Source organism: Archocentrus centrarchus, chromosome 12 (assembly GCF_007364275.1).
Source record: "Archocentrus centrarchus isolate MPI-CPG fArcCen1 chromosome 12, fArcCen1, whole genome shotgun sequence".
NCBI classification, from domain to species: Eukaryota; Metazoa; Chordata; class Actinopteri; order Cichliformes; family Cichlidae; genus Archocentrus; species Archocentrus centrarchus.
Genome location: NC_044357.1, coordinates 3,581,071 through 3,698,959, shown reverse-complemented (window position 1 = coordinate 3,698,959; position 117,889 = coordinate 3,581,071). Strand labels below are relative to the sequence as shown.

At 40.3% G+C, this 117,889-nt stretch overlaps 1 protein-coding gene across 1 annotated transcript; it reads right to left on the bottom strand.

The window, feature by feature from the left end:
- Nucleotides 1-248: 248 nt before the first annotated feature.
- Nucleotides 249-69,407, bottom strand: LOC115789467 (tenascin-like). Its single transcript, XM_030742898.1, has 26 exons — nt 69,234-69,407; nt 39,273-39,470; nt 30,613-31,174; nt 28,792-30,105; nt 28,170-28,433; nt 27,964-28,079; nt 27,262-27,415; nt 23,171-23,440; nt 22,905-23,090; nt 22,676-22,765; nt 22,270-22,533; nt 21,373-21,771; nt 18,399-18,848; nt 17,318-17,593; nt 8,767-9,039; nt 8,340-8,462; nt 5,464-5,607; nt 5,248-5,367; nt 4,993-5,136; nt 4,330-4,460; nt 3,556-3,688; nt 3,024-3,175; nt 2,724-2,820; nt 2,475-2,636; nt 1,220-1,383; nt 249-907 (listed from the first exon to the last, which is right to left on the bottom strand). The coding sequence occupies exons 3-26, from the start codon at nt 31,088-31,090 to the stop codon at nt 797-799; spliced, it is 6,015 nt and encodes a 2,004-aa protein (XP_030598758.1). The 5' UTR covers nt 31,091-31,174; nt 39,273-39,470; nt 69,234-69,407; the 3' UTR covers nt 249-796.
- Nucleotides 69,408-117,889: the final 48,482 nt, after the last annotated feature.

The following is a 117,889-nucleotide window of genomic DNA, read 5'->3' as shown; positions in this document are numbered from 1 at the left end:
AATTTAAGACCTTTAAAATTTGGTGCTTTTCACATCTTAGGACCCACAGACACTGTAAATAAGCTTTTACACTTTCCATCAGCTGCTTGGTAATACTACACTGAAGCTGCACTCATGAGCAACAGTGCAGTGCTGCACAGGGCAAACACCGCCATCTGCTGGAGGGGATGTGGTTCACCTGGTCACTAATAAGAAGAGCCACCACACACTCGTATCAAACTAACATTGTTTTTTTTATTTGTATCGAAGGTTACAGAGCATTAGATCTTATTTTGTTTGTTGTTGTTCTATCAAAATAAGTAAATCAAAATTCAAGCAAGAATTCAATAGCTTCAGGGGACGGTTGTACAGTAAACATATGACAATATTTAAGTTCTCATTGGATGCATCTTTCCTTATCAGTGATTCCGTTTAACATGGATGACATGAACACTCTGATACTTCGGGGATGTGATTATGTGCCTTTGACATTTTATCGATTCAGTGGATCCTTTCAGATACATTTTTTTTTACAGGTGTTTGGTCCCAACAACACAACCATTCATATGAATCAAACTCAACATCTACTTTCTTTGGGAATGCAAGAATACAATCACACATGGGAAATCTACTCTAAAAAAAACCCCAGCTGATGATTCTCTGGCGTTATGTTACTGGGGGTCATTTCTCACATTGAAAACTTAGTCACAGTGCAGTGTGACTGCTTGTGTGTTTGGATCTGTGTATGTTTGAGAGTGACTTAGAGATGTGGGAACACAGGTGAGCTGAGGTGTGAAGGGAGAGGGGCCTTGTGAGTCTATGATCGCTTTCTTCTGCTCTCAAAATTTCTGAAGTTGGCCGGCCTTATCTTCATCTCTGCAAACTGGATTGAGTGTTCGTGGCCCTTCCAGTGGAACCAGTTGATTCCCTGTGGGAATAGCAATAGAATTCATCAGCTCTTCCCGCACTGCACGTTCACCAGTGAGCAGGGAGCAAGTTCTGCTGAAAAGATTCGATTTGCTTATTTGATAATTCAATTTTTGTGCTCCTAATAAGCCGCTTGTGGATTGTATTATGGTTTCCCACTCAATTTTCTGCTGAGGGGAGAACTGGTTAGATAGTGTTGGTAAAAAAAAAAAAAAAAAGGACTGTTATAAATCAGTAATAGATTACAGATAATACAATGATCCTTCCATGGAATGAATTTGGGATTTTATGCCATGTGTAAATGTGCTCATACCTTACTGTGACTTTTGTCGCCATATTTCCCCATGAGGTTGACACGGTGACAGTTTTTATACCAAAAGGCTCCTTTGTAGGACAAGGCGCAGTTCGTCACAGCGATATCGTTATCATTGTCGTAAGTGGAGAAGGGCCGACCCTGGTGGTAGGTCATGGAATCACCTGGTGAACAAATTAGTGTTATTCTGCTAAGGCAGTCTGATGAGTTTAACTGTGCTGTTCAAAGTGGCTTTTCTTAAAGGAATAATGTGAAATTCTGGGAAATATGCTGTTAATTTTACTGCCAAGAGTTTAATGAGAACATTCATCACTGTCACAGCTGTGCAGGATTAAATTACATCTTTAAGAAAACAACTACGAGCTCTTTAGTACTTCAAAAGTCTGGAAAGAAAAACCCAAAGTTTTAAGACAGAAATCTTTATTGAAAACCTGGGTACTGGACAAAAGAGAAGAGAAGAATCTGAACGGGAAAGACCTGGAATAGTGTTGCATTTTCCAAGATTTCCAAAATCCAGCAAGCAGTGCCTCTCCAGCTCACTGACCAACAATAACATGGCAGGTCCCTTTATTCACTTTATTAAACTTTAAAGCTGCTGAGACACTTGTGGCCAGTGCAGTGTGTGATCAGATCACCCACTGATCCCGAAACCCTCTTAGCCTGGAAAGTTATTTTGGCACAGAGGGAGTTTTGACCAGAAGATGAGCCAGTATCAAAGTATTGGTACCAACGAAATCTTTCACAATGCTGCGACTTGTTTTGAGCAGCCGCCTACCACACATGCTAATTTGACCTTTTAAAGGTGACCAAAAATGCACTTTTGGGGGGTTTTGTCTAGTGAATTATCGGAAAACAGATCAAATATCCAGTAGAGAGAAAGCTACACAAAAAGGAGATTTTGGATTGTGACACTCAGAGAGGGTGCAAATTTTTTTTTTTTTTTTAACCCTGAAAATGTCATCTGGATATCTCCTGTACCTAGAAAAGCCTCAAAAATGCTGAAGATAAAATGTAAATTAAGAGGCGCAAAATCTCAACCAATCCTTCTGTAATTAATGGGCCTGTAATTCAGAAAATATTCATGGGATTACAAAATTTGGCATGGCTTCATTAAAAAAAAAAAAAAAAAAACTGGAAAAAAAAAAACCTCTACTAAGCCTACTGGAGGGAGACAAGAGTGAATACCATTTTAGGGAACAAAGCAAAGACCTGTACTTCCCAACATGTCAGACTATTTCATTAAAGTAACACCTACCTGCTGTTCCACTGTATGCTCCTATATAGATTTTATAGCGTGTCCTTGGCTCTGCAATTGTTAACTTGTCATATTGAGCATAGGCGGTTTCCCCGTTGTCCCTCAAGTCCACTCGCAGCTCATAATGGCCTGAAGATGTGATTTTATGGAGGTTGGAGAGGCCTATAACCCAAGTTTAATATGTGTGAGTCAGGAGGGGAGTGAGCGAGGGAAAGAAGGTAAATAAGGCTCCGGGATGAATGTGCTTACCCAGCCAGAACTCATCGTTCATGTTACCGAAGCCAGCAGTGTAGTTCTTCCAGTTCCTGAAGAATTCCAGCTTTCCATTCTGGCGTCTGAGGAAAACCTGAGGAAAGAATACTGATGCTCATGAGTGTCAAAACAGTTTCACAGGAATGGTAAGAAGCTAGGCTGAGGGCTCTGCGCTGCTGTCTATCATTTATCATCAGAAAAACAGGTGCCACATAAACAGTACAATCAGTTCTTATTCAGTTTGAATAATGGTTAGAAATGGGCTGTAATTGGACTTCACGAGGTTGATTTCCTCACCAGCCATCCTCCACCATCTGTGGTCATGTCACAGTAAACTTGGATGGGCTGGCTCTCCTCCCCTCCAATATAGATGGTATACAGACCAGAGTTGGTCTCTCCGTTCAGTAAAATCTGAGCACAGTCCCTTGGGCGTATGTACAACTGTCCGACTGAAAAGCACATATTAAAAAGACATCATGTTAGGGACCTTGGAGGACACAGTTGCTTCTTTTCTGTCCCTGTTAAATAAATAATGCACAAGGCAGCATACAGCAATCGTGAGAGTGGACCATGGAAAGAGAGAGGGGCTTGAAGAAGGAGAAAAAAAGTTTTTTTTCCATCAGGAGCAGATCAGGCAGAAAGAAAAATAAGCACAGGTGATCTGGCTAGAATATCAGAGTAAATGACAGGAATGAGCATTAGAGGAGGTAATCTCTTTCTAATGTGCATCTGGACTGTTGCGTAACAACCAGACACTTCCAGCTACTGTTGGTTTTCAGCTATACATAAACATAATTAAGAAGAGGTTTGTGTGTGTTTTCAAGCTTACTGGTAGTGAAGACGGTGATCACGTGGCGACTCCTCTGGGCTCCAGCGACAGCCTGCAGTCTCACATTGTACTCTGTGGAGCCAGTTAGCTGAGACATGCTGTATGAGGACGCTGTGGGGCTCAGCATCACCTCCTGAATCCATGCAAACACACAAAGCCAAAGCACAGACAAAGGAGATGCAAGAAATACACATTATTTGCACCTGAATGCTTAAATGAGTACTGTAGTGACTTGAGGTGCAGAACATAGTAATAGTTCAGAAAACATCACAACACTCTGGAAAGTTGTTGTCATTTGAATGGATGAGACCGAAGAACATGGTGAAGGGTTGATGTTATCCTCTGTTTCTATACTGTTCTTTGATTTATATCTTTATCAAATCACAGATATATTTATAGAATATCACAATATTTTAACTAAGGATACTGACAAGTAGGACTTCATAAACTGCAGACAGTTAAAAAAAAAAGATTCTTGAACCTGAGAGAGAATTCTGGACTGTTTATGGTTTAGCAAGTCCCATGGCAGCATATGCAACTCTTGGAAGGACTTTATTGAAATGCACTTCACAACATTATTTATTACATTTCCATCACTGCTCCAGCTTTAAATTTTTTAATTTTACAGGTCAATGTTTTCTTCCACTGAAAAGCTGCTTTCTAAAGCAGAGTTCTAACATATCAGAAAACTTGTGCTTTCAAGGAGAGTTGGGAAAAATTTACAGCAACTCACATCTCTTTTCAAATAATGAAATGACACGGGCACGTACGTACCCTGATTGTTCCATCAGCAGAGGAGAAGCTGAGCATGTATCCAGTGACAGCAGCATGGGGTGGTCTCCACTTCAGAGTGGCACTGTCAGTTTGAATGTTCATAGCTGTCAGGTCACGAGGAGGGTCCACATCTGGAAATACAGTATCACACTGCAGATTTACCATTCAGTGCAACTACTGTGGTTAGAAAATCAACACATGTTGCTTAAGGTTATATTAACAGTAGAATAGACTGTATATAAAAGATGGAAGCAGATGGGGGCACACTGGATGTTCATATGGCAGTGACTTTTCAATCACATGACTTTGACTTGACTTGAGAGCTGCCTCCAAGAATGACTGCTTTTCATCATTTTGACTCTAATTTACAAAATAATTTACAAAATAAACATTGTGTTTGAATAAATGAGACTTGAATTTAGCACTTGAAACTGTAAATAGATCAGGACACTCTTTACTGAGGTCACAGATAAAAGGAGCTGAAAGGCTGTTCTCCCATAGTCCTTCTTTCTGCAAGCAGAAGAGTCGCAGCCCTCCTGGCCATTAGAAAGAATGTAGCTTTAAGGCACTTCTGCATGGGCTTCACTTTTTAGACCCTAAAGCTACAGCCATCTTTTAAATGAGCAACGATTGTATATGAGCTGGACATCTTTCTGCACTTACCCGTGGTGAATTCAGTAACAGCAGAAGCACTGTTCTGAGCCTCTTTCATAGCATGAACTCCAACTGTGTAGTGGGTCGCTGGAACCAGGGAGTTCATCTCGAACTCCACAATGTTCCCAGAAACATGCGCCACCGTTGGGGACACTGTAAGGCAGGTATCCAATTATGCAATTAATGAAAAGCAAGCTTGTTTACGCTCAAATGATAAGCCTAATCTGTAAAACAAGTAATTGATGAAAAGGAATAGAGACACACCAGAATCAGCACTGTAGGTAATGATGTAGCCATCAACAGTGGCGACAGATGGTTGCCACAGCAGCAGGGCTGAAGTGTCCGTGACATTAACCGCAGTAAGACCTTGAGGTCTGTCCAAAGCTGCAGGGCACAAGGAAGAACACAGAGAATATGCGTCAGATCAGTACATTTTGAATCGACTCCAGCTTCACTGGAGTGAAGGCTGAATAAGCTAACCTGTGGTTACAGTGTCTGTGCTGGGGTCACTTTCCTCCAGACCCTTCACAGCACTGACAGTTACTTGGTACGTCTTTCCGGGAATCATATTGGGCAGCAAAGCCTTAAACACGCCACCATCTACAGTCAATGTCATTGGGCTTCCTGTGGAGGAGAGAGAACAAACACATGTACTATTGATTCAAAGGCAAGCTTGTCAAGTGGTGGCAGATTTTATCTATCAGTGTATTTCCACATCGCACTGAACAAAATGTACTGCAGCTCTTCACGGACTTTGTGGTGGGTGGAGATACACGTTTGGGTAAGAGAGATGAAGGCTGAGCTAAAACACAGTGGTGCTTTGAGATAAATGCTTACATCAGCATGCCAAAATGATTACAATCACAATGCTAATGACAGTCTATTGCTTTCATTACTTTCATTACTCAAGAGCATGGTCCTTTAATTTATGATTTCTCAATGATGAAGTGAGCTCCCTCAAAACTGCCATCGAAAAACAAACTTTCTCTCGCTGTACTCAGATATACTGATGCTTGCATAGATTTCCTGTGCTCCAGTTCAACTTCTCCACGCTCTTGTTACTTCTGTTTGCTTGCTGTACTGTACCATCAGTCATGACACAATAGCTGAGTGGGCTTAAATGTGCTAAGGAGTTGTTCCCTTGTTTGGTTTTTAGGTGACTGGATCTTTGCTACATGAACTTTCCTTCTATCCTCGCTGTGAATATCTAAGAAATGCAAAAAACTACATAATTAAAGGGGATTTCCTGAGTTTGTATATATAGTATTCCAACAGTGGATATTAAACATGGCTAAAGTTTCAAATAGTGCGGTCAGTGTTTGTATAAGTAATCCCTGTGAGTCAAACGTTCAAGCTTCAGACTGCACAAAATTCTCTATGTCAGAGCCTTTCTACTCTTGACTTTCACTGATGTCAGAGAGAGTGGATAGATTAACAGTTTGTGACAGTTTGAACAGTAACGTTACCCACCTGCTGAAAGAAAGTTGGCTTAAAGGGGGTGGGGAAGGGACCTTGTTTCAAAGACGGGGTGAACTGTGGGGCTACATCAAGCAAATCGATATTATACTGAATCATGCAAAACTGCTCTGGTAGAGCTGGAAATGAGCACTTTAGGTCTACTATCATATGATGCTGTCAATGAGATTTTCTTTTTTTAGATATAACTGAAATACAGTAATAGCTTGACTGCTAATTGAACCAAGGATTTGCTGTTAAAGGTCTTGACTTCAGTTGGTGAGTACAGTCACCACTCAGATTTCAGACAGAAGCAGCTTAAGAACAAGAAGAAGGGCAACAGTAGAACCACAAGAATTCTTTAGACTCAGCACACAATAGACACAGGATTTGAGTGCAGACGTGCAGTTTAGAGCAAGAGCAGAAGAAATCTGCATGCAGGGAGGGATCATTTTAGTTCTGGGGTAGATCACTGTAACTCAAGATGAAAATAAAAGCACATGTTCTCAAACTAAAGGATTATGGTTGTGAATAAAATGCGTTTACGGTGCTTGCGATCTTCGATTAACATGTCAGAACTGTAGGCTTTGCACCCTCAGGCTGATGGGGAATGTCATCAGTGTAGCAAGTTTCAATTTTGACCTAATGATGGTCAGTCATAGTACACAGTTATCACACAGAAAAAAATTGCCACGACCAATATTTACAAAAGTTTTGAAAAAAATAAATAAAAAGCTCTCGCGGTCACCTTGAATTGATTCATTTTATGGTTTAATGGACCAAAATGTTTGGAAATGTGAACCAAGTACCAGCAGTACCAGCAGGACTTCATAAAGAAACAAACAAACATCCAAAAAGATTAAACTGTACAAATACTGCAATTCACTATTATCTCTAATGAGGCTAATAGTGGGGGAAAAAAAAAAACATTTGTTAAAGCAACAGTAACAAGTGCCACTGATATATACAGAACTCAGATTGTGAATCTGAAACAGAGCATCAAACTGTAATGATTCAATCTGTAGACACACCTGTGAGTCAGTGTGCGGGGCACAGTAGTACTTTAATGGAATGGCTGCCATTACTATAGTTCAAAGTGTTCGGAAAGCAGAGAGGAACGGAAACACCACAGGACGCGCAGACAACAAATCACACACAAATTAAGAATGAAGTCCTCAGCAGTCTGCCTATTTCCAGTGCTTTTGTCCAGCACGTTAACACTGAGCCTAACTTAGTGGCTTCACTAACTGGAAGACGCAGACAGTACAGAAGATGTACGCAGGTTCAGGGTCTGAAAAGTGAAGTCGGTGTCAACCTCCAGCTGTAAGGACACTTCTGACTGTAAAAAACGTTTAAGAGGAAATGACCCTTTGGCTCCCTTGCATTGTTACCTCAGTAAACACTTTCCTGATGGGTTTATGGTCTCAGTAGCTACACTGAATAAAAGATGAAGTTAATTTTGTAAATTATGGTCATTATCAGAACCAGAAAGGAGGATTATCCAAGATATTCTTATTATCTAAGGATTTGTGACTAACAAATCCTTAGATAATGAGTGTGCAGTGTCCTTTTTTTGGTAGTCAGATTCACCATTTGTTTTGAAAATGCTCAGCTTGAGGCTTCATAGCAGGACTTTATTAACCAATGAGTGACATCACGGCGGCTACATCCATCTTTTATACTATCTATGGGTGTTGGCAGCAGTCATCTTACTGCACCGCCTGCAGTACAGCAGTCACTGAAAGTCTGTTTCTTTAACTGGAAGGGGAATCTAATCTGGTAAGTTTTTGACGTGATATCTAACATAAACAAAGCTAAAATTAAAACTATTTAGCTAACCTTAATTTAACTTGAAAGAAAAAGTTAAAGCAGAAATGCAGCAACCATGATTGACCTCTTACCTCCTTCAAATGGCACATAGGTGATGCGGTAGTTATCCACTGGTGATAGCGGCATGGACCAGTGAACCATGGCTGAAGAGTCGGTCACTTCAGAAAAGTGAAGTCCTCTCGGAGTGCTGAGGCCTGGCAAAAAGCAAATGGATTTGCCCAGAGAGCAAAACAGCAAAACAACAATTGTGAATTAAGACAAAGAAAGTCAAATTACACCAAAAAACAACAAACACATGTAAAAATTCAGCTCAGAAAAACCAAAATAAAGTCAAGACATTGTTTTTCCCAATATTTTCAGGCAGATATGAAAACCAGAGGAATAAAGATGATAAGTGGGACACTTGATCGAGTTCTCTGAGCTCTGATGTCTCACTGAAAACTCAGAAAGTTTAGCAGTTAACATGAAACTTCACACCTTGCAGTGCTTTCAGTATACCTGTCTGAACAATCCCTGTAATAGGTTGGGAGCGCCGATCCAATGTGGCACCGTAAAGCTCGATTTCATACTCGGTGCCACCCATAAGTCCAGTTATGATCTTGGTTCGCTCATTGCCATGGACGCTGTGCTCTTGAGGATGGGCTGACCTTTTGCTGTCTCTTATTTTGATCACAAATCGGTCAAATAGATCTTCATTGGCTGTCCACGTCAGACGGAAACTGTCAGCTGTGATGTCTGAGACAAAGAGATGCTCCACTTCTGGCTCAGCCTCTGGTTAGACAAGGAAACATTAACGTTGCAGCGGGTTTGGTGATTTCCCAGCAATATTCATCACCTTCTGAGAAACGGCCATAGGGATCAGTTCGGAAGAGGTCAAAAATCAGGCAAGCCGGTTTTCGGGTGGCAGACAGGATTAGGTTCCAGCCTGAGGGCCTTCTTGTTGACCACCACCAATGTGTCATGCTTAGGCATCCGTTAGTGTAAATCAGTCAAAAATACAGCGCATGGATGACAGAGGAATTAAAAGACAAGATGCTTTCTGTAGATGGCGGTTAACAGAATGATTCTTTCAGAAGGATCTCAGCAAACACTGGTTGAAATGCGTCCTCAAGGCAAGCCTGGATGCATTCAGTGCAATTAAAAGTAATGGCAGGTGACAAATGAGATTAGAAGCTAAATCAACAGAGATTTCATGCTTAGAATGTCTGCTGATTTATCAGTGTTTTCCTGCATATGAAAATGTCATTTTATGCAGTGGTTTGTATTCATCCAGGGAGTTTTTAACTTCATCTACAAACCAGCCTGACTGGGCTGACTATCACCAATTAAAAATGTGAAGGAAAACACATTTTAAAATATGAAGACAAACAAATATGCTTGCTTATATTTTGGAGGTAAGAAGAAACAGATGGGAGCGTAACACCTCTTCCTCTCGGCGACATGGCTGCATACCAAGAAAATGCTTAAAACAAAGAAAAAGTGAGGTCATACTGGAAAAAAGTTAATCTGCATTAGGGTTAGGTAAGAGTACTGGGCTGAAGTCTCACTATCAAAACGTGTCAGTAAGAAAGATGTATCAGTCCTCAGGCAAATTTTGCTAGACATTTATATGAGGTATAAATGTCAAGGAACTGCACTAGGTTGTGACAGTGAAACTGCAGAAGTGAAATAGTTATAATAGTTATACACATACATATGCATACATGGCAGTTTCAACAAAGTCAGAAACTGGACTTTGTAGTAAGACACGCAGCCTTACAGTGCACTGAGTTGTACCTGTCACAGCCACTGCAGTCAGAGGCCGAGAGAGAAGCCCTGACTCTGACACCCCTGTCAGTCGGACCTCATAGCCTATGCCGGTAATGAGGCCCCCGATGTCCAGGTGACTTTGGTTTCCTGGCACAATGAACTCCTGAGCCTTCAGCAGCCAGCCAGAGTCTGTCACCACTATGTGAAAGTGGCTGAAGCCACCACTAGAGGGGGCTAAATTATCCTGTGGCAGCTGATGCTTCACACCCCACAACACACGGAAGCCGTAGGGGGTTATGTTGGAAATGGTCAAGTTTTCCACTTTAGGCAAAGGAGCTGAGAGGAATGTGGGTTTGAATAAATGGGGGGTGGGGGTGGGGGGGTACGAGATTTCATTAGGAGGATAATGTGTGCAATGGTTGCAAAAGCAAATACAGAGGCACTTCTTTTACAAGGCAAATATAATAATTATAGGCCAAAACACATTAAGGGCAAATCTAGCATGCATCATAGTACTTGGTATGTCCCCACACTAATTGACATTCTGAGGTTTGGGTTTTTATGTAATATATGGAGACCAAGTAGACACCATGAGGACTAAAGAAAAAAAATTAAACAAACACAGAAGTGCTAAAAACTGCAGTTCTTTGAATGGCCACTTCAGGCTGGCTGCAAAAGCAAATAAAAATCAGGAGACTCATATTAATATCACCAGATTTAGAACAGAAAAATGAAAGAAAAATGCTATTTTTTTTAATATAGTTTTGGTTTCCTTTGTGACAGTTATACCATGCTCACTTTGATTGACAAGTTGTTGCCAATATCCACTTAAGGCCCCAGTCATCCTGGCCTAGAGACCAGATGGCAACCTCCTGGTAACCACTGGTCACGACAAAAAATGAGTATTGCCCAATTGTTGAAATTATTGTTGAAAATTATTCACAGGTGCTATGAAATAAATTGCTAAGCCTCAGTCACACAGGTCAGTGAACACATGGCAACCACCGCTTGCTAGAGAAAAATATAAATTTTCCAACTGGTTGGAGATTGGCTGTGGGAGGTTGCTTGCTGTTGCTAGGTGAAATTGGTTGCAAAGCGGTACATGGTGTTGCAGCAAGAAACTCTTTGAAATTTGCAGCAGCTGTTTATAGTTTGAATGGAACAAGACCCATCACTGAGGTGGATATTCTCCCGCAATTCATGGAAATATGAACTAAATGTAGAAGTCAGGATATCATTACAGCCCATTTCACAACAGAAAACCCTTCACCAGGCATGTTCTTACCTTCTGCAAAATGATTTATCCCTAATTTGGAGGCCTTGCCCTAAACATTTATCCAAATACTTTCAGTCAAAAATATATTTTCAAAATCAACAATACTGATTAAATTAAAACAAAAAGCATGCTGTCAGAGATTAATATTCTGTGATTATCTTTAACATTTCTACAAATACTTTTTGGTAACCACATCCTAGAACAAACACAAAAGAATTCTATGGGAAACAAATTACAGAAAGTACATACTACACTTTTGTACAAGTGTGTATACTAAATAATGTATTTCTATCTATATAATCTATAACAATAAGCCAGATATAATGCATACTTACAATATATTCATGTTATATTATACGCATGTGTACAGGAATATGATTAAATAATACACCCATACATAATATGCTGATATCAATGGATTATGTATAACATCACTATAATCAAAAAGCAAAAACCTACAAAACATAATGCAACTATTTGTTTACATTTGAGCAATATTGCTGAGCAGTAGGTATGACTTTAATATTGCTCAATGATGAGTCAAAGCCTGTACTATTTATGGTCACGAGTCATCCCTGACCAACATGTTAGACAATGCTCAGCCAATCAGAAGTTGGCATCACAGGCTAATCAATAAGGCTGCAGCCTAGAACTGATGTTACTACAAACAGATTAACTCTTAACCAATAAATTTGGAATTCCCCAGTTTCTCATTATCTAGCTACTGCCAGCTGTTCGGTGACCTTGGTCAGCTGCTAGATATGGGGAATCCTCATTTTCTCCATTTCAATTAACAATGGTCAAGTAGCTATAGCATAAATTACAGCTGTATTAGCAGCACAAAATCTTCCATGTTGTTTACTCTCCACTTCAGATAAATCCAGCCAAAGTGTACAAAAGGTACTAAAAATCCAGGAATATGAATTTCATGTTGCACATCTTTGAAGAGTAGAGAACACAGGTGCCAAATTTAATTGCTCATCTCTTGGTTTTGGACTACAGACCAGACAGGGACAGACGGATGCACGGGAAGATAAAAAAAACAAACTTACCTGCCAACACTCACCACAAACATTCACCAACTACTCACTATGTGGTAGTGAGCAGTGTGATGCAAACTGGAAATGGAGACTGTTTGCCTTCAAAATGAAAGTTGCACTTTTTGAAGCGTGTTGTTTTCAGCATTAATGCACAACTATTCTTTGAAGGCGAATACTGTCCAGACGTCGATTTTTTTTCAAGTTTTACTACCACTCAGTGGTTAGTTATTAAGTGTTTGCAAACTTGTTGGCCTCAAAGCCAACTGTTTTGTACATTGCCTTGAAGCAATCACAAGGAATTTTTCAGAGTTGTACCTTCTTTGCAACCAATTTCACCTAGCAACAGCTAGCAACCTCCAGCAGCCTCTCACCAACCAGTCACATGGAATGGGGAATAACACCATCTGGAGTTGCCAGGGGGCACTGACCATTCCCTTGGCCAGTGTGACTGATGTGTAATTTATGGTGCCATAAATGTGTCCGTTTGCATACAGATTGGAAAGTATATTTCGAATGGTGACTAGTTGGCAGTTGGTAGGAACAGGGAAGGGAGAAACAGCAGAGTGCACTGGGAATGGGAGCTCAAAAAACAGAGTGGACCTCTTTACTGTGTTTATGGTATTGGCACCTTTTGGAACATTTTTAATGGAATGATCTGAAAAAAATAATAATACTGCAAGCTGTTTAGTGTACAAACAGCCTATTCAAGGCGTCTATGTTCATGTTTTCGTGACTAAAATTCCATTTGTTAATCTCTATAACGCTTAGCACAATTACCCCTAGTAATTAGCATCCATACAATCAGTGGCATTGCCCACTGGTTTAAGTCCCACTACAAAGCCTTGAGCTTTTTTTTTTTTTACCCTCACCATTTTGCACACTTACTGGCTAAACACTTGTGAATCACAAGATGTAAACATATCCTTTACATTCTCCTTTCTGACTCTTGGAATGACCATAATTTACAAAATGGATATAAAGTATTCAATATGGCCTGAAATTAGTGACTGAGTCCAAGAAGTCATCAGAAAAGTGTTTGGTGCAGTCACAGAGGAAGGGAGCCATGTGCCATTTTCCTATTGACTTCAGTCTTTTTGAAACCACTCGAGTCGCCCCCTGGTGGCCATTAAATAGAATGCAGGTTTAAAGCACTTTCACATTGGTTTCCCTTGTAAGACCCAGAAGCCATGTGTATCTTTTATACTGTCTATGGAAGCAGTGAAAATGCTGATTGTGACTGAAAGAAAAGAAAGAAAGAAAAAACAATAGCTGCTTGTGATGCATGTCAGTTTTACTCTTAAGGCATTTCAGGCTTTAGACCTGCAGATAGAAATAAGTTGATTTCATTTAGTTATTCTGCTATGTCAAACTGATAAAAGGAACAAAATTTTTTAAAGTTTTGATGCAAAAAAGTACACTTCAAGAATAAGAATAAAAGATATGAGTAAAATACGTAGTACCTGTGATAGCGTGGGCTAACACTGAGGGAGTGTGGCGCCCATGAGAAATACCGTATAGTTCAATATCATAGCCTGTGGCATCCATCAGGTTAGAGACTGTAATGTTACGGACTTCACCAGGCAATCTGAACTCCAGTGTCTCAGACTGCTGCTCAGAGTCACTGACCCGGATAACAAAGCCATCAAAATGACCTGACACAGTGGTCCAGGACAAGCTGAGGTTATGTGGACTCGCAGATGAAGCAGCTATGGGCCCCAATTGTGGGATGTCCTCTGAATAAAAAAAGAACATGGCTTTTCAGTTATGTCGTCCTGCATAAATGCATAAATGGTGGCACGTGCAGTGTCAAGAAATGCATGTAATGTGATACCTGTTGTAGCTACAGCAACTAGGGGTTGTGTGTTCTGGCCATCAACACCAGTGGCATACAGCTTTATGCTGTAGCTCGTGCTCGCTTTGAGCCCCGCCATTACTGTGGAGCGCACGTCTCCAGGCAGAGCGCGCCCCATTGCCTGCGAGGGCAAAGCAGACTCTCTGACTTCTACTATAAACTTATCAAATGCCTTCTCTCCTGTCCGCCAAGACAGAGAGAATCTGTCTGAGGTAATGTTAAAAACAACTAGCTTGGACAAATCAGGCTCTTCAGCTACAGGGGAGAGAAAATATAAAATATATTCATTTATTTTTAAACAAAAAAACAAAACAAAAAAACAACAACATATATTTGTCACTTTAAAATCCAGTGTATGCATACAGGCCCAAGACAACTTTACAGTGAAGATAACAAAAAATATTTTGGAGACTAATAATTTAATACACATAAAACCCAATTACCTGTTGATGCAACAATACTGACTGCATTTGTTCTGGATCCCTTGTATGTCCCATAGAGGTAGGCTATGTAATCAGTGCTGGGCCTGAGCCCTGTGACATCATAGGACTTTTCATGATGGGAAATGTTATACTCCTTTGGCTCCATCAGCCAATCAGAATCAATTATCTCCAGGACAAAACCATCAAACTCTCCTTCAGTGCCATTCCAGTGGATTGAAAAGCTCTCTGACGTTAAGTTTGAGATATATAATTTGCCAACCACTGGTTCATTCACTAAAGAAAGAAACCATGATTAGATTGTTACCAAAGCCATTATGCAGAAAATGTTATGATTAAATAACAAATAAATTATTGGCAGCTGGTCTTTTTCTTGAGAGAATTGTGTGTAGAGTTACAGGACACTCACCACCACCAACAGTATTCGTTGATAGTCTGAGAAGCTGTGATTAAATACATGCATGTATTTTGTTTTTGCATTAAATGCAAAGCAAAAATCCTCAACGACAATTATTTAAATACAATTAAGTCTGGTATTGTTTAGACAGCAACACAATTTTCACAATTTTAACTGTGGATGCCACCACTATAGATTTGGAATGACACAATCGTGAGGCAACTGAAGCTCAGACTTTTAGATTTAAACAAGAATATTGAGAAACTGCAGCCATTTTTACACAGTCACCTGTTTCAGATGGTAAAAGGTCTGTAGTTGATTCCTAGTGTAGGATTTGTATATAACGGTGAAATAAGTCATCATTAGAACAAAAAACAAAAATATATAGATGCAAACATCCACAGTGGTGGATGATCGCAGGATCCTTTCCATGATAAAGAAAATCTCTTCAGATCATCAAGCCAATTGAAGAACACTCCTCATATCATTATCCAAGTCTAAAGAGTCTAATTTACAAGAGTTCACCACAGAGTGCGGACTAACAATCAGCCTCAGGAGTAGAGAGGCTGAATTAGAGTCTTCCAAAAGCCATCAAGTAAACTAGACCACTTCTGAAATAGCAGTCTCGAACAGATGAAAGTGAGATCAAGCTTTACCAGACTGATGGGAGGAAATAAAAAAGGGAAGTCTTTTTATTCATGATTTGAAACATACGGAAACACTGAAACATGGTGGAGAGACTATGAAGCCCAGTCATGCATGGCTTTCAATGGTACCAGGCCACTAGCGTTTATTGCTGATGTGACTGAACGCAGAAGCAGCTGGACAATTTCTGAAGTATGCAGAGCTTTATTATCTGCTCGGATTCAGCCAAATGCAGCAAAGCTGACTGGGCAGCCTTTAAAGAAGATACTATGAAGGCAACCAAGAGTATTTAAAAGTAAAGCATAAAAAATAATAAGCATTTTATTTATTATTTTTAACTTGTCCAATTGCATTTGAATGCCTAAAAATAGGACTGTTTAAAAATGGCTGTAATTTCTCAGCTGTTGCAGTGCTTTTGTCTAAATTAAAATTGAAAAGTCTGTGTTTTAATTGTGTCTCAATGTGTCATTTAATATAATTTGTGGAGCAAACTGTGCCACTGTGCAAATATTTCCAGACTTTTAATTTTAAACCAAATACATCTTTTTGTTTACCTTGAATATGATCAATATGTAATGCCAAGAAGAGAAACTCAAAAGGCCTTCAACATTACCTGCAAGTTTAAGTTGTTAATTGTTCAATTAAATTTGATTAAAATGGAATTAGGCCGATGTCATGCATCTGAAGCATGGTTTTTGGTCAAGCAGGCAATCTGTTAACGCTGATCAATTCTGCATAAGGTTGCATCACAGCAATTCAAAGCTGGTTAAACTTTTTTACAAACTTCATTTTACATGCTAGAAGAAATATAGTCATTACGTGCAAGCATGCACTAAAAAGTTTAGTTCTGTCAAGGTGAAGTTACCGTTAACGTCAGTCTACATTATCAGCTTTTTTACCTTGATAGTGACAAGGAGATTTAATCATTTGCCACCCAGTAGTTCAAAAGGAAATGACCATATTTACTTTGATGTTCTGTGAAAATAAACTTCATCAGAATCCACAAAACCACCCCGGTGCCATTCACACAAACTGAAAGATGACATGAATACTCACGCATACTGTGAGCGCTAGCACATCAATGGGCAAATGATCGGTCATGGTTAATCGATTATACACTGAATGAGGGCCGATGAGATGAAATGAGATTATCACACTGTAGCTGTATGATGGGCGAGGGAGGGTGAGAGTTATTGGTTTGCTTTTGCAATCACTGCAGCACATCAGCGCCAGATCGGACCACGATGCAGGGATGGGGGGGGCTTCATGCACTTTGGGATAGAGGGAACGGTTGGAGGGTAAGTGGAGGGGCTTGGCTCAGTGATGCGGCACATGTACGCATCACCCTGCCCTCTCTCAGCTAGACAGAATCAGTGGCTGGAGGGTGATGAATGGTAAACGGCATGTTGGTTAAGATGAAGCAATACAGTGCACTATGTCCATGGTGTTTGACAGTGATGCCATAAACAACAATTAGGTTATTATTTTGATATTCTTGTTTCATGCTGCAGGTGAAGATGCTCCACTGAGAGTGGGATAACAGATGTATGTATGTGTATGCTTCACAGATGTTGACTTGAATAGAAATTGTTCAGGGTAAGAAGGACAGTTTAGAGGACAAAAGGCTGCAACGCTGCAAGTTGCAGGTACCTGTGGTGGCTTCACTGTAAAGAGGTTCAAGGAAGGAGCCTTGATACATCCCATACAGGCCAACCATGTAGCTGGTGTTGGGATTCAGCCCAGAGATACCCAGGCTCAAAGCGTCTCCAGACAGAGTGAGGTTCTGGCTCTCTGCGAAATTCTCCAGGTTTGTTACCTCAATCACAAAGCTGTCAAAGTCCCCACTCGTGGGGCTCCAGGATGCAGTGAAGCCATCCCATGTTATGTCAGAGATGGTGAGGTTCACCACCATTGCCGTCAGCTCCTCTAGTAGATAGACATATCAGACTGGGGTCAACTTGAGAGCAAGATGGATTATGCATTTTATTCCAAGGTGCATTTTTCTTCGAAAAAATAAAAGTACATCAGGAGTATGAGGAGCACAGGAGGAAAAATCTTAGATTTTGAGACAAAATTGAAAGTAACACTTGCAAGAAAAATAGAATCAGGATATAGTTAGAAATAATTCAGCTGTTGTTTAGGCGAATAAAATCCTCAAAAAAAAAGAAGATTTTATCATAAAATATCTCAAAAAATTGAAAATTAAATTTCTAGTTATTGAACAATATTGTGACCTTAATTTAAAAAATTACTTTCTCTTTAATCACAAAACATTATTAATATCTAAATTGTAATATTTAATTCTGAGTTTAATCTCAAAATTACGTAATATAATCTCAGTGTCATTTGAGATTAAATATTGAGTTATCCTTAACTTTTTACATAAAATTCAGACTTTATTGAGGGTATGTTATAACTTCCCTTCATTTGTCATCACTTTTGTATTGTGAGTTTAAGTTCCACTGAAAACAACTTTCCACATTCTTTCTCAAATGCTCATTAAATCTCAAAATCTCAGATTTTTTTCATGAACCTCATGCTCTGTTGTAAGGAGTCAGAAGTTAAGCAGAAGAGTAGAAGAATGAGGATTATCTTTTACAATAAAACATTAAGTATCTGTGGAAAAAGAAATATGATGCAGCCATCCTGAAATATTCAGACATCAGATAAAAGATATGATGATGATGGATTGGTATGAATGACTACAATAAGAAATATTTGCTCCATGTACCTGTAGTAGCATAAACTCTGAGAGGTAAAGATCGTTCCCCTTCCACCAGCCCTTGCAATGTGATATCATAGCGTGTAGCAGGGGTTAACCCTTCTATTTCAGCCTTCCTCATAGTTCCTGGTACTGTGGTCACACGAGGTTGCGTTGTTGCTGACGGAGCAGTGAGCTCCACCAAAAAGCTATCAAACACCTCATCAGGTGCCGACCACACTAGCTTTACACTAGTGGTGGTAACACTGACTGTGAGATTCCCGAATAGGTCTAAACCTGAGTTCTCAGGCTCAGCCCCTGAGCTTATCCCACCAGAATCAGAAGTGGAAGTTACTTCATTGTTCAGACTATGGAGGAGGTCTGGGTTTTGAACAGCTTCGTTATCCAGAACAGATTGCGGGACTGTTGAGGCATCTTTGATGCTCACCATAAGCACATCTGGAGATGTGGGCTTGGGTGCTAAGTGAATAAAAGCAGTTAAAGAATGAGATTCTTACTGGCTCTGCTGGAAACTGTAAAAGATCCTGTGGAGAAAAAGCTGGGTTAACATAAGAAAACAATAATTCTGCAAAAAGTTTGGCTCTTAATCTACCTGAATCGTGGATATGACAGCTAAATCATCAAGCCATTGCTAAGGCATTAATGACACCTGAAGCAGTGTCATTAACTTTCTGAAGACTCTGTATAGTCCACTGACGTGAAAGTATACAGCTGTCTTCAAATGAATGTTGAAGCCATGCACAGCCATGTTTCTACTTTTCTACAACACGACGGAGGAGTTTCAGTCGTGAGACATGCAGGTGACGTGGTGTAATTTCCTGTTTGAGAATCATTCCTGTCTCTAAACAGGATTAATGTGAAGAGAAATGATGAGACAAGGCTTCAGAGAGCAAAATGGTTACATGTACAGTGGGGGAAAAAATCATTTGATGCCCTGCCGAATTAAATTTTCATGGTAGTTTCATTTTAATGGAGAAAGGCAGAATATCAACCAAAAATCTAGAAAAAACACATAACATTACAAGTTATAAATTGATTTGCATGTCATTGAGTGAAACAAGTATTTGATCCCCTACATCCCAGCCTGTATAAAGCACACTTGTCCACAGAATCAATTTCTTCCATTCCAACCTCTCCACCACCCTGGAGACAAAAAAGCTATTAAAGGACATCAGGCACAAGATTGCAGATCTGCACAAAGCTGGAATGGGCTACAAGACCATTAACTGGGTGGGTGAGAAGATGACAACTGTTGGTGCACTTATTTGGAAATGGAAGAAATATAAAATGATCATTAGTCACCCTCGGTCTGGAGCCCCATACAAGATCTTACCTCATGGAGTGAGGATGATCATGAGAAAGGCGGTGGATCAACCCAAAACTAAACAGGAGGAGCTTGTTGATGATCTGAAGGCAGTTGAGACCACAGTCACAAAGAACACTATTGGTAACACACTACGCTGTAATGGACTGAAATCTTGCAGCAGCTGCAAGGTCCCCCTGCTCAAGAAGGAACATGTACAGGCCCATTTTAAATTTGCCAGTGAACATTGAAATGATTCCGAGAAGGTTTGGGACAAAGTGCTGTGGTCAAATGAAACCAAAATCAAGTTCTTTGGCAAACTCAACCCTCTGTATTTGGAGGAAGATAAATGCTGGGTATGCCTCAAAGAACACCATCCCCACAGTCAAGCATGGAGGTGGAAACATTATGCTTTGGGGGTGTTTTTCTGCTAAGGGTACAAAATAACTTCACTGCATTGAGGGACTAGTGGACAGAGTCATGTACGATTAAAATCTTGGATGAGAACCTCCTTCCCTCAGCCTGAACACTGATGATGGATCGCCAAATGGCAGCCAAGAAACCAAACGAGTTTCTGGAAAGAGGAGTGGACCAAAATTCCTCCTGAAATGTGTGCAAACCTGGTGACAACTGCAAGAAACGTCTTACCGTGGTGCTTAAAAAGCCCTAAGAAGTCTTGCTAAAAGTTGAATTTTAACTTTAACGAGCTAATAATAACTAAGTCCAGCATTTAGCTTGGATTATAGTTTTCACGTCAATGAGTCCTCAAGGTTCAACTCGGATCCAAGTGATGTAAATTCTGTCATCAAACAGTGACTGTGAAGGTCTGTAGAGATGTCACCATGCCTGCCTGTTTTTGTGACCAAGCAGACTCATCCACAGAGAATTTACATTACAATGCACTAACTATGCATGCATCCCAGAGGGCAAACTTCAAGCACACTTAAAAGAATTATAACAGAAATGACAACTTGGCCATCAAGTCTCCAGCTGTCCATGTCTGGAACAGAGTGTAATCAAGTTTTAAATCCTCTGAGGTCCAAGCTGTGAATCCTAACACCAACCCTCAGTAATCAGGGAATGTCATTTCTCCATCAAGTACTAAGTCATGTTTTGCTTGGGGATCAAATACTTATTTCACTCAATTACATGCAAATCAATTTAGAATTTTTATGTAATAAGGTTTTTCTGAATTGTTGGTTGATATCCTGTCTCTCTCCATTAAAATTAACTACCATAAAAATTAGTGTTCATTTCTTTGTAAATGAGCAAACTAACAAATTCAGCAGGGGATCAAATAATTTCTGTAAAAGCTCAGATACAACAAGAAACTGGGACAGTCAGCTCTGTAGAAAACCAGTGTGCCTGAAGCTTTAACATTTCAGGGCAGAGACTGGTCCCACTGTGGAGTTCTTCTTGCATTTGAACTTAGGAAGCAAAGCACTGAAGCCTTGGTAGATCATAAATGCAATGAATTTTTGTGCAAACACAATCATAGGTTGGGTTCAAACTGACTAATGCCAAAGATTATGCAGATGATAATCTGCATAATCCTGGGAAAAAATTCCTGGGAAATCTGGGAACAAAGAATTCCAGCATGCAAGTCATATCAGTCTGACCTCTAATCAGAAGCTTCCACTGAAGGGAGAAACTGAAAAACCCTAAAAGAAAGGCTTATACCTGTGACTGCAACAGCTTCAAGTAGTGCAGCTCGTTGGCTACCTGTTATTCCATAAAGTTTTATTTGATATTGTGTTGATGCCGTTAGGCCATGGATTCTAGAGCCACGGGCATCTCCAGGAAGTTGGACCTCTTTCACGTCCCACAATCGCTGACCGTCTTTATATTCTAGTGCAAAACTATCATAGACACCGTGAGCCTTTAATTTCCACGAGAGATCAAATCCATCAGGCGTGATGCCTGATATAGTCAGCATTCCAGGCTCATCCTCAGGCTCCGTCCCAGAAAAATGGGACTCAGAGGGGTCTAGATACACAAAGCTAATGACATTGTCCTCCAAGCCTGTAGGAGTCGTTAGCTCACGGTCATCTGAGTCAGCTAAATAAAAACTGAAAGAGGCTACAAGGAAAACAAAGAGGCACAAATCAAGAAAGCATCATTTAGTAACACATGATATAATATTTTCATGGTGCTGGTTGGCTGCAAATTTATTTCTGGTTAGCAAGACTCTAAATTTGTACTTCTAAACATGTAAAGTTATAATTCTCAAGCTTTCGGTCCTGGTCCCTTTGGTTACAAAGTTGTGGTTACCATGACATAACCAAAATGCAGCTGCTACTAAAAACCATACTTAGTAAATTAAAAAAGAATATGTGGTGGATCTTTTTACAGTGCAGACTAACAATCTCATGTTGTCCAACAAATAATAAGAGAATAGAGAATTGCTGATCCTGACACTCCTGAACTTAAACAGCTGAAACTGTCCTCTTCATTTGTACCAAAAAGTTTGGAGCCTTGATGAAATTCTGAGGAAAGGGACAGCACCTTCTACTACAAATGCATGTGTTCTCATTCATTTTAATCACTCAAACTATGGCAAAATGGTTCCCTACCCACCTGTGGATGCAGACAGGGAGACGGGTAAGCTCCTCTTGTGCCCCCTCTCTGCAGTCAAAGTAAGGGTGTAGCTCATTCCAGGAGTCAGATTGGGCAACTGATAGGTCGTCACTGCAGCTGGGAACCCCAGCTCCCCAATTTGGCCATCTCTGGAGATGTATACCAGCCTGTATCCAGTGACTTTGGCCTGAGGTTTCTGCCACCTGACGGTGAGAGATGTCTCTGTGGATTCGATTTCCTCAAAATCCCTGGGAGGATCGAGGTCTGACAGAAGAGTCAGTTAAACAAACACCCCATTAGTTTCATTTCATCACTCAGTTTGTATCAACACATCCTAGCTGTCTGTGTGTTTATGAAGCAGTGTGAAGGAGGACTGTTTGGACAGCTGCTCAGCAGTGCCTCTCACCAGTTGCTGCATTTGTGGTAGCTGGGAGGCTTTCCCTTTCATTCTTCACAGCAGTCACTCCGATCCCATACTCTGTACCTGGCTTTAGCCCTGTGGTGCAGAAAGATGGAAGCTAAATATCTAAATATCCATGTGGCATGACAAATTCAGTTCTGGATATTGTGTGTGTGTGTGTGTGTGTGTGTGTGTGTGGTTAATCATAATATACATTTATCCTTGTGACCCTTACTGGTGATGGTAGCCTGTGTACTGTCTCCTGAGCCTCGTCTGAACATTTCTTCACCGTGAATTTCTCCAGAGATGGGACTGTATTTCACCCGATAGCTGCCAATATCAGCTTTACTGTTGGTCCACTCCAGGGTGATGCTGTTTTCTGTCTGGGACACAGTCTGAAGGTTCGTAGGGGCATCCAATGCTAATGGAAACACAGTTTCTATAATTAATTACAGAAGGAGATTGACTTGGCACTTATTGACTTCATCTTTGAAACTCAACCTGTATTGAACGTGGCAGTGACAGGGTCACTGGTGATGTCTCTACTCCTGGAAATGAGTGACACTGTGTACTCAGTATCTGGCCTCAGACCATCGATGCTATACTGCTTGTCTGGGGGGGATATATCCACACTATTTTCATCTGAAGGGTCAGAACTGGGCATGTAAAACATGGTGACTCTGTCCATGGGAGCCACCGGCTGAGACCAGCTGATCAGAGCTGAGGAGTCCGTTATATCCTTCACTTCCACCTGCCGGGGGCCATCGATCTCTGGGTTGGTAATTCAGGAAGAGACGGGGAGTTGGATGAGATATAGAGGGAGAGAAAAAATGCATGAGCAAACATGGTTTCAGCTAACTGCAACAGAAGGACTGAGCTACTTAAAGATTAAAAATACGAACTGGGGTGATTGTCTTGGAAACTGACACAGTCATCTTTAAAGTGCAGAAAAAATATCCAGCATTAAGGTATTATTACTTTTGCTGTCTGATGATCACTTTCAGTGCAGTGGCATATCTATCTATCTATCTATCTATCTATCTATCTATCTATCTATCTATCTATCTATCTATCTATCTATCTATCTATCTATCTATCTATCTATCTATCTATCTATCTATCTATCTATCTATCTATCTATCTATCTATCTATCTATCTATCTATCTATCTATCTATCTATCTATCTATCTATATTATGGAATGCCATTTAGGAAATTATTATATATATATTAAAATAAGAGTCTGAATATATTAAATTAAAGTCTGAATATATTGAATGAAAATCTGAATATATACAATGAACTCTGAATATATGCAATGAACTCTGAATATATTGAATCAAAGTCTGAATATATTGAATGAAAGTCTGAATATATTGAATGAAAGCTGAGGTCACGGAAGCTCCTGCGCCATCTAGTGTTTTCGTTAAGCGCATAATGTCGCTACAAGAAGCGGCACTATGAGTCAATCTGCAGTTCATCTTCACTGTTTCATCGTGGAAGACCAAATGCAGCGAACCTCTCAGGTCAGACAGCTCCTGCATGCAAGCTAACATTACGCAGAACATGCACAGGCACCCTCCACAACAACAGGCTCTGTCTAGAATCTGAGATGTGGATGTGGAAGGCATGTTCTGCTTATTGTTAGCTTGAAACGCAAGAGCTGTCTGACCTGAGAGATTCACTGAATAAAACTCTTCATCAGTAGTATGATTAGGAACACTGCTGCTAGCATTATGTTGGCCAGTTCATGCATTTGCCAGGGTGTTAATTAGCTACTCATTATTTAGGATTTCTGCCACTAAATTCCCTGCAGATTGACTCATAGTGCCATTTCTTGTAGCGACATTATGTGCTTTACGTAACGAAAACACTAGATGGCGCAAGAGCTTCCGTGACGTCAGTTTTCATTCAATATATTCAGACTTTCATTCAATATATTCAGACTTTCATTCAATATATTCAAGTTTCATTGTATATATTCAGGTTTCATTCCATATATTCAGACTATCATTGTATATATTCAGACCCTCAAGCTACTCCTCTGGCACTCCGAGTCATTTGGCTCCTCACTGTCGTGATGCTGTGAAAAATCTGGGTGTCATTTTAGATAGTAGTTTTAAAATGGAGTAGCAAGTAAGTGCTGTTACCAAAATCAGTTTTTACCAACTCAGAGTCATTGCCAAGGTAAAACCTTATCTCCCGCAGCAGGACCTGGAAAAAGTTATTCATGCTTTTATTACTTCCCGCCTGGACTGCTGTAATTCTCTGTACTTTGGCATAGATCAATCATCTGTGCGCCGCCTGCAGGTAGTCCAGAATGCGGCAGCTCGTCTTTTAACCGGTTTAAAAAAGCATGAACACATTACCCCAGTCCTGTCATCCCTTCACTGGCTCCCTGTCCGTTTTAGAATCGATTTTAAGATTTTATTGCTTACTTTTAAAGCCTTAAACGGACTGGCACCTTTGTATCTGTCTGAGCTGCTTCACTGTCACACCCCTGTAAGAGCTCTGAGGTCATCGAACCAGCTGCTCTTACAGAGGCCTAAAACCAGACTAAAACAGAGAGGTGATCGAGCTTTTGCAGCAGCAGCACCAAAGCTATGGAACGATCTACCTCTCCATATCCGCACAGCTCAGACGATACACACATTTAAATCTCTATTAAAAACACATTTCTTTTCCTTGGCATTTGGCTGCAGTGCTACCTCCTTTTAGATGATTGTTTTATGGTATTTTATGGTACTTGTTTTAAACGTTTTAATTTTTAATTTTCTTATGTTATTTATTGTTCTTAATGTTTTTATTTATTTATTTTTATTTTATTATTTTATTTATTTATTTATATATTTTTATTTTTATTTAGTATAGTCCTTGGGGTTACAGATCTTGTACAGCACTTTGGTCAACGTCGTTGTTTTAAATGTGCTTTATAAATAAACTTGACTTGACTTGACTTGACTTTCATTGTATATATTCAGAGTTCATTGTATATATTCAGATTTTCATTCAATATATTCATACTTTCATTCTATATATTCAGACTCTCATTTTAATATATATATATATATATATTATATTTCCTAAACGGCATTCCATAATATATATATATATATATATATATATATATATATATATATATATATATATATATATATATATATATATATATATATATATATATATATATATATATAATAACCAGGCTATAATAACCAGGCTATTTGTTGTCAGTGTAAGCTTTATAGTTAGCAGCCATTTAGCTTAGCTTAATCCAAGCTAACTATAGTTTCATTTTCAGCATACTGACTAACTGGCAATTTTGAGAACTGAAAATGTAGGCCAGTTCGGAAGTGCCAGAAAACAGACTGTAAAGGCTTTGTTTCATTATTCATTATTATTATTTTTTTTTTAAATGATGACTGAAAACTATTAAAATAGTAAGAGTAAGTGAAAACAGTAAAAGACGGGAACTGGCAGTTCACTTCCTCCAGAATGTAGAATGAGAGCAATCCAAATTTAGCTTTTCCTTTCAATATTGTAAATTACAGATGTAGCTTGCAAACTAAGGTAGTGTTAAATGAGTACTCAGTTTTTCAAAGATGATCACATCCAGCTCAAGAAAAAAACATGGCCAAAATGTTAATACAAAAACCCATTCATGGCTACGCCCATTTTCTATAGCACAGTCTAGCAAGCTAGTAAGTACCTTTCCCAAAAACTACAAACAATCCCTGCGTAGTAGTCTAATCGTACACAATTCTAACAGAAATTAACAAGGTAAACCTGGGCAAAGATAAAACAATGTTTGTTTTGTTTTTTGTAATTAAACTCATGATGTGTATAATTCATCATGGATGTAAACAACCAGCACAGGAAAAGTCATTATGAAACACAATGTGATTCTCTTTAATTCTGACATCATGTCACTACCTGACAAATCTCTTGTGTTAACATGTGGAGAAGACATTTTTCCTCCACATTTTGGATCGGTGCTAAATGGACCACTGGGGTCGATTTTCAGCCCACACAAATAAATGACATCAGAAACAAAATGGTGTGATGCCCAGGGAGTCCATCAACACAGACCTGTAAACTAAATGATTTTTCCATGCTCAAAGAAAGTTGTCTGGCTTGGCGTGCCATATCGATGGCGTAAGGAACTGGAACCATTTCACAACTTAATGTATGGAGTAACTCTGCAATAAAAGCTTCAACAAGAGGAGGACGAGAGCTAAGAGCAAGATTTAGTAGAAGAGGAAAAAAAACAACTATGACATGGACATGCTAGGCTGAAATTCAATTTGTTTGAATTATTACTCTTTACCCAGAATCTATTAGATGGAACTATAGAAAACCACCTGGGATTTCCTGTCGTAGTTCTTTAGATTATGGAATTTCACTCAGGCTAACATTGCTCAGATTATTAGTACTAAAAACTACTAAAAGCTGCCACATAGAGCAGGAAAATGACAAAATCTTCTCTGACTCTAACATGATCATTATCATCAAGAGCTGAAAGAAAGTGGATGCTTTTACACAGCCACGAGCTCCCTACATGACTGTAAATAATCTGTGTGCTTAAAACTCACTGGTAGTGACTGTTTGGGTTGTTTGGGGTCCTCTGGTGTTGTTCTTGATGATGTTGATGGAGACTTCATACTCCTGTCCTGGTCCAAGCCCTGACTGGAAGAACTGGTTCTGAGAGGGTGGAAGGGTGCTTAAAACTTTTCCATTTTCTTCTTTCTGTAAAAGAAACATAATATAGAAAGTCATGCAAAATAAGAGAATCTACATTAGACTTGACTGCTGTGAGAAAATGAGCTTAAGGCAGGAAAACACAGTATGTTTGCATGCTTTAGCATTGTCATTACACTTTAGGTTACACTGGGTTTAGTGGATTGCTGGCAGTAATTTGATCACACATTTATTCATGCATGACAAAAAATGGCAGCAATGGGAAGTTGAAGGTCAGAAAAGGACAGTGCGTTTTAAGGCTACAAAATATTAAAATGGCCTCTGACTTATCAGCTGGTACAGTCACTCCTTTTCGAGGAGTGGGTTGGATTTTGCCTCAGTATCTGAGCAGCAGATTTAGCCACAGTTCTATAACATCCAGATTTGCCCTCACTGAACTTTTCCATATGTCAAAATAAATTTAATGGTTACCACTAAAATAAATCCATGTTTTTGCTGAGACTTCCAATAAACCGGCATAGCTTATCACCTCTGACTTTTTCCCTGATGGTTAATAAAATGCAGGGCAAGCCTTCAGTAGAGTCGGGCAGACTGACCGTGTTGCGGAAATAGATCTCCCAGCCATCAAAGGGGATGTCCAGCTGGTCCCAAATTACCTCTACTGAGGTCTCTCTCACTGATTTGAATCTTAAACCTTCTGGCTGTGGAAGATCTAGGGGAACAAAGACAAAAATAATAAATGTTTATCATATTTTTCTTAATCTATTCGCAGTAAATGAAAACAGAAACAAGTGTGGAATACCTGTGGCCACCCGTGCACTGACAGGAATACTCCTCTTGTTACTCAGAACAGCATAGACATTAATCAGGTACTCAAGGCCAGGTTCAAGCTCTTTAACAGTAGCAACTGTTTTGTCTCCAGACACAGTAAATTCTTGGAGAAGACCCCCAGGAATTGTGGGAACATATGTGATGAGGTACTCTGTGACCAGCATCTCATTGTTCCAGGACAGGCCGACAGTCTCAGTGGTGACCTCCCCAACAGTTAGGTCCTTTGGAGGAGACACTGGAAACAATTAAGAAAAAAAAAAGGCTGAGGGTTGTTGTGTCAGACGTTTTCTCAGGCCCTCAGTCAGTGAATATCAACCACATAGAGCTAATGCAAACTCCAGAGCCACATCTGGCTGCGGTGTGAAGAACTGCCAAAAAAGCACAAACCAAGTACAGACAAGGGCAGCACAAAAACCAAAACGCTCTTTAATATTCACCAGAGTAGTTTCTTTTAGGATGAGTGGTGAGTGAATTTTGAGAACGGAAGGAAATTACATCACTCTGGATTTGCTTTTATAGTGCGTTCAGTTAACACATGGAAACTTTCTGAAATTGTGAACTGTCAAATCCTTTTTTTATGTTGAGCTGCTTACCTTCTGAGCAGTCCTCTCCAATGTATCCCTCATCACAGACACACTGACCGCTGACACAGTGGCCTTTGTTCTGGCAGTTATTGATGCAGCTCAGCACTGCACAGCTTTCTCCTTCATATCCACTCTCACATATGCATCTTCCATTGATGCAGCGCCCCCTGTTGTTGCAGTTATCTGGACAGGCAAGCCCAGAGCAGTCATCTCCCGAGTAGCCTTCGTGACAAATACACTTCCCATCCACACAGTAACCGCGGGTCAGGCAGTCGTTGGGACAGGCTCTCTGACTGCAATCTTCGCCTGCAAACCCTTCGTCACAGACACACTGACCGTTGATGCACCGGCCACGGTTCCTGCAGTTGTTAGGGCAGCTCAGTTCACTGCAGTCCTCACCAGTGAAGCCTGCGTGACATAAACAACGTCCCTCGGTGCACTCTCCACGGCCGTAGCAGTTTGAGGGGCACGTGCGGATGCTGCAGTCCTCACCGGCGAAGCCTTCCTCACACACACACTGACCGTTAAGACAGCGCCCCCTGTGCAAACAGTCATTTGGACAGGACAAGTCGGAGCAATCATCTCCTTGGAAGCCGACATCACATGCACACTGTCCATTTATGCACTGGCCTCTGTTGTTACAGTTGTTCAGACATGCTAACTGACTGCAGTCTTCACCCTGATACCCTGTGTCACAGATGCACATCCCACTGAAGCATGTTCCTCTACCGTTACAGTCATTCAGGCAGGTGAGCTGAGAACAGTCTTCTCCACTGTAGCCAGCTGTGCAGACACACTGGCCATCAACACAGAAACCATTACCACGGCAGTTGTTGGGACAGATGCGCTCTCCACAGTCCTCCCCGGTGAATCCCTCATCACAGTAGCACGTTCCATTCAGACAGCGTCCACGGTCGTAGCAGTCTTTGGGGCAGATGAGCTCAGAGCAATCAAAGCCAGTCCAAGGTTCATCACACACACAGTCTCCATCATCACAGCGGCCACGGCCGAGACAGTTATTGAGGCACTTGCTGTGAGAACAGTCTTCACCAGAGAAGCCATCCGTACAGACACAAATGCCACCCACGCACTGGCCGTGTGCTCCACAGTCCACAGAGCAGACCTCGATTGAGCAGTCTTCTCCAGCGAAGCCCTTAAAGCACTTGCACTTTCCGTCCACGCAGTGGCCCCTCTCCTGACAGTTTCTTGGGCATGCAGGTTCGGTGCAGTTGGGCCCCTTCCAGCCAGGCTCACATATGCAGCCACAGGTTTCAGCGCTGTAGTTTCCATGACCGTTGCAGTAAGGTTTCGTTCCCACTTCACCTTTAAAAAAATGTAACAGAACAATGCCAGATCCAATCAGCTTGAAAATTTCATCATCATCATTTACAGCAATAGTTTGACCTTTGGGCAAAGTATGCTTCCTTGTTGAGAAATGTCTATGAAGATACACTTCTCTCTCTGTGCTTTTATGAAGAGCCAACAGATGCATAAGCAAACAAGTGTTATTTCCTAAAATGCCACACTATTCTGGCTTATCTTAGCAGCTACTAATTTCTTACTTTCATTGGCACTGATACAACCTTGTCAAACCTTACTGAGCTAAAAAAACAAATTGATGAGCTGGTGTCCTCTACTGAACAGATAAAATTACACCCCCACATTAAATTCCAAAGAACTCTCAGCAGATGAATGGAACAGATGTGACTTATGAATGAGGCTTGTGGGATTACGAGGCACTTTTCATTGCATAGTCTGATAAATAAAGGATTGTTTTACTTTGCTGGCTCTAATGTCACTGAGAAAGCATGATGGAAAAATCACACCTACCTTTGACCTGTGCGCTGCAGCAGGCCACTTCACTGTTGCACTGATCCCTCAAAGCTGAAACTTCTCCCTCAAGCATCTCAAGCCGGCTCATGAGGGCTTTCAGTCCAGGCAGGCTGTCAGTACAACCGCAGGCCTGCCGTGGTATGTTGATGCGGTGAGTGAAGACAATCTGGTTCTCCCCATCGAGCGTGTGCTCGGTTATGTGATGGCCTGAGGAGACTGGTGCATCTTTGGGATGGAGGAGCGTGGTTTCTGTAGCATCCAGGTCCACTGAGCACAAGGAACTGGCAGGAACATTGATGTTATAGACATGGTTGAAAACCACAGGATGGTCTGCTCTAGGGAAGGTCATATTATGATCTTCAGGCGATGCCAAAGTCTGTCGTCGATGCCGTAGGATTTTTTTCACAAGCCCAGCATTTGATAAGGTGAGGAAAGAAATTAGGAGAAGGCAGCCTAGAAGGCTTTGTGTACCCATATTAGATGCACTGCTCAGTATTTGCAAGATAAATATCCGTTTGAACCTCAGAGAAAAGGCCAATCCAGGTTAATGTTGAAAGTTCTGGAAAGACAGACAGATGCAGTGTTACCTCAGTGTAATACTCAATGCTGTGTGGCACAACTAATATACATATAAGAAGACACCTTGAGGAGCATGTAATATGTGCTCACAGTGATCAAACTGCAAAAACCAACAATGACATTCCAAGAAAACTGGCCCTTTCTTGAAAAACAGAGTGAGCTGAAATGTTAAAATGTTGAGCCTTGGGTGATTTGCTGAAATGTTACAACCCACGGCTGTTAATCCAGCAACCAACCATGACATAAGTACAGAGGAGTCCCCACTCCCTACAATCCATTTTGAGCAAATGATTGAATAAAAATTTTTAAAAAATTGAACAACCACCTTTTTAGGATTTCTTTTGTTTTAAACAAGGCAAAACTCCCAAGCCCAAAAACCTACATGACGCTATCAAGATGAAGGATGAGCCAATTCAATTCAGTTGTGTTCAGTTTTATTTATACAGTGCCAAATCACAACAACAGTCACCTCAAAGGGCTTCATATTGTAAGGTAAAGACCCTACAATAATATAGAGAAAAGCCAACAATCAGATGACCCCCTATGACCAAGCACTTGGTGACAGTGGGAAGGAAAAAACTCCCTTTTAACAGGAAGAAACCTCCAGCAGAAAAAGGCTCAGGGAGGGGGAGCTATCAGGGAGGGAGACTGGACAAAAGATGGACTGTGGAAGAGAAGCAGAGATTAATGATATCTAATGATTAAATGCAGAGTGCTCTATAAACACATAGAGAGTGAAAAGAGGTAAGTGAAGATGATTCTCGAATATAATTTATAAATTGATGTTGCTTTTCAGTACCAATCGATTAGGCAGTAAGCCTAAAGATGGAAATCAGTGCAACAGGAAGATTTACAATATGACCCAGTTATTACCCAATTAAGCTGCATGTTCTTTACATGTTAATTATTCATTGCTCAATTTATTGATTTCTTAAAACAGACCATTAAATAAATAAAATGGCAACCAAGGAAGTAATTCCAAAAAGACCCACCAACAATGGACAGCAGCCGGTATTTGTCCAGTCAATCAGAGTTATAGAACAGGAAAAACATGTTTGACACACCAAATATTTTTTAATTTCTTTTTTGGTTTTTCCTGTTTAGTGAGTGGTTATTAGCTGAAATATATCCAATAAATATAGTTAGTTGAAAGGGATTTGATAAGGTATTGTTCATTCATCTTAAAGTTAAAAACTCTCAACATTTGCTGTTTCTAGCTTTTTAAACCAGGTGATTTAATGCATGTTTTAGTCATTTGTTATTAGAAACTTAAGTGTCCTTTTGGTTGAACCAAACAAAAAAAAAAGCATCCCAGGACAGTAAAACAAAGGGAACTCATAAAGAACCATTTCACCATTTCACCAAAAAACCAAAACAAAAATAAACAACTTGTACATTGTCTAATAAATAGTGAAAGGTATTTTTCACTAAAGACCTTCTTTATATGATAAACCCCAATACCAAAGAATCCACAGCTGTCATCCACCATCCACTTATTTCACAGTGTTTGTGTATATGTAAAAAAAAAAAAATCTCTGCTGTTTTGCTCATATGTAACACACTCAAACAACTACAGTATAATCACAATTCTATCTATACCATAGACATCCTCTATACATAAAATGGGGGAAAATAGTGTGAAGTTGTATTATTCATCTTATTCTCAGCACTGCTTGCCCACAAATCTGTTACATGACTTCATCAGTTGGCTACCAGCAACACTATAATTTGTGGGGGTAAAATGACAAGCTTCTTCCTCAGCGTGGGAAAGCCCTCTTGGATTACTCAGTGATGAGTTTCCAAAGGATCTAAGAATGCATGGGATAGTGAAAATCAATAGAAAGGCCCACAGTTGCTGATTCTTCCTCATTACTGGAAAAATCTTCCTTTGTAGAGTTTTACGATACATCAAAGCTGTGTTATTGTTACTTCTTGTGACCTTCAGTCGATAATTGTTGCATCCACAAACAGCCAGCCAAATCAAGTCATCCAGACGGGCTGTATGCCCTCAGGTTCACATGCTTGCCTGCTGGCACACCTGAGAGGCAGCAAACAATAGCTCTATAAAGAAGCTGCATCTCTGGCAGCGCAGGGTGATTTTATCCAGACTCTTTGACTGGTAGCCACGTTCATATGCAAACCAATGAAGAATGGCTTCCAAAAATGCAGTTATAGACATAAAAAGACATGTGGTGCACCTGGATTTATGTTCTCAGGAGAGTTTCTGGAAACTGTTTATTGATACAATGATCAGCTGTACTCAGCTATCACATAACAGAAAATATCTTCAAAAAAGCTTCAGCTGAGTGTCTATTGGATCTCAGCGTAGCCCTGACTGCACTTTCATGCATTTATGACTAAGACATATTTTATCCCCTGAGACACAAAATCAAAACACCTGCGGCCGATGCTCACTTTCTTAAAGCAACACAGGATAGCCTAGATTCTTGAATAGTAAGACCTGTACCAAGAACAAAATCTGCTTCACAATTTTTTTTTTTTTTTTAGAAAAATTTAAGTATGAGTTATGATAAAACACGCATATAACCACTGGATTTCCCTGAGTCTAGATGACATCTGAGCTGAAATTGTTTTTCCACATCAGATAGGTTGATACAACGGTTCAGTATTAATCTGTGCATTAAATTTTGAGAGCGAAATGTGAATATACAGTATTTCTTCCAAAATATGACAACCTCTCTACAGGTTGTGCTGAATTTTCCTGTAAAGATTTATATTTGGGGAAAACCAATAAAATAGAAGAGGATGATGCAGAAAGTTTAGGCAAACAGTCTTTGAAAACAGCATGTATCCTATGAGCTAAGTTCACCATGATAACTGAATGTTTCCCTTGTTTTTTATTGTTATACTTGGATGACAGGCAACATGGGTACCTTTAAATCAAAACTGCTGCACACAACAAAACTGTCACCGCAGTGCCGTAAAGCTGCTGCTGCTGCTGAGATACAGGTATGAAGGTAGACCTATTTCATTGGTCCTTTTTTCTTTCCTTTGACATAACCACCTTTGACCTGACCTGCCTTTCATCACACACCCCCTGCCAGCATTCTCATTTAAACACCAACATAAAACCAAGCTTAAGTTTCATGAGTTTCTCACACATCTGGTGAGCAGTAGGATGAAGGTAGGTCACAATTAGAGTTGTAAATCTGAAAACCTGGCCTTGCAATATGTTTGTGCTCTACGTCTTGAAACCTTTACAACATATAACAGTGGTAATTTACAGTCATGCTGGCAAAGAATGCATCTTCTGAGTTTCTGAGTTTTTGCTGACTATATTTGGATGAAGATGCACATGACAACATCAAAGGGAGCTCACTGTCACCATCATAAATTTACAAAACCACAAATAATAGAATTCATTGTTTTTAATGAAATAGTGGCTGGTAATGCTTTTTGATTGTAAGACTAATGGAAGATTATTAGGTACATAAATTTATTGTTCTATTATTTATAGTTTTAACAGTACTGCACTCTGTATGACAACCAATTTCTAAAAACATTCTGAATAATTTCATTTGGAACTATTTAAGTGGCAGAAAACTAGCAGAGTAACTAAAAGGCAATCAATAAATTTCAATCATTGTTTATTATACCAATTCATAAAGAATTTACTGACAGAAATTGTCATTTGTTGGCTAAAATTTATCATTTTCAGTCATATGTCCTCAAGCTTTCCAACTACTATAGCTAGAGGTACCAACAGTGTGTGCCGCCAGAGTACAGTAAAAAGGATTTAACAACACAATCTAATATTGCAACAATAAAACTATTGTACACATATATAATATTTCCTGAGAGCTGCTGATGAACCAAGTTTTTTATTTATTTATTTTTACTTTATGCTCATATCCAACACCAGAGTTTTAATGCTGAACTCTACTAGAGCAGCTTTGCATGATTAATAGATCAAATTAATTATGCTTAAATTTGTTTTGGGTTATGATGTAGCCCCTAAGACCCTGCATCCACATATGAGGACATTACATTTTGACTTTGCTGCACCTTATACTTCATTTTGCTCAGTAGTGTTTTATACTTTGTTAAGCCATGTCGACGTGTGTTGTGTTATGATATAAAATAAGCCCATTGTCCCCATCTGAGGACTTTTTTTTTTTTTTCACAAATGTTTGTAACAACCATGTAACAAAATACAACTTCCTGTTTGAAGAGGAAACTTAGTTTATACACATACCAGGTGCATCTAATCACCACTATGTAGGATGAATTAAAAATCCATGGCAAACAGGAGCTCAGGTCTAAGTAGGTTAAGGCCACAATCTCCTTAAGACAGCTTATTCTGATTGGCTGCCCCACTGGACATTGTACAGAGCCACAGAGCAGAGAAAACTTTCTGAAAACTAGTGTTCAAGCAAAGCAGGCAGTGATTGCCTAGTAAAATCTGAAAATAGATAGCAATTAGAATGTACCAGAGTCAAAGCAATCCCCCTCCTTTCATCTCAAGCAACAATATTTCATAATGCAAACAGGCTTCTGGCCTGTTTGCATCTATCTTGTGGCCACAGGTGACTTTTGTCTCTGAAAGCAGGATTAATGCTGCTTGCCTGTAATTCCACAGGATTCAGTAGCACAGCCCTCAGATCATTCAAAATTCAAAAGTTTATGGGCACGTATGTGTCTCTATCATCAGAGGCCAGCAGGAGTTGTTTGTGCATGTGCCTTGCTAGTCTCCTATCAGTCTCTTCGACAGGAGACTGATAAGAAGCTAACATACTAGACAAGCTGCCCCTGGCTCTGAGATCAGCTAGTATCTGCATGGAAATTGGGTTGTTGTGTGGAAATAGAGCTAGCATTACAAATTAAACAAGCCCTCTGTGATTTATAATGGTAACAGTTACGTTTCCTCTTACTGACCGCCTTGGCCATCATGTGTGCTTTAGAGTTAGAATGCAGTGTGAAAAAGTTTTTAATAACTCCATTAGCAAGGAAAGCCTTGGCAATGTAGAGCAGAACTTTTTCCATGTATGGTTTAATAAAAGAGGTGGCGGCTTCATCAGCATTTTCAGATTAGCATCTATGAGAAATCATTTGGTTACTTGAATGTAAGTTTAATCAGCAGTTCTGTTAATGCACAACCTTCATTTATTAGTAATATTTATATTACTGACATTTAAGCATTTCACATAGTGTGCTTAAGCCTATCAGTTAATCTTTTTTTCTAAATATATTTCATATACTTTTTAAAATTAAGATGTAGACTTGTGTTTGACCTCATTAACAACTGTTTATTTAAAGACATATGGTCCTTGCAGGACGGCCGCAGCCATACAAAACTGATGGGGAACATTTTTCTGCAGAATAAGTATTTTATTTTTGATAATTTATGTGCAGTTTGCCAATAATACAGATTTATGTGCAGTGAGGTGTTTTCATCAGCTAATAGTAAATATGTGATAACTAAAGAAGTAATAATATTTTGCATTTCTTCAGGCAAGAAGATGTCCAGAAAAAGTGCAGCGAGCTGCAGGAAGTAGCTGTAAAAAATTTTAAAGTCTCTGCACAGCACTGCTATACAAGTAATTATAAATTATGTATACATACACTAATCTAAATTTTAAATTTAAGAATTGACATAACGTCAAAGGCTTTTTTAAAGGTAACTGCATGTTTTTTAAACTTTTGAAAACCAGCAGAAACTCTGTTTATATAAATGTGATCTGTTGTTTTTGCAAAATAAACTACTGAGAACAGAGAACAGTAGTGCTTAGAGTAAAAAGCCAAGAACACGTCATTCAGAGGAGCCTGGGGTTGACCAAGGACATTTCGCTTGACTGTGGGACATGGGAAGACAATTTGGAGAGAAAATTGAAATAAATATAACCTGTTCACTAAGCTATAATCCAGTTGTTGTAGCTTTAGTATTCTTTCCCCATGCTGGCAGCAAAAAGGGAACTTTCCCACGTGGAAAAGCGAAACTGGGAATGTTGGCCCTGGGCTGATGACATCTGTTTTGCCTAGTTAAAGAAAAAACAAAAAGGAACTGAGGTTCTCGTCTTGTGTCCACATAATAGCTCAACCTTTAGTGAGACTGAAAGTGCTACTGCATGCAGATTTAATGCTAAACACAAGTCATCCACATCCACAAATAGAGTGTATGCATAGCAAGTGCCAACACACTCTGTATGGAAAACATTAGTGGTTGACAACAGCGTGTCAGGACTCAGTCAGTGGTCAACAATAAACTAGTGCATCCATTTGTTCATCTGTGATATATTAACATTTCTATTTTTCCATGCATTACAAAGCGCAAAGCCTGATTCTCACAGCAGCTGAAACAGCTGGAAATCATCACAGGAAAGGTAATTAGAGTAGTTAATGTAGCTGATACAGTAAGAGAAATAGCAGCACCTCATTAACCGATTACAAAGTTTCCCACTGCAGCATGGCAGACATTCTCCCGTGGGCTTTTAAGAATCACAAAGACATTTTTATTTTGTGTGCAGGTGAGACTGAGTAGAATGCAGACTTCAGTTTCAGTAGCAACTATTGTCTCTCTCTCAAAAATAAAGATAATAAGATAATGAAAATAGCAAACATTTGACATTCCATGATCTTAAATGTAAGTATGTGCTTTTCTTTATGTATGTTAGTAAACGGAGAAAGTGACATATAACTGTCTAAATGTGTCATTTTAAATGAGCTAATCTGCCATGACTGAAGCGTGGGCATTTTACTGTTGTGCATGTCACCAGCAGATATTCCTCCACAAACAGATTTACAAGCAACCATCTGTGCTCAGTTCCCACTTATGACCAACATACCTGATTTTAGACAGTCTGACACAGTCACACAGCTGAAACAGAGCTGCAGTTATGCAATAATAAACACAGATTTATTGATGTGCTGTATGCTGTGCAACATTGTGACTTTAACTTAAAAGGACAGATTTTCATTAAACCAATACACTACTCTCACTAACTGTCAACTGCTCCACTGAATCCTAAAACAAGGATATAAAAAAAAAAAATCATAATTTACATAAAATAAAGAGATGTGAGTTATGACCCCTGACTCTTTATGTCAAGGTCATGCAGAGGGAACTAGCGCCGTATGAGCCCCAGGGGAGTTACAGCTATTTAACCAGCTGTCCCTGTGACATGGGCACCTTTCTCACTCAGCTGCACAGACACATCCCAGGGCACCTATAGCAGGGAGGCTGTCTCCTAAATAGTTGTAGCTGTATAGGATGGGAAATGATGTGCATTCTAGATATGAGCTGAAGTATTGTGGGTGAGGGGAATAAAAGTGCACAGCAGAGGAACTGAATGATTATAATCTCCTTCAGCTGAAATATTCATTTCTGCTGAACGTGGACTGAAACTGGTGATTCAAACTCACCACACAAAGCATGAAGCAGAAGTTAAAACCACTGACTTCGACTTAAATTTCAATTAAGCACAGCTAATGGACTGAATGGTTGAAGTATGCTTTTTTCTTCTTCTTTTTTCTCTTTGTCAGTGCAGGCAAATTCTCTTCCATTGCCTATTTTTCCTTTCATTTAATCTCCATGGAGGAAAATTGATGCGCGATGAAGCCTGAATTGCATTGCCCAGAGTAATATGATGAATCATCAGGCTGCAAAACCTCACCAGACAGAGGGGTATTTGTGCATTTTTGGCCCCATGCATAAACACACACAGATGGACAGCTGTTATTTTTATTTTTTACTTCCAGTATTGATCTACAACCTGACAAAATTTTGCAAGGGTCTTTTTTGGCACAAAGTGTGCTGGCCATTCTACTGAGGCGATCAAAGCCAGGGATAACTCTTCCACATGTTCACTCCCACAGCAGTCAGTCATCACCTCTGATCCCACCACTGGCTGCTGTGTGAGTCTGACTGAGGAAGAAGTTGCGGTATACACCAAAAATGCACTTACAGTAAATAATAATTGTTGTTGTAGTATCCCGCACTAGTGCAAGTCTACTACTTTCACTTTAAAAAAAGCAGAAAAAACAAATGAGGAAAACTGACCTTTGCTGCATGAACTCAAAGAAATGTCTACAAAGAGAAATACATAAATAGAGCTTCTTACCTCTAATTTTTATCACAAGCCCTCACAGGTAACATGTGGCGCTCCTCCCAGTATTCACAAATTTAGTGAAGCCAAGAAAAATGATGCTTCCTTCTGTTGTGTCACTGCTCTGTCATGCAGCCTCTCCAGCAAGGTGGCAGCTCTGTCAGTCCAGCTCCTTATCCTCCCTCACAGTTCACAGCTCAGGCTGAGGTTCAGCTGAAAGAGAGAGTAAGTGAAAAAGCTGGAGACAAGAAGTGAGAGAGAGAGAGAGAGAGAGAGAGAGAGGGGAGAGGGAGTGGGAGGAAATGTCTTTTAAAGTGTGAGGAGTGTTTAGGTCAGGCTCCCATTGCTTTAAACTCGAGCCCTTAAATAGTCGTCATTCTCCCTCCCTTCTCAACCCGTCTTCCCTCCCTCTGCTGTAACTGATGGATGCAGGGTTGGTCTGCTTCCTTTAAATGAGATGCCACTGTTGCTGGGAGTCATGACAGACTGAGCGGTGTTTGTGGTCGTGTAGGAAAATTAGAGGGGAAAGCCGGGCAATAAGAAGAAAGTGAAGGAAGACTGTAGACAGCAGACAGACATTTGCCTTCAACTGGATCAACTTTGCAGTAATGATTTATGATTTTTTTGCCCACATGATTAAGTCTGCAAAAATAAATCCTAATCTTTGCTCAGCATGCTCAAACTGTCATTTCATATTTACCCCTCCGTCATCAATCTCCACTTATTTCCATGCTTCACATTAATCTCCCTTGAGAGACAAATCTTTCTCCAGCTCTGTTAGCGTACTTTCAAACCAAGGACGTGTAAATCAACAAATTACATGTTTTCTGACTGAATGCATCTGGTAACTAGCCAATTAATTAATAAAAGAGACAGATAAAAGTCAAAATGAAACAGTGGAGACACTCTCTCTCAAATGAGGAAACTCCTTTTACACATTTAACAGAGGGGATGAACAGCAAACACATGTTAAACCATCTTTGACTGAAACAAAAATAAGCTGCTGCAAGGGAATTTGTGATATTGCTTGTACTGTAGTCAATGCAAGCATGAATGCAAAAATGTAAGACTATGTGAAGCCCAGTGAGAGAAACAAGCAATATGCCAGCATATGGAAGCAGCCTCCTCAGTTTAATCTCAGCATGATTAAGTGAGGATAAGGCACGAATCACCTCGAATCTTTTAAGTGAGTCCGTCGGGCTGGTTAAGATATACAGTCTGCAGTCTGTTGTGAATGCACCGTTTGAATGGTAATTTTCTGAGGTTCTGCTTAGACACATTATTTAAAGACATCAGAATAATAGGTTACATCATATAACGACTGCCAGATTATTTAAGCTTTCATTAGCGGCATGGCTGTCGGGATAGCAATGCTGAACCACCAATTAATCCTCCACTTTGGTCCACACCAAAATACTGTATCACAGTGACTATTAAATAGACTGCCATGATCATTTTTTTCACACATTCTCAGTTCCCAGAGGTTAAATTCCTACTCTAAATGCTGACTGTGATTCTTTGATTTTCTAACACTAGGCTCAGCCAGTATTGATGTTTGACTATATGCCAGTTTATTTAAAAATCCTGAAGTCATAATATGGAAGCGACCCTGTATATTAAACTGGTGTAGAGATGGTGCATTGATGTGACGTAGTCTATACAACACCGAGCAGCAATCAGAAGTCAGTTTCTACTGGTCATACAGGCAGCTGAGCTCAGTGAGCTGTAAATTACAATAACTGTGCACAGTGGATAAGATAACAGGACCATAGATATAAATATATAAGATGGACACAGCTTTCAGGTCTGTAAACTGAAGCTAATGTGGAAGTGCTTTAAACCTGCATTCTTTTGAATGGCCACCAGGGGAGCAACCCCTGTGGTTTTCATATAGAGGTCTATGTTTTTGTTTTTCTTTCTCACTCCTTTTTGTACCCTTTCCTTTCTGCCTGTCACGCCTGGTATAAATAAATAAAATAAAATCAAAATACAAACTAAATACATGCTAACAAGAGTAGCCTATTGTAAAACTTAAAGAGCTATTCTTGGAAAAGCAAATATGTTTGGTACACCAGCGTATTCGGATCATATTCTGAGTGCGAAAACTGCCAGACATGACAGGCTAGAGAAAAAAAAAAAAAAAAAAAGAGGTCTATGAGAAAATGGTACTCACCATTAGAATGCAAAGCAAAAACAAATCAAGCACTCCATAAATCACTGCCTAAAAATGTACCTGCATGTACCAATCACAACTGCTCCCTGCACAGTGCAGCTTTAAGTTTTCTGGGCTAGTTTGGAGAAGTAACACCATGTTTAACAGACAAAGGAGGTGTAATTTTAACCAAAAACGAATCAGTGCTGTAAAGCTGTGTCTGCATGAAAAAGCAACACGACCGACTTATTCAGCCACCTGAAAACACACCACAACCTGCAGTATAATTAATGCATGAAAGCCAAGAAAAACAATGCAGTGGTTGCTAATATGAATTGTCCAACATCAACTCAGACGTTCATAAAAGTGACCTGTCTGGCTCAGTCGCATTCCATGTGTCCAAACAGTGCATAATAAAGGCTTCAGGAAAATGGTCCCCTTACTGCACAGAAGATATGTTATCTCCTCACACAGTTATTTTACCAAAGTGGCACAAACTGCGCTGCATGCAAAACTTCACAGGGGAAATAGAGAAGGGACCCAGCTGCTGAATTTCTTGCTATGATTTCTTTTATACACATCCATCACGGAGGTACAGTGAATGGAGTGAAAGACTTTATATTTTACTTTTAGGAAATGCACTTTAGCCTGATGTTTGTCTGCAAAAATTAATTTATAAAGATGAATTTACAGGAACATAGCACAATGTAAAAGTGAAAGCAGTGTCATGGTGATTTCATTTTGTATTAATTAATCTAATAAAAAAATTATTAAAAGTAATTTGAATTTAGGTGAATAAAGTGTTATCTTTATGTGACATTGCAATAAAAGTCATTAAGTCATCTCTGAGTCATCTTTATTGTGCAAAGTCTTAGAATGTTAGAGCCAAAACTCCAACATCAGATGATGCCCCATGAGCAATCAATTGGCAATGGTGGGAAGGAAAATCCCCCTTTTAGCAGAAACCCCCAGCAGAACGAGCCTCATGGAGGCAGAGCAATCGGCTGTGTATGGAAGCCTGTTTCTGCCACAAAAAAAAGCCATCCACTCAAAATTTCGGGTTATTTTCTCAGAATTTCTCAAAACTGTTATTTTTATGTGACAGTGCGATAAAAGTCATTAAATCTTTTATTTCAAGAAAATTACTCAAAATTTTGAGCTAGCTATGCCAATCAGGAAGCTCAGTGAAGGTATGTGATTTTCTTGTTATCCAGAAGCAGGAGGCTGAAGGCATCAGCTGTGCAACAGTTCAGTGTAAAACATTGATTCCATACCTTTTATGCAGCTGTTATTCGCTAAAGGTATTCAAAGGTCAAAAACCTGATGGCAGTTTGTTCACATTTGCTCTACACTAATAGCTGACTGATACTCTATCCAATTTTGAATTTGCATGTTTTGTTCTCATCTGTTTCCAGGTAACAAGGAAATGACCTCTTTCACGGAGCTTTGTGATTCGCAGAGCAAACTCAAAATTTAAACTCATTAATTTTGAGATACTTAACTTCAAATTGCGACTTATGTATCTCAAAATGTCGACTTATTTTCTTGAAATTTCAAGTTATGGACAGGAAAAAATTTTTGTTTTTTGCAGTGGTGGAAACAAGTGTCCATAGCTGTGACCAGTTGTGGGATTAAGGGAAAGAAAAGAGAAAAAAGAAGTGTGCACACCCGGTGGCAGAGAGCAGACACATTTAATGATATGCAATAGTGATGCACCCATTTCCATGATTAAAAATTTTGTAAAAAGAACTATTAAAACTATTTTTAAAAATTACAGTAGAAATATTTTTTAAATTTTCACTAATCATCTAGTTTTTATTATTGAAGTAAGTATGGCTAATGTTAGCAGTGTTAGCACCAGAAGCCTTAATTTTGTTAAAAGTTTAAACAAAATTTAAAGAACTTGAAAAACTGCATTTTTTCAAATAAATTATACATAAATTGACTAATCATCCACCAAATTATAATTCTATTGTTTCAAGTCTTGCTGTAAAACATGGTATAAAGGACAGAATGTAAAAGAAACTGCCAGTATTTATTTTCATAGAAAAAAGGTTCACAGCCTGACAGAAATAGGTGAACAAATAAAGGAAAAATGACCTTTAATATGAAAGATGGTAGTTTGAGTCTCTTGATCCAGGTACAAGCTGCTTATCTCGTCTTCTTTGTTACACTGTTCAAAGTGAGAGATGTGTTTGATATTAATTTATAATAACATAAGCGTGAAGGAGCAAAATCTTTGCCATAACCAGGATTTATACATGAAAAAAATATTGCTGATCAAAATAACTGCTTATTCATGTATGTATATTCAGCTCTATTAATAACAGCTGTTATATAATTACTGATTTGTGATGTCTTTTTTGTTTTTTATGTACAAATACAATATTATCGTGGCTCCATTCTGTGCTTGTGAAGAACATGCTAAATGTGGTTTGACATGGACTTCTGCATTCTCCATGCAAAACAAAACAAATTCCAATCAGTAAAGGTAGGTCCGGCTTTGTTGCTAAGAAGAAAAGGGAACCTAAAAGGATTTAGTTAATGGACTAAAACAATAAATCTGGATTAATACAATGACACAGAGCTAAATAGATTTGTCCCTTTTCATTGCAGGACAGTCAAGTCTGAGAAAAAACAAGTGTCTGAACTTCAAGATTCTGTGATGGAATGATATATATATGTGCGTGTGTATGTGTGTGTGTGTGTGTGTGTGTGTGTGTGTGTGTGTGTGTGTGTGTGTGTGTGTGTGTGTGTGTGTGTGTGTGTGTGTGCCACCTCCATTCACTCATGTGTGTCTGTGTAGATTCTCATATCCAGGTCATGATAGTCTCAGGATAGTCTCTAGACTGATAGCTGGGATAGGCTCCAGCCCCCCTGTGACCCTGCAAAGGATAAGCGGAAGAGAGTGGATGGATGGATGGATGGATGGATGGATGGATGGATGGATGGATGGATGGATGGATTTTCACCTCTTATGCAAGTGGCTTCATTTCTAAAACCAAAAGGTGGAGAGTTCCAGGTATTTAAACCCTAGTGGGGGTTGTCCCTTTTGGAGGTGGTTGTTGACCCACTATTAATCATGTGCATCATCACATGAGCCAAGGTGTCAAAAAAGGTGTGGGTTATTACCACGAGGGGTTTTGGGTGAAACCACTTTGAGACCTAGGTCTCAAAGAGGTGAAATGGTCTTAAATAACTTGATGAGGTCCAGTTGCCTTTTTTTCAAGCTCTTGAGACTATTGTATATGCTGAAGAGAGTCCACTCACAGCCTGAGAATAGACTCAATAAATCTGTCAACATTTGTAAAATGAAATCTTCTCCCAAGCTTAAGAAGACCCCAGAGATTTGGTCTGAAGGGGAACCATACAGAATGAAAAAATGTGTGTGGAAGTAAATAGTTGACACTGTGGTCCCTTTTCATTTTACACTGCACATGTGTTTCACATGTTCTACACGGTACAGCTCAGTCCATTTGTTTCAGGCACAAACCATTTAACATTTGGAAGCCACTGCTAGGGAAACTATAAACAAATGTCAGTTATGATTGCAACTGAAGAATGTCTGCCACCAATGGATCAAAACACTTAAACAACCATGTCTCCTATTTCCAAGACTAAAAGTCTACAGCCACGCCAACATAACAGCTCTGTGAGGCTGTACTTAGGACCAGCTGCGCTTTGACTCAGTGTTAATGTCAGTAAGCCAACATGCTCGTAATAACAATGTAAGGATGCTAATGTTTAGCAGGCAGGCTGAGGTTCACCATCTTAGTTTAGCATGTTAGCAAGCTAACATTTGCTATTTAATGCAACCTCAAAGAATATTTTACTTTGTTTTACTAGCTCGCCCTAAATCATTTCAAAGATAAACAAAGATATTATCAAAGAAACACTTATGGTTCACCAAATTCAAATTTCATAGCAATTTATTTCATATTTGTTCATTTAAAATCACAAATGGGAACTTCACGGTGGCATAAAAGGAAAGGTCAAGACCACAGAAGTCATAAAATCACCCACTGAGGTCCACAACTGACCACAGCTGTTTACTGCAGTATGGCCAAAAGTTTCTGAGTCTGGACTACGCAACTGGCAGACGAGAACTGTCACCACAAGAGCCACACCTAGTCAGCTTAAGATTATGTGTGGCTGTAACAACTCACAAAAGCATCACTTTGGTTGAATTACAGTGTGGACTACACTAAAAACATGGTCTGAGCTTCAAGTAAATGTTCAAACTTCAGGTTAAAATTGAGATTCAAAAACAACTCACATACACAGAAAGTAACCAGCGATTACCGGCTGAAGTAAACAGAAGGCACCTGTTCAACGACAGGAAAATAATCAGGGGAGGATTTGAGTAATGATATCTGTCATTTCTTTAAGCAAAAACACCGCAATTCATCTCAGATAATCTTAAGTAGGTGTTGTTTTTGTATTGATTGATTTTGAATCTCTTGATTACCAAAACTGCCCTGATGTCTCAGTCCTCAAGTGTGGATTGGCCACATTTTCTCATCCTGTGACAATAATGTATTATCTTTGTGTGCTTTGTGTGCATTTTGGCAAAACACACTGTAAAGATGTAATCTAGGAGTACACACATCTAATAATCTTCTTAATATGACCACCTGAATTGACAATAAAGATGAGAATAATGATTACCGTCTGGCCTTACCTCATTAAATTTACAGTTCCTTTATTTCTGCTAGCCATTGTTGAGACTATTGAGTCTAATTTTTAAGATATGACTGTATAGGATTCTTTTGTGCATTGTTATCTCTGTACTTCAAATTACATGTTATTTCCTGCTTTAAGAACTCACCAAAGACTAAACATTTACTGTACTGACATGCTACTTAGTCCAGTTCTCTATAAACTAAACAGTGAAACTGGCATAAAGAGAAGCAAAGTGTCTCTAGTCCCACCTTAAGACAGGGGTGTAATCATGGAGCTCCTAATTGCCTAAAATGAACCAGTACATCAGTAAATGGAACCTGGAAACTGTAAATACAAAACTACCATTTGCTAGCATTAGCATTAAATTTTATGAAACAGTGAAATGGTTACAGTTTGTCACTTTGACTAGTAGTGACTTCATGGATTTCTTTACAAATAAAATTTTAGACATTAGAGAAAAAATTATTCATAACCATCTCAAAGATTTATCTTCATGTTCGGCTGCTTTCAGCACTGCTGGTATTTGTTTAGACTCTTTCGCTCAAGTTGATCTCTCGGAGTTAACTTCAATAGTTACTTCCTCCAAACCAGCAACATGTTTATTAGATCCCATTCCTACTAGACTGTTCAAAGAAGTCTTTCCAATTATTGATGCTTCTATCTTAAAAATGATCAATCTGTCTTTATTAGTTGGCTATGTACCACAGGCCTTCAAGGTGGCTGTAATTAAACCTCTACTTAAAAAGCCATCACTTGACCCAGCTGTCTTAGCTAATTATAGGCCAATCTCCAACCTTCCTTTTCTCACAAAGATTCTTGAAAGAGTAGTTGTAAAACAGCTAACTGATCATCTGCAGAGGAACGGTTTATTTGAAGAGTTTCAGTCAGGTTTCAGAATTCATCACAGTACAGAAACAGCATTAGTGAAGGTTACAATGATCTTCTTACAGCCTCTGACAGTGGACTCATCTCTGTTCTTGTCCTGTTGGACCTCAGTGCAGCTTTTGATACTGTTGACCATAACATTTTATTACAGAGATTAGAGCTTGCTATAGGTATTAAAGGTACTGCACTGCAGTGGTTTGAATCATATTTATCTAATAGACTCCAATTTGTTCATGTAAATGGGGAGTCTTCTTCACACACTAAGGTTAATTATGGAGTTCCACAGGGTTCTGTGCTAGGACCAATTTTATTTACATTATACATGCTTCCCTTAGGCAGTATTATTAGAAAGCGCTGCATCAATTTTCATTGTTATGCAGATGATACTCAGCTTTACCTATCAATGAAGCCAGATGACGCACATCAATTAATTAAACTGCAAGAATGTCTTAAAGACATTAAGGCCTGGATGACCTCTAATTTCCTGCTTTTAAATTCAGATAAAACTGAAATTCTTGTACTTGGCCCCACAAATCTTAGAAACATGGTGTCTAACCAGATACTTACTCTGGATGGCATTACTTTGGCCTCCAGTAACACTGTGAGAAATCTTGGAGTCATTTTTGACCAGGATATGTCCTTCAATGCATATATTAAACAAATATGTAGGACTGCTTTTTTGCATTTGCGCAATATTTCTAAAATTAGAAACATCAGAATGGGAGGCAGAGCCTTCAGCTTTCAGGCCCCTCTTCTGCGGAACCAGCTTCCAGCTTGGATTCGGGAGACAGACACCCTCTCTATTTTTAAGATTAGGCTTAAAACTTTCCTTTTGATCAAGCTTATAGTTAGGGCTGGATCAGGTGACCCTGAACCATCCCTTAGTTATGCTGCTATAGGCCTAGGCTGCTAGGGGGGGTTCCCACAATAGACTGTTTCTTTTCATTCACCTTATTTACTTTGTTTATACTCCACTCTGCATTTAATCATTAATTGTTATTAATCTCTGGCTCACTTCCACAGCATGTGTTTTCTCTCCCCTCAGCCCAACCCGTCACGGCAGATGACTGCCCCTCCCTGAGCCTTGTTCTGCTGGAGGTTTCTTCCTGTTAAAAGGGAGTTTTTCCTTTCCACTGTCGCCAAGTGCTTGCTCATAGGGGGTCGTTTTGACTGTTGGGTTTTCTCTGTATTATTGTAGGGTCTTTACCCGCAATAATACAGATGACAATATGCAGATGACACCCAGATTTACATGCCCCTAAAACAAAGTGATGCGAACGCCGTCCACACACTAATGAAATGTCTCGATGACATCAAAGCTTGGATGGCTTCAAATTTCCTGAATTTTAATGATAAAAAGACAGAGGTCATTATCTTTGGTCCGGGCATCATGGGGAGGGTCACTCCTGTGGATCTGGGTTCTTTATTTCAATATGCTAAGCCCACGGTCACAAATTTGGGTGTCAAAATGGACGAAAACCTTAAGTTGGAGGGTCAGATTAATGCTGTGGTTAAGTCTAGTTTCTTTCATCTGAGACAGCTCGCCAAAATAAAAAATATCTTGTCGAAAGATCACTTTAATACAGTGATCCACGGCTTTGTTACAACTAGGTTGGATTACTGTAATTCCTTGTATTTTGGCATAAATCATTCCTCACTGTCTCGTCTTCAGCTTGTACAGAATGCTGCTGCACGGCTATTGACTGGAACACATAAGAGGGAACACATCACTCCAGTTTTATCTTCTCTGCACTGGCTTCCTGTTTATTTTAGAGTTCATTTTAAAATTCTTTTATTGGTTTATAAGTCCTTAAATGGCTTTGCACCACCTTACCTCGCAGAGTTGCTGCATCTACACTCCCCCTCCCGCCCACTTAGATCTGCTGACCAACTGCTGTTGGTCGTACCGAGGACTAAGCGGAGGCTCAGGGGGGACAGAGCATTCACCCTGGCAGCCTCCAGGTTGTGGAACGCTCTGCCTATGCACATCAAACAGGCCTCTTCACTAGCTATTTTTAAATCTTCTCTTAAGACCCACCTTTTTTACCAGGCGTTCAAACAAGCTTGAGATGTTTGTATCGCAGTGTATTTATTTCTTATGTATCTATTTGTTTTTTAGTCTAATTTTATCCTGACTTTTGATTGTGTATTTTTTATTTTAATTTTATTGTTGCTCTTTTATTTTTATGTTATTGATGCTCTTATTTATTTTTATATTTTATTGATGCTCTTATTTCTGGGTGTTGACTTTTACGTTTGTCTTTTGTTGTTTTTATTCTTCCATGTTCAGCACTTTGGTCAGTGCTTACTGTTTTAAAGTGCTATATAAATAAATTGGCTTGGCTTGGCTTGGCAATACAAAGCGCCTTGAGGCGACTGTTTGTTGTGATTTGGCGCTATATAAATAAAATTGAATTGAATTGAATTGAATTGAATTACAGTCACTTTTTTTAAAACCTGAATATGAACTATGTCAAAATATGTTTTAATTAAGTACTATTTATTTATACAGTTATGCAGTCACTACACAGTTACTGAGTGTTGTAACAAAGGAGGGCAGTCTCTGCTTGATTTTACTAGCTTGCCTTAAATTCAGGCCAGCCACACTATCAATAAAGTTCAGTCAGGGTCTGATTCATCACAGATTAATGAGCGGTCCTCATGAGTGTTCCCTTCTAATTGCCTGGTTCCACTTATGGAATATTATTTTTGGTGGATACTTTTTCTAATAAGGAAATTATCATTTCAAAGTAGACAACCAACAATAGACTTAGCCTCTTCATCTTATATAGTCACAAAATCTATATATTTATATTTCACACATAATTTTAGAATAATAACACTTCCTCTATCACGGTCCTCTATCACTTTGTATCTGTTCTAAAAGTTTTTCTCACAATCTTCTCTGAGGCAAAAAAAACACGGTAAAAATCCTCAGCTGTGGTCACCAGATGATGAAGAGGCTGCATTATGTCAAAATTCAGACACTGGGGGCATGAAGATGGAATAAAATGGAATAACATAACAAACACTTCAGGCTGACACTGACACTAAACATCCTGTGGCTGCGTGGGCTTGAGATCCCTTTCTTTGGTCTGTCTGTGACCTCATCTTTTAGGCTGCCACTGTCTTGTTTTTCTATTTTCACTGTGATGCTGCATGCTCTTCTTTTATGGAGGTTTCTTTGAGGGAAAAAAAAAATTCAACTCTGTTATGAGACAATGTAAAAATCATAAAAGCATCCAAAAGAGGGGGAAATTTTACACTCCCCATATTTCAGATTGTTGCCAATTTCAAAGTGTATGATCTGATAAAAAAAAAAAATATATATGATCAAGTCATAGTTTAATATTCTGTTGAGCCATATCTGTTTATGTAGACATTAGATGTAAGGTTTTTCCAGAGGGGGTCGGCAGATTTATTATCAACAAACTGTCGGTAACTCGTAAACATGGCGGCACAGAGAAGCTTACTCTTTGATGGCCTCATTAGTTTTAATGGCCCGCTATAACTCTTACAAACCAGTGACATTTGCAGGACACTTTTAATAAACTCCATCTGCCACCAGTTTATTTCATGACTACAGCTGGTCCATTCATGGGTAATGTCAGTCAAATGATTGAAGGTTGTCTAAGGTGAAATAATGGAAGCTGGCTGCTGCCAATATCAGATGATGTAACTACAGAAAAAGGCAAATACTGTGAGTCTGCTGTACTAGAATTATTTGTCTAGAAACCTCAAAATACTGTTTAATACAGCATCAGGAAGTATTAACACTGATGAGGAGAGTGACAAGTCTCCATAAAGGACAGAGAGCCATGCATCCTCACATGGGCACTGGGTCCTCTACCGGCCATGTGCAGACAGTGAGCAGACCAGAACTGTCACAGTTCACATAAACATGAACTAATATGGCTCTGAAGGCATTGCTAACCTCTCTTTGGTCAATCCTGACAGACTGCATGGATCACCTCCCTTTGTCTTCTCATTGTGGTAGCTCTAATGAGCTTATGCTCTTCACAGATTAGAGGATCTGCAGATCCAGACATTACTGTAGTTGAAGGATTAGTGACACTGGTCAATGATATGTACTGAATGTACCAGCTGTGTTTGGCTGTGTGGAGTTAGTGCTTAATCAGCCACAAGGTCTGATAGACTTAATAAGATCAGTGATCTATCAGTCATCACTGCAGTTATTGCAACTGTGATGAAATTATCAATCAGTGCCTTTTCATAAAGGAGCCTTATTATTTCAGATCACAGTGCTGCACAGTATTGGTCATAGGAATTAGCCACAGGAAACTACAAGAAACAAAACAAATAAAAGAACTGGTTCTTATATAGCACTTTTTTACTCTACATGAGCACTCAGATCGTTTTATACAGCATGTCTCATCGCCCATTCACACACACTTTCATGGAAGCACTTTCTGTCTAACATTCACACACACAATCACATTTTGATTGCATTGGGAGCAACTCGAGGTTCAGCATCTTGCCCAAGGATGCTTTGGCATGCAGCTTGTAGCAGCCAGGGATCGAACCACCAACCTTCTGATTATTTGAGGACCTCCTGAGCTGCCCTCAACATAAAACAATAGATATATACATACATTTAAGTTACATGTTGTGACACTGTCATAAGAAGTTAACTCTCATCTCGTATATTGTTGTGTACAGCAAACTCCACCTGGACCCTTGTCCTTTATTCTTTGGATTGCATGAGATCACACATAATTAGATCACTGAGCAGGTGCTTAGCAACCTAAAAGTTGCCATTTCTTTTTAATATGCTCTAATTTGATGGGTGGCACGGTCGTACTGTGTTTAGCACTGGAGCCTCACAGCAATAGAGGTCCAAATCTACTGGCCTGCAGGAATCTTTCTGTGTGGAACTTTTATAATACCAATACCAGTCAACAAGCCTCACTACCAGTTGGTTGGTATTGGCACAGGATTCAACAGGAGACAGAAGCAGGTTAAACAAGCCTTTACTGGCTGATAAAATAGTCAAAAAATTTCAAACAAACAGGAACCCACAAAAGGAGCAGAAATAGCATGAGGTACGAGAGGTACTGCAGACACACAGAGAACACAGAGGTGATCTGACAAGTGACAAGGTGAGAGGCGAGACTGTTGTGGTCCTGGTTTTTGTTGAGTTTTGGTCCCTGCCTTGAACTGTTATTCTTTTTTTGTGGTTCCTGTGCTCATGTTTTCCTAGAGACTGTTTCCTGACTGTGTTTCCTTTTTTGTCTCTGTGTTAGATTCTTTGTCTTCCTTGTTTCCACTACTGTTTTATTTTGGTGATTACTTTTCCACTCTTCTGCGCCTTGACTCTCTGTCTTTCTATTCCCTCTGATTCTTTCATTGTTTCCACCTGTGTCTGTCTTCCCTCCCTTTGTGACTGTTTGCCCCACCCTCATTGGTTTGCCCTGTGTTTGAATGTCCTTGTGTTTTTATAGATTCCCGCTTTGCTATACTTTTTGAATTTCTTTATCAGCCAATAAATGCTTGCTTTTTGTTGTTTAGCCTGCCTCTGTGTCCTGCAGTGAGACTCTGGCAAGATGTTTGTGGAAGTGGATGCAGTTCAGCCAAAGTATGCTGTAAATAAACTTACGTGCGCACAGATGTGTGTACTGTAATATATTCTTATTGTTTAGAGATGTGTCTATAACAATCTCTATAGTAGCATCATTATATCTTCTGCCTCAGATATGGTACTGATGCTCTTCTACTGCTGCTGTAAACATTGCATCCAAGCAGTACCCAAAATGCCTCAGCAGCTGTCTGCACTTGTTCTCTATTGAGATCACTGTAAAGTTAACAAATGGACACTTGCAAACACAGCCTGAGAGTGTAGCCCTGTGCCTTGAGCTAAACTGCAGCGTGCCACCACAATCTTACATAACAACTCTGGCTTTAGGAACGGTGTGCTCAGAGCAGCTACATGTCTGCACAAAATTTCATGGCAATCCATCCAATGTCCTATAGTCCCAGGAGTTAAGGCATGACTAAAAAAAGCAATATCTACTCATATCAGATAAGAAATTTCAGTTCAAATGGTCACTTATTATTTGAACTCCAATAAAACTACAGAGGAGTATGTGTCTCGTGTCGCAGTCAACACATCCAACTTCACTTCACTTTCATGTTTTGATCATTTAACTTTCTGAGTTAATGGTTTTATTGAGTTATCATTATTAAGCAAGAGAAAATATCTGTCAATTAAAACAGACAAAGAAGTACATGACACGCACTGACTGCATTAGGATTGTCTATTGTCACTGTTGCATGCCCCAGTGATCTCAAGTGCTGTAAAGTTGAAAAATTCAGGGGTTATTAACCACAAAAGGAGATTTTTGAAAGCCACAGAGAAAATTGAGCAGCAGATATCATCATCCTCAGAGAAGCTGAAAATGAAGTCATTACCGTAGGCTGTGGCTGCCATGATTACATTACTATAAATAACTTAATAATTCAAACAGTGACAAAGTACTGAATGTCATAGCTTCTCTTTGATGTATTTTTCTGAAAATCACTAGCGTGGATTATTCCAAACACTTGCACAGAATTATTGTCATAATAACAGTGAAGCCTGCCAAATGAAGAAGACAGTGGAAATGTGATTTCTCTTTCCATTAATAAATCTTCTTAGGATTTCAGAACAAGCGATACACATTGTCCCAAAATGCCAGCCAATGTCCCTGTTGACAAACATCAACCAGAATGAAGCTGTAAAATGTGTGAACTCAGATATCATGTTAAGCACTTATGCCAAGACTATTGGCATAATCTGTTGGTGTTTATGTCAGTGTACTAAACTGTAATCCTCTCTGGAGTGTTGATGGTGTTCATGCCAGCTGCAGTCCTGCTAAGGCTCTGTTTTATGTTTCAAATACTTCTTTGTCACAGCAGAGCTTCCAACTTTTAAACAACCCACTAAAGCCAAGCAATGTCTACTGGTGCCCCCCCCCCCCCCCACACACACACACACACACACACTTTATCACAGTTTTTATTTATCTTTTAATTGGAGGAGGTAAATTAATTTGAAAAGTTTATCAGGACAAGTTGTGCAGATGTTTTCTTTTCCACCTACCATTTCCTAATTTGTCTACAGCTCATCTTGGTTGAAAAATAACAGATGTGAGTGTCACGGTCCTGAGCTTTTGACTCAGCATTTTGAGTTCAACATTTTAGTTCTGTTTATTATCGTACATTTCATTTTGTGCTTTTCATTTTAAGTTTAAACTCTAGTTTATATTTCTTTTTGTTTTTTGTGATTCTGTTCTCGGGTTTTCCTAGTTTTAGTTATGCCTCATTTTGTAATCCAAATTCCCAGTTATATTCCCTGAGTTTCAGTTATCCTGCCTCGCCTATGTTTAATGATTCTTGTTGTTAAGTCTCTGTCACCATGTCAGATGTTGCCTTGTTTAGTCCCTTGTCTCGTGTGTGTTGTCTTTGGTTTTGCTTTCCTTGTCTCGCTTTCCCTGATTAGTGTTTCAGCTGTGTACCCTGGTGTTTCCCATTTTCCCAATGGCCTTGTGTATATTTTCAGCCAGTGGTTTAAGGTAGCAGGGAGAGATCTTGGCAAAAGAAAAAGGGCTAAAAATACTCAAAATACTCATAGCAACATATATCAGTCATGTGTGAACAAAGAGCATTCCTGGTAGTCTCTAAAAATTTGAAATCCTAAAATGCTTTATTTCATTCACTCATTACTGACATGCAGGGTTAATATTGTGGCCGAAAAAGGCTGCAGGCCTACTGTTCATACAAGTCATAGTATGCAGCTGAAAGCAGCCTTGGATAAGTTATGGCGGTGGTAGTCTCCTCTGAACCAGCAGGGCCTCCCTGGTTTGCAGGCCTGCCTCATTCCTTCTAGCTGACATCTTCCCACAGTGGGAGATGGCTGGTCTTCACAGAGGCTATTCAGTCTGGCCTTAGTTAGCAACTACTCAGCTCTTTCATGCACACAGCTGCAGGAACTCTGCGGTCTCCTCTTGGACAGGGACATATGGAAAATGTGTGGGAGCATGAATTTGATTATTCTCACTCCTGTGACGTCTTCTACAGCCCAGTCTGCAGGTTTTTTTTTTTTTTTTTTTTTTATTATATGAGAAATTGTCTCATAAAAATTAATGTGGTAAGTCTACAAGAAATGTTCTGAAGTTGGTACGAATGGTACGAAATAAAGATTAATGGCACAAAATGATTCTAGCAGGAATATATAAACAGTAACTAAATCTTCTAACTCTGTATTTAATTTAAAATCCTTTGTTCAAACAACAAGTTTGCCTGGACAGAGTGAAATACTGGAGCACTAACATAACAACAGTTACAGTACACCACAGTCAGTCAGCCTGTTGTTATATGACGTGCTCATGAGCCAGTTAGCCAACACTTACTGTCAACAGTAGCTCTGCTGTACAAAGGCTTTAAATTAAAATAAATATCATGTAGATACAGTGGGCTGCATTTCAAACTTGTTCTCATGCCATATTGAGGCAGCACAGCACCCCATTTTTCTCTGCAGTCTACAGGAAAGACAGAGATGTCTGTGTATAATCTTTTCAGGTTCCTTTTATGTTTGGCAAACAGAGGTCAAGGATACATAGATGAGATATTCTGTTTCCTCAGAAAATGAAAATCATATGTTTTGCAATTGATATGCAATGTGGCAAACACTGCACAGAGATACAGTACTAGTCAAAAGTTTGGACACACTGAATGTGTCCAGAAGCAAAGCCACTAAAATACTCGACTGAAACCATATTCAGTTACACTCCAAAATGATTTTTGGCCCTGATAAATATGAAGCAATATTTCTGAGTAAAAGCTGAAATGTATAAAACCAAAGATTTATTTATACAAATAATTAATTATTACGGGAAATATGCTTGGTATAAACTGAATGTATACCAATCAATTAAATCTCATTAAACCAGATTCCATTAAATGTAATGTTTTGCATTGCACTTATGTAACAAAATTATATAGAAACTTCACATGTAATCAAATTACTTAAAGTTTTTTTTTTTAAGTTTACATAACTTTGGTGTGTTGTATAACTCTGTGGGTACAGATAGTTTAAATGGCCAGGACTGTTTTAAATTATCTACTGTGCTCAGGATGCAGTCTCAAATATATTCTGTATATTTCCATCTGAGCTGTTATTTATCTAAAGTGGAATGAGTAAACTTACCAGTTAGCCTTCATCCTCTTAAGTATTTTCTGTTTTCATGTGTGTGCTACTTTGTTATGAAGCGTGCTGTTGCCCTTTGTGGTTGACAGAAACACAACACCCACAAAACATCCATCACACTGATTCCACTCCCTATGGTTGCAGTTGGAGTTGCCCCAGTATGTGAACATGTCACATGTTTTCAAATTATCAACAGTATATGATAACACATGTTGATTAGTTAATATCTTCTGACCATCAGTCTAATAACTGGCAACTGCAAATAAATTTGCAGAGGTGTTTAACACACATTAACAGTGAAGAAGTAGGAGGAACTACCTTGCGGCACTTTTCAGCAATTACAGTTTACAACATACTTCTTTCCTGAATTGGATTTTTTATTTTATTTAAGGAAGCAGATCACTAATGCTGTGTTAACACAGTTTGACAGACATTAAATAGTATTTTGCACCAGCAATGTGATTCTCAAAGAGCTGTTAGCTGAAAACTTGGCACATCTTGTCATGGCCGGGGAGGAAACGGACGAGGAAGGACTCACATGAAGGACTCCAGAAGCAAACATAACTAAAAAGGGGATTTATTTCAACGGGGAAACACAAATACAAAAACCTTGGAAGGGAGGCACAGGGAGACGAAGGGCAGGCACAGGGAACACAGGAACATGCGGGCACAAAACATCAACGACGCGACAAGGAACACATGAAAACTGAGGGCTTAAATACACACTGGGTAATCAGGGCAAGAGGAAACAGCAGGGAACAACAGGTGAGACAAATGAAACTAATTACACAGGGGAAGCAAAGCTGAACACAAAGCACAGGAAAACCAGACTGTCAAAACAAACAGGAAGTGACAAACCAAGGAACATACTGACTAAACACGGGGAACAGGCACAGACTCAGGACAGAGACGCAGACATATCACAACACTAGGAAACACAAGACAAACATACTGGGAGGAGAAGCTCAGGAAATAAACTAAACACAAAACGCTGGGCAAACGGCCCAGGACGTGACAGTACCCCCCCCCTTAAAGGCCGGCTCCCGACGGCCAAAACCAGAAAACAAAACCAGACAAGGGCGGGAGGCGGGGGACCAGGAGGGAGGGCCCGAAACAAAAACAAAGACAGGGAGCAAAACAGAAATCACAGGGCGTGAACAAAACAAATCAAACCCGTACAGGAAGAAAACAAAAACACAGGACCAGAACAAAAGGCGACGGCACAAGGCCGGAGACAGTCCAACAGGGGACATCAAAATGAGGCAGAGCAGAGGCAACACAGTCCAAACAAGAACAAAACACGGGGACGAGAAGCAAAAAAAAACAACCGGATGAAACAAAAAGCGACGGCACAAGGCCGGAGAGCTCCAATGTCCAAAACAGGGGGTCGAAACAAGGAACAGTCCAGGAGCTATGACAAAACAAAAAACAGCAGGGGAAAAAACAGTCCACAGTTCAGGGGAGTCAGTGGGAAATCCAAAAACAAAAAAACACACAGTTCAGGAGGCCGCAGAGGCCAAGGGGCCACAAAGCAAAATCCCAACGAGGGAGGCCGACCGCGCTCCCAGCGGCGGCGGCGACGAGGACGAGAAGGAATCACTGGAGGCCGACCGCGCTCCCAGCGGCGGCGGCGACGAGGACGAGAAGGAATCACTGGAGGCCGACCGCGCTCCCAGCGGCGGCGGCGACGAGGACGAGAAGGAATCACCGGAGGCCGACCGCGCTCCCAGCGGCGGCGGCGACGAGGACGAGGGGGAGTCACCGGAGGCCGACCGCGCTCCCAGCGGCGGCGGCGACGACGAGGGGGAGTCACCGGAGGCCGACCGCGCTCCCAGCGGCGGCGGCGACGACGAGGGGGAGTCACCGGAGGCCGACCGCGCTCCCAGCGGTGGCGGCGACGAGGAGGGGTCACCGGAGGCCGACCGCGCTCCCAGCGGCGGCGGCGACGACGAGGGGGAGTCACTGGAGGCCGACCGCGCTCCCAGCGGTGGCGGCGACGAGGAGGGGTCACCGGAGGCCGACCGCGGGGCGTGCGGCGGCGGCGACGGGGAGCAGACACTGGAGGCCGACCGCGGGGCATGCGGCGGCGGAGAAGGGCGACCCCGGGCTCTGGTGGGGAACCCTCGGGTGACGTGGAGCGCTCGGACTGAGCAGAGACCCCCATCGGCTCGGACTGAGCGGGACCCTCTGGCGCGGAAGCGCTCGGACTGAGCGGAGACCCCCATCGGCTCGGACTGAGCGGAGACCCCCATCGGCTTGGAGTGAGCTGAGCCCATGGGCTGAACGGGGCCTACATAGTGAGGCACCGGATGCGTAGGCTGGGACCGCGGAACAGGGCACACTGCTGCTTTATTGAGCAGCAGGGGCTGCTCGAGGAATAGCAGAGGTGCAGGGGACTGCGTGGAAGCAGGCCGGGAGACGACTGGCTGCGTGGAAGCAGGCCGGGAGACGACTGGCTGCGTGGAAGCAGGCCGGGAGACGACTGGCTGCGTGGAAGCAGGCCGGGAGACGACTGGCTGCGTGGAAGCAGGCCGGGAGACGACTGGCTGCGTGGAAGCAGGCCGGGAGACGACTGGCTGCGTGGAAGCAGGCCGGGAGACGACTGGCTGCGTGGAAGCAGGCCGGGAGACGACTGGCTGCGTGGAAGCAGGCCGGGAGACGACTGGCTGCGTGGAAGCAGGCCGGGAGACGACTGGCTGCGTGGAAGCAGGCCGGGAGACGACTGGCTGCGTGGAAGCAGGCCGGGAGACGACTGGCTGCGTGGAAGCAGGCCGGGAGACGACTGGCTGCGTGGAAGCAGGCCGGGAGACGACTGGCTGCGTGGAAGCAGGCCGGGAGACGACTGGCTGCGTGGAAGCAGGCCGGGAGACGACTGGCTGCGTGGAAGCAGGCCGGGAGACGACTGGCTGCGTGGAAGCAGGCCGGGAGACGACTGGCTGCGTGGAAGCAGGCCGGGAGACGACTGGCTGCGTGGAAGCAGGCCGGGAGACGACTGGCTGCGTGGAAGCAGGCCGGGAGACGACTGGCTGCGTGGAAGCAGGCCGGGAGACGACTGGCTGCGTGGAAGCAGGCCGGGAGACGACTGGCTGCGTGGAAGCAGGCCGGGAGCCAGAGAGAGCGGGCTGTGAGCTAGGGAGATCTGGCTGCGTGGAAACAGACCGAGAGCTAGGGAGATCTGGCTGCGTGGAAACAGACCGAGAGCTAGGGAGATCTGGCTGCGTGGAGACAGACCGAGAGCTAGGGAGATCTGGCTGCGTGGAGACAGACCGAGAGCTAGGGAGATCTGGCTGCGTGGAGACAGACCGAGAGCTAGGGAGATCTGGCTGCGTGGAGACAGACCGAGAGCTAGGGAGATCTGGCTGCGTGGAGACAGACCGAGAGCTCGCTGACACTGGGGCCTGAGAGGGAGCTGACACTACTGGAGCTACAGAAGGAGCAGGAGCTGAGGGAACTGGGACCAAAACCGAAGGAACTAAGACAGGGGCTGAGGGAACTGACTGAGAGGGCACTGAAACAGCTGACACTGGGGACCGAGGAAGAGTTACTGGAGCTGACTGAAGGCGAGGGAGAGCGACTGGAGCTAGAGCTGACTGAGACCCTGCTGCTGCAGCTAACACAGAAAACCGATGCGAAGGCTTGGACCTGGTTGCCCCCACCCGCGGAACAGGAACGGGTGCAGAGGTCAGCCCGTCCGTGGCTGCCCCCACCCGCGGAACAGGTACGGGTGCAGAGGTCAGCCCGTCCGTGGCTGCCCCCACCCGCGGAACAGGTACGGGTGCAGGGGGAGCTGGAGCCAAGGGAGCGGGAGCAGGGTGAGCAGAGGGAGCTGGAGCTAACTGAGGGGTCTGAGACTGCGACTGAGGAGGAGCTGGAGCTACAGCTGACTGGGAACACTGCGACTGAGGAGGAGCTGGAGCTACAGCTGACTGGGAACACTGCGACTGAGGAGGAGCTGGAGCTACAGCTGACTGGGAACACTGCGACTGAGGAGGAGCTGGAGCTACAGCTGACTGGGAACACTGCGACTGAGGAGGAGCTGGAGCTACAGCTGACTGGGAACACTGCGACTGAGGAGGAGCTGGAGCTACAGCTGACTGGGAACACTGCCACTGAGGAGGAGCTGGAGCTACAGCTGACTGGGAACACTGCGACTGAGGAGGAGCTGGAGCTACAGCTGACTGGGAACACTGCGACTGAGGAGGAGCTGGAGCTACAGCTGACTGGGAACACTGCGACTGAGGAGGAGCTGGAGCAACAGCTGACTGGGAACACTGCGACTGAGGAGGAGCTGGAGCTACAGCTGACTGGGAACACTGCGACTGAGGAGGAGCTGACACTGGAGGAACTGACACTGGAGGAACTGACAGAGTGCTAGGGTGAACAGACATTAGGGAAACCGACTGAAGGCTAGAGGGGCCTGAGTACGTCAAAACTGGCCGCGTGGAAGCAGGCCGGGAGACAGAAAGAGCAGACTGCGAGCTAGAGAGAGCAGGAGCTAAGGGCGTTAGAGCTGACTGCGAGGAGACTGACTGCGAGGAGACTGACTGCGAGGAGACTGACTGCGAGGAGACTGACTGCGAGGAGACTGACTGCGAGGAGACTGACTGCGAGCTAGGGAGAGGAGCTGACTGCGTGGAAGCAGCCTGAGGCACAGCTGACTGGGGAGACTGAGACACAGCTGACACCGGGCACTGAGAATGCGCTGACACTGGGGACTGAGAATGAGCTGACACTGGGGACTGCTGTAGGTGAAGGGTGGAGGTTAAGAAATCCTGCACTAACCCATGCAGAGAGCCAAATAACCAAGGGTAATCATCGACTAGCCCTTGCAGCTGGGCCGTGAGCTGTTGCTGTTCCTGCTCACATGGGTCAGCCAGAAGGTCCATAACCAGTGAATCCACCCAACAGATAATGGTCTGCTTTGCCACCTCAGGGAGGGGAAAGGCAGGGGGGTGACGGGAATAATTGTCCGCAGGCATAGTAGCGTTGAAGCCAGTGTTACTCACGGAAACGGAGGATTGGGTGTGAAGTGGTGAAGCGGTCCGCGGCGTTATACCGCTCGGGTCTCGGGGTGCCTTCCGCCGTTGCTGCCGGGAACTCCCTCTCCTCCGCGGCTGCCGAGGAAGGGAGGGATCAGCGAAAGGGGAGGCAGGTGAGTGACGATGACGGGGACTGTTCAAAGACGCCGGGCCCCCCAGCGCTAGACGAGTGCCGTCGAAAAAATTGGAGCCGGAGGGGGTTTTGTAATGGTCGCGTCGTTCTGTCATGGCCGGGGAGGAAACGGACGAGGAAGGACTCACATGAAGGACTCCAGAAGCAAACATAACTAAAAAGGGGATTTATTTCAACGGGGAAACACAAATACAAAAACCTTGGAAGGGAGGCACAGGGAGACGAAGGGCAGGCACAGGGAACACAGGAACATGCGGGCACAAAACATCAACGACGCGACAAGGAACACATGGAAACTGAGGGCTTAAATACACACTGGGTAATCAGGGCAAGAGGAAACAGCAGGGAACAACAGGTGAGACAAATGAAACTAATTACACAGGGGAAGCAAAGCTGAACACAAAGCACAGGAAAACCAGACTGTCAAAATAAACAGGAAGTGACAAACCAAGGAACATACTGACTAAACACGGGGAACAGGCACAGACTCAGGACAGAGACGCAGACATATCACAACACTAGGAAACACAAGACAAACATACTGGGAGGAGAAGCTCAGGAAATAAACTAAACACAAAACGCTGGGCAAACGGCCCAGGACGTGACACATCTCAGCAGGGTGTGCAGTGTGTCCCTCAAGTCTGAGGAAACTGGACATGTGGAGGACAGTGGCAGCATTAAAAATAACCATCACAGCAGATGAACAGTATTTGAAAGTCATGTCCTTCAGAAATAGGAAAGAAGTCCTGCAAAGACACAGAACCGCGAGATCCATCTGGTCCTTCAGCTGATCCATCTACTGTTCAACCAAAGCCTCACCACAAATGGTCTCAGTGGAAGGGCAGCTGTCAGGAAGCCATTTTCAAGGAAGGGAAAAGGCTGAGGTCTACCCAATTACACAAGAACTGGACTGAAAATCAGTGCCTGCAGATCTGATGGAGTGATGAATCCAAATTTGAAATATTTGGTTCAAATCACCATCAGTATATATGGAGGAGGTCACGAGACAGGTACAACAGTGAGTGTTTACAGCCACGTGTAAGACACAGTGGAGCCCCTGTCATGTTTTGGGGCTGCATTTCAGTCAGTGGTGTTGGGGATCTTGTCAAAAATTGATGGAATTATGAATGCAGAAAAGTGCTGTTAGAGTTTGATCCAACATGCAGTACCATCTGGAAAGCATCTGATTGACAACAGCTTCATGTAGCCAATGCCGTAAAACATACCTTAATAGAAAAGCACACAATGGAACACTATCAGTCATGGATTGGCTTCATGTATTGAAGCAGTGTGGGATCATCTCAAATGAGACCAGAGCAAAATGCAGCCAACATCCAAAGAAGAGCTTTGAATGTCCTTCAAGAAGCCTGGAGAACTGTTCCTGATGACTACTTAAAGAAACGACAAGAAAGCTGCCTCAGAGAGTTCAGACTGCGTCGAAAGATAAAGGCAGCCACACCAAATACTGACTTTCAAGCTCATTAGATTAGAACAAACTCTGTTTCTGCATTATATTCCTATGTTTCTGTGCATATTTGCAAGTTTCACTAAATCACTACACTGTTTTCCCATTTTCCGGGCAAAATATATAGAAATCAGGGGGAGTTCAAGCTATTTGCACAGTATTGTAGTAAATCCTCAACTTTATATTCATTTAGTATCTAGTCACAATAATGACAGGTTTTTGGGAACTTAACACACAACTCTGACATGTTATTAAAGCTGAAATTTTATACATGTTGGCAAATTATTGCCTATCTATATGCTCAATAGTCAGGTTTGTTCTTGTTCCTCCATCAATCATGAAATCTGGATACCAAATTCTCCACTTGCAAGTGAATTTTTACCAGAAACCAACTTTGCCTGATGAGTGGCGCTCACTTGATGAACTGAAACAATAAAAGCGCCGACTGGAGACAATCAAAAAATCTTGGATGATTTCACAAGCGGTGTTCGGTGGTGAATCCCACAGGTACATGCATCACTGTCTAATTGTAAAAAGAAAAGAATGGTCAGCTGTTGATCAAAGCGGGCCAGAAAGTGATGAAATAGCTGCCGCATTCACAGACACTCAAGGTATCGTACTCACCGAAGCCATTAGAGTAATTCAAATGATCTGTAGTCACTGTGACATCCATCATGAAATGATAGAAAACCTGAATATTTTAGCATTAAGCTTCTCTGGCCAAGAGAACCTTTTTTTTTTGGTTATTATTATTTTTTAAATACGGTACCTTTGACTAAAAACTCAAAGCAACTCAAAGGAAGAAACTTGAAGACAGAAGTTGCTTGAAAAGTTATTGACTTTTTGGCTATTGGTATAAAATTTTGCCAGAAATTCTACTAAAAGTACAACCAAACATTTAACACATGAAGTTATGTCATTACAAAAGTGCCAGTCAGCCGAAGAACAACAAAATGTTGCTGTTCAAAGACACATATACCAGATCCACATGTTTTCAATCAAACTGAGGTCAACAGGAGTATTTACACATCACATGCAAATATTAAGCTCACAGATCATAAACAATATTTGTATCCTTCACAATAATACTAAATGGTGGACACTAGTCAAAAGACAGCACTTGAGTGTTATTGTTTCAAACAATAACAGTGTCTGTTTGTTCATATTTTTCTGTTTTGCAGGCGAGATCTTTCTAATGTGGAGCTACTTTATTAGCACAGCACATAAAAGATGAGCTACCTCCATCCGATGCATTTCCCATGGAAAGTCATCATTTCTGAGAAATCTGAATTGAGATAAAGTCATATTTAGTCCACAGAGTGATAATGACAGGTCTGCTTAAACAGAAAAGACTGAAAGCTAATCATGAAGCAGCTGCTTTGTGCTGCACACAGCCAGGCAGAGGAGAACTAATCACTAATGTCATGCTTATCAGGCTGCTGGAAAAGTTAGTTCAGCTCAAAATATGCATAAACATGTGTGTGTTCAGGTAAATATCACAGTGCCAAGTGTCTTAGAACAGACTTAATTAGATCATTTCACTCTGCTCACAATCAGATATGATTGAAAACACATTTAAGGATCTTTGTGGTTTCCAGAGGATAAATCCTAAAGACCCTCTGACCTTTACTCAACCACAACCCGCCAGTGTCTTGTGAATGACTGGTCCACACTGTAATTAATGGTCGTAAGACGACACATCCTTTTTCTAATCATCTTTGGTGACTTTGTGTTTCAGTGAAATACCTCCAAGTGCCAAAATAAAATTATTAAATAAATATATATAAATAAAGCAATGGCATCACTACGAGCCTGTGCTTTTTACTTACATCAGTAGAGCTTATGAGCAAATGCACACTAAACTGAGTAACAGAATGTGGTAAACATATCTGAAATTTGCATACTGGAATTGTCATTATAATAATAAATAATAAAGGTACAATCAATAATAATAATAATAAAATTAGCATTGGGTGGGGAAGACCATCAGCACAAAGAGATTAAAAGCAAAGAACTAAAAAAGTTAACAACTAAAACTAATAAATTAAAGAAACATGAAAAATCACTGAGGAGAGACAATAAAACATTATAAGAGACGATGTAAAAGTAGCTCAAACTGGAAGCAGTGAGAAAGCCCACTTATAAAAATATGTTTCTAAGAGAGTTTTCAAAGATAATAAGGAGCTGGCCAATCTGATCTCCACAGACTGTCCCAGAGAGCGGGCGCTCTAACAAACAAAAAGGCCCGGTCACCCATTTTCATCAGCTAGGATTGTGGGATGGCAAGCACAGGCTTGGCTGAGGGCCTCAGGTTATGGCCTGGCGCATATGAGGGATAATAAGGGGGATAATTATAATGACCAATAATTGTTTTAAAATGAGAGTGATTTGGGTTATAGATTTAAAGGATGAAAGCCATAGACTGTGGAACAGCCATTATTCCCGCTAAACATGAGTGAAGCTCCTCCAAATATGAAGTCATGTACGTAGTTAAAAAGAAATCATCTCAAAATCATTAAAACCACATTCTCCTTAATGAAAAAAAAAAAAATCCAAAAATTTTCTCTAACCAGATTTCTCTAACAGACCAGGGGAAATGATTATTTGCTCCCCTGCTAAATTAACATGTTTGCTCACTTACAAAGAAATTAACAGTCTCTAATTTTTATGTCACTGAGTGAAATAAGTATTTGATCCCCAAGCAAAGCAGTACCTTTGTTGGCAAGCACAGTACACAATGATCAATCAATCAACTTATCCAATAAATTTATAACTTTCATGTGTAGTGTGTTATTTCTGGATTTTTGGTTGATATTTTTTTTCTCCCCATAAGTGTTTTCTCCACTGTATGCGGGGGGTTTTACAGTCGCTACCAGTTGTATTTCAAATATGGCAGAAACTTTTTTTAATGTGGCAAAATGTTCCAGCATGCTTCAGTTTTCAGTCAGGAAGCCATTCGTATGAACGGCCATATAACAAGGTTGTTGCAGCAGCTGTTTGAGAAGACTTTCTAAGCACATCAGGTCAGTGAGAGAGTCCAGTATCTTATAAAAGAGAAACAATTCTGATGACACAGTCCCGCTCATCAGAAGCCCCATCGAAAACAACCAAAAAAATCTGCTGTTACCACAACAACTGCATGATTCGCCTTCAAATGTGGGTGACAGTAGGAGAGGGAACGTTTCCGCAGATGTTACTCATAGAGGAGGTCCACATGAAGGACATTAAAGATGTAATGAGTCAACTTTACACAGGTGTCCACTCTGAGATGCTTTTTAGTCTTTGGTGTGTTCTTCTCAGATCATCAAGTGCTGTTGACTTCATCCTCTATTGTCCCATCAAAAGCAGTATGAAGTCTATTCAAGAGTTACTTCAATACAACTCAATTATATTTCACACAAGCACCAATAAAGACATTGGTCATCTAAAGGTGTGTTATTTTGTGAGTTAAATCACACCATCAGTCTTTTATAGCCATGCTTGATTATTCTTGGTCAGTTGCTTTCCTTTTTTCTGTCTTATGTACTTCTTTGCCTGTGTCTGTTTCTCTTTGCCCTCGTTGTTATGTCCTGATTTGTTTGATAATTGGCTTTGCTCACACAGCTTTTGTTGTTTTACTTCCTGTCTTTGGCTGTCTCTTATTCCTTATAATTGCCTGCTCCAAGCTGATTGTTTTCACCCATATCCATTACTTCCACCTGTCCGCAATTAGTTTCCTGTGTATTTATAGCTCTGTCTCTCTGTCCCAGTCTCTCTGCCTTCTTGGTTTTCTAATTGTTAGGACTATCTGGGTTCTCTTTGATTGGAACCACCCCTCGGGTGTCCTTCTGCATTTTTGTAAAGCTTGCTTTTGTCATTTATATTCCTGCCTCCTTGTCTGCATTTGGCTCCTTTTTTTGAATAAAACATAACACTTAAAGGCAAAATGGTGCCTTGAGCTAAACTCTACATGCTGACTGCTTTCTTTATTCCCTGCAATATTGCTAAAATTTGAAACATCCGGTCTCAAAGTGATGCTGAAAAACTAGTCTACACACAGTATGTTACTTTAAGGCTGGACTATTATTATTCCTTATTATCAGGTTCTTTTAAGAACTTCCTGGAAAACCTTCAGTTGATCCAAAATACTGCAGTGAGCGTACTGATAGGAACTAGAAAGAGAGATTATGTGTACAAAGCCCTGAATGATCAGGTCCTATCATATCTCAAGGACCTCATAGTACTATACATAGCTCTCAGACTTGTGGTGTCTAGAGTTTCTAAAAGTAGAATGAGAGGCAGAGGCTTCAGATATCAGACCCCTCTCCTGTTGAACTAGCTCACAGTTTGGATTTAGGTTGGAGACAAACACACTCCCTATTTTTTTGTGTGTGTGTTTTTGGCCACAGCAGCTTTTGTTAGCAGTGGAGAAAGACAGGAAATGGGTGAAAGATATAGGGGAAGACACGCGGGCAAATTGGCGACTGGCCTGGACGTGAACCCGCGCCGCAACGCGGCATACTATGTATGTGGTCGCCGGCTTCACCACTAAGCCACCCAGGCGCACCCACACTCCCTATTTTTAAAATTAGGCTAAAAACTTCTTTTTTTTTTGATAAAGCTTATAGTTAGGATTGGATCAGGTGACCCTAAACTCTCCCTTTGACATGCTACTATAGGCTCAGACTGTTGAGGGATTTCCCGTAATGCACTGAGCATTTCTTTTTCACTACTGCATGGCATTAACTTTTATCTTCTGTCTCCCATAGTGTGCATTTTATCTCCCTATGCTCTGCTTTCTTCCTTTTCTCACCCTCCAACTGGTCACAGCACATGGCTGCCTCTAGCTGAGCCTGGCTCTGACTGATGTCTCTTCATGTTAAAAGGGATTTCTTTTTCCCCACTGTCATTAAGTGTTTGCTCATGGGGGATCATCTGATTGTTGGGCTTTTCTCAATAATGTGGGGTCTTTATTTCACAGTACAGTATGTAGGTCTTCAAGGTGACTGTTGTGAACTGTTGCTATATAAAAAAAACTGACTTGATGTTTTGCACGTAGCCTATAATGGTAATGTGTATAATGTCTGCACATCAGTCACATATTTTAGGGTTGTAGGGTACTGTATATTTAGTTATTTTTTTCTTAATTTTTAAGTCTTCATTACTGTTGAAGAGTCAGTCGCACCGATCAACACAAGTCATGTAGTGAACCAGTGAGAGCGATCCCTTGAGAATGACAGCAGTAGTCCTGGCAGGCAGCATGGCCAGCTCACTAAGTTACTGACTTACATGTACAAGACTATTCATATAAGGGACTAGCTGATTTCTAAGTACCACATAAACAGGCCCACAAGCACAAGTGCAGGTGAAGCTGATGGAAATGACATTCACTTTACAAGTATCAGAGCGCTTTTAAAACCTTGAATTGTGCCTGTATTAAAAAGCCACTGCAGGCTTGAAGGAGCCTGAGGTTCTTGCTGGTTGTTCCTCACACAGCTGAAGACAAAAGGAGACTGTGTTGCGTTTCCAAATACAGGAACACACTTTTATTGCAGTTAAAATCTGTGGGCAAGTTTGTTTTGTCATTTAAAAAAAAAAAAAGCACTTATTAGGAGCTTATAAGTATTATGAAACAAACAGTTGCAACCAAACCAAACCAGCAAAAATGCTGGTGGGCTTGTTTCTATGACTGCATTTAAAACTATTCTCCATCTTTATTTTTTGTCTACAATCCAGTCTGCACAAGAATCACCATGACAAACTGCCGTCTGCTTTCAAAATATTTTTGTTTGTCCCCTGAGGAGATTAAATTTTGATCCCTGACGCTGTCTCGAGGTCGTATCTAACATCCATTTCTGTTCTGCCTCAAACTGCCATCCATCACACGGAGAACATGACTCCCCCTCTTCAAAACCCTGGTGAGGAAATCTCAAACATCTCAAATGGAGTGATCGGGGAAAAGCTGCTGCTTTCAACCAGCTGCAGAGATAAATCACGATCAGACAATCAGAGTTACTCAACATCTCTTATGATGATATTTTCTATAGTACGACCTCTGAGCGCACATGTTTTATTTATGCATCTAACAGCTACTTGGATAATAAAAACTAAATGTGTGTGTATGAAATAAATCCTGCAATTAAAGAGCCAAGATGTTTAATACTGAGGTAATGGCACCACTCTAAAATCTTATGTGTATTACAGTATCACTGGATATCAGATGTCCTTGAAATATCTGGAAAAATCTAACATTTGGGGCTCCCATAAAGCTTTCATACTTCACTCAAATGTCACAAACACTGCAGTAAGTGTTACAGCAGGAATATGCAAACTCTTCTTAGTTTGCTGCCTTGTAGATATGAGACAGAAGTGACCAAATTTATCCGCGGTTTACCTGAAATTTACTAAAATGAGTCTAAAAGCCTCAGTACTTACAGCACAAGATGTGTCAGCCACTTTGGCTCATGCAGCAGCTGCAACTGAGTCCTCTGTGAGAAGCTCCCATCAGTGACGTGACCGCAAAAAAAACGTACTAGGCTATCACACATGATCCAGTGTAACAGGAGGTGTTTAATCCAGATCAGTCTTCAGTGGTGTAGTCATACTGTTGTCCTTACAAACAATAAGTAGCATAATATATATTTTAAAAAATCAGAATTGATCTTGAGCAGGAGAGACCGCTAAAGTTTGTTGGTGTTCTCAGTGGCCAACAGTAGCTGATATGTGCACGGGTCATCTGGCTCTCTGCAGGAAGTCTGTAAAGTAAAGAAGCCAAAATCAATACAGCTAATAAGCCATCAACTGAACAAAAGAGGTCAGTGCTTCCAGACAGAGAGAGATTAGAGCTGGCAGGCGTGTCTGGATACAGGGATATGAATGCCGCTGTCTTGGTCTCAGATGCACGTTTTACTACCAAACACATCGACATTTATTGGATTTACTGTAAAATCTTTTGTTTGCCTGAGTTGACTGAGATGACTTTTAAGATTTGTATTAACTTGATTGCTTTTGCAGGTTTTAAATCTCACCCTACTTTATTGCTTTTGCAAAGAGGGATGTTTTATTTCCATTCCAAAAGCAGTTGAACTGGATTCTATTAGATCTGGTAAACTGTGTATGCTGCACAATAAGAAGCAGTCTTTTGATGGCAAATCAGGTTTGCTTCACACACAGACACACACAGGCATTATATTTGTAGTATTACAAACACACATATCGATACTATGACCAAAAATAAAAATGTAAGGAATCTTTTTCATATTATAAAAAATTTTTTTTATAACAGATTTTTTTTATGTAATAATTAAAAAGTTGTATCACCAGAACACAAAAAATGTTGCTTACTCATGTGAAAAAAAATATGAAGGCACTCTTTCTTGTTTCTTTTTTCTATTTTCTCTCTATTTTCCCCTTTTTTTTCTTCCTCTTTCTCCCTTCCTTTTTCTTTTCTTTCTTTTCTCTTCTCTTCTTCCTAAGCCTGTCAGCTCTGGCACAATTTGTCACATAGAATGTAAAAATAACTCAAATAAAATAAAGGGTCACACACTAACAAGAGACGCCTGTAGAGAACCTATAGAGCTCAACTTGAAATAGAAAATATGTTTGGCACAACAATGCATTCAGATCACAGTTCTGTTTGCATGATCTGCCAGATGTGCTTAAAAAAATATGAAGGGAACAAGTTATCCTGTTATGTGAAAAGGTGTTAATATTTAAAAAGTTTATCCCGTTATGACAAACTACGAAGGTGTTTTTATCAGTGGTGGAAATACACTACACAATAGATATTACATGGGTCATAAAAGGGTGGGGGAAACAACAGATTTGAAAATGTTTAAATGTTAGTGTCTAGAAATAATCTAGAAATAAATACAATTGTGGTATGAGTATGGTGAGTTAGTCATGTATATAAATGAGACTAACTCACTTAATTTATAACAGTCATGTTTATAAAGTTATAAACCCCCTATAATTAAGAATAAAGTTTTAAAACTTAATTTAAAAGCTTTTTTGCTAATAGAACAAGACATTTCATAAGCAGTCAACTACATTGCTGAGTATTTGCCCTTTGGAGCTAGTGGGTGTCTGAAACCACATGATGACTCAATATGTTGCTCACAGTCACAGTAACATTAGTATCATGATACAATAATTCCAGGATACTCAATACAGTCAAAACAAACGTTTTGGCAGTGGCACAGACTTTGTGTTTCATGCATTTTGTCACTGTTTGACTTTTATTGGCAAATAAATCAAATTATGGACAGATCCCTGACGTCTAAATTTGCAGAGTGCAGAGTTGGTTTCCACTTCCAACTTGCATATTTAATTTACTCGAGTATTACAACTTGCCATTGCTTAGCGTGAACTGACGTTACAATGCTTGAGTAGAGCCCAAGGTGAGCAGGGATGATAGAGCTCCAGGTAAGCTGCAAAGGGGTTAGTGGAGACACTAACCTACACAGACATTAGTGGAGTTTTTTTTTTAAATTTAATTGTAAATATGTAACTTTGATAAACAGATTTGTTTTTGTTTTGGGGGCTTAATCATATTCCTGTAGCTTTAATTCAGAAAGGCTGAATGGAAAGTGTCAGCTTACGTATATTCCTGTGGCTGAACTGTCATCACTCACCTGCTGTTCATGTACTCTGATGGAGTGGAGTTTTAAGCCGGTGGAAACTGTCATCCCCTTATCGTTGCATCAGCCAGGTATCCAGGTTTGCGCGTGTTTGGGTCACTATCTGAATGCTCTTGCGCTGTGAAATTCCCTCCATTGGTGTTTTAACGTGTGTGCGAGACACCCACGGAGACCCTGCAGCCATAGACTCCCTGCAGCTTTGTTTTTTATGTCTGTGTAGGTTCTCAGTCATAGTAGCCTCTGGAGCTGCTGGACTGCTTTTTGTTTCTTGAAGATGAAGAAGACAGCTTTGTATTTTGGTTTCTTATGCACCTTTTGGAATAAACTCTGTTAAGACTTTATCTCTGTGTCCAGCATTTGAGGCTTCCACCTCTTGGTTGGCTCTCGCTGCTTGCCCATTGGTCTGGGAATGAAAGTCAGATGACAGATGAGCGGAGCCCCCAGCTTCCAGACACTTCCAGGAGGTAAATTGAGGTCCTCGGTCTGATACAATGTTGTCGGGAACGCCGTGTAGACAGAAGATGTGGCCTGTGAGCAACTGGAAGGTTTCTAGAGCTGATGGGAGTTTGGGGAGAGCAATAAAATAGACAGATTTGGTGAAGCAATTGATAATGATTAATATTACCATATTGCCAGAGGATGGAGAAAGATCAGTAACAAAATCCAAGGCAACGTGAGACTGTGGGTGGCGGGGAGTGAGCAGTCCGACGGAAGGTGAGCTAGACGTCTTGTTTTGGGAACAAACAGAGCAGGCAGAGATATTTTCATGGACATTTTTTACAAGGGAAGGCCACAAAAACATTGCAGGAAGGTTATCGGATGTTTTTTTTTTCCCAGGGTGATGTTAATTTAGCAGTGTGGGCCCAATCTATTGTATTACCTGGGAACTTTTGAAGGAACATGGGGCGGTTTGGTGGACTCGATGTCCCAAGTCAAGGAACCAATTATGCAGGCTGGAAGGAGGATGGCCTTATCTTGCGTGGAGGAGTCAGAGGTGGCATTGTGGGAACCTGGTTGGCAAGTGATGGTTAGGTTAAATCTGATAAAGAATAAAGTCCACCTAACCTGTTGAGAGTTCAAACACTTGGTGGTCTGGAGATACACCAGGTTCTTGTGATCTGTCCAGATAACAAAAGGATGCTCTGCTCCTTCCAGTGTCTCTATTCTTCAAGGGCCAGTGTGATAGCGAACAAAGTGGTAGATATTGCACAAATCTAGTTTAAAGAACACAGTGGCCTCCTGTAAAAGCTCCAGTACACCTGGAAATTAACACATCTAATGAGCCTAGGAGATCTTTTGTCTCAAGTTCACTCTTTAATTCGACATATTAGCCAAGTAGAAAAACTCCATGGAGGGCCTTCTTCTCCCACCCAGCTTCCCCAGACTATATCCGAAAATGAACAGTTGAATTCACCATTCTCCTATTATGTTGCTAGAGATTGAAGTGTCTATGAGCAGCTACATTGGGGTTGAAACCTTTATTGAAAACACTGGAAATAAAGTACACATAAAATAGATTGGGTTTAGCATTTAAAATGGCCTTGGCCCATTTCAAGGCTCACCCCCTGCACCAGTTCAAAAAGAAAAACAATCTTTGAGCTATCAGAAGTGTAGGTTCTACTTTGCTGCCTGAAGACTAAGAGGCACACTTTTTGTCAACTCAACCAAGAAGATTTCAGATGTGGGCAAGGGCCTCTCCAGAGGCTCAGAGAATTGTGGTAGTTGGTGTTTCGGGGAGAGGAGATATATCATGTGAGACAGGGACTGATAACTTATAACTTTTTATTCAACAAGTTTTTGGATGATCATGCCACACTCTCCAGGGATGTGGCATAACATGGGCTCATGTCTCTCTAGCTGAGCTTCCTGGAGAGAGTGCGACACAGGATCCGAGTCTGCGGAGTCCATTTCTTGGCTGGGTCATTCTGTCAGGGCCACTCAGGCAGGTTGGACTCAAACACTGGACTCTAACAAAAAGTTTAACAAGCACAGAAAGGTAACAACAATTCGGGCAAAGGTTTCTGATGGTGAAGACCAGGTTTCAAACAGACAGGCAATTTCCACAGCTCTTTTTCCTCATAGTTCTCTCTTCACAAGGGAGGGAGTCTGCACAGGAGGAACAACAAGGTAATTAACTTATGGCAGGTAAGCAGAGCAGAACAACCAAGGGAGCCAGCTTCACCGATGGTAGTAGTTCAACAATCCAGCAAAGACTGAAGGCTTTCCACCACCTTAAGTAGCAGCAGGAGAAGACATGATTGCAGACAAGTGAATTTGTTACTTCCAGGTGTATGTACAGTAACTGAAGGGTGGGAATCCAGGACAAGTCCTGCCCCTGAAACAAAAGGGCAAGGTTAACTCACTCACACATTCAGACAGATAGAGAAGTGGGAGAGAGAGAGCAAAGAGAGAGAGAGATAGAATGTGGTGATGCAGGAGGACAGAGGGACCGTGATAAATAAAGCTGACTCTCTTTTCAACTATTTTCTTATGTGGATGTTTTTAAGAAATCACTGTGATGGTGCTTTTCTACTTGTGATGATGTGTAGATTCCAGGACCATACTAATCATTTTCCTTTTTCTCTGTGCTTTAAATGTGCTTCTATCTCAGGGGTTATCTACAGACATAAAGCTGATGAATAATTGTTTTATATGTTACCTGTGGGTGCAATCTGTTGATCTCATGTTTCTAAAAAGAACACCTGGCGTGTCTTCAACTTTACTTCCATGCATTAGTCAGAGGAGTTGCAGTACATCCTGTCACGATTCTTTCCTATAACCTCTTGATCATGGAAGCAACAATGGAAAGGCCAAGGATGGGAAAAAGACTCCGTCATAAATTAAGATTATGGTTCCCACATGCCTGCAGTTCCTCTGCAGACCTGCCACTTTCTGCCTCTCTCTCTCTCTCTCCCTCCATGTGGAAGTGTGTGGTGTCGTGTTTACACACCAGTTTCCATGGTCCACCTAATACATACCTACTCATTTAATACCGGTGGTATTAAAGGACCAGCTCTTCCACATATTCTCCACCAGATCCTCCGTTCACTCTTCATGGTGGTATCCTTCAGCTCACTTACTGTTAATAGTTTTGTAGTTGTGTTTCCAAGTTAGCAGGTGTACCATCATGCTTCAGATTCCCACCTTGCACGCCAGTTTTTCCACACAGCTCTTATGCTCCTCGTGCTCCAGATATCAGCTCACTTTCCTAAAACCTCTTGAACTCAGTCCACTGTTCTCAGTGAGCATGAACATTTTGAACTGATTTCCTGTATCCTGTCTTTAGAGTCTGTCAGTCTTGACACAGAGCAGGGAGGATATAGTGAAAGAATAATTTCTAGTACTTTTACATCAATACTTTTCAACATCCAAAAGAAAAAATAAAAACCCTAAAAACATACCTCCTTGCCTCAGTCCAGAGCTTTAGAACAGGAGAGCTATTAGGGAGAACACATAACAGACCAAAGCTATGTTTAAATACCCGACTTAAAATACACACCTTACACGCCTGCTTAGATAGGAACCTGTTTCAAAGATGGAACTCAGCCTGAGGTCTTGATGCCAGGAAAATTCAGGAAATTTGGACACAGAGAATATCAGCTTTTCCGCACGCTTGGTTTCTGTGCCTGCTGCTGTTCTCATTTCTGTCAGGCCTTCAGGCCAGCAGTCAAGGTTCGTCTTAAATGTTGATGTTTGAAGTTGAACAGTTTGAACTTTGACACCACAGTGGAGCTTGCTGAGTGCCCTATTTTTGCATCTGTCTGAAACTGCCTTTTAAAGTCTCATTGCATCTTTGTGGGCTGCAAACTCAAACTTTAGTACAAGTTTAGTACAAGTACAAGTTTGTGCAAGTTACACGGTTAGGTGGTACATATAACTGGGTGAAAACAAAACAGAGGTATCACAGCTGTATTCTGGAACTGCAGATACTCTATTGTTTCGAGCCAAATCATTTCCAGACATGGGAAAAGATAACAGTGATACTATTTTTATGATTCAGACAAAGGTTATAATTAAATGGACTGGTTCTTATATAGCACTTTTCTACTCTACATGAGCACCTTATACAACATGTCTCATTCACCCATTCAAACACACGTTCATACAAGTGCTTTCTACGCCTAAGTGCTTTATATTTAATGTTCACACCATCACTGTCAGATGAACGAATCAGGAGCAACTTGGGGTTCGGTATCTTGACCTGCTCTACCTCATACATAAATACATACATTTTTCATAATAGCATCTCTTATTTGGCCCCCTGTTAAAACCAGAATTGAATTGAAAATCCTTCTCAAGTACAAACTCCTGAATGATCGGGCCCATCGTCCCGAGGTAGGACGCTCTCAGACTGCAGGTTTATTTGTGGTTTGTAAAGTTTCTCAAAGTAGAATGGGAGGTAGTCTTCAGTTATCAGGCCCCTCTACTGTCGAACCAGCATCTGTTAGTTATGCTGCTATAGGCTTAACTGGCTGAAAACAAAACATGGTAAGTCTTCCTTGCCTGGGAGACTTCCCATAATGCACTGAGCACTTTTGCTTTTCACTGTCCATGCGTTTCGATGGCACTATGGTGTGTCATTAGCTTTTGTCCACTTTCTCCTGTAGTTTCTCCTTTGTCCTGTTTGTTGTCCTTTTCTCTCTTCTTTTAACCATCACCCCCGCCTGTCACAGCACATGGCTGCCCCTCCCTGAGCCTAGTTTTTCCTGTTAAAAGGGAGCTCATCCTCCCCAGCATCGCCAAATTCTTGCTCATAAGAGATGGTCTGACTGTTGATGTTGAGACAACGGTTGTCGTGGCCTGGTGCTATATACGTACCAGGTAGGTGTGTCCAAACTTTTGACTGATACTGTAAATAAAATGGAACTGAATGAAAAGTAAAAGTGTGAGTCAAATTTAATCTATCTCTTAATATTCTTAATGTGTGGTGGTAATAAATGCTGCTACTGGTAGTTACTGACAGCCTAGTAAATATGATTAGTGCTTGATGGAAAACAGTTTGCAAATTGTTATTGGGTTTGATGAAACAGCATCTTTAATTTAAAAAAAAAAAAGCAAAAAGAAAAATTCTTGCATTTGTTTGTTTCTAATCGTTGACACGGCAGCATAGTGCATTAGCTTTGTCAGCACGATCGCATGCCAAGATTCTCCCTGCCTGAGAGTAAAATCATGGAAAAGCATAAACAGTGTGTGTTACGCCAGCTTGTCCTTTGACTGATGTTGTCATCAGCTCATCCTGGGAACAACTGGAAACTGTGAATGCACTGTTTAGGCTGTTACACAAGCTTTAAGCTTGTTTTGTTGCATTCAGACAGTAATCTGTAGTCAGTGCCCCCTCATAGACTTTGCTCATCAAAAATCCCCAAAGGCTAATGTTTCCATTTTCTGAAGTACCTGAATCATGCCGTTTCCATGTAAACATCTGACAAAGCATGATTGGTTTCTAAAAGTAGCTGAAGAGTCATTTTACTGCGCATTTTTCAATAATCTGTAAACATTTAGTCTAACCATAAAACAGCAGCCTTTTTGGCATGAAATTTCATCCAATAATGTTGAGTTGTTAAGTAAGTAATCAACAGCTGGATGTTAACAGTAAGTAAATCACATTTTAGTGAGTAACTGTACTAACTGAAATATCATTTATAACTTTAGCAGCAACCCCAGACTTTTATTTTCAGAGGCAACGAACTACATCAGACAAAAGGAAAGACTAAGCAAGTTTTTATGAGGAAACTAAGACTGACAACAATCTTGTGATAATGATCTGATTACTCAGGCAGCTGAGATCATCTCTGCAGGAAGCTGAAACAAAACTATATATAGCACCGTTGACAGTTAACACAGATCTGAAGAATCAGGACACCATGACCCTTTTATCAGAAGCTTTCTCTTTATTTAGGGGAATTTGTACAAAAGTATGAGTTTATTAGTAAAAATGTTATTGCTACATCAGCTCAAATACACACATAGTCCCAGTGAGGTCGATTATCTCGTCAATAGTTTTACATCCTCACTGCGTATAACTTTGGATACTGTGGCTCCTCTGAAAAGGAAAGCTTCAAATCAGAAGTGCCTGACTCCGTGGTATAATTCACAAACGCACAGCTTAAAGCAGATAACCCGAAAGCTGGAGAGGGAATGGCGTCTCACTAAATTAGAAGATGCTCATTTAGCCTGGAAAAAGAGTTTGTTGCTCTATAAAAAAGCCCTCCGTAAAGCTAGGACATCTTACTATTCATCATTAATTGAAGAAAATAAGAACAACCCCAGGTTTCTTTTCAGCACTGTAGCCAGGCTGACAAAGAGTCAGAGCTCTGTAGAGCCGAGTATTCCTTTCACGTTAACTAGTAGTGACTTCATGGATTTCTTTACAAATAACATTTTAGACATTAGAGAAAAAATTATTCATAACCATCTCAAAGATTATTCTTCATGTTCGGCTGCTTTCAGCACTGCTGGTATAGTTACTTCCTCCAAACCAGCAACATGTTTGTTAGATCCCATTCCTGCTAGACTGTTCAAAGAAGTCTTTCCAATTATTGATGCTTCAATCTTAAAAATGATCAATCAGTCTTTATTAGTTGGCTATGTACCACAGACCTTCAAGGTGGCTGTAATTAAACCTCTACTTAAAAAGCCATCACTTGACCCAGCTGTCTTAGCTAATTATAGGCCAATCTCCAACCTTCCTTTTCTCTCAAAGATTCTTGAAAGAGTAGTTGTAAAACAGCTAACTGATCATCTGCAGAGGAACGGTTTATTTGAAGAGTTTCAGTCAGGTTTCAGAATTCATCACAGTACAGAAACAGCGTTAGTGAAGGTTACAAATGATCTTCTTACAGCCTCTGACAGTGGACTCATCTCTGTTCTTGTCCTGTTGGACCTCAGTGCAGCTTTTGATACTGTTGACCATAACATTTTATTACAGAGATTAGAGCTTGCTATAGGTATTAAAGGTACTGCACTGCAGTGGTTTGAATCATATTTATCTCATAGACTCCAATTTGTTCATGTAAATGGGGAGTCTTCTTCACACACTAAGGTTAATTATGGAGTTCCACAGGGTTCTGTGCTAGGACCAATTTTATTTACATTATACATGCTTCCCTTAGGCAGTATTATTAGAAAGCACTGCATCAATTTTCATTGTTATGCAGATGATACGCAGCTTTACCTATCAATGAAGCCAGATGACACACATCAATTAGTTAAACTGCAGGAATGTCTTAAAGATATTAAGGCCTGGATGACCTCTAATTTCCTGCTTCTAAATTCAGATAAAACTGAAATTCTTGTTCTCGGCCCCACAAATCTTAGAAACATGGTGTCTAACCAGATACTTACTCTGGATGGCATTACTTTGGCCTCCAGTAACACTGTGAGAAATCTTGGAGTAATTTTTGACCAGGATATGTCCTTCAATGCACATATTAAACAAATATGTAGGACTGCTTTTTTGCATTTGCGCAATATTTCTAAAATTAGAAACATCCTTTCTCAGAGTGATGCTGAAAAGCTCATTCATGCATTTATTACTTCTAGGCTGGATTATTGTAATTCATTATTATCAGGCTGTCCTAAAAGCTCCCTGAAAAGCCTTCAGCTGATCCAAAATGCTGCAGCTAGAGTACTGACAGGGACTAGAAAGAGAGAGCATATTTCTCCCATATTGGCTTCTCTTCATTGGCTCCCTGTTAAATCTAGAATAGAATTTAAAATTCTTCTCCTCACATACAAGGTCTTGAATAATCAGGCACCATCTTATCTCAAAGACCTCATAGTCCCATATCACCCCAACAGAGCACTTCGCTCTCAGACTGCTGGCTTACTTGTGGTTCCTAGGATACTTAAGAGTAGAATGGGAGGCAGAGCCTTCAGCTTTCAGGCCCCTCTTCTGTGGAACCAGCTTCCAGCTTGGATTCGGGAGACAGACACCCTCTCTATTTTTAAGATTAGGCTTAAAACGTTCCTTTATGATAAAGCTTATAGTTAGGGCTCGATCAGGTGACCCTGAACCATCCCTTAGTTATGCTGCTATAGGCCTAGTCTGCTGGGGGGTTCCCATAATGCACTGTTTCTCATTCACCTTATTTACTTTGTTTATACTCCACTCTGCATTTAATCATTAATTGATATTAATCTCTGGCTCTCTTCCACAGCATGTCTTTCTCTCCCCTCAGCCCAACCGGTCGCGGCAGATGACTGCCCCTCCCTGAGCCTGGTTCTGCTGGAGGTTTCTTCCTGTTAAAAGGGAGTTTTTCCTTTCCACTGTCGCCAAGTGCTTGCTCATAGGGGGTCGTTTTGACTGTTGGGTTTTCTCTGTATTATTGTAGGGTCTTTACCCACAATACAAAGCGCCTTGAGGCGACAGTTTGTTGTGATTTGGTGCTATATAAATAAAATTGAATTGAATTGAATTGAATTGAATTGAATTGAATTGAATTGAATTGAATTGAATTGAATTGAATTGAAATATTATTGCTACATCAGCTCAAATACACACATAGACCCAGTATGTATGAGTGATATTGAAAATGATGGGGTCACTGTAGATTACCCTGTCAGCAAGGTATTTCACAAAGTAGTTAGCAACTTTCTGCAAAGATGCTGTTAGACTCTGCACCATCATCTGTTCACTTGTGATGCTTCTCTGCTACATGTGCTGCAGGCAGTGCTGAAGGTATTAAAAAACTACGGGGTCAGAGGGCGTCTGCTGGACATACTGTGTGATGACAACATTTCTAAATGATTACATAAATCTTTTACTATTAATGTAAAATGAACAGACTGAACAGGCTGTAATAATGCCTCTCTAAAATTTGCAAAATACCCTCTCATCAAACCTCTCTAGTTAAATGGTATTGATAAAGTTTACAAGTTGTTGTAAATTGATAAACTCCGGTTAACACAGATCAGATGGCCCATTGTAACAGAGTCCTAGATGATTCAAGCTGAGAAAGACTAATCAAATTTATAAAAGAGACTGCTTAAAAACACCTGATACCACATTGTTTTATGTGTCTTGTCAAACTACACAATATAGAACAAAAAATTAGGGCCACCTACACATTACACTTACAGTAGCTTGTATGACATCCCATTCTAAATCCCAAGGTAATAATATGGAGTTGTTCCCACTTCACAGCTATAACAGCTTCCACTCTTTTGGGAAGATTTTGGCCTGTGTCTGTGGGAAATTTTGCACATTCACTTAGAAAAGCATTTGTGCAGTCAGACATGATGTTGGAGGAGAAGGCCTGGCTTCCAGTCTCCGCTCTAATTCATTCCAAAGGTGTTTGATGGGGTTGACGTCAGGGGTCTGTGTGGGCCAGTCAGGTTCTTCCACCCAACGCTTATCCAACAATGCCTTTATAGACATTGCTTTGTGGACTGGGGGGGAAGTCATGCTAGAACAGAAAAGGTCTTTCCCCAAAAACTGTTCCCACAAAGTTGGAAGCATAGAACTTTCCAAAATGTCCTGGTAAGCCGAAGCTGAAGCATTAAGACTTTCCTTCACCTGAGTTAAGAGCCCCAGACCAACCCCAGGAAAAATAACCCCCATAGCATTATCCCTCCTCCACCAGTGCAGTGGCACAGTGCAGTCAGGCAGGTAATGTTCTCCTGGGAAACCAGATGGAGAAGCATGATTCGTCACTCCACAGAATACATCTCCACTGCTGCAAAGTCCTGTGGCAGCATTTTCATACTCCATCCAATGCTTGGCATTGTACTTGCTGATGTTAGGCTTGCATGCAGCTGCTCAGCCATGGAAACCCAGTCCACAAAGCTCTCAGCACACAGTTTTTGTGCTGATGTTAATGCCAGGGGATGCCTACAGCCAGTGTTAATTTCATTTTCATGATGAAAACGAGACGATAACTAAATTAAAACTACCTAAAAGGATAAAAATGATGACAAAATTAATCGACACTTTCATCTTGATGACAGTGTCAATTAATTTCGCAAGAAAATTAATTGACACTTTCGAAAATGGTTTCGTCTTGATGAATCGTCATCGTTTTTATCCTTTTAGGTGGTTTTAATGTAGTTATCGTCTGTTTTCGTCATGAAAAACAGGGTCGTTGACGAAACCTATGACGAAAATATTTCATCAGTGAAATTAACACTGCCACCAGCTCTGCAGTTTTTGAGTCATCAGAGCCCTGGCAATGTTTAGACACCATGTGCCTCAGCACTGGGCGACTCTACTCTGTAACTTTACGTGATCTGTCACTTTGTGACTGAGTTTGTCGCCGTTCCTACACACTTCCACTTTGCAATAATGCCACTTACAATTGATCATTTGATCTCTAGGAGACAAGAAATTTCACAAACTGACTTGTTGCAATGTGGCATCCTGTTCCAGTGCCAAGCTTGAATTCAGTGAGCTCTTTGGAACAACCCATTTATTCACAAGCGTTTGTAGAGGTAGACTGCAGATTTTATGCACTTGTGGAAATGGGACTTAATGAAACCCCTGAATTCAATAATTAAGAGCTTTTGTCTGTATAGTGCATCTTTAAGTTCATGGCTTTTTTTACCAACGAGGACCTTGTTTTAGTGTGCCTTTTCCCAGTGTTCCCATCTTTACAAATATAAAGCAGTAAAAGCAAGGGTAATGAACTCCACTATCTGGAATATTTAAAATCTTGAAAAGTGCACCTTTCATAACAGACTCTATTTACCAATATCTGTCTGTGTGGATGTCCTGTGGCAATCTCATTAATTGCGTAATGGATATAAAAGCTCAGACTATAAACACTTAATTCCAAGAGTCTTTCCAAAAACAACAAGCCCCAGGATACCCTGGAAGACCCTCGGATTCTGTCAGGAAATCGTTGAACAAGAGAACTTGATCCAACAACACCAATAAAACACAGTCCAGTCCTAGAATCTGCAGGAGCTCTGATGTATCTTAGTGAAATTCTGCTATTATGGAAATAGCAATATTCTAAACATGATACCATAACTTGTGTTTATGGAGATTTGTCTCCATAAACACAAGTTATGTTTATGTGTGCAAGAGAATGACTTTCATGCCTTTTTCTCTTACAAAGCACACAGCCTCCAAACAAATATAAAAGACAAATATAAAAGATGTGCACATTTAACATTATTATGCCACAGTATGCCATTGTTCACCCAGTATGATGCAACAGCAATTCCTGACACACCACTGTGGTTCACTGTGCAGAGAGTGCACGAGAATTGTGACTGTATCCTGTCTTTTTAATTATGTATTGACAAGACCCCAGGGATTGACCCAGTTTCAATCCTAACAAGCTTTTAATCAGCCAGCGTGGGACATGGTAACATGCAAGAACATGATAAAACATTGTACACTCTTTCTCAGAATGAAGTGACTTATTAAAGTCAAGTATTCTTGATAATCTGTCTCTGTGTTACTTTAGCTGCAGTTCAGTCCTCAAAGCATTCAGTCATCTTGTTTGACAGTGAACACAGAGGAAAGACAGGCTATGATTTAGCACAATTGATTGTTGAATACAGTAAAAGGAAGGCAGATGAAGTGGAGTGTGGTGGCTGTTACTTCGTGCAGCAGTGGCCCACAGTGTTTGGGTCTGTAAATGTTCCTGAGACTAAAATGACCTAATGTAGCAGGATTGTGGAAAGATCTCAAGAATATAATAAACAGAATGACTGAAACTACCTAGGTTTATGGCAAGTTCTGAAGAAGGTGATGGTGACAAAAACAAAAAAACTGTGGTTACACAGCAGTTGTGTTATAAAAGGGAGATTCAGGATTTGTAGCACTTAATAATTATTATCTGGTGCCACCATTTGTCAGGTTATTGTTGTTTTTGTTTTATTTTATTTTATTTATTTATTGGGGTGCCACTGGATAACACACCGTGTCAGAAAGCTCAAATAATCACAAACTTGTTTCTTGAACATGAGTGAGTTCACTGTACTCAAATGGCCTCCGCAGATATTAGTCCAGTACATCACCTTTGGGATGTGGTGGAACGGGAAAGTCACATCATGGATTTGCCTCCTAAAAATCTGCAGCAACTGTATTATGATATCATGCCAATACGGACCAAAATCTCCGAGGAATGTTTCCATCCCCTTCTTGAACTTTAACTCATGACTGTGTCATCTTCACGAAGGACAAACTATGTGTGCAAAGTACACATAGTAGTGCACATAGTGTACAAAGTCTCTAAGAATGTTTACAATTGCAACCAATAAATGTCTATTTCAAATAGGGAACAAATACCTCTCTAAATATCCATGCTGGTGATCATGCTCCAGACAGATTATCATTTGATTTAGTTTGTGTCTGAATTGCTGGATCGCTCCAGCACATTGATGAATAATCTCACTTTGAGCGCATTCCAGTCTGTTTTCAGCTGAATGCAGTCATTCCTGGCAGCTACAAAGTATCCTTTGCTCTGACCTCATTGCCTTGAAATATGCCTTTCAAAATGTTAAATAAACAGAAGAACTGCAGGTGCTCCTTATGATCTCCATTTGACTGACTGCCAACAAACATGAGAGTCCACGCATGCCTAGATGATGACCATTATGAAAATATGTCTTCTCCTCAGTGACACAGGGGCAGTGGACATCAGCCGTGACAGCTCAAGTAAATGTTTAGATTTTGAAGGACAAACAATACAGGTCAAAAAGAAGCGACTAATTTTTCATGTATGTTTGTAACTGTTAGTTTGCGAAAATGAATCTGCAGCCACGCCAGCAGATGTACTTACAGTAGGCACAGTGGTGGTTTGCATTCAAGGCCTGTGGGAAATTGGCTATTTACTAACTTACTAACATTTACTAATTATCAGTAAACAAAAATAACAGCTGAGGCTGATTGAAATGCTTCCAGGTGTTTGGCCAGAACCCAAAATATTGAATAAACAAACATCCTGATGAGTTAGGGAATCAATAGAGTTGTTACAATTCAGCATGGGGGGTGGGGGGTGGGGGGGGTGGAGGGGAGGTGGGGGTTAATTTCTGGGACACTCCATTTAGTTATTGCTAAGACCATTCACTCTAAATCAGTGATGTCATGTTGCTCTTGGTGCTAGAAGATGAGTCAGTTTAATGAAAGGATAATTACCGTATTTTCCGGACTATAGAGCGCACCATACTATAAGCCGCACCTACAAATTTTTGGGAAAAAACTGGAAACGTACATATATAAGCCGCACCGGGCTATAAGCCGCTGGTATTTCCGCCGCTCTCGGTTTTCCACAATTACTCGGCACTCAGCAGAGGGGGACAGACAACCCCAAATTTGAGTTATAACAAGTCAATTCACCATTGATTCGTTCACGCCGAGCTTACGTGCAGCGGCTCTATTTCCCTCCTGTAGTGCCAGGTCGATAGCCCTCAACTTAAAGCGGCATCATAGGAAGTGCTTTTTGTGGTTTCCATGATGAGGGAGTTTGAAAAAAATCTCTTTTGTGCCTGCTGCTAGCACTTGTTGGCGCTTTCTTCTTTGATTTCCAACTTTGACGTCCCATGATTCATATCCTGCTAAAGAGCCCCCTGGTGGTTAAAGAAAAATCCACAGAAACGCCGCACCGGGCTATAAGCCGCATGGTTCAAAACTTGGGAAAAAAGTAGCGGCTTATAGTCCGAAAAATACGGTAGTTCAGCAAGGCATATTTTTCCCTTAATAGGAATATTGGGGCTCTATCATATTTGCCACCTTTATTATAAATATTCAGGGATCCACTGATCCAATCTGACTGTCAATCTCCTACTCTCCTCTTCCTTCATACCTCATACACAATATACTTAAATACTTCAATATACTTAAACTCTTCCACTTGGCGCAGCAACTCGTCCCTGACCCAGAGTGGGCACTCCGCCCTTTTCCAGCTGAGGACAATGATGGAGGTGCTAATTTTCATTCCTGCCACTTCACACTCAGCTGCAAGCTGCTCTAATGTGAGCTGGAGGCTTCCACCTGATGAAGTCGACAGGACCACATCATCCACACAAAGGAGAGGTGAGATCCTGAGGTCACCAAGATGGAACCATTCCCCCACTTGGCTACGCCTAGAAATCCTGTCCATAAAAATTCTGAACAGAATCAATGACGTAGGGCAGCCCTGGTGGACTCCAACATCCACCGGAAACTAGTCCAACTTATTGCTGGCCGGTAACACTATCCTCTATCCTATAGCTCTATCTATACCTAGTGGAGCCCTGGTATTTAAACTCACTACTTCTGCTCCTTGCATCTTCACTGTTTTACCTGCCTCCCTCTCATGCAAAAATCCATCCAATTTATTTCAGTCCGGAGAGCAGATAGCAGACACGGCTCTTTCATGAAGGCCACTCACATCACTGTAAATGAATGCTCTTCATTAACTTCAACAGCATTCTCCAGCCACAGTCTTTCAAACAGTAACACATCAGGGTAACGAGCTGAGCATTCCAGCTTTCTTGCCTGCTTAGAGGTCTGCATTGTGTAGACGCTTTAAAGTGGTGACATCATCAGAGATTAGCTGTTGCTTCTGTTGATATAGCTACAGTATATCAACTCCTGTGACACTGATATTAAGCTCTAGGAAGGCAAAGAGGGTGACATAAACAAATCTTTAAGGGAGAAGACACCGACACAAATCTTGCCTTCTTTGCATCATCAACGGAAATGATAGGATTCACTTCCACATAAAACCAACCATACAAGCAATCTGGCTGCCAAAGGTCCAAACAAATAAAAGAGTGCCAAGTGTTGCGGATGATGTCAGCTGGGGTGCTTTTTACTGAAAGTTGATATGGTGCTTCCAGTTTCACCCGTACTTTTTAAAAGCGCTACATTAAATTATATTCATAGAATGCATGCATGTTTTTACATTTAAAATGGACCTCTGTGCCACTGAAAAAAATGCCTGCATGTTTCTATTTTTTATTGTATGCGTTTTACTTTATGATAAGAAGCGCCTTGAGGCCACAGTTGTGGTATATAGGTAAACTTGAATTAAATTGAATTGTATTGCATTAATGGCTAAACCTAACAAAATCCATTGAATAAAACATAACTGTAAAATCTTTTTCGACGTTAAAACAAATTAAATAAATAATTACATAATTATTAAATAAGAATTAAGAAAAACATGTAGTACTTTTTGTTTTTGAATAAATTAAATAATTTGTCTCCCTTTATACTTTTTATTAAGGAAAAGCAGAATCTCCACAGAGACCCTCCTCCACGGTTAGACAGACTCCACCTACATCAACTAATTCTTTACTCGTTGTTCTGCTCTGGAATACTGCTGCGGGTTGCAGGGTCTCAGTAGCTAGAACCTGACCCCACTACCACAAGAATCTGTGAGACAAACTGAGACGCATCGGGAAAATTGTCTTCCATGACCATATTAATAGGTAACAGTACGTGTTGCAACATTCATCCAAAGCAACAATTTATATGCAGCTCATTTGAATAACTCAGAGGCAATCTTTTAACTTCATTTGTATTTTACATTTACACTAAGCACTGAAACTGATCACTTCATCTCAGTCCTGTTGGTTCACCCCTAACTGTAGTTCATGCTTACCAAAGTAGAATCGAGGAGAGCACTGTGTACCAAGTCTACTCTTTGCTGCATGTCTCCATCAATTATAGGCAAAAACACAAAAAACTAACCAGATGTTTGGGAAAATAGGAGAAGAGCACAGAATGAAAGGGACAAACACCAATTCAAGCAAAGATATAGTTACTTTATGGAGCTTTTGGCTGATTTAAGTACATCAGTGTAACATCACACTTTAATTTCAGTTAATATTTGCTGACATGTTTCCGCTGTCTTTCTGATGAGGTTACCATTACATATCTGGGTGGCCTGACTGCCCATTTTGCAAGGCATTTTAGTGAGGTTTGAGTCTGGCTCCATTTGGGATGCATTGGAGACTGATGGCAAAATTATGGCATAGTCCTTGAAGAATGGTCCTCTTTCAGGCAACAAGTGGTCTCTGGTCCACTCAGAGCTACTTTCAAAATCAAGATTTTTGCATAAGACGATTATGAGCTGCCACAGTAAAAAACTTTTCAGGCCAAAACTGATCAAAAGCTGGTCAGCACTTGAAATACTGTGTGAGGAGTATGATGTTCTGTACTCAGCCTGGCATTGCCCTGACAGTCCTGTTCAGCACTGTGAACTATGAAAGAGATTTTCCTCAATAAACAGAGGAGGAAATGACTGTCAGTGTTTAACATTCAGAAGTGTCATTGTTCCAGTTCTGGTTCCAGTTTATGTTTTCCATGTTCACCTCCTTTGTGTGTTTTAATGTTTAGCTTCATTTGTTGCCGTCTCGCTCTCTTTGTCTATGTGTGCATTCTGTGTCTCTGTTGTGGTTGCATCCTGTTTTATTTTTTAAAAATAAAAAAGTGTCTGCATGTGGGTCTTAATTTGAATTAAGCATAACACAAAACAATAAAATAGCATAAAACAAACAAACAAAAAAAAATTGGTAAAATGGGGATAGAGAAGCCACATGGTGGCAGGAGTTTGTTGCTTGTGTTGCTCAACAAGCAGTCCAAAACCCAAAATGTCTGCAGATTACTGACAAGTAGCTACTCACAATTAAGAAACTGGAATGAGACTTAGCTTTTTGAATATTTAAAAATTTTAGTAAAAAATACCAAACATGCAGCTATATCTCACCTGGCTGAGCAGGTTACTTATTCTATGCTAAAGGGTAGAGTTTATAGCTGGGTTTGAATCACAAACACACTCTTTCTGTACTGTTCTGTCAAATGAAGGCTAAAATACCAAAAACAAATCTTTAAAGAAATGCTAAACATTCCAGCGTTGTTTGATGATTTCCTAAGTTTCTCTGCTTCCGATGATGATGTTTAATTAGCTGATATGTTATCAATCGAGGCTTTAACCAGTTAAATTACTGGCAAGTAAGCCAGTGTGCAGCTGTGAAAATGGCCAATGCAACCACAAAAGCAAGCGAACAATGCAAGTAAATAAATATCAATACAGAAATTTTAATATCAACAGTGAAGCTCAAAAAGCCTGCAGCCCCTCACAGGTGATCAGTACATTCCATGAAACCACATAACATATTTATTACTCTTATTGTTTAGTCTGAAGTGTGCTGCTGGCATCAGTGCTTAATATATAGCTCCAATTGAAAATCCAAATGTGGAGAGATGTTCAAGTTATTGAATGTCCTGCTTGTGTTTGTGTTGTCTGGCTTGTGTACATTTATAACTGGGTTGTCTGTTCTGTTCAAACCAAAGCAGAGCACTGTGACATCCATCTGAACAATTCTGGTGCAGAGTTCAGAGACAAGCATGCATTCTGTTTTAGGTTAGGGCAGCATTGCTAAATTAAAGATATACAGTAGGTCCAGGTTTATCCTCTGTGCTTCTTACTTTAACGTGGTTTGTTAGTGAGGCATTATCAAGATTAGCAACAATGACCTTTTATGAATTTCTGATCATGGAAATTTAAACTTCTGCAAACAACAGTGTTTGACAATCTATGGCTGGCTTCTTTAACCTGAGGAAAAACCTGTCAGGATTTTAAAGATCGCTGTTGCAACACTGCACTTACATGCTAAGTTATGGTCACTTGTCATAAATCTCTGCACAAATCCAGATGTGCACCTACCCCTGTGAACAGTTGCCTGACTTTTTAATGGTATTCATACTGCAATTGCCTGAGTGAAAACCACTGGTGATTCTTCTAAATACTGTACTTATTTATATATTAATAATAAGTGTTGCATGGTTCATTGCAACCTCATGTAACCTTTGTAATGGAGGATTTTAAGATTCTGCTACTTCTCTGTGTCAAGCTGACCTTACTGAATGAAAGGGCTCCATATTACCATATTCTGTCTCCATGCATCTAAAATAAATTTCTTCAAAGCCAAAATGGAAAAAGATCAGGAAATTTGATAGTTTCTCCTGTCCACACCTGGTCTAGAGATTAGTGATTACAGGGCTGAGTAAATGCAACATTCTGGGGACACCGAATATTTCCTCAGGGAGAAAGTAAATCAAGGACCGGGTCCTCCTATGGTTTATTGCTGCTGTGGTTACTTTTACCAGAATGCAGTGAAAGACAACCTAGATCTGCAGTGACAATTGCGTCTGCAGTAGAGATTAATGTGCCAGACAGATAAAACCAGTTATGTGTGAGCATGAAAATAAGTCTGGTAAAGGAAAACCCCAGTAAAGAGATGGATTTCACACCTCTAAATGGGGTTTACATGAAGGAAAAATATTAAGACAGTGTTGTGTATGTTTGGGTAAAACATTTCAGGTTTCCAGTAGTGGGAACATTCAGCGAGAGACAACTAATGTAGTTGGAATGAAAAAATAGACCATAAAATAAGAGGGGAAAGCCAAGGAAAAAAATAAAAAAGAAAAGATTTTATTAAAATGGAAAAATCACCTGAAGACATTAAATGTGTGGAAATACGACACACTGCAGGATCAGAAAGAATGGTTTGGAAGAGGCTCAGTAGGAAAAGGATGAAAGAGATAAATCTCCTCAGAAAAATTCTTGTCTGTATCCTTTCTGAGAGCCTCAGCCTGTGTCGACCTGGACTGCACCCCTGCAGTGCTTCCTCCTACTTTACCTTCACTGCCACCATACAATAAAGATGGCGGTGCCACTAGACTCTTCCAGTGATTCATTATTGACCACAGCCTACCTCAATAAGCTGACTCATCAGAAAGCACAACCACCTCCACAATTTCTCTAACAGGCCATCACAGCAGTGATGTTCAGACCCTTCAACTGCCCACTGTCAAAGTGGCAGGTGGCAATAGACAGCCCTTATTCGTCTTTCGAAACTGGTCAGAGTAAAGAAGCCGTGACTCATTTGTCACACCTAAGCGACTCAGGCAAGAAGTTGGCAGGAGGCTGTTTCCTGCTGAGAATTTAGCCTCACTCTGGGAGAATTGTAAGACCTGCTCATGCACTAATTCAGAGTTGACAAGTGGGCATAAATTTCTGTTAAATATCCTACAGTACATGAGACTTCTGCAGACAACATCAAGACTGGGACAACAACAAAAGTAAGGCGTACAGGTGAACAGACAGTACTGGACAGGCCAGTCACAATAGCTGCAAGCCAGCATCGATGCGACGTGTTGTTACATATCTAGGGAGGTGAAAGGTTACCGCGTTGGGTTTCAGAGGAGTTTGCGGATGTGACGTAATTATGGCATAGATTTAACACAGAAATGTAAATCCCTGTGAGGCTGCGAGGAGGTACATGCAGCTAAGCTGACTCAGCTGACACCTCAAGTTGAAGGTATCACACCTACAGCACACACACACACACACACACACACACACACACACACACGCACGCACACACACACACACACACACACACACACACACACACACACACACACACACACACGATAGTATGCAGATGCTCACACTTGCAACTCAAGATATTCCCTACCTCGAAGATAAGACTGAAAATGTTGAACTCGTCCACAGGTTAGTGGCTTTGTTCACTCTGCCAGGGTACAAGGACAAGCGGTGAGAGAAAATTTGATGATGATACTTTATACTTTATTGATCCCACAATGGGGAAATTACAGTTAACAGAACACCCATCCAAGAAGACAAACAGAACAAACATGGGGAGATAGGTGAACTGTGGCCATGCTGCCCCCCTTCTGGAGGCGCTGCCATTAAAAAGACAGAAACAATAGTGAAAACATATAGGGATGAGTGAGGAAAAAAATCATCTCATACTTTGTATACATTCACACATACACAGTATAAGGTTACAAAAACCTCTGCGACAGGGCAGAAACATATAGCATGGGAGCACTAGGGTGGGGAGGGATGGACAGGGGAGCCAGCGGAGGCGAGTGGGGGGGGGCGGGGTCGGGCTACTGTGGGGCTGACTCAAACTCCCTCCTCAGCTAACAGTGGTAGAGCAAAATTTTGCTCTACCACTAATGTAGTAGTGAAAGTGTAACTTTAAACGCACATTTTTGCTGTCTGGTTGTTGTCAGATAAGTTTATTAAGCTGTGATCTAATGTGTGGTTGGTTAAGTGTGCACCTGAATCGAACAAACCACCTGATACTGGGTCCCGGCTCATCATGGATGTTCCGTTGCTGTTTTCTTTCTCAGACACAGAGCTGAACAGCAACATTGCCTTTGCCGTGCAAAAGCAACAACATGCTTCCTGTAATACACACAGTGATGACCGACTTTGAACCTGTACGGATTCTGGAGTCTGTTGTTTATGTCATCATTGTAAATACTTGTGTGATGGATGATTGATTAAATGCACACAGACTGCTGTCAAACTGTCTGTGTGGCTGTTTGACTCCGTTGCGAAGGTAAATAAAACTCACAAAGACAACGTGCTTGTGTGCACCTCAATTTATTTCAGATTTCCACAACACCACACAGGCAAGGGGATGCATTTGTTTCCAAATTTAGGGATCTGTGTTTAATTCAAACTGAAAAGAAGGGAAACAATACATCTTTGTCACTCTGTACCATGGTCTTTCTCTCAGGCAGCAAAACACATTTTTGGTGATTACACTGTCCCTTAACATTGTTATTTATTTATTTATTTATTCAATCATTTAATGACACAAGAAACCTCACTGTTCAGTAAAATAAGGAGTAGAAGAGGGTTTGACCTTTGATCTCAAAACACTTGATTCAAATGATCTCCTAGTTATCAATGTGTGTACGCGTGTGTGTGTGTGTGTGGGTATGTGTGTCGGTAGCTTGGAGAGGGCTTTGTGAAGGCAGGTATAAAGTACCAGAGTGCAATGATGCTCCAAAAGTCAAATGACAGAAATGTGATATCCATGTGTTTCATGAAGTTCCACACAGAACAGCCATCATCAGACACATCCAAACACACAGAAACACTTACAATCACACATGCAGACCAGAGATGTATAAAGTACTGGAGTAGAGGAGTGGAGTAGAAGTACAAGTACTATATAAAAAAATTGACTTGAGTAAAAGTTGAAGTGTTCTTTCAACACCATACTCAAGTGAAGTACAGAAGTACTCAATTTTTTGGTACTTAAGTATTGCAAGTAGAAGTATTTCAAAAATTGCTACTCAAGTACCGAAAGTACAAGTACAAGTAAAAGTACAAGTACTGTGTATATTAAAGAAAGGCAGTCAAAAGTTTGATTATCATTGTTTATATTATTTCAAACATTTGAAAGGCACAATGTATTTGGCTGAAGCTGGAGTACAATGATAAAAGGCCATACAAGTGTTTACAAAAAAAACAAACAGAAATAAAACATCTCAGAAGGCCAGAGGGGCAGTCCACAGAGCAGCTAAAAGACAAACCTGGACAAGGTGTTCCTGGGACGTCATCCATCTCGATATCGGACAGTAAGCTGACGCGTTTTGTCCTCACAGGGTTATAATAGTTTTGGATTTTACATTATAGTTTAGTTTTAGTTAGTTTTTACTTTTTTTTTCTCTAATTCAGTTAGTTTTAATTAGTTTTCAGAGTGGTTTTGCTCGTTTTATTAGTTTTTATTTTGGTTTTATGCTTAGTTTTAGTTAGTTTCAGTATTAGTTTTAGTATTTTCATACTTAATCAGGTACACTTTAAAGATACCCTTTAAAGAAATAAATTCAAGCAACCAACTGTTCACAGACAGCAGAACTACATGCTAAATGTGTGTAATATTAAGGACACACATGAACATCAACAGGGAGAAACTGCTAACAATATGAACTACCAAAACTCGATAAATTCTACAATAAACTCCCAATAAAGTTCAGCCTCAGGGCAGCAGATTAACAACAGCTACATGTGGTGTTTGACAAAAACAAACTCCTTGAAGGAGTCAAAGCTCAAATCCAGCTGCATCCTGATGTTCTCTCCACCTGATGCTGCTTCTGTTTTGGAGCTAGCTTGGTTAGATGCTCGCTGATTAGACTTGCAGGGTCTTTGCGGCCTATGTAGCCTACCTCCGACCTCATGTCCGCATTTATGCATGTATAGCTGGATTGCGTGTGTTAATTACCTTGTGGTTGTGTGCTGGGGGTTTTTTGGTCCTCGCTCTTTGTGCTCAGTTTTTAGGGTGCAAACATATTTGTCCCTGTTTTTTTCACTTTCTCATTTCTTCACGTCCATTCCCATAGTTTCAGCAGCTCCCTCCAGGAATTTGCTGACATTTGTGAGTCCTTATATTGATGCTTTGATTATTAGTCCTGATTGTTATTATCTGACTGATAAAGTAGCCGAAACGCACAAGGACTAAACACAACGTTGTGGGCTGCGTTGACCCGACGAGTAGTCACGTTTCTCTGGAGGTGCAGGCCGGGTTGCCTTGTAGGATGAGAGCGGTTTCCGTAGCTGCCTTGTGTGCGCTTCTCAGGTCTACTTTGATGTTGGTGTTTTTTTTCCTGACTAAGAAGTGTTCCGTACATCATCCACAACATCATCCACAACAAGACACTCGCTGCTATCTGTGCTATCATAGTAAAAAAAAAAAAAAAAAACACCACATGGGACTCTCTGAGGAGCAGCGCGGTGTGCGCACGCACGCACATGCGCACCCATTTGCCCGACGGCGTTCCGAGCTTAAACTCGGAGAGAGGAAAAAAATGATTTCATATCAATCCACAAGACTTTTGAAAAAATAACAATATCTATAATTTCAGTTAGTTTTAGTTAGTTTCGTAAACTCACATTCAGTTTTAGTTAGTTGTCGTTTCTTCCTTTTAATTTTAGTTTTATTTATTTCAGTTAACGACAATGTTTTTTCAATTTCAGTTTTCGTTATTTCGTTCGTTTTCGTTAACTATAATAACCCTGGTTCACACATGGCACACAAGGTAAACCAGTGTGAAACTCCATAGTGAAGTAGTAACTATAATAACCCTGGTCCTCAATACTTGCAAGCACAGCGCAAAAGGCGGAGACGAAACCTGCGTTTTTTTTATAGGCTTGATCGCTCAAATCGCCCAATGATGAGCCAGCTTCATAAACCGTGAACAGCACCATCTACCGCTCTGGCATTGATACTATGACTTGGGGATGATTAATAACGTTTTCATAATAATAACGAGTAACGATTCAGCACGTGAAAAATGTATCGGAGTAAAAGTATTAAATTAATCAAAAATATATAGTGGAGTAAAAGTGAAAGTAGGGTAAAAATATGTACTCCAATAAAGTACAGATACTGCATTTTAGTACTTAAAGTACAGTACTTAAGTAGTTCTACTTCGTTACTATACATCTCTGATGCAGACTAAACTATGCATGCACAGACAAACACAAAAAAACATTATTTGGTTGTTTGGATTAAATGCTTACATGAAACATAACATGATGTTTGTTAAAAATAAAAATGACATTTTGAAAAAATTGCTTGTTTTGTCCTAAATCTACTGCACAAGTACAGAAAACTGTGACAATTTGGTACCCTTGTAGCACATTTTCTTCAAAAAAAACTAAAATTGAAGTGCAAACATGTTTTTGTTGGGGCAAACATCATTCTCACTACCACTGTTAGTCTCCATTTCTACAATTTCACCCTAGAGTGGAAGGAGAAGCAGAAGCGAAAGCAGATTTTTGATGTCAGCAGTTCCTTGATTTCCATCTGTGTTCCTGTCAAAAGTCACCCACTGGGAAACAAGGAGACAACTTATAGCACAGGTTGACATACGGATGGGATATTTCCACACAGTGTTATGTTAGCAGTCTGAGTTTTACATGCACTACAACCTAATAGTTTCAACATCTTTTCTATCACTGAGGTGAGAAAAAAAGCCATACACGAACCCCCCCCCCCCCAAAAAAAAACACAAGTATGCACAGGAACTGTCTGAGTTAGTCAGCTGCCTCTAAATTGACATTTTTAACAGTAGACGTGTTGTAGAAAGAAAATCAGATGGTATACATTAACTGCATTAATCTTCCAGTCCCAGTGCACGATGCATGCTGGCTCACTGATGTGGTTTATAGGGTCCCAGAAGCAGACAAAGCCACTGTTAATGTTATTAGGTGCAGTGCTACACAGTGACAGTCAGAAGGCCTGCACAATTCCACACCACAAAAAGCTGCAGTTTTATTCAATTTCAAATAAATGTGCCAGATGTTTTAAAAGTTTCAACAAAACCATTAAATTACTGATGAAGATAGTACTAGTTTTAATCAGGTGTCAGATTTAAGTAAACTGGCAATTCAGTATATGCTGTCAAAACTCCAGAACAACACCACTGTCTTTGTGCTAGATTCATTTTATTTTAAATTCAATTCAATTCAATTCAATTCAATTCAATTCAATTCAATTCAATTTTATTTATATAGCACCAAATCACAACAAACAGTGCCCCAAGGCACTTATATTGTAAGGTAAAGGTCCTACAATAACTACAATAACAAGGAGCTGGTGGTGGATTTCCGCAGGCGCAGACCCACCACACGGACACCGGTGAACATCCAGGGTGTGGACATTGAGATAGTGGACTCTTATAAGTACCTGGGTGTTCACCTAAACAATAAACTGGACTGGACTCATAACACTGATGCGCTCTACAGGAAGGGTCAGAGCAGACTCTACCTGCTGAGAAGGCTGAGGTCTTTTGGAGTGCAGGGGACACTCCTGAAGACCTTCTATGACTCTGTGGTGGCATCAGCCATCTTCTATGCAGCAGTATGTTGGAGCAGCAGCTTGTCTACAGCTGAGAGGAAGAGGATAGACAAGCTCATCAGGAAAGCCAGCTCTGTCCTAGGATGTCCTCTCGACTCAGTGCAGGTGGTGGGAGACAGAAGGACTCTGACCAAATAACATCACTGATGGACAAGGTCTCCCATCCCATGCATGAAACTGTTGCTGAGCTGGAAAGCTCCTTCAGTGACAGACTGCTGCATCCTAAATGCACAAGGAGCGTTACCGCAGATCCTTCCTCCCAGCAGCTGTAAGACTTTATAACCATCACTGCTCCCAACAAAAAACCACAATAGCCTACACAATGTAGGATAATATATAATATACTGTAATAGTCCGGCCTGTTAAGTTCAACACACAGGCACATCATGTACATTGTATATAGTGTTATTATTAGTAGTATTAAGGTTAATCTTGTTTGTTGATTTTATATATTCTTTTCTTAATAGTGTAAATTATTATATCTTTATTTATATTTATAATAACTGTGGCTGCTGTTACACCCAAATTTCCCCTCTGTGGGACAATAAGGCTGTTTCTTCTTCTCTTCTTCTTCTTCTTAATTACAGAGAAAACCCAACAGTCAAGTGCAAGCACTTGGTGACAGTTGGAAGGAAAAAGTTCTTTTAACAGGAACAATCCTCCAGCAGAACCAGCTCAGGGAGGGGCAGCCATCTGGCTTTATCTATCCGTGGCTTCATGGATAGATAAAGCTGGTTATCATTGGCATAAAAATGAAAATGTATGCAACGCTTTGTAATAATGATAACTAAGGGAAGCATTTATAGTGTATATACAACTGCTTCTTGCACAGAGCCTGTGGAACGCCATTATTAACCTTAGTGTGTGAACAAGACTCCCCCATTACATGAACAAATTGGAGTCCATTAGATAATATGATGCAAACCACTGGAGCACCTTTAATACCTATGGCATGCTCTAATCTCTGTAATAAAATATATCGTCAGCAGTATGAAAAGCTGTACTGAGGTCTAGCAGGGACAAGCACAGAGATGAGTCCACTGTCAAAGGCCATAAGAATGCCAGTTATGCCAGCATTATAGTATAAAACAATTTAACAGCCCCCTCAAACAAATCTGCTTATAATAGTCATCATATTCATACAAACAGAAAATAGGTGACTAACTTGGTAAGGTGAACCACTGGGACTTGAAGATTCCATCAAAATCCAAAAGGGAAAAAGGAAAACTTGGTGGTATTTGTATTAAAGTGCAGGTGTCAGAAGCTAATTTTGCTAGCTGCTGCCTCTAATAACCACATAGTAATGTCCTGCACCAAACTCACAGAACAACCCAATGCTGGGAATGCTGCAACGAATATGATTGTTTGTTCTTCAAATCCATCCATCAATGATATCTGTGGCAGCTATGTGTACTTGTTAGATATTTTAAATACTTTGGATTCTGCACAATTGTGCCATCCATTCTCCTCTGTTTATCCTGGGGGGGCTTGAGCATATCCCAGCTGTTATAAGGTGAGAGGCAGGGTGCACCCTATACAAGGTCTCCAGCCTGTCACAGGGCCAACACAGAGAGACAGACAACCATTCACACTCATATTCACACCTATGGGTAATTTAGAGTAACCAATTAACCTAACCCAGTAAGTGCATGTCTTTGGACTGTGGGAGAAACCACACAGACATGGGGAAAACATACAAATTCCACAGAGAGAGAGAGTCCTGGGCCAAGGTGGAATTGAACCCAGACCTTCTAGATGTCATTCTGGCTGTGAGGCAGTAGTACTAACCACCACGCCACTGTGCAATAATGCCAAAAATATATATTAATATCATTCTAATGAATTAAAACAGATGTAATGATTACATTTACTAAGATATTTACTGCAAACATTTGTTATTTTGCCTTACAATTTTCCAAGAATAAAAGTTTACATACACACTTCTATTTATTGCAAGAAAACAAGATATTTGACCCTGAAATATAAGAATGAAGTAGTGGAAAATGGAGATACTTAAACTTCAAAATTGTCCTTACAGTCATGTAAAAATAAAAGTTTTCACAGGGCTCTATGCAGTTATGTAAAAAAAAAAAAAAAATTTAGAATTCTGAGATAAATGCCAGAATTCTGGGAACAAAGTCAGAATTCTACCAAAAACACTGAGAATCTAATGGGACAGTGAACATTCTAAGAGGAAAAATCCTGAGAATAAGTAAGGATTCCGAAGCAAACTAAAGATTCCGATGGTTAAATCTGATCTGATGACTGATCTGAAGAATTCTGATAGCAAACTAAAGACCTCTATAAAAGCGAACATTTCTGTACTTTGCTGTTCATGAGCATTCAGATGCGTAACCACAATGCCACAATCTAACCTGGAGTGGATGTCCCAACCAAATTCACCACAAGGTCAGGCCATGCAATCCTCAGAGAAACTGGAAAAACCCAAGAGCCACATCTCAGACTCTAAAGGCCTCAGTTAGCATGTTAAATGTTAAAGTTCATTACAGTACAATTAGAAAAAGACTGAAGAATAGCTTGTTTGGAAAAGAACAGTAGCACAGCTTAGGTTTTTTCAAAGTTGCATCTGAACAAACCATAAGATTTCTGAAACAATGTCCTTTGGACACGAGACTATAATGAAGATTTCTGGCCGCAATGCAGAGCATCACCTCATACCAACTGTCAAGCATGGTGGCAGAGTTATGATTTGGGCTTCTTTTGTAGCCATAGGACCTGGATACCTTGCAATCATTGAGTCAGCCATTAACTCATCTGTATACCAAAGTATTCTAGAGTCAAAAGTGAGGCCACTGTTCAGCTAAAGCTTGTCCCAAATTGGGTCATGCAACAGAACAATGATCCCAAGCATAGAATGGCTGATAAAGAAAAGAATTGAGGAACACTCGCTTAAAGAGGAGTGGGCCAGAATTCCTACACAGTGTTGTGAGGACTGCATAGAGTCCTGTGAAAACAGATTACAAATGAAATCCCAAATGCAGCTCATTTGTTATGTGAGAAAAACAATGGAACTTTTATATATAATGAAATTATAATGATAGATTTATATAATATCAAGTTAAATAAAACATCTATGTGCAGTGTGCATTTGAGTGAAAGTGCATTAAAGGTTTTAACATAATCTTAATAGAACTGTGGCTGCAGATCTTTTTTTTTTTCTTTCTCTGTCCACAGAAAAGTGTCAAGAAGTAACTGAATGACTGTCCTCATCACAACCACATCCTGCAAAGGTAACTGCTTTACGTCAGGTCACTTCCGTTATACTTGTGACTCAGAGCTTATCAACATTTTCAAACACATTGATGACATAAGTGATATAACAAAAATAGGTTTGTTCTCTTTACACAAAAGATTACACCGAAGGCAATCAGCTTTGCACAATGAACAGCATTGTTTAGTGGGTCAAGCTGCCCTGTCTACCTATTTCCACACTTTATGAAGGTCCCAGGAGTTTACTCAATGCAATGAAAGGCTGTATTTAATATACCTTAAAAATCAGATGTAAATCAGATGTCTGTAATATCAGAATGATTGTAGCTTAGATTCTTTTTTGTTGTTGTTGAACTACATGAAGAGAAATTCATTACAAGTCATATACTGCCCTCTAGTGAAGTAACTTTAGTACATTCAGGAACTTGTTTTTAAGAGCAAGAAATGATGAGTTTTACATTTAGGAAGTAATTACAATTGACAGGCTTGTAAGGATTACATTTATTTAAATTAATTAATTATCCATTAATATTAAATTCATTATTTAAATTGTTCAATCATTTTATTTCTGTGCATGTGAATGGGTTATCGTCATACTGGCATCCTGGTGTGTTCACATCAGTAATCTAATGACATTTAAGGCAAAGTCTGTGTGATCTTGGGTTATTATATTATCATCTTTTGCAAGTTATGTACCACATCTGCATTTTCATTTTATTAGGATTTGAGTATTTTTATATTCTATTAAAACTAGTACTTTTAAGGATACTGTTAGTGAGTTGCTTTCTACCAAAGTAAAATGAAGCTAATGAGAAAGTTCCTCTCATGGCCACTGGCTCCAAAACAGAGTCAGTCCTCATTGACTGCCATGTTGAAATGGCCAACATCACAGCATTAAGCATATTTAGAGCCTGGAACAAAGAAAAAAAAAAAAAAAAAGGTCTCTGTGGATAGTTTCCTCCTTCATAAGAAATCAATCTGGATAACTGAGTTAGGAGGCATGTTGACTGACAGGCATCCTGACACTGGCAGCTGTGTCATCCATTACAGTGTAATTACACTGGACTTCTTCATTATATGTGTGCTGGTGGGGACTTTTGGAGCATTTCTAATGGATTCAGTTTTGAATATTAAGGCGTGTTGCATGGTACAGACCATTCACAAAGCACCAATTCAATTCAATTCAATTTTATTTATATAGCGCCAAATCACAACAAACAGTCGCCTCAAGGCGCTTTGTATTGTGGGTAAAGACCCTACAATAATACAGAGAAAACCCAACAGTCAAAACGACCCTCTATGAGCAAGCACTTGGCGACAGTGGAAAGGAAAACTCCTTTTTAACAGAAGGAAACCTCCAGCAGAACCAGGCTCGGGGAGGGGCAGTCATCTGCCGCGACTGGTTGGGCTGACGGGAGAGAAAAGACATGCTGTGGAAGAGAGCCAGAGATTAATATCAATTAATGATTAAATGCAGAGTGGAGTATAAACAAAGTAAATAAGGTGAATGAGAAGAAACAGTGCATTATATGAACCCCCCAGCAGCCTAGGCCTATAGCAGCATAAACTAAGGGATGGTTCAGGGTCACCTGATCCAGTCCTAACTATAAGCTTTATCATAAAGGAAAGTTTTAAGCCAAATCTTAAAAATAGAGAGGGTGTCTGTCTCCCGAATCCAAGCTGGAAGCTGGTTCCACAGAAGAGGCGCCTGAAAGGCTCTGCCTCCCATTCTACTCTTAAGTATCCGAGGAACCACAAGTAAGCCAGCAGTCTGAGAGCGAAGTGCTCTATTGGGGTTTACAGTTACAGTATGTGTGTCTGTGCATTACACCTGCACTTTTAATGAATGTGACCTGATAACCACACTAGTTAGCATCAACAAATAACTTAGCATTGTATATATTAGCACTACTGCCTGACATCTAGAGGGTCTGGGTTTGATTCCACCTTGGCCCGGGCCTTTCTGTGTAGGTTTTCTCTGGGTACTCCAGTTTCCTCCCACAGTCCAAAGACATGCATTTAGTGGGGTTAGGTTAATTGGTCAATCTAAATTGCCCATAGGTGTGAATGGTTGTCTGTCTCTCTGTGCTGGCCTTGTGACAGGCTGGCAACCTGTACAGGGTGCACCCTGCCTCTCACCCTATAACAGCTGGGATTGCCCCCCCCCCCCCCCCCCTTCCCCCCCCCGACATGATCCTGGACAGGATAAGCAGAAGAGAATAGGTGAATGTTTTATTGAACCTTCTCACAAATTTGACAAAATACAAATTTTTATATACATTTTTTTTATTTGTATCATATTTGCCACATTTGGCACTTTTTTTTCTTTTTTTTTTTTTTTTTGCAATTCATTGCTTAAATATACAGTGCAATTTCTTTAGTTTTTCAGGAGGAAAAAAAAAAAATCACACTGGTGATGTACAAATCTCCAGAATATGATACACTAGGCATTAAAGGGACCAGATCCTGTCAGCTCACTCATCTCTCCTTCTGCAAACTACATTTTCTCCTTCCTTCAGAACCTCCCTGCAAGGAATAAGGGAACCCTGTTGATTGACTGAGATCAGCTGCAGACTTTCAGAGTTGAGAATAAGTGACTTGGCTCTAATATGTTTAAGAGCATTGTCACACAGAAATGTAGCTGCTCTTCTCTATTGGCCCATCACTTGCAAAGCCAACAAATCATGTGCATAATATTTCCTCAGAAAACATTTTCTAGCAAAGCTTTTTAACTGAAGCATGTTGCAGACAGCAGCCTGCAACATCCATTCTTTGTAGGGAATTCTGATGATGTAGATGATCAGAAAAGTGGCTGCAACTCGGTTAAAAACAATTGCGAGTCTCCTGTAAAATCTGACATAATGAATCCTTTTCATTTCTCTTTTATTTAGTTAATGGTAGTTTTCACTCTGAAATAGTGGTGCCTAGTGGCCTAATGAGTGTGATTTTGATTGTCATGGTATCATGTAGTTTGTGCTTACTTTCAGCTAGGATTTTATTGGTCAGTTACTTCTTGATAATTAGGTAATATGTGGTGTTTGTGTGTTGCACCTATAACATTTTATGAATGAATTTTGATAATTTAAGATTAAGATTAAGATAGTGTGTTTTATTGTCACAATGCACAGTTATACACAGTACAATGCACAGTGAAATGTATTTTGTACCTGCAACCATATATACACACACATATAAATAAGAAGAAGAATAAAAATAAAAAAAGTAATTCACACTATACACTATACTCTATATACTATACACTATACACACTTTTATAAATTATAATATTTACATTGTGCAATAATGGTCCAGTTAGGGCTCAGAGTTGAGCAGACGGATGGCTTGTGGGTAAAAACTCTTCTTCAACCTTTCAGTCTTAGCCCTCAGGCAGCGGTAACGCCGGCCTGATGGGAGCAGGGAGAAGAGAGAGTGTCCGGGGTGGCTGGGCTGTTTTAGGATCTTCATGGCCCTCAGCCTGCACTGCTTGGTGTAAATGTCCTGCAGGTTGGGGAGGGTGGTTCTGATCAAGCTAGCTGCTAACTTTGCACTCCACCCACCTGGGTCTGAAAAAAACAATGTGGCAGCAGCCAAAACGCTAGCTGTGAAGCCTCAAAAAACCAGTCCAAAACCAGTGGGTTCAAACCATCAAACAAAAAGTTGGTATATCGATATAGAATTAATAAAGTATTCATTAATACTATGTTTATTATAACCTTGTTTGTATATTAACATTGATACACAGATTATTTCAACATTATGATATGAAAGATACATGTTTAACATTGCTATGAATATAGGCAGCTGCTTCTGTTGAATGGAAGCAGCACCAGATACAGTATAATAACTATTCTATGTTTTTTCATCCAAACAAATACAAATAAATGCGTTCACACATGGCACACAAGGTAAACCAGTGTGAAACTCCATAGTGAATATGAATTGAAGGCTCCCATGCACAGAGAGGTTTCAAAACAGGTCGAGACTGGTTTCCAAACAGGCCAGCATGAACCTTAACACCTCAGGATGCGTGCTAAGTAATGACACACAGAAAAAGTACATCTCAGTTTAACCAGAGTTTTTGTTCAGGATGTGGTGCCGTATTGGTGAAAGCACACTAAAAGGCAAATAAACTAAAATAAAATCTGGGGCTGCACTGAACATCAATCTTCATTCAATTCAATTCAATTTTATTTATATAGCAAAAAAACACAAAAACAGTCACCTCAAGGTACTTTACTTTTTAAAGCAAAAAGGTCAGCAGACGACACCATCTCAACCTCTGCCACCTGGAACAGCCTGGAAACTTGGAATATTTATGGATTATAGTTCAGCATTCAGTACCACCCTTCAGTGCAGACTTTTCACAAAATGTCCAACATGGGTCTTTCACATGACATCTGCCTGTAGACATGGTACCTTCTAACCAACAGACCGCTAACTCTCATTTCTCCTCACTTTCACTCAGCTGTTTCATTTTGCAGAGGCAGATGGTGGTTTTTCACAAACAAAAAATTATAATTTCTTGTAATCAAATTTTGCACTAATGTTACATTGCAAGTAAAACAAGTGATAAGTTACTGTAATAAGTCCATATTTTGAAAATAGGCACAAAAAAACTGCCAAGTGTTAATCAGAAATCAGAAAACACAGCACTGTTGATTTTGTTATTAGTTTGAAAAGCTACTTCTGTATCTATTAAGCATTTAATAAGTTTCTCAAAATAATTTCCTATAACAGCATATTTTGCAATGTGACGGTAAAAAACACACATCATATTTATTACTGTCCATAATTAGAGCTCAATTTATTCAGTAAAATAGTGGCCACTGTCAAGAAAAAGTGCAAAATCCTTCAAAGTAAAAGTATTTCCTGCTTGGATGGCACACTGAGTCCAGCTGGCTGAATGGTGCCTTGTTCCAATAATTAGTCCACTGCCTCTATGTTTTCACATCAGCTTTAGAAAGCATTAGTTTGTGCCCATTTGCAGGGATCAGCTGAATCCTGACATGGTCTGAAAATCCTGATGCAGTGCGAGGGTCCACGTTAGGAGCACTGTGTACTGCTGAGAGTCTGGATCTGTCACTGATGCTCATCAGAGACTAGAGAGCCTCTTACTATCAGCTCCCCTTCGAGGAATGATGATGCTGTTTTTCAGCTGTTTTCTCAATTTGTGCACACACTCTCATGAGGCAAAAATGGAGTAAACACATTTTTTGAAGACATTTAGTTTGAGTGGATTTGAGCTTTCCTTCTTGGTGGTTTCCAGCTTGCTTTGACTGCAGCTGTAACAACACTGAAAGCATTTTGACAGAAACACAAAACTGGACAGCTTTTGTTCTGAGGGTTTGGAGAGGATCTGTCTCTGTGTGTGAGGAATATATCACTTGGCTTGGTGTTCTGATTGAATATCTGACCTTTTGCATACTTTGCCATTTATTTCTTGGAAAATGCACCATAAATATCTCTGGTAGTGATTGTGGAATTTTTAGAAAGCTGTCACCATTGATTTTTTTGTTTGTTTTGTTTTGTTTTTTGTTTGGCAAACCTTTTGCAACAGACAGACTTACAATGCCACATGTTTACCCACAATGAGGAGAGACCTTATAAATGTCATCTGTGATAAGGCTTTTAAAGACTCTACATGTGCAGTTACTGTGAGGTATGTATTTTTATTTTTATCTTGTAATTTAGCCTGACTGTTTGGAACAACTCAATAACTTTATGAACAATAGTATGACCAAGATTTACTTGTTTTTAATTCAATTTGACCCAAAATGAGTGACTGAGACCATTAACTCATCAGGAAAGTGTTTCCAGAGGTCAGAAAGACATTTACCCACAGACTTCTATAGGACCAGAAGTCTTTATACAGCCACAAATATCGCTATCTGGTGGCCTTCAGATAGAATGCAGGTTTCAGGCACTTCCAGAGTTGTTTCATTTTCCCAACCTGAAGCTACACCAGTGACGTGCGGTGAAGTTTGTGATGGGTGAGACACTGACGTCTGGTGTCAGATGTTCACATATAGGAACCCAAAATAGAAACTAATATATAAATTTTAATTATGTTAATGATTAATTATGCCTTAATCAACTCCATACTGTTCAGCAATCATGGCAAGAAAAGCACAATGTTTAATGTAAGGTCAAACTTTTTTTTTTTATTGGGGGGGGGGGGGTGTCTCCCTTTTTAAATAAATAAAAAAGCATGTATTATCTTACCTTTATTTGAACATGGGGCAGTGCTGTCACAGCAGTTTTATTGATTTGAATACCTTTAGCACTAATTATTGGAACACAAATTTTGTTTTGTAAGCTCTTTGACCCTTGACCTACATACACGCAATTATGAGAACGGGATAAGGTGGCCAATTGCAAGTGTTTCTCCTCTTTGCATCTTCTCTGAAGAGTGGCAACATGAAAGCCTCAAAACAACTCTCAAATTACCTGCAAACAAAGATTGTTCAACATCATGGTTTAGGGGAAGGATACAAAAAGCTCTCTCAGAGATTTCAGCTGTCAGTTTCCACTGTGAGGAACATAGTGAGGAAATGGAAGACCACAGGCATAGTTCTAGTTAAGGCCTGAAGTGGCAGGCCAAGAAAAATCTCAGATAGGCAGAGGCGAAGGATGGTGAGAACAGTCATAGTCAACCCACAGAGCAGCTCCAAAGACCTACAACATCATCTTGCTGCAGATGGTGTCAATGTGCATCGTTCAACTATTAAGTGCACTTTGCACAAGGAGAGGCTGTATGGGAGAGTAATGCAGAAAAATGCCTTTTCAGAGCACACGCCACAAACAGAGATGCTTGAGATATGCTAAAGCACATTTGGACTAGCCAGCTTCATTTTGGAATAAGGTGCTGTGGACTGATGAAACTACAATTGAGTTATTTGGACATAACAAAGGGCGGTATGCATGGCGGAAAAAGAACACAGCATTCCAAGACAAACACTTGCTACCCACAGTAAAATTCAGTGGTGGTTCCATCATGCTGTCGGGCTGTGTGGCCAGTGCAGGTACTGGGAATCTTGTTAAAGTTGAGGGTCGCATGGATTCCAGTCAATATCAGCAGATTCTTGAGAGCAATGTTCAAGAATCAGTGACAAAGTTGAAGTTGCGCGGGGCTGGATACTTCAACAAGAAAACGACCCTAAAAACTGCTCAAAATCTACTAAAGAATTCGTGCAGAGGAACAAGTACAATGTTCTGGAATGGCCTCTCAGTCCCCAGACCTGAATATTACTGAAAATCTGTGGTGTGATTTAAAGCGGGCTGTCCATGCTCAGAAACCATCGAACCTGACTGAACTGGAGATGTTTTGTAAAGGAGAATGGTCCAAAATACCTTCAACCAGAATCCAGACTCTCATTGGAAGCTATAGGAAGTGTTTTGAGGCTGTTATTTCTGCAAAAGGAGGATCTACTAAATATTGATGTAATTTTTCTTTTGGGGTGCCCACACTTATACACCTGCCTAATTTTGTTTAAATAATTATTGCACACTTTCTGTAAATCATATAAACTTCTTTTCACTTCTCAAATATCACTGTATTTGTCAGCTATATGATATATTTAACTGACATTGCTAATCAGAACAACCAATGATTTATAAAGGAAAATCATGAAAATTATCAGGGTTGCCCAAACTTTTGTATACCACTGTATCATTGTTTTAAAAGTAGTTTTATCCCATTTCTTACTGGTCTGGAAATGCTGTACCAGTAGTTGTTTTAAGTTCCATCTTGGGGTGAGCCTCTCATCCTCTCATAAACAAATATGTACAGTAGGACTGCTTTTTTGCATTTGCGCAATATTTCTAAAATTAGAAACATCCTTTCTCAGACTGATGCTGAAAAGCTAATTCATACATTTATTACTTCTAGGCTGGACTATTGTAATTCATTATTATCAGGCTGTCCTAAAAGCTCCCTGAAAAGCCTTCAGTTGATTCAAAATGCTGCAGCTAGAGTACTGACAGGAACTAGAGAGAGAGACCATATTTCTCCCATACTGGCTTCTCTTCATTGGCTCTCTGTTCAATCTAGAATAGAATTTAAAATACTTCTCCTCACATAAAGATCTTGAATAATCAGGCCGCATCTTATCTCAAAGACCTTATAGTCCCATATCACCCAAATAGAGCACTTTGCTCTCAGATTGCTGGCTTACTTGTGGTTCCTGGGATACTTAAAAGTAGAATGGGAGGCAGTGCCTTCTGCTTTCAGGCCCCTCTTCTGTGGAACCAGCTCCCAGCTTGGATTCGGGAGACAGACACCCTCTCTATTTTTAAGATTAGGTTTAAAACTTTCCTTTTTGGTGAAGCTTATAGTTAGGACTGGAACAGGTGACCCTGAACCATCCCTTAGTTATGCTGCTATAGGCCTAGGCTGCTGGGGGGTTCGCATAAGGCACTGTTTCTTTTCATTCACCTTATTTACTTTGTTTATACTTCACTCTGCATTTAATCATTAATTGATATTAATCTCTGGCTCTCTTCCACAGCATGTCTTTTGTCCTGTCTCTCTCCCCTCAACCCAACCGGTCGCAGCAGATGACTGCCCCTCCCTGAGCCTGGTTCCTCCAGAGGTTTCTTCCTGTTAAAAGGGGGTTTTTCCTTCCCACTGTCGCCAAATGCTTGCTCATAGGGGGTCGTTTTGACTCCATTAACATTTGCCTTACATCCACCAAAGTTTTCAAGGTCAGCTTCATGATTTATTCATCAAAAATTGACAAAAAAAAAAAAGCTTTACCACTTATAAACTATGGTTCTTACTAGTGTGGTGTGTGGTCATTTTCAACATGTAGAAAGTAGTCAGAAATCTATTTTTAATGGATGAAACATTCACACGGAATTTATGCATCCGGTGTGTAAAGGACTTTACTTTCTGCACCAGTAATGTTCAACAACAGCAAGGTGTGTAACATCTAGGAAGATCACAGAAGAACCCAGGGGAACTTCTAAGCACCTGAACATCTCTCTCAAATTGTTTTTTCGTTTGACAGTAACATTAGGATGACAACATTTTAATATGCTTGGATATTAATTTTATAATTTAATAAAAAATTTTAAGACAGTTTTTTTCTTTTAATGTTTCACTGATTTCAGATATGCTTCTGAAATGCTGATGCTTCAAGAGCAGTGTAAACAGGACTTCTTATGATGTAAGGAATTTGATGGGTCACTGAAATGTCTCATACACCACTGTAAGGTTTCTCTCCTGTGTGTGCAAACTGATGAATCTTCAGATGTATTGAATGAGTGAAACTCTTTTCACACTCATCACAGCAGTAGGGTTTCTCTCCAGTGTGGGTGCACTGATGAACCTTCAGGTTTGATGGTGTAGGCCCTAGGGAAACTCTTTTCACACATCACAGCGGTACAGTTTCTCTCTGGCGTGGGCACGCTGATGAAGCTTCAAACCTGCTGAATGAGTGAAGCTCTTTTCACACACATCACAGGAGTAGGGTTTCTCTCCAGTGTGGGTACACTGATGGATCTTCAAACCTGATGATGAAGTGAAAGTGTTTTCACACACATCACAGGAGTAGGGTTTCTCTCTCAAGTGGGTATGCTGATGAATCTTCAAACCTGATGATGAAGTGAAAGTGTTTTCACGCACATCACAGGAGTAGGGTTTCTCTCTAGTATGGGTGTGCTGATGTACCTTCAGACTTGAAGTGAAACTCTTTTCGCACTCATCACAGGAGTAGGGTTTCTTTCTCGCGCGGGTAAGCTGATGAATCTTCAAACTTGCAGAATGAGTGAAAGTCTTTTCAAACACATCACAGGAGTAGGGTTTCTCTCCAGTGTGGGTGCACTGATGAACCTTCAGGTTTGATGGTGTAGGCCCTAGGGAAACTCTTTTCACACATCACAGCGGTACAGTTTCTCTCTGGCGTGGGCACGCTGATGAAGCTTCAAACCTGCGGAATGAGTGAAGCTCTTTTCACACACATCACAGGAGTAGGGTTTCTCTCCAGTGTGGGTACACTGATGGATCTTCAAACCTGCTGAATGAGTGAAACTCTTTTCACACACATCACAGCGGTAGGGTTTCTCTCCAGTATTGGTGCCTGATGAACCTTCAGTCCTGATGATGAAGTGAAAGTCTTTTCACACACATCACAGCAGTAGGGTTTCTCTCAGGTATGGGTGCACTGATGAACCTTCAGTACTGGTGAGGTGTGTGAAACTCTTTTCATACACATCACAGGAGTTGGGTTTCTCTCTCGCGTGGGTATGGGTGCGCTGATGAACCTTCAGGTGTGCTGAGTGAAACTCTTATTGCACTCATCACAGGAGTAGGGTTTCTCCCTTGCATGGGTGCGCTGATGGACCTTCAAATCCCACAAACATCTAAACCAGTTTCCACACTGGTCACCTTCAGCTTGCTTGGGCTAATCCAGCTGTCCTGGAGTAAAATTCACCCCCACCCTCACTGGGATGTCTGTCTGTGATGCTGCAGGTCTGGTTCAAAAGCAAAAAGAGATAGGTTCATCAGGCAACAATCTGAGAACATATTTGACTTGAAATACTTCCTAATTACAAAGAATGAGGTGTCCTGCTGCAAGTAAAAAGTGGAAATGCCAGAAGAGTAAAATGGAGTGATATTTCTTTTGTCAGGCTGCATTATCAAGTCTACATCCATCTGTTATATCACAGTGATGGTGACCTTTGACCTTCACATTAGTATGATACTGTATGTAGTCATAATTAGTGTACAAATTCTACAGTTATGGCTGATAAAGTGAGTGCTTGACTAAATCTAATGCATTCCACCTTGGCAAACTTCATTAAAGTTTATTACTATTCTTATGGGTATAATAACATGTCTTGAAGTGAAAGCAGGATATTACATAAATGTCATGGTTCTGCAAGGCAGCAGGCTTAAACTCAGGATTGGCTACTTTATTGTAAAGCTCACACGTTAAACATAAAAAACGAGAGGAGGTTTTTCAAAGAATTCATCCAGAGCACTAATACATGAAACTAAGAAACACACTACCAGCAGGCAACCATGTGGGACAGAAGACCTTATAAAGGAAATGGAGAAATCTAGACAATAAACAGACATCAGGTTGAGGACATGGGAAACACCAGAGAACACAGCTGAGCAAATCATATGGAAACAAGGGAAGTAAAACTACCCACGTGAGAGAGAAACCCTATTCCTGTAATGAGTGTGAAAAAAGTTTCACTTCATCATCAGGACTGAAGGTTCATCAGGCACCAATACTGGAGAGAAACCCTACCGCTGTGATGTGTGTGAAAAAACTTTCACTCAGTCAGCAGGTTTGAAGATTCATCAGCATACCCACGTGAGAGAGAAACCCTACTCCTGTGATGTGTGTGAAAAGAGTTTCACTTCAAGTCTGAAGGTTCATCAGCACACCCATACCAGAGAGAAACCCTACTCCTGTGATGTGTGTGAAAAGATTTTCACTTCATCATCAAGACTGAAGGCTCATCAGCACACCCATAGTGGAGAGAAACCCTACCGCTGTGATGTGTGTAAAAAAGGTTTCACTCAATCAGCAGGTCTGAAGATCCATCAACGGACCCACACCTGTGAGAAACCCTACTCCTGTGATGTGTTTGACAAGAGTTTCACTCAGTCAGCAGGTTTGAAGATTCATCAGCATACCCACGCCAGAGAGAAACCCTATTCCTGTGATGAGTGTGAAAAAAGTTTCACTTCATCATCAGGACTGAAGGTTCATCAGGCACCAATACTGTAGAGAAACCGTATTGCTGTGATGTGTATGAAAAGAGTTTCACTAATTCAGCAAGTTTGAAGATCCATCAGTAGGAAACCCTACACCTGTGATGTGTTTGAAAAGACTTTCACTCATTCTGCAAGTTTGAAGATTCATCAGCATACCCACACGAGAAAGAAACCCTACTCCTGTGATGAGTGCGGAAAGAGTTTCACTTCAAGTCTGAAGGTACATCAGCACACCCATACTAGAGAGAAACCCTACTCCTGTGATGTGCGTGAAAACACTTTCACTTCATCATCAGGTTTGAAGATTCATCAGCATACCCACGTGAGAGAGAAACCCTACTCCTGTGATGTGTGTGAAAAGACTTTCACTTCATCATCAGGACTGAAGGTTCATCAGCACACTCGTACTGAAGAGAACCCCTACCGCTGTGATGTGTGAAAAAAGTTTCACTCCATCAGCAGGTCTGAAGGCCCATCAAGCGTACCCACACCGGAGAGAAACCCTACTCCTGTGATGTGTATGAAAAGAGTTTCACTCAGTCAGCAGGTTTGAACATTCATCAGCATACCCACGTGAGAGAGAAACCCTACTCCTGTGATGTGTGTGAAAAGAGTTTCACTTCAAGTCTGAAGGTTCATCAGCACACCCATACCAGAGAGAATCCCTACTCCTGTGATGTGTGTGAAAAGATTTTCACTTCATCATCAGGACTGAAGGTTCAACAGCACACCCACACTGGAGAGAAGCCCTACCGCTGTGATGTGTGTGAAAAGAGATTCACTCAGTCAGCAGGTTTGAAGATTCATCAGCATACCCACGCCAGAGAGAAACCCTACCTCTGTGATGTGTGTGAAAAGAGTTTCACTCATTCTGCAAGTTTGAAGATTCATCAGCATACCCGCGCGACAGAGAAACCCTACTCCTGTGATGAGTGTGAAAAGAGTTTCACTTCAAGTCTGAAGGTACATCAGCACACCCATACTAGAGAGAAACCCTACTCCTGTGATGTGCGTGAAAACACTTTCACTTCATCATCAGGTTTGAAGATTCATCAGCGTACCCACGTGACAGAGAAACCCTACTTCTGTGATGTGTGTGAAAAGACTTTCACTTCATCATCAGGACTGAACGTTCAACAGCACACCCACACTGGAGAGAAGCCCTATCGCTGTGATGTGTGTGAAAAGAGTTTCACTCATTCAGCAGGTTTGAAGATCCATCAGCAAGAAACCCTACTCCTGTGATATGTGTGAAAAGACTTTCACTCAGTCAGCAGGTTTGGAGATTCATTTGCATACCCATGCCAGAGAGAAACCCTATTCCTGTGATGAGTGTGAAAAAAGTTTCACTTCATCATCAGGACTGAAGGCTCATCAGCACACCCATACTAGAGAGAAACCCTACTCCTGTGATGTGTGTGAAAACACTTTCACTTCATCATCAGGACTGAAGATTCATCAGGCACCAATACTGGAGAGAAATCCTACCACTGTGATGTGTGTGAAAAGACTTTTACTCATTCTGCAGGTTTGAAGATTCATCAGCATACCCGCGCGAGAGAGAAACCCTACTCCTGTGATGAGTGCGAAAAGAGTTTCACTTCAAGTCTGAAGGTCCATCAGCACACCCATACCAGAGAGAAACCCTACTGCTGTGATGTGTGTGAAAAGACTTTCACTTATTGAAATAATGATGTCCATATATGTAGAAGGACGTGATTAACATTTTGGCAATTAATGCCATTAGCGTGGTGTTTGTTCACCAGAGTGCTGAACAAATGCCATGTTAATTCACCTCATGAATACAAAGAGAAACAACACAATCTAAATTTGCTACAATAATGAGTAAATATGACCACCAGTGATGGCATAGTCACCTTGAAAAAGTAATCTGATTAATGATTACGTCTTTAAAAAGTAATTTAGTTAATATACTGATTACGTAATTTGAAAACTAACTAAGTTAGATTAAAAGTAACTTTTAGTTACATTCAACAGCTATGTGCCAAAATGCGATTTCTGGTATTTGCCAAAAAATTATTGCCTGTATTTATTGGTTGCAAATGACTTGTTGACCTATAATCTGTGAAACATGTGTCAAACATATCTCTCATGAACGATATCAGGTCATTTTGAGCGAGAAACAGCATTTCTATCACAAGGTAGAAGCTGCAATCAGTTTTTAGTAAACTCACTTTTATATATTCATTTTTTTGTAAAGGTAAAAACTGTCATTGACATTAAAAATGTCCTTTTAAACAGAAATATAACATCCCAATTCTATAAATATATTTTAAGTGGCCAGAAGGCACTGCATTGATTATAATGTAGGTACAACACAGACTCCTAAAGAGTCTTGAAAAACAAGTTATTTCTTCATTTTATATAGAAGCCCTTCAAAATTCATGTTGACTCATTACACATAAAAAGCACATAGAAACATCAGAAACACTTTATGGCAGAAGATCACACACACACAAACACACACACACACACACACACACACACACACACACACACACACACACACACACACACACACACACACCGCCTCAGCATAAAAATGACAACCACAAAACATGGGCAAGTCACCCATGTTTAACTGCAGCATTTCCTCTACTACATACTGTTCAACCAACTTCTTCAACTCTCCCCCACTTACTAATTTGGTACCAAAGTCCAGCTTTTGTTGTTTGAGTGATGGGGGGCATCGTACATTAGCCGCAGCTCTCTACTTCGCACCACCCAGTGGGACTCACGCTGTAAGTTTGACTGCGCTGTGCTGCAACTCCAAATGTTTCTTCAAATCTGACATAGTGTTTTTGAATCTAGATAGCACTTTGTCGCCAGCACAGAATGCACAACAAACCTTGATATTGTCATCTTTAGCTGACACAAACTCAAAATAGTGCCTGTATTTCCAGGTAGAAAATGTGCATTTCTCTCCTCCCTCCATTGTTTCTGTTTGTGTCACTCTGTGGTATTATTGTCCTCATGCTGAAAATGGGACTTAATTGTCTCATCAGCCAGATGTCACTCCCCTGGATTACAATAATCCAGCCTAGAAGTAATAAATGCATGAATTAGATTTTCAGCATCATTCTAAGACAGGATGTTTCTAATTTTAGAAATATTGCGCAAATGCAGAAAAGCGGTCCTATATATTTGTTTAATATGTGCATTGAAGGACATATCCTGGTCAAAAATGAGTTCAAGATTTCTCACAGTGTTACTGGAGGCCAAGGTAATGCCATCCAGAGTAAGTATCTGGTTAGACACCATGTTTCTAAGATTTGTGGGACTGAATAAAATAAATTCAGTTTTATCTGAATTTAGAAGCAGGAAATTAGACATCATCCAGGCCTTAATGTCTTTAAGACATTCCTAACTAATTTAACTAATGGATGTGTGTCATCTGGCTTCATGGATAGATTAAGCTGGGTATCATCTACATAACATTGAAAATGTATGCAATGCTTTCTAATAATACTGCCTAAGGGAAGCATGTATAATGTAAATACAATTGTTCTAGCACAGAACCCTGTGAACTCCATAATTAACTTTAGTGTGTGAAAAAGACTTCCCATTACCATGACCAAAATGGAGTCTATTAGATAAATATAATTCAAACCACTACAGCATAATACCTTTAATACCTATGGCATGCTCTAATCTCTGTAATAAAATGTTATGGTCAGCAGTATCAAATGCTGTATTGAGGTCTAGCAGGACAAGCACAGAGATGAGTCCACTGTCAAAGGCCATAAGAATGCCAGTTATGCCAGCATTATAGTATAATAAAAAATAATCAATTTAGAATCTATGTCAAAAAATCTGCTTATAATAGTCACCATATTCATACAAAGAGAAAATAGGTGACTAACTTGGTAAGGTGAACCACTGGAACTTGAAGATTCCATCACATCCAAAAGGAAAACTTGTTGGTATTTGTATTAAAGTGTAGGTGTCAGAAGCTAATTTTGCTAGCTGCTGTCTCTAATAACCACACTAATGTCCTGCCACCAAACTCACAGAACAACCCAATGCTGGGAATGCTGCACAAATATGATTGTTTGTTCTTCAAATCCATCCATCAATGATATCTGTGGGCAGCTATGTGTACTTGTTAGATATTTTAAATACTTTGGAATCAGCACAGTTATACCAAAATTATATATTAATATCACTCTGAATTAATTAAAACAGAGATGTTATGATTACATTTACAAAGACATTTAAAGTAAAAATTTGTTATTTTCCTTTAAAAATCTCCAGGAATAAAAGTTTACATACATACTTTTATTTATTACAAGACACAAGTATGTTATTTGCCCCTGAAATATAACAATGTATGAATTGATACTCAAAGATCAAAAAAAGTCCTTACAATCATATGAAAACAAAAGTTTTAACACAATTCTATGCAGTTATGTAACAAATTTTAAATTTAGAACTCAGAGATAGAAGCCAGAATTCTGGGTACAAAGTCAGAATTCTACCAATACGTTGAGAATTCTAATGGGACAGTCACCATTCTGAGAACAAGTAAGAATTCTAAAAGCTTACATAATGTAATGAAAGGCATTATTCAATATACCCTAAAAATGACCCTGCCTGTAATAGTACAATGATTGCAGCTTAGAGTTGTTTTAGTTGAGCTACATGTAGACAAATTCATTGTAAGTCATATACTGCCCTCTAGTGAAGTAAATTTTAGTACATTCGGGAACTTGTTTTAAGAGCAAGAAATGATGAGTTTACATTTAGAAAAGTAATTATAATTGGCAGGCTTTTAAGGATTACATTTATTTTAATTAATTAATAAATCAATCCTTTTATTCTTGTGCATGAATGGGTTCCAGTGAACTACAATATCTTTATACTGGAATCCTATCTCTTCACTTAGTAATCTAATAACATTTAAGGCAAAGTTATTATATCATCATCTTTCATCAGTTATGTGCCACATCTGCATTTTCATTTTATTAGGATTTGAGTATTTTCATACTATTATACTGGTACTTTTAATGATACTGGTACTGGTACTTTTAAGGAAAGTAAAATGAAGCTAATGAGAAAGTTCCTCTCGCAGCCACTTGAGACTGACTCCATAAGGGAGTCAGTCTCCTGGCACAGGCAGCTCAAACTCATTGGTGTCCACTAGGCCCCCACCTCTGTTAATTATAGTCAATGAACTGGACTCTCCACCATGTTTGTAGTGTTTATGTTTAGCATTTTAAAGGAATTATCTAATATTATGGTGTGTTGTGTCGAGTAGTTTGTGCATTAGTTCAGCTAGCATTTTATTGGTCGGTTACTTCTTGATAATTAGACAATATGCATGTTGCACTCATTACAGTTTATGAATGCAACTTTGCACTCCACCCACCTGGATCCAAAGAACCCAATATGCTGGCAGCCAAAACACTAGCTGTGAAGCTTCAAAATGCAGAGTCCAAAACCTGTGGGTGGTGTTATGGTGGCAACATCCATCTTTTATACTGTCTATATGTTCTATTAAATAGACACATTAAAAACTAAACAGGCTGAAACCACCACACTTTATTACATACTGCATGTCTTTTTTTTTTAAGCATAATACGTCAATTATCAACATCAGAATACGTATGGCTCTGATTTCAAGGTACATAAATCACTCAACAGAATACCCTGTCTGGACAAACAAATGATGATACAAAGTGCACAAAGTTGGTTCGAGTCAACTGCATCACAAGACAGAACGGCTGTTGTATTTTTGTTTTTTTTCTAAAGAAAAACCAACTTAATTAAAGCTTACATTCAGAAACCTCATCTGAGGACAGTTTAAATGGGACAGTATTAATTAGCTTACAGAAGTAATGACACCATGCGTCATAATAAAATGTCACACACACGCACACACACGCCCATATTCATACAAAATTAAATAGAAACATATTTGGCACCATATTTTAGCATAGAGCACAAAATCCAACTTGCAGTACAACAGTGTTCATACATGGAGGTAATATTTGATTTTGGCACATTACAAGAACACTTTAAAAAGTTCATGTAATCCTGTGTTATTACATGCTCAGTTTTCACTGAAAGGTTTTTCTAAGATAAGAGTATAAACCCACTTACTGTATGTAACAAGAATTCCTCAACATTAAAATGGTCTTTCTAAAAGCCCACATGGCCAGTAAGCCTCAGGAAGAGCTACTGACCTGTGATTTCCATGTTACTGATAAAACGGCATATGCTTAATGACAAGGAAAGCACCATATTTCCTCGGGAAAATCAGGTTGCGGTTCTTCGGCGCCAGAATGAGTAATGTAAACAAATGAGTCGAGTGTGACCTCTGTAAACCCTAACAGACATAATCATATATTGCACTCTAGAAAGAATCACAAGTCACAAAGGGGTTGTCCTGGCCTGTTCAAACCATCAAACAAAAAAGTTGGTATATAGATATAGAATTAATAAGGTATTCAGTAATACTATGTTTATTATAACCTCGTGTGTATATTAACATTGATATATAGATTATTTCAACATTATGATATGAAAGATACATATTTATACATTGCTATGAATATAGGCAGCTGCTTCTGTTGAACGGAAGCGGCACCAGATATAACATAATAACTATTCTACGTATTTTCATCCAAACAAATACAAATAAATGCGTTCACACGTGGCACACAAGGTAAACCAGTGTGAAACTCCATAGTGAATATGAATCGAAGCCTCCCATGCACAGAGAGGTTTCAATACAGGTCAAGACTGGTTTCCAAACAGGCCAGCGTGAACCTTAAAACCTCAGGATGCGTGCTAAGTAATGGCACACAGAAAAAGTACATCTCAGTTTAACCAGAGTT

Excerpts from the sequence above, each read along its gene's own strand:
- LOC115789467 (XM_030742898.1), bottom strand. The coding sequence starts at position 31,090 with ATGGGTACACAAAGCCTTCTAGGCTGCCTTCTCCTAATTTCTTTCCTC. Across the intron at positions 2,821-3,023 it reads CAGATGGTGGAGGATGGCTG|GTTTTCCTCAGACGCCAGAA; the intron begins GTGAGGAAATCA and ends TTCTTTCCTCAG. Across the intron at positions 2,637-2,723 it reads GAACGATGAGTTCTGGCTGG|GCCTCTCCAACCTCCATAAA; the intron begins GTAAGCACATTC and ends CTTGGGTTATAG.